The sequence below is a fragment of the Amblyomma americanum genome, chromosome 8 (genome assembly GCF_052857255.1).
Source record: "Amblyomma americanum isolate KBUSLIRL-KWMA chromosome 8, ASM5285725v1, whole genome shotgun sequence".
In the NCBI taxonomy this organism is placed as follows: domain Eukaryota; kingdom Metazoa; phylum Arthropoda; class Arachnida; order Ixodida; family Ixodidae; genus Amblyomma; species Amblyomma americanum.
Window position 1 is genome coordinate 9,658,655 of NC_135504.1, and position 118,576 is coordinate 9,777,230.

Genomic DNA, 118,576 nt, shown 5'->3' on the forward strand with positions numbered 1-118,576 from the left:
CAAGACGAAGACAGGAGCGGTACCCGCCATCCATGAGTGGCTGCGTCTCCCTCAGCACCATTATTGTACCACTTTGAGTTACGATTGTCGCAGCACTGTTTTGGCTGAACAGCCGCGATAGTCCCCACGCTGTATACGGCGGATTTGAGTGCAAAAGAAGCTGGCCGTCGGAGCGGCGCCGGCGTAGCCAAAGTGCCACCACTGTGTTCTCGTTTACTTCGCTACAATGGCTTTGTCGCACCTTTTAGCGTTCACTTTTGACCCTGAAATAAACCGATGTTTTAAACCTCGCTTGGGGTATGTTAATCGTCAAGCGAGACCATGGCTTGTGTACCTTATAGTAATTACAAAGTGCGGCCCTCAATTTAAATCATCTGGGGTTCTTCGATGAACACCGAAATATTCGTTATAAGGGCGCTTTCTTACCTCGACTGTCCTGAAATGCAATCACCGCATCCAGATTTCCTACCGCATCATCGAGCTGGGTGGCAGACCACGAAAGCCACTGAGTCATCGTGGCAAGCAAAACTTGCTCATGTTGCGAAGCTCTTCGAAAGACATAAGTGTACGTTTCTGTCCGCAGTGGTCTATTACGGGATGAACAGTTCACGCAAACTTGTAGGTTACCCACCCAAGAAAAAGATGTGCTTTCCAGGCCTTACGCGAGGTTACATTTTAAAACCAAGTCTCAAGGCTCAACGGACAAAGAGTGAGGGGGAATCACCCCATGGCAGCCGTTGTACCAGAACCAACTAGGTAACTGTTGTGCAATGAATGAATTAACTTTATTTGAGGAGAGCGGCGTGTCGTCCTCCTAGATGCCGCCCCTATAGTGTTTTCTCTCAATGGCACTTGAAGGCCAGCCGCGGCTGGCACCGACGGGAACGGTCTTCGCCCTGTAATGAACGTAGCAGTGTTAATGTCAGTGACAACTGCGACGATACGTTGCATGTTTTTCTGGTAACTGCAAACACCAAAGAACGCAATTCGAAGTGACGGGACAGCGGATCTCTTTGGGGGTGTCGGCCGTAGCGTCAATGTCAACACGTGCGCCACTGACAAGGCCACCGGGTATCATAGACCCCTCAAGCCCAAAGACCACTGCTTTCATCCATAAGAATGATCCTTTATTACTCAGTTGTAGAAAACAAAGGTAACAATGAATGGTTATGGGGAAACATGGTTACTAAGAGATGCTAGTTCAAGGAGTGTCATTTGTCGTCATAGTGCTCCTGATTTCAAAGCAAGGGTGATTAAAAAAAGCTTATGGCGATATTAGACACTGCGAAAGTCAGTGGTGCTTCCGTTCTATCTGGGGTCATTTCGTGGACAATCGATTTCAAGCCCAACTGAAGTGTGGCGATGACTAAATTTTATTTTTAAACGGAAATGAAAAATATTGCGGTACAGAGCCTTTGGGTTGAAGTAACAAGTAAACAGGATTCCAAACTAGCCGTATAGGTCGGCATCTTGCCTCTGCTTAAAGAGGTTACGATGGTGTGGGCTTGTAATCAAACACTTCTAGACTTTAGGTTGTGCGACCAGTACGCATAGGTCCCCAAACTGAATAAACATTACGATCTATTTTCAGACGCGCTATCTCTGCGCTTAGTTGGAGCCACTGGATGCTGCAGCGGAATGCAGCGGACAACTGTAAGTACGAGGCCACTTTTAAAACAGAATATTTTTGATAAAATTCACTTTTTCAAATTTTTTTCATCAAAATTTTGATTTTTTTTGGAATAAACTGCTACAAAAATTATTTTTTAACTAGCGCCGTTAAGAAGATACAGCCAAAGTCGTAACACCCCTGCCCATCTCACGAAACCAAAAATGATAGTTTTCTACCCAAGTAAAACCCTACTTTTGCTTTATTAGTTATTTTTTCTTGTTTATTTTTTATTCTGGACCTACCGTAAGTGTTTCTTGCCAAGTATATCTATTTTTGTTCGTATTTAATGAATAAAACGCTAAATACGGCTCAAGACGTTTGTAACACAGTTTACGGTTTTTTCACAATACCAACACTGAAGTTAGGTTTGTATGATGGAATGTGCCCTTTCAGCAATGGTAACCAAGGCGCGACAGACATTTTGAAGCACATTGGGGCCAAACGAGGTCCACAATCAAAGACAGCTTCGCTGACAGGTGGCCGACAGCGTATCTGGAAATCTTCGTTTCGGTCTACTGATTACGCAAAAAGACAAGAAAAATACATGGAGCTGCCACACGAGAGAATCGAGAAAAACTAGACTAAGGAGGAGCTGAGCTGCAAATATGGTAGATTTTACTTGTCCTGGACATTGATTTATGGCAGCGGCGAGGTCGGTTCACGCTCCCTCCTGGAATCGGTGCTGGTGCCCTTACAAAAATCTCTTTAGAAAGTCTATAGACTATCCATTAACTTCTGTCTATAATGTCTATGAAATCTCTATAGACAAACTTTGGAAAACAGTCCGTAGGCAATACAAATCCTATAGGCAGTCTATAGACAATCTATAGATTTATGGCCGTACACTTTAAGTACACTTTTGTCTATAGACAGTCTATAGACTATGAATAGACAAAAATATGTATAGGAAGGCAACAGAGTCTATGAGAAGTCTATAGGCTGTCTATAGACCATTTTTGTAAGGAAGTGCTCGACTTTCCGAGGTTATGCCAGGTCTTGGGATAGATGGTGAAGTTGATAGATGATAGATGATGAAGATGGTGCAGGACAGATGATAGATTATGAAGCGAGACCAGGCTTTGAGAAGAGATCGGTTTCGAAGCAGAGTATAATAGTGGAAGGAGAGTGGCCTCTTTTGAGGTGAGTGTAAAATCTGAAAGCAAGTCTTGTATACATCCAGACCGTCAGTGCAGGAACAATGCTCAAGACAAACACGGTAACTTTGTAGGTTACCTGTGAGGTAATTAATGTCGTGATGATTGTCGTGGAAGTAGCGGGTAGGGATGGGCTATGAGGGATGGGAAAATTGGTTGTAAGGATATGAGTTATTGGAGTTAGGACGGGAATGGGGACAGAGAGTTTTTGCATTAACCATTGAAGTTGTGCCGACTCCTTTCACGCCTGCCTTGCCAGGACAGGGAGAGAACCAATATTGTTCCAATAGTGTGTCTTCCACTCCCAGGATGGCTGACCCCCACCAAGCGCAATGGCCTGCGACGTCGGAGACAGGAGAACCGATCACGCGGATACCGCCCTGGGGCCCCTCCAAGACGCCTGGTTCCGCAGTCAGTACAAACCGCAGTCCAGGTCGTCGGTTCTTCCGATCCACAGAGGGATTTTTCGGTCCTGGTCGGCAATTTCCGTCGAGTTCTTTTCGCGGATTTTCAGACACTGAAAGTATGTGTGATATGATCCATCCTCAGGAATTTCTGACTGTTGGCCTACTGGGCCTCGGCTCATGACCCAAGCCTTCCCACGGGATCCCATCCGTGCCTGGTTGAGGAGGAGGAGACGTTCCATTAAAGTCCTTCTCCTCCTCCTCAACCGGGCACCTTATTTTCTCCCCTAGCTTGTTCCGCATCTACAAAAGAGGAAGTGTTCAAGACAGGTCTGACCGGGTCACATACCAAGAATCTGGCTTAGGGTGAGATGACCCGGGCCTACTCCGGCAGTACTCCACAACATCGACGGTTTTCGCGGCCAGGACCTACTCCGCCCCCCCCCCCCCTCCCCCCACCCCCGGCGCCGGCCTTTACAACCATGCGGTTGGCCTAAGGCCACTTCCCCGAGGAATCGTCTCAAAGCCCGGTTACTAGAAACCCGCGCGCGGACTTCGTTCCTCCGTAACCAGAAACCGCTGCGTCGGTCGCCGGACGTGCACGTCCCCGCGTGCAAGAGGGAAGTCGCGTGTGTTTGAAAACATTTTCAAATTTTTCCCTTCCATGATTTCCATGCCGGATTCTAAGTGTCCAACCTGACTATAAAACCCAGGCCTTCCTCCGCCCAGGCATCGGACATAACGGCCGCAACTGGCCCTCATAGTTGCGTGGGAGTCGCTGCAGCTTCCCATTGGGTTCACAGACCCCAGAGGATGGGTTCCGGCCATACCCATCCCCACCGCCGGCGTTCTACCAGAACAAAGCCTAGTAGCCAAAACTACAGCGGTCCGAAACTGGTTACGGTCGGATTACCGCCCCCCCCCCCCCCCCCCCCACTCCAAGGCTGGTAGACAGGGCTGTTGAATTCCTTCGTGGTCTTGATAACGCAGTTTTCCGCAGATACGAAGTCTTCCTTTTTTTGTTACCTAAGTGTAAGTGCCTTCAAAAAGAGTCCCTTGTTGTCGGGTGGAAAATATTAATTTACATAAACGCAGCTTCGTGTCGTGGGTGTAAGGGAATCCCAAGTATGTTGTGGGCTGAGCTCTCCGAGATTTTGCAAGACAATTTGTAAAGGTACAGATAATCTGCCTCACAATAATGCGACTGTGGTGTTTATTAGGCAGACCGAAGGATCTGCAAACGCTCTTAACATCCACACCTTTGTGCAATAATAGAGTTCTCACCTTCAATTTGTACAACAGCGGAGACACACGTTGTCGTAACACTTTTGATACGTAACCAGAAGCCTTGTAAGCTTCTAAAGTTGTTTACGAATGAAAGCGCTCTCATGGATTCTAATGGCAATCCTTCCGCCGTTAAATGCATCTTCGTGTTGGACGAGAACGAGTATGAAGACGCAATCAACGCCAAACCCATTAGCATTCGCGCATTCATAAGTCAACAAGGGAAAGGCATAAATGTTCCTCAAGCGCAGAGGCGCATCTCAAGAAGCGCCCAACTTCACCTTGCCACGGTCGTCATGCAGGAAAAGCCGCCGTAGAAGCGACTAATCTGCTGCGGCGCCTTCCATATACGGCATAATGCCCACGCTTAGATTTATACTATTTCCTCGACGACTCAGAGTTGCAGCACTGCTGGCATCCGTCATGACAGTCGATCAACAACGAAAATCACGAATCAGTTAGCGCATCGGTCAGGAGCACCAACGTCATCGACGTGGAGGAGGCAGCCATTGCCTTGGCCATCATTCGCGGTAAATAGGTACTGTCTTGAGCTGACTCAGGTAGGACGAAAAATATAGGTAGACACAGACCTGTGTCTGTCTACTTCTTTCGTCTTGTCTCAGTCACGCTGTGCTTTTACCTGATGAAATCGCGGTAACCTGACCGACCATCCACTAACCATAGTGGCCGACTCGCAAGCAGCCTACCGGGGCTATACTAATGGCAGAATTGGGCAGACTACAATGAGCAATTCTGCAAGGAAACAACACACTGGCCAAGCACTGTCACTGAGGCACCCGGCAGCGAAGGAATTCCGGGGAACGAAAAAGCGGACATTATGGCTCGAGGCTGCACAAATCGAGCGGTGACCGCCATCCCTCACCCCCTTCTGGACCAATTACGTGAGACACCGACTATTTCAAAGATACAAGGAAGCACTGTCCGCCCCTGTGCAAGGCCTAGAGCAAGTCGGAAGCCATGGCGTGGCGCATGCTACAAGGAAACATTTACCCGTGCCTGCGTACGTTTAATGAGATGCAGCCAACCATATACAAGAGCGACCGCCCATGATGCGGGAAGATACTGATATTGCATGGCACCACGAGGAAGTGCCGAGAGATCGCGACACTACCCGACATCCCAAACGCTAGCACTGAGCAGTGGGAAGCAGCGCTCTCCGACCCCCTTCTTGAGACCCAGCGCAAGTTGGTGAGTCGGGCGGAGAAGGCAGCAAAGGCGAATGAGATCCTGGGATAGGGACTCCACCCACCGCAGCGGCGAAACGTTTTGGGCAAATAAACCTTTTATCTTTCTCTCGCTCTCATCGAGATATCAAGAGCAACAATCGCGGGACGGGGTGTGTAGCGGATGGCAGCTGGGGCAGAGGTGGCTGACGTGACCTTAATAATTAGTGTTACAGCTTATGAACTCGCCCGACATTGGATCCACAATTCTCCGCTCACAAGCCAGGGACTTAAGAAGGGGGCGGGGGGAGAGCCGCACCCCAGTGCTTTTAAAACATTTAAAACGTTTAAATCTTTGTCTGTCCGTCCGTCCGTCCGTCCGCCCGTCTGTCCGTCCGTCCGTCCGTCCGTCCGTCCGTCCGTCCGTCCGTCCGTCCGTCAGTCAGTCTGTCTGTCCGTCCGTCCGTCCGTCCGTCAGTCTGTCTGTCTGTCTGTCTGTCTGTCTGTCTGTCTGTCTGTCTGTCTGTCTGTCTGTCTGTCTGTCTGTCTGTCTGTCCGTCCGTCCGTCCGTCCGTCCGTCCGTCCGTCCGTCCGTCCGTCCGTCTGTCTGTCTGTCTGTCTGTCTGTCTGCCTGTCTGTCTGTCTGTCTGTCTGTCCGTCCGCACGTCCGTCCGTCCGTACGTCCGTCCGTCCGTCCGTCCGTCCGTTCATCTGTCTGTCTGTCTCGCTGTCTGTCTGACTTGTTTTCCAGTATGTGGACATATCTGCGTCTGTACTTTATATTTCCTACCACTTTTCTGCCGCCTCCGGCTACATTCTTTTTCCCTTGTCATCTGCTCTGTTGCCCTAATATGCCCTAAACTATGTAAAAATTAGGGGAGCACTAAGTCCCCTTACGTGCGTCAAGGCGAAAGCCTTGCTGTCGCCGTAAAGAGCCCTCGTGGCGGAGTGGAAGCGTCTCGAACGCCAAAGGGCCTGGTTAGATTCCCGGCCTAGACCCTGGTTTTCTTTCATTCACAGCGCTGATGACGTCATTTGATTGAGAGGTGAGGCGGACAGTTTCTGAGGACGCACAAATCCTACGCACACTGAGGAGGTAAGTAAGGCTTTAGTTGATGGATGTAACGGACGTCGAACAGATTTATGGCCGCGAGAATGAGCCATTAAAGGCTTTCGCCTTAAAATGGTATGGTATGGCATGGTATGGTATGGGATGGCATGTGGGATTTGACGTCTCACATCTACGCACGGGCTATGATTGGTTTCCACCATCTGGTATTCGCTAATGTATTACTAACATCGCACAGCTCACGGACCTTCCATGCCATGGACGCTACAAGAGCCTCACTACACATGCATAGAAGCAAACTCCATCGCCTACTTAATTTCTACAGATGCTGTCCATTAATTCATGAATGTAACTATACGTAACCGCACCTGTTTATATGCGCATGTATTGCGTGGTTACGTAGTTACATTCATTTATATGCATGAATGTAGCTACGTAACCGCACAATACATACGCATATAAAGAGGCGCGTTTGAGTCGCCCAACAAGACGGAACCGACAACGCAACAGCTCTTTCGAATTTAATGAGCGCCGAGAGCGTATTGACGTTTTTACAATGCAGAACTGCGCAATCGTCGGAGCCCCTCTGCACCTTTCTTCGTGTTTTCATAACCGGAATCTGCCGATCGGGTGCGTCAAGCTTAATTTGCACTGACGCAAACTGCTGCGTTCGCGCACTTGGCATCCCCTCACCGTCCGTGTTATAAAAACGCGTCTGCGTCTTCTATTAATGGGCCCCTGCGAGGTTGTATACGTCTTACATTCACTGTGCACCTTTTATCAGCCAGGTCGCGTCAACAACACGTTTAGCGTACGCTCAACATCAAGACCAAAACGACCAGCAGTGACCACCTTAAAAAAAAAGCTTGTCTTCGCTTTGTTTTAGTGATTTTACATGTTCTTTCTTTTTTTTTCCTGTCAACGAGAGCTGTGTGTTGGCAGGCTGTGAGCAGCACACGTACTTTAGTACATGCTGAAGGAGACATTAAATTAGGCTGCAGAGCTGGAGGTCGTTAGAGAGCCGCCGGAGTGCTGGAAAACATTCTGCGCACGTCGTACGGCATCTGCCCCGCTTCCATGCATCAACCTGCGTTCTCGAGCCCGGCTTTACTGTGAGGGCGATAGTCACGGCTTTGAAGTGGGCAATGTACAGCATGGTCGCATCATATACATTTGTAGTGTATTTTTAATTGTGCTCTCTATATTTTAGTTTTATTCGCACCCAATTAGATTTTCTTGTGCACTTCCTTTCGTACTGGTTCGGTCATATCCTTGAGGCACATACAGAGAGACCTCTAGATGACCAGTTTGTGAGGTCCGCCTTTTTTTTTTTTTAACCGTCTTCCTTAATTTACTCACCTACACCCTTCTTTTCTTCATTCCTTCCTCCTGGCGCTTTATGCAGTCTTTCTTTTTTCTCAAGTTATTTCCTTGCTTACGTCTTGGTTTCCTCTTTCGTTCTTTTCCTTACGCTGCTTTTTTTATCGTTTTGTTTACATTTGTCCCCTCATCCTAGCTCCTTTTTTCTGAAGCAGAGCTTCACTGTAAAGTTAAATAGCTGTTCATAAATGGCTGTAAGCAAACATCCGATTGGTTATAAAAGGTGTCAAGAGAGTTGGATTCAAACACACGTGGCCTTCTTATGATAGCTTTTTACCTTTAAACTTCAAAGACCGAGTATTAAATTCAACATTCCAAGCCTAGCATTACAAAGGCCACAAATAGTTTAACCTCCTCACGCCCAGCTTCTTTACAACATCCAGAGACATATCGCCTAACCCTGAAACATGACGGAAAAATGTTTGATCTTTGCCTGTTTCGTAGGAAGCATCATCCATGTCCAATTATTTTTCGTCATGTCATTGCGGGCCTGGAGTGATCTGCCGCTGGTCGCCGTGCATCATATCAACTTCAGCCATTTCAGGAACGCAATCGAGACGATCCTTATCTAACTCTCATGCTCATTCGTCATGTAATGCCCCATACTGGAGGCCTTTGAGGTAAAGAATAAAGAAGCTGAATGTAAAAATAAATAGGTCAATCAGTAATAAATAAATCCGTGGATCAACGAATGACCGCATGAGCGATCAATGAGTCACCTAAGAATAAAGTTGATTTCGGAATACAGATTCTTAATGGTTAAATATTTGAGTTTATCGCGAGCTCTAATCTGTGCGGACGAATGCATTTGAAGTGCAGACGTGTCAGAAGTAAAGCACCTCCCACTCCTCTTTTTTTCTATTCACCTATTCTGTCTGTGCTGCTTTTAAACTTCGTTCTGCTTGCTGAACACATACAGGAGTGGAAATTCTCGAGTTCACGGCAGCCAGTCAAAACACTTATTCGGTAAGGCCTGGCCCTTGCCTTTCCTATATCCAAGAAGACGTACTTACATGCCTCTATCTCTCATATTATGTGCGCAGTGTTAATAGTGTTAAACATGTTGTCCCATCGGATATTAACGCAACCGTTCTATCATTAAGATCGTTTGTGCCATCGTCATTAAGTTTAATTATTCAAAAATTCTCATAAAGCCTTTAAATTCAAATAGTGGATAAGCCTCCCTGCCATAGCCAGAAAGTCTGGACAAGCGCGTTTTTTTTTTTCTCGGGAAGTTGTTTAATGTCACAGTTTTTTCACGTATCTTAAGACTGCACCATAACAATCAATATATATCGGCACATTCCTCCTTGTAATTTCCTGCTGCTTAGTGCCAAGAACGCAGCCCATTGGTTTTCGACGGCAGTCTTAACTGCTCGTTAAGAGCGCAGGAAAAACTTTAAAAGCAAGATTTTGCTACGCATTTCAAGGTTAGACCATTCCCATCAATATATTTATAACAGTATCTCACGTTATTCCAGTTGCCTTACCATTAAAAGTGACATCCGATCAAGCTGGACTTGAACAGCTCGTGGGAGTTATCGAACTGTTGAATCGTTTTACGCGTGCAGTGGAAAGCACCACAACATCTCACCACCACATTGGAACACGCAATCTCTGACGAACGAACCAGCGAAAGCCGCCGAAGCATGGACCTTTGACTAAGACCACAACGACACAAATGTCTGGGGCAGGCGTCACGGGTGAGTCGCTGCTTTATTGACTTTCTACGGCCTTCAGACACGAGGAAAAAGACAACTTTTCACACGTTTCGCCACGAGCAGTTGACTGAGCAGATGAGGTGCCATACAAAGGCGTCAATGGAGTTAGGTCTCATTTTTTAGCTCAAGAAGTCGCCACTTGATATGCATGGCTTCCCACAGAACCAGTCCTCAACTTGTGATTTCTGCAATAGTCTATCCTTTTTCTCCTCTTACTCAAATTTTATATAATTTTCGCGGAATCTATAAAAAATGAGGATTACTACCAAAATGAGAAAGAGCTTATCTCTCTGCTTTCACGCATGGATGACGACTCTAATCCAGCCGATATAAAGCAAGTCTACCTTCGGTCAAGCGAGAAAGGCAAATAACCGAACTACACTCAGAATAATGCCACGGGACAGAGACATTGGTTTAGGGTGTGTCATCAGCCTTATCTTACGCAATAAAGGATCCTTCGTTCTTCTTTTGTTATGCTTTTGTTATGCAGAAAATCCGGCGTCGTCGATGGCATTGTAAGCGAGAAACGGACCGGGGTAGGGTGACTACCCAGGTGGCAGTTAATACCTGTTCGCGAGAGGTTGCTCGGGAAGGGCGACCGGGTGTCACAAGCCCCACCGTTGGCAGCACCTACCGTCGTAGGGCAGTGGTGCATTGCTTAACCACTTCACCACTGCGTCAGCAGTTTTATGAAGTGTGAAGTAGACAGTTACCAATTCCGCGTATATGGGCAATAACACAATAACTCTATCGCGTCATACCCTCCAGGCACGGAGCTTAAGTGTTTTCTCCAATTTTTTGTTTCTTTATTAGGTTATAAGTGCAAAAAATGGTATCTTGTCATGTTCACCGCGCAGCGCCCATATGATGTGTACGCGTACGTCGTAGGGCGTTGCCATACCGAAAGCCTAATTGTTTCCAGCCTGCTGCGGAAACAGCGACGGCACAGGTAGGGCGAACTTGCTACACGTGTTTGACGCGCGTTCAGGAAAATTATGTATCGACTTCTGTATGCAAATAAAATTTAAAAAACTTCATACTGTGTGAAATAACGCTGCGGCTTGTGCAGTGCTTTCCTGGTTCTCGTGCAAAAATGTGGTACCTTAAAGCTGAGATGCGGTGTCCTTAGCAAGCCTGCAATTTTATCCTGCGAGAGGCGCCAAGCCAGACATATGTTTAAGCATGAAGCCAGAAGACCTTGCTCACGACTGACATAGAGGCAGGCATCTGTACACGTGTGTGCACGGAGAGAAGATCCAGCAATAACTACTAAGTTCATTTCCCGAATTACAGCCGACATCGGCCTTACTTCACCTAAGTTCACATTAAGGGTTTTGGTCTATGTGTCTTTTTTTAATGCAGTATGTATTTAAGTGCTGCTCTTCAAAGAGCCTTATCCATCGTGTTTAAACACAAGGTCCTTATTAGGAGTAAGAAGAAATTGTGCATTTTGGAATATGTATTTGGTATTCTTAAAGCTTAACTTTGACCAGTTTTGTCATTTAAACACCTTAGATAACCACAGCCAAATTACCATTAGCGCACTTTTTGAATTAGGGATTTCCTCCTTTGAGTCGTCTGCATTTTATGCATTCTTTTCATGCATTGTTATTTCGACTCTTCTCTTGGTTCTCGCAGAAATGACTGAATCTGCAAATAAAATTTTCCCCCGTCGTGACACTAAAATCTGCTTGGGATTCCTTGTTTGTTAGTTTGTTCGTGTGTTTGTTTGTTTGTTTGTTTGTTTGTTTGTTTGTTTGATTATTTGGCCCCTAGCTCACAGGATCTACTTTGGCGTTTCGGTTAACACGCCTATAAACTGTCTTTCAGTCCCGACCTTGAAACTATGCAGCAAGCAAGAGAAAGCATCAGGAGTGTCACACCTGGAAATATCAGTTGTGACTATCAGCCTCACCAGTTGCTAATAGATGTTTTTTTTACAGTCCTTGAAGCCATGTTTTTTTTATTCTTCGTTACTTATTTCTTCTTACATTACGTTCACACAACTGTGTTTTACTCGTGTCAGCTATCGAAATTTAAGCGTTCATTTTATGTGGCCCGTGAGTGTCTGCTGTTTCCCCACCAACCCTTTACGTATTGTCCTATAAAGAGTATCTAAAGATAAACTACACAAATAGAAACTGGTGTGTATCGATAGAGTACTACGTTCTAACCTAAAAAGAGACCACTCTTGCCGGGAACGAAACATTTCTAAGCTCTAAACGTTCAAATAACAAAATACAGGTGTCATCATCGTCGATTGATTTTGCAAGTGGAATACGTGCATCAACAGTAATTTTCTAGCGCGAATCTCAGAGGCTACGCTACTCTACTATTTACTTCAAAAAAATGGCAATCCGTCTTTTCGGTAAGGACGTCGCGAAATCCGTCTGCCGCTGCCAAATGGTCAACACAACTGGCAGGAGCGAGTGATTCAGTTTTTACTGAGAACAATAAATACATAGATTTTGCACAGTGTCCCTTTAAGGACAGATACATGATGATCATGATGATCATAAAATTCGACATATTGTTGCCAAATTAGGGCACAATAAGGGCCGATGGCTAGGTACGCGTAGCAACCTAAGCAAAGGAAATGTACTTTTCGGTGACTTTTTTTTTTTCTTGGAGTGCCATTGTCACTGTGCAAGAACCTTTCGCTAGCTGTAACCAGCAATGCAAGAAAATAACGCTTTCGTAAACCATTGATACTTGCGCTGCGAGTGAAGCGCATGCATTGCTTGATTTAAGAAGTTTATTTTCCCATTTGAGACATGGGAAGGGTCACGGAAAAAAATAGTTGCAAGCAGCTTTATAAATTCGTCAGCCTTTTGATACACGCAGCAGTCGGCAGAAAACTCATATCACGCTCATAACATAACATAACCTAACATAACGTAACATAACATAACATAGCACAGCATAACATGACATAACATGAAGCACATAGCGTTTTGCGCTGGAGAAGTAATGCAACCTATAAAGAAATACACAGACTCCTATATGTGCAAACACAAGAATATTAGAAATATAATACATGCATATATCTGCGCAGTGATGCCAAAAGTTAAACATGAAAAAGGAACAAAATTTGTTCGAGTATTAGAAAGAGCAAAACAAAAATAAAACTAACTCATAAGCCATATTCAAACGTAGCCGCTAGTATAAATGACGCAAGATACATTAAAAAAAATAAGAACACTAAAACAAAGCGATAATGCTACGCAACTCTCGAATTTGAGCTCGTGACATGTCTGTACGAAGTGCGCGAGACTTATCTAAAAAGCGCGGTAAGGTGTCCGCTATGTTACGATTGTCATAAAAGGTACGACATGTCGAAGCATGCCATAACTCAGTGTTGCTGCTGTGTTTGCAGACAGGCGCAATGCCACGAAGATTGGCAAGCTTATAAAGCTTACTGCTAGTTCTTGCCACTTCTTTTTTCTAAGCATCGACAAGTCTAATGTGGTACACGGAAAAAATTTTGGCTGTATTGTAACGTGAAAGTAATTCAGCGGTATGCACCCTGTAACTAAAACCCTGAATAACTTGCAAAGCATTTTCCTGTAGACGGTCAATCTTATTCATGTTTACAGGAGTGTGACCGTGCAAGATGGCTATAATTAAAAAAAAAAGACGTAAAAATAGAGCTGTATAGCATAAGTTCAAATTTGGTAGGCATTGAATAACAAAATCGACTAGCGGTTCCGCTAACCTGAGATACATGGTGAAAGGTGCTACAGCCTGAGATAACTTACTTCAGCACTGACATGATCATCCCAGTCTAAACAACCATTAAAGTGCACCTAGGACTTAATCTTCTCTACAGTTCATATCGCAACAAGACCTAAAGAATACGAGGTGTAACCGTAAGCACTATGTTTCCTGGCCCCGATACAAGGGCTCTGGACTCAGTTATGTTAATTTCTAATGGATTAAAGAAGACCAGCTGTACAAACTGCCTAACGTTATGTTGGCTTCATTAATGAAAGCTTCCAAAGAATTAAACGAAACAATGTACTTACAACGTCAACATACAAAATGTCAAATGTACGAAACTGCCGACCTCGTTAAGCGGGAATTTTCGCGTATAGTTTTTAGTTATTTAAATATTTCAACAAGCCGTTCACAAGTGCTCTGTTATCAGATGGTGCACTTTCATCTAACATAATGGCCTGACATCCGTTCTTATTCCGTATGGTGCTTGGACCGCGCGTACATTGTGATGCAAATCAGTTTTTTGAGGGCCTTCAAAGGAAAACATAATTTCAGCAGCCAAAGTGCCATTTGACGTCGGAAACTGTCCACTGTGTTCCCTTGTGGTTACCTGCTCGAGAAACGCGCGGCAATGAGAGCTCGGGTCGATGCTAAGGTATAGAGTGCCGCCTCAAACGGTCATTCATCATGACGCGTTCTCTGCAGGTTTAAGGTCGTGTAAATTGCTTTCAGGAACGAACAACAAGAAGAATAAAAAGAGAACACCAAATCGCTGAAAAGACAATACCGCACAGAACTGTGCTTAGTGCTTCACAACACAATGGCTGAGAAGTAGTGTTGTCTCTTTTCTTCATGTCTTCCTTCGTCTCTGTGAACAGTTCATATCGCTGTGTCAGAGCACTAGGCAGTCCAACAGCATGCCTTGGTCTGTACGCTCATTATGGACGGGACCAAACTTGTCAGCTAAGCAGATCTGCACACCAAGGAAGGGAAGGAACTGACATCAGCACTTGTCACCGGTGCTTTTGTCGCTTTGTGTGAGTTCACAAATCTAGTTGACTGATCACACACTCTCGTCTAGTCAGTAATGAAATTGTTCCGCGAGGTGTACAGTTTCAGTAGCTGGTGTTTTGGTAAGGATGGTGTAAACTGCACTTGGGCACGAAGCACGAGACGGATAGAGAGATGGCGCCACCGCATAGAACTACTTTGAGTATGGACCACGACTATTTGCTGTTTTTTTTGTACACGTGTATTTCTGTGATATAACCTGTATTTGTTAGCATTATATAACTTTCATCCGATTCAATATTTTTGTTTTCGACTAGCTAAGGTTATTTTCTAATTTCGTGTTCATTCTTAACCTCTAACTGCCTTACTCCATGTCCTCGCGGGCCTGAGGGTACAAACAAATAAATAAATTTTGCTGCTGTCTATTGCTTCGTCTCGTGTTTCATCCTTGAGTTCAGGCTGCACCGCGGCTGCATGTCTGTTAACGGACCTTTGCGAAAACCGTCTTCATTGTCGCCGAAATCATCATGCTGTGACAGCTGCCATACTATAAGCCTTTATACTATGTCCTAAAAAGTTACAACTGGACGTTAATGAAAACGACTGGCAACTTGATATCGATTGGGCCTCACCACTTTTAAATAAACGGGCTGTCTTCGTTTTGTCAGTGTCTTCAAGCTCTGAAAGTTCGGTCATGATGGCCCAACCCACCCGAACAGTCACCGTTATCTGGGTGACCTTGCAGTTTTAACGCGACAGCGTTAAGGAACTCGTGTCGCAGAAAAGCCATAGTCGTCGGCGTCTTTGGCCGTGAGCGAAAAATGGCGCATCTCGGTGGACACCTGAACCGCGCCGTAAGGGAAGGGATTTTCAATCCCTTACGGCGCGGTACGGTTGTCCAGTGAAAATTGTGAGATAGGCGTCATTTCCTTTCCGTAAAACCAATTTTCATTTCAATTTCCTTCTCTTACGGCCCGGTCCGGTTGTCCACCGAGATATGTGACAGCTAGGCGTCTTTTCCTTTCCTTAAAAAAATTTATTTTCATTTTCCTTGCCTTACGGCGTGGTTCGGGTGGCCACCAAGATATGTTTCCTTTCCCTAAATTGTCCGGGCAAGGGGTCGCACCAAAGGACGACGGTGTTCCGTGGATTCCTTGGCAATGCTGCAACATGCTGTCGCGTCCTGCTCTTAAAGGCAAAGCTTAAGCGTCCTCCAAATTTTTCAGTAACCTCCCCACACTCTAAATTGCCAGTAATAAATAACAGATATGAGCCACCCTGTCCTCCTTTACAAAAATATCATGAGGGATTACACCAATACCAAGAAATTTAGGCCAGTGAGTTCTGTACTAAATCCAAAATGTCCTCATTTGTCACTCGAAAATCGTCGAATGCTCAAGACACCGAAGACGGTCGTTTGCAGAGAAATTATCAGCAAACAATTGGTTAAATGTATGTAAAATCACTTGCGCATCTGTTTTACTATAGTAGGATACAACTTAAAAAAACAGCAGTTGTTAACACTGGGCCACCGTCCGCGGCATACTGTATTACTCCGCTAGCCAGTCACTAAAGTAAACGAAATCATGTTTTTAATGTTTGACTTTATTAAACAAGCCAGGTTTGGAAATTCTAGAGCTTAACTTTTTTTATCGTGATTAGCTTCTTGTTTAGGTGACAAAATAAGATTTAACAACGAACTACGTTTTTGACGTGGAGGGATTCTGTGCAACGGTCCTAAATGTGGGCGGAGCTTCACTGCAGACTTAAGTTGTATCCAACTATACCGTTCACCGCGTTTAATAACGGAAACAAGCTTTCGTATGGGCGTGTATGCCTCCGCCGCTTTTCGCGTAACTCACGGAGAAAATTTGGGACAGTAACATTGTAACGTTCATAATCATAGCCAGGAAAACTTATTTGTACTTTTATTTTCTTAATAGAAATACAAATTCTAAATTAATGCGTGCTTACGTGTGCGTACGTGCACGCGTCGATGGAGCCGCTGAAGACATACCTGCCCTAAAAACACATGACAAGAAAACCAGCTCGTGTCAATATTTAGCAACGATACCACTATTATTAAAGGCTTACTGGCGTATAATTCATGCCAGCAGGCACACTGCCGCAATAAAAAAAATATATGCACATACATATCTTAGACATATCCTATAGAATAAGTTGGCCATAAGAATGGCGGCGATGGTGTTCATGATGATGATCACTATTTTTTATGGTGACGACCACGCTTACAGCACACAGAAATCAGCGCAGGCCAAGCTTTCTAAGCCGGCTCAGCTTCTTCCGAGGATCCGACAATAATTGTTGTCTTCCGTCGACATGCATGCAGCATTTTGCTCACTTGTGCCAGAGCACACCGATAAACATCGCCCGCAACGCCGCAGAGAAAACACGTCCACAAAAACCCGCGTTTTTTTCACTATTTTTTTTTCTCGTCACAGGCACATGCGTAAAGCTTGGGTAACTACAGTTTGCAGCAGGCACCTTCGCGAGCCGCTAATTTATTATTGCCCAATAACCGACTTCATTCTTTCCCTATGCGTGCTTATTTTTTTTCTCTCGTTCTTATATTTTCTTGCGCTGAACACAACGTGTCGTCCAACGTGTAGCGCCAACTTTTTTTTCCCGGGCGAGAATTCCCCGGGGTGCTTGGCTGAGGGCCTTCGGGGACCTTCGATAGATACGCACGAAGTGTGCAGAGTCACACGCACAACAGCCTCTAAGCGTTGTCGTCATTACAGCAGCGGGCATTCACAACTCAGCGGCCCGATACGCATGACTTGACCGGCGTAGGTGGTTTCGACGAAGGTACAGATGCTGTTTACTTCGTGTGTCAAAAGATGAAGGGATTAGAGAAGAGACGTGCCACCCTCACTGCAGTGCGTACAAAAGTAGACACATCCAGAAAAATATATACAGATCAATAGCGCTCTTTAACGCATATATGTCGAAACTTCAGAAATTGAAAAAATTAACATAGCGTTGTACGAAATGTTCATTTCACTTCATAATTCCGAATGATTCTTTTATTGATGGAAATATTTTTCCATACACCGACTTTTGAGCCGTCGTATGATGTAGTTCAAAAGTGTGGCTTTTTGGGCTTGTTGGTGCATGATCAAGCAATATAGCACAGAGCATCTTGTGTCCTGTCTGCTCTGCGCTATATTCTCTTGTATAATGTAGGATGTTAAGTAATTTCGCTACCTATTACGCGTGGTAAAGCTTAAAACATTTGGCATCGAGTCTAAAATCATATTTCTCCTCACGTGCAGTGGTTTTCTTGTGACAATGCGAGAAAAATTGTATCTTTTCATGTCCAGCTTTCTCGGGCAAAAATTTTGAAAATTGAAAAATTGTAAGACACTGTTATGGAAATATTGAAGGTAACGGTCCAGTATTCTGCTGTGTAGGAAAATCTTTCTTTTAAAGTGTTTCCATCGATCGCATCGAACAGTTAAGACTGCCTTAGAAAATCAATGGTGAACGCTTTTGACGATGGCAAAAACGTGAATAGAAAAAAAAGGTATGAGACTGCCGTCGGCTGATCTGGGGATATATTGATTGCCATAGTGAAATCTTACATTATATGAAAAAATTGCATTCATAAGCGGTTTCCCACTGAAAAATGCTTTTGTCCAACATTGCTGCTATGTCTCGCAGAATTACAAGCAGTCGATGGGATCGATTAATAAAAATGGCGTCGAGACGGGGTTGATTGGAGAGATATGTGAGAGGCCTTTGTCCTGCAGTGGGCGTAGTCTGGCTGATGATGATGATGATGACGACGACGATGATGACATGCTTCTTGTGTGAAGACGATGCGGTGTAATCATTTAGGTAAGGTGGCCTGTGACAAAAAGTGTACATTCTTTGTCAAAAGTATACAGCTCACAGGAGTCACAAGCTTCGGAGTGATGAGGGCGAGAGTTCATCTGGAAGGGGGGGGGGGAGCCTTCAACGTATCTTGTACGCTGACAATGCACAACGAGCCATGCTGAGTGGCCTCTTAGCAAGCTTTGTGGGTTGGATATTTGTGTAAAGGCTGTACGTATAAACATGGTTGAAAGGGAACAGTGAAAACACAGGACGAAGAGAGGAACGTACAACACAGGCGCTGTTCCTCTCGTCGTCCTGTGTTTGCGCTGTTCCCTTTCAACCATGTCAAACCAACTAGCCCGCAACAACACCCTCGTAAACATATAAACAACATGCGTAACCTTTTCTAAAGGGAGGACTGTCTAAGCTGCACTTCAGGCGAGGTCTTCTATCGCGCTCAACCTGACAGTCTGTAAATGTATGTCAAAAAAAAAATCAAATCAAATCAGTTTATTCAAACATCCTGAAATGCTAAGAGGCACGGACTAAAATACCTCAAGAGGCTTGAGGAGGTCCGTGCTCCCTACAAGGCATGCAGTGGAAAACACGGAATGTTTGAAATAGAGCAAGTGAATTAGCAGAAAACTCAGCAGAAAGCACAGGAATAGTACTTAAATTAGCGTGCTTTCGGCAAAAGAGATTTGATGTGTAGGATATTTTCTATCGTAATATCTGATAACGAAAATAACAAGTGAGTCAGAGTTTCTCTGCACAAAATATTAAGCTCTTACACAACGTGTATAGGCGTAGGTATCATTATCTACCACTTGTAAACAAACCCCAAAAGAGGGAGCCGACGTCTCGGGTGCAATGACAAAAGTCCATATTCTTCGTGAAGCCTCTACGACTTCTGACGTAAAGACATGCCCCGCGGACATGATGCTATATATATAGGGTGTGCTGCGTCAACTTCAAAGTAGCTGCGAAAAACTCGAAATGGCTTGTACGACTCGAATGCAACGTAAGTAGGAACCTCTTTATGGTAGGTTTATCTCTACTTTCTGAAATACGGCACGAATGTGCAAAAAAAAAAATACAGGAAAGGAAAAAGAAGATATTATCAAAGCCGTAAGCGTTGACAGAAGTCTAGAGTCTGACGGAAACCCGTCTGGTCGGGATGGTACATAACGAAAGTAGAAGGCACCGACCAAAAGAAAGCTCATTGTGAACAAGGCACCCGTGGGGGGGGCCGAAACGTCATCCCATCATTTCTTTTGGTCGGCGCCTTCCACTTTCGTCAAGCGTTCACAGAGCAAAGGACGAAGTGCGCTGCTCTGGGTTGGACGCTGCTAGCCCTAGCTGTTCAGCTGCTCCTCTATCAGCCTCTCTCTTTCTCTCTCTGTGCATATACTCCCCCTTTCCAAAGACGCCATGTTGTCTTATTATGGTGGAGGTGAAGGGCACAGAACAGTAAGGTGCGTCCGGTTTTAAAAAAAATACTCACGGCTGCATTTAATTGGACGAGCGGACACCCTGGACAGTTCCAATTGTGGCATGACCGAGACTGTGGAGCACGTGCTAGTGGTTTGTCCGGTGTATTCGCACCAAAGACTAACGTTGCCTGCTGTCTTGAAGTGTTTGGACGGCAGGCCGCTCTCGGAGGACTTACTTCTAGGCGTCTGGCCGCAAAGTTGGCAAGCAGCCCCGGCAATGCGGGTGATTCAGCGACACGGGCCTCGACTCGCGTTTGTGATGCCATCAAATGTGTATGCACAGACTCTCATCCCTCTTCTCACCAGGTTGTCACTCTTCACGTCACCCTCTTTCTTCTCGTCCTCCCCTTCCCCAGTGCAGAGTAGCAGACCAGATATCAATCTTTCTGGACGACCTCTCTGCATCCGTTTGGTCAAACTGACATGTCTGCCCGCCCGCCCGTTTGTCTGTCAGCCTGTCAGTCTCTCTTTCTGTCTGTCTGTCCGTCCGTCCCTCTATCAGTCTGTCTTTCTGTCCGTCCGTCCGTCCGTCCGTCCGTCCGTCTGTCCGTCCGTCTGTCCGTCCGTCCGTCCGTCCGTCCGTCCGTCTGTCTGTCTGTCTGTCTGTCTGTCTGTCCGTCCGTCCGTCCGTCCGTCTGTCTGTCTGTCTGTCTGTCCGTCCGTCCGTCCGTCCGTCCGTCCGTCCGTCCGTCCGTCTGTCTGTCTGTCCGTCCGTCCGTCCGTCTGTCTGTCCGTCTGTCCGTCCGTCCGTCCGTCCGTCTGTCTGTCTGTCCGTCCGTCCGTCCGTCTGTCTGTCTGTCCGTCCGTCCGTCCGTCCGTCCGTCCGTCCGTCCGTCCGTCCGTCCGTCTGTCTGTCTGTCTGTCTGTCCGTCCGTCCGTCCGTCCGTCCGTCCGTCCGTCCGTCTGTCTGTCTGTCTGTCTGTCTGTCTGTCTGCAGGAGAGCAAGATTTTTAGCTTTCTTTAACCTAATCCTTAGTAGCAAGCGTTTTCATTAGTAATGGCAGTAACAATGCAGTCACCGTCGAGAGCAGGTAAGGCAGTCGACAAGGAGATATAACTCGTGACCTCGGGTTGCAACACCACGTTTCACTGTTTCACAGGCCCTACCCACGAGCACAGATGTGCAAATGAGTACGAGCGTGTACTTGTGGAAGCATAATTAAAACGCCAAAGGTGAAATAAAAATACACAAATATGATAAGTGGTTCGAGCATTTTAAAGTCTATTAAACAGTTAAATGTTAATCAAAAGAATATACTCATGTATACTTTTCGCGAAGATTAGCAACTTAAGCAAAAAATTTGTTTGTGGGTAACCTTCTATGAAGTAACCTGCGGTGCAAGCGGAAAACAAGGTACAAAGGATAACAATTAAAGCAGCTTGCGCAATCAGCAATGTTTCCTGGATGCTCTATCGTAGCCATCGTCTGACGTCCAAAATCGACTCTCTCAATTCCCGCCTCCCACGTGCCTCCATAAGATGCGCTATTGATTATTTTTTATTACCTGTTCAACTTTCGAGAGCCATCTCTTCTCTGAATCCTCGAAGAAATATGTGATGCCAAAAAAAAAGCAGTTGCCAAAAAATACGTCGTTGTCATGACAGTTCTTCAAGCCCGCCAAAAAAAAAACTAGTAAAGTAATGCTAACTAACATGCCTACATTCAAAAACCAATAAAAAATTTTAGCGCTGCTAGAATTTTAACAATCGGTATGTCGCTAATTAGCAACATTTAGCATTTGGTTCATTTTGTGAACCTAGTCTGAGTAGTGCGAAAGACTAGATACAAGGCCTCGAAATAACGGAAGTCCCAGAGATTATAATTTTTCATCCAACAATTTTTTTTTCCTATTTTCCTCGCAACAATTGTCAGAATATGAGGGACAGGAAATCACTGGACGCTAGCTGGAAGTCGTACTTTCGTACCCCCTTTTTCTTCACACAGCTTGGCAACAGTGACGACAAACATTATTACCAGAAAACCTGGCTACTGAGAACATGGTGACATCAAACTTAGGGTGCAAGCTATATGCATTAATGAGTGCACGGCGTAGCAAGTGACAAAAAGGACTATAACCGTTATTAGACTCGTCCGCTTACAGCAAAACATACCAGTGTATAATATCGACAAACCGAAGTATCAGAAGGTTAAGAAAAAGTGCAGTCGAGTAATCTTTCTCCTTACGTTACATATAAAAAAAAGTCAGCAGCGCCCCTAATTTTCATTCTCTTGTGTTCCCAACGCTTTACATTAACTGCATCGTTAAACGCATTTTGCTGTCAGAATACTGCCTTCCCCGATAGTTCTGCGCAATATATGCGCAGGAGAGTTGCGCAGTAGTTTTCGTATTACTGTTTTGCCTGCTCTTGCCGATTTATTTTCAGTGATGACTAGGAGCACACTGTAATACATCTGATCTGTCTTCGAAATATTTCCTCCTTGTGTTAATTCCCTTCTCGAAGCACACCTGTTTATTTCTGTATGTTTATGTGTTACTGCGGCATATTCGTGCCCTGCCTGTGGCGGCGGTGGTGTTGCTTTCCTCGTATATATTTGTGTCACATCCTGCTCGTGTGTACTTTGTATAGCACAGCACCTTTGAGACATAACTGCTGTTTATATTTCCACTTCCTTGTCACGTATGCGCCGATGTCTCTATGTAAAAAGGAAGCCAGAACACCCTGAACTCTCTATATTTATTTATTTACTTATTGATTTGTGTGTTTTTTTTTTCACGCGCCCCGCGTACAGCATGGCAGCCTACAAGGATGGTTCACGCTACAAGAAGATCTAAAGTTCACGTGATCAGTTAAACGACACAGTTTTAATAATAATAATTGGTTTTTGGTGGAATGGAAATGGCGCAGTATCTGTCTCATATATCGTTGGACACCTACAGTTTTCAAATGAAGGAAAGATGGCAGTGGAAAAGTTTTGATATCAAAGGCAGCAACCTCAAGTCACGTGCAGGTGGATAAAACAAACATCAATGCACAATGAGAAAAATAACAATGCCAAACAAGCTAAAAAATATCACTATCTTTGTGCTTACAGTTGTGCAGACAGAGAATCCTGTTGATGGTGCGTCTAGGATAAAAAGCAGCTTGTAGTCTCGAGATTGTACGTAGTGGCAGGGCAATCAATGCTAGCGTGTGGAACTTCATGAAGAAAGTAAATATACCGCTTTTGCTTGCGCGTGGACAAAGAGGTATGTTGGAGATATGACAAAGATGTGAATCTAAATTAAAAAAAATCGTCTGCCAAAGTATCGATCATAAACTACACGAACAAGTTTGTACTGCTCTCGCTCTATTTTGTGCGACGTTTCAGCCGAAACGGATTTTTTAAATTACTGAAGCAAATTCCATGCGCAGCCTTACCGTGCTGAGAAACCAGTGAACTATGCAGCAATAATGTTTGGTCCTTTTTAAAGCACGAAACAGCACCAAGTGCACGCAATGATTGAGCCACAATAGAATAAACAGTTGGCACGAGAATCTAGTTGCTGGTCAAACGTGACGCCAAGATCGCGAACGCATGAAACTCGGTTGATTGTATCCGAGGCTAGGATATAAGAAAAACTTAGGTTGTTGCACTTGCGTGACGGGCATAACCTGCGTCTTCCTCAATTCAGGTTCAAACCGGTTGATTTTCCCCACTCGTCAACAGCACAGATACTTGCTTGCAAAAGCAGACATTCAGCGTCACTTGTGACCTGCCGAAACACCTTTAGGTCGTCAGCTTACATTGCGTTGACTCATTTGTTACGTGACACACGTAAATCACTGATTAAAACCATTAAATAGCAGAGGCCCAATGCTAGAACCATGGGGAATCTCAGAGTAACTTATGTATGGCTTAGATACTCTATCCGCGACGCGAACTATGTTTTGACGAGTGCGTACGTAGCGGTCAAACCACTAGTTGTACTTGTCACAGAGACCGTACATGTGCAGTTTAAGCAACAGCTGATCATGATCAACTCTGTCACCCTCATATAAAGTAAATTAAGTCTGTTTGACCTCAATCGTAAGTGACAAACTGGCATAATTGCAAAAGGCAGCTCAGGTTTGTCTCTATTGGCCATTTATTAAAAAAGGCCGTGTTGCATTGTATTAAACTTTTTTTAATCACAGCACAACTTCTCAAATGCAGTCGTTTCGAAAACTTTTGAAAAGGAATTTAAGAGAGCAATAGGACGATAGTTGTTTGCGGCATGCCTGTCACCCGACCTGAACACTGGGACAATGTCTACAGTCTTCCACAAAGAAGAGGAAAGATCCGTAGACAGCGAATGGTTAAAGAAATGAGCTAGGATAGGCGTTAGCAATCCTCCACATCCTTTCACAACTAAACCACGGTAACCAGCAACAACTTAGTCTTCTGTCTTCTTATAGAAACAATTACATGCTCCGTTGTGGCTGTGCTAGCAGCGAGATAATTGTGGCTAGAAACCAGTGCGAGCAATGGCGGATAAAGTGAAGAAGCAGATTTATTTTGAAAGCAGCGAGAATGTTTGGAAAAAATGTCATCATCCGAGAGCGAAGGGAGCGAGTGCCGGTCAGGATCTCCCCGCGGCAAAATTTCACTTGCATTAGGCTTCTGACGGCAGCGAACATTCCACCAGAAATTCCTCGGCTGTTTTCTGGGTGTGCATTCTAACTCAGTGAAATACGATGACTCTTCGCGTTTTAAAAGTTGTTTTATCACTCTCCTGTATGAACTATCGAAGTGATAGCAATAGTCGTTGCCCGTTTTCTAATTCAGTGTGTGGCAATGAAGTTTCTTCCACAGGAATTTGTTCAAGTCCAAAGAAAAACAACCTGTATAACGTGGACGACGCAGTCGACGCTTTGGCATAAATTTGTCGGCATAACTACTGGCAGTAGATTTTAAAAAAGAGACGCTTGAATTCATATCTGAGTCATTATGACCACTGGGCAACTGAAAATCCCGCAGCAACTCATGCAGCCCAAGGTAGTTTTCCTCACTGAAATTGTGCTTTAGTATACGTCTGCTTTACTTAACCTTGCATGAAGATTGAAAATAGAGTGAAGAACAGGTTGGGGAGGGGGGGGGGGGGGGACATGTTGTCATCACTTACAGGGTTATTCGATAACGCAAGATCCAGTGTTTTTCTCGCGATGTTTACCAGGGTATTAAACTGTTAAATATATTTCAAATCAGCATATTCCAATAACAACGATGCCTTCTCTCTTGTACATGCGTAACCATTGGTTTAACCATGGTTGGTCATTGGACTTCGGGAAGATTGAAGTCCTATAAGATGCGAAATTTGCATCTAGTTAAGTCAAGAAGCCGTTCACGATCAGTGCAGATGCTTGAAAAGAATGCAGAGCCAGCTAGCATTTTCCTCGCAGTGACTTGTCGCAAAGGGAAAAAAAACTTACAACACTGAAAATATCAATGCACCACACAAGTGTAAATGTATACAATTAAAAATTACGAAAAAGCAGATTTCCTTCCACATTCTGTTGTCATGTTGATTTTGTGCCAGGATCATCACTGCGTCATCATTTATTCACCTGCGATAGATTTATTTAACACATTATCGGGACACACGAAGTCAATATAATGCTTCTCGGTATGCTAAACATCACTGAGCAGAACGTGACCAGCATGGTTGAAAAGCTCTGTCTACCATATGTGCCAGCTTGCGGAGCAGCAGGGCTTCTTTAACCAAGGTCGGTTCGTCCAGCTGGTAGGAGAAATTTGCCTGTTGAAGACAGTCCAGTGGAATGTCGAAAAAAGAACCCTATAGCCGCTACTATATTTTTTCATTCCACCTATTTTCGCAACGCGTTTACTCAACCATACAATCAACTTTTCATGTCTTGCTCTTTTGCGTATCGTAGTGCATTTAGTACGGCTGTAGTCAACGTAATGTGCCGGCCACGGATAATTTTGCGCTTAAATTCGTTCCTTGAATAGGAGCTATGGTGAGCGTACAGTAACGACAGATCTCACATTAGCAGAACGGCGTAACCTGATTTTGTTTTTGTTTTTTGTTTTGTTTTTGTTTTTTTCACCAAGGGCATGTTTTAAAGGTGGTCGCCAAAGGCACCCTCCAGTACAGAATCGTGCAGGTGTAACTGAACAAAGAAAAAACCATCTCTGGAGGCAGACCACACTGCCTGGATTTGAGACGGAGAGTTACTGATTCAATTTAATTTCGTTTCTTTTTATCCTCACGGCTTTCTCATTGCAGAGAACGTTGGATGGCACGTGCTCATCATACAAACAACACTGGAAAAACACAGGATTCGAAGGGAAACCCACTACTCCGGAACACTTTTTGGTCAAACCTTAGCGCGTACAGACACGATCTGAATTCAAAACCAAGCTTTGAGAGGGCAAATAGAGAATGACCTGGCATGCGCAAAAAACATGATTAAATTTATGTTGTGTTGTGTTTTATGGCACATAAGCGACTAAGAGCATCATGTGACGCAAATTTTTGCGAGTTTGCTTTGTCCCGATTAAATTTGCTTTGAAACTGAGAGTAAAATGGAGGTCGGGGGGGGGGGGGGGGGAGGGGTGGGCTGGACCAGCGCGGTCACCTGCACTCCAAACATTGTAATTAATTAAGCTACGCAACTGGTTGAAAAACCGAAACTGGAAGGAAAATGGGAAAAAAAAAATCAGTTCAGTTAGTTATTCTACTTTTCTGTTTTTCTTTGTTTTGCACTTCTGTTCGTTCTTGGAATTCCTATAAGGAAAAAAGGCCTCATTGGAGGAAGTTGAGAGCTACTCGACCATGGTGCGCCAAATCCTGTTGTAATAAAGAGTATGATTATTTTCTTTTCCTTTTATTCTGTCCCGGAGAGAGTTTATAGCACAGTTGCTTGCGCCTCCACAGCTGCATAGCCTCGCGCTGATCATCGGAGCTGCTCTTTGGATGAGGCAGCACCCGTAGCTTTCTGTAGCCCTCATTGACACTGGGAGAGCCTGGAATGATTTCCACTCGGATGATGGCGGCTGGAGTGAATAAAAGTAATAAAAAGAAATCAGACGCAATATCTGAAATATTTTCAACGCGCACATCATCTCCTAGGACTCTCCTCACATTAGCACTTATCCTGAACTAGCTGAATTACCCTTGCCGAATGCATGAGATGCTAGATAAAAAAAAAAGACTGTCTATAAGTATTTTAGCATTAGATAGATTGTGGATTATTACCGACCACTTGATGTTCTGTCTTCACTGCTTTATGCTTCCTGAAGTGATGATGGTGGTGTCCCTGTTCCGACGTATTGGACATATCTCTGTGCATGTTTTGCAAATATGATATGATTGCCAAGTGCTATTGCATTCTAATTTTTTTATATTAATGAATAGAGCATTGCTTGGTCATATGTTGTTGCTTTGGAGTAAGCTATGCTGTCAAAATGAAATTAATGATGAAATCAAGAAAATTCAAACAACTTTGAACATATCGCACGCGCTATGTGCAGAGCAGAGAAAAATGTTCATCAGCAGTCCACAAAGGTTCCGAATATTTCTTACCGTTCCTGTACCATTTGTTACCAGCTCTGTAGACTCAATATTTTGGGATACTGGCAGCGAGCTTTAAATTGTAAGTAGTAATTTCATTTTTTCTAGTAAAATACATTTAGAGCTCAGAATTCGGTGCAGCATTTACCATCGGGTCGACTAATTTGAATAAAATTAACTGAATTAAACGGAGCTGTCAAGCTAGTTACGGCTGAAAGAAGCATGTAGATATCGGTCCTCTTTTATTTTTAAATTTTTAACCGAAGACAAATGTCGCGGAATTAATTACCAACTTCACTCCTCATTTCTTCATTGAAATGAAAGTTATCAAGGCGCCACCTTTAAGATATTTCAATTTTGTATTCTATTATGCATGCTCATTATCGATTTTCATGTACCAGTTATACAACTCCAGCTCAACCCAAGACAACAAGATATTACCATGAACTTATCCGCGTCCCTCATTAGGCTCGAACCAATGCATTTAAATACAGCTTTTTTACCGTTTTTACAGCTTTTAGAGCTTTTTTTTAAATACAGCTTTTACGGTCGTTCCATCAAGAATTGGAATATGCACTCTAGCTAATTCCGCTCGCTTCCCGTAAACGAATTTATTGGTGCAGTAAGCCACTTATAATCATTCATTTGATTAACTTCCCTGAAAAATAATTATAAGTAAATTTCTGCTTTGTTGGAATTGTTTCGTTTTCTTGCTTTTTGATTGCACTGTATATTTATCTGACATTTTCTATGTTCCCCTCCCACTCCTGCTATAGCTCTCAATGGAGCTGCAGTATGCAAAAATAAAAATTAAAGAAAAAAACTGCCTGAAAAAGCTATTGTAGCTATGATAACGAAATAACTTTATTGAATCAGAGGGCGATGAAGACCTGAGTCTTGACCGCCGTCATCTTCCTCCCCTCTCAGCAGACTGGGATCACCTTGGGATTCAGCGGTGACCAGGGCCAGATGACTGGCTTTCTTTTGGTCATCTTTTTTTTGGCTGACCACTGAAGCCTCCCAGGACTCTATACTCCGGTCTGGTTCGTTGTAGCTAGGGCATGTCCACACTATGTCGATGGTGTCTGCAAATTCATTAGACTGTTTACACCGCGGGTCTTGGAACACCGGATGCCATCTGCTTAGTGCTAGTGGGTTGGGAACCCCCCCCCCCCCCCCCCCCCTGTAACTTTCTCCATGTGAGCTCTTCCTTTTTGCTGAGGCCCTTGCATGCTCCAGGTATAGTGTCTGTCTTCCCAGTCTGTCTAATGTGTCTGTCTTCCTAATCTGTCAATCTGCTCGACGAGACCGCATTTCTCTAACCGTGACAGCGTGATCACGGAGTTCTTTGCACCACCGACGTTAGGAGTTTGATTGGAGCGGCTGAAAAAAAAATGCTTCATTTATAAATCCAATTTCTTCAGCAATAAATATGTCTTTTAGTATGAACGAACATCACCATGGCAACAAAGAGGCAGCAATCGTTTTCTCTGCTTTTTTTCTTTAAGAGCAAGCGTCAAATGAAGTGCGCTTTGGTGTCCCTTTAATAATAATAATCGGTTTTTGGGGGAAAGGAAATGGCCCAGTATCTGTCTCATATATCGTTGGACACCTGAACCGCGCCATAAGGGAAGGGATAAAGGAGGGAGTGAAAGAAGAAAGGAAGAAGAGGTGCCGTAGTGGAGGGCTCCGGAATAATTTCGACCACCTGGGGATCATTAACGTGCACTGACATCGCACAGCACACGGGCGCCTTAGCGTTTTGCCTCCATAAAAACGCAGCCGCCGCGGTCGGGTTCGAACCCGGGAGCTCCGGACCAGTAGTCGAGCGCCCTAACTACCGAGCCACCGCGGCGGGGCTCCCTTTAATGGTGTATGACATTTTGACATTTTTTGTTTGTAAATCAACGACGCTATGGTTTATGTGGCACGGCGCAGGGTATAAATGGAAGGCTCCGGACTAATTTCTACCATGTGCGGTATACGTCGCGCACACAGCGGAGGCCGGAACATGGACTCGATCCAGCAGCGATGCCGAGCTTTAAATTCGGTCTATTTTTTTAAGCGAAAAGCTTCACTACGCTAAGTAAAGTAGTCTTCGGGTAGGCAGCACGACCTTGAACGACCTTCAGCCCAAGCAAGGAGAGCCGTGTTTGACCATATGTGGTACAGTTATGGTATTGAACTCTTGACCCCTGACCTTGATCCATTACCTTTAGTTGATCTTTGACATTGGGTGACCTTTGGGTTGACCTTTGACCTTAAGAACATTCGATGGTAATGATGTGATGGGGGTGTCGTAAGACCAAGTGATACCACGTCATAGCCATGTTGTCATGTGGGTATATAAAGAACGGCTGTCGCGAGCGTGTAGCGGAGCTGCCATGGACGAGCCTCAGACGCTTAGCAAGCGTGCTTGCTTTTCGCTGAATTACAGGGTTACCCAAGTTAAGCCACTGCCAATTTTTTTTTCACCGCATTGTGAAGTCAGCGGCAAGCAGCACGATAAATAAAAGGTCAAAGCACTAATAGCGGCAAGCAGCACGATAAATAAAAGGTCAACGCACTAATAGCGGCAAGCAGCACGATAAATAAGAGGTCAACGCACTGATAGCGGCAAGCAGCACGATAAATAAAAGGTCAACGCACTAATATTTCCCAAATGCTTCACAAATTGTCACCTCTTACTCTTGTCGTTCCATTTCCGTGCGCCGTGCAGTTAATGTATTTAAGAATCGAACGAATAACATCATATCAGTCTTGGTTTTTGTTTTCTTTTTCACTGCACGGTTTAAGACAATCGCAGCAGGTACTGCACGTTTTATTCTAAAGCAGCATGAAGCCAAAACTAAATAATAAAGAACAGAGCAGCCGGCGTAAAATTCGTCGCAATCTGCAGCGTCACTTGTTTACCCTTCCATATCGCATGCAGCAGTTGACTTGGGCCATAAAGCGCGGTATCTCGAGTGCCTGTAACTGACGTCCGTCTAGCCGATTCTGAGAAGTGTTCGAGAGCTTAGCTCAGGGCTGGCGGTGCGTCCCGCCTCAAGAGACGAGTGTTTGGCTGTGTACCCTTATCCCCACGGTGCATCATCGTGTCCTGATTATAGGCCCGTTGCTCACGCCGCTGCACACGGTTTTCTACCTTCCTATCTACTTGCCCTGAATGAATGGCACGCGGGGCTTAACGTCCCCTAGCTACACGTGGGGAATTAAAATTCTTTTTTTTTTCAGCATAAAATTAGGCAGGACGTAGCAAAGAGGCAATTCAGGACAAAGCATTTGTCCTGCCTGTGTCTCTTTCCTACGTCCTGTCTAATTCTGTGCTTTAAAAAAAAGCATTCGAATTACCAAGACCAACTGGCCCGTCTTTCTACTGTAACAAGAGAGAAAGAGAGGGTTTATTGACGGGGAAGGCAGAGAAGTTGGCCTGAAAAATAAATATCTGGCCTGCTACTCTACATTGGGGAACAGGAAGAGAAGAAAAAAAAAGAGGGTCAGGATGGGGGGATGATGATGATGGGAGGATGCAGATGAAAAAATACATAAAAATAAAAAAGGCCCAATTTCTAACATAACACTTTCTAACTGTAACAAGTATACACATGGGGCTATGAGAGACTCCGCAGTGGAGGGCATCGCGAATCAGATGGACTTCATATGCAGTGCTCCTCCATTTCTAATGCAAAAGAATTACGAGGCTATGTCGCCGAAAAGGGGTCCGCAAAAAGTGTCCGCGAAATGTGTCCGCAAAATGTGCGCGCAAAATGTGGAAGCAAAATGTAAAGGCGGTGTTGAGATGACCACCGAGATGTCGGGATCTGAGAGCTACTGGGCCCTTTCCTTTCGTCGAAAACGTTTCCTTTCTTCAAAACACATGCTTTCGCGGGGTTGAGGTGTCCACCGAAATGTCGGGGTCTGAGAGCTACTGCGCCCTGCCTTTCGTCAGTAAAGAGTAACCAAAGACAACTAGGAACTACTAAAGAGCATCAAGAGTCACCAAAAACGACTGACTATTTATTTATTTATTATCAATACCTCAAATGCCCCAGGAATGGGGTATTACATGAGGGATGGGCTGAGTGTGTCACTAATGGGAGATTGGATGGCAGCCTTGAAGTGCAGTGGATCGGAGTGGTGCACGGAGTCGAATGGCAGGCCGCTCCAGTCTCGAGCAGTTTGCACGAAGAATGAGCGAAGATGAGCTGTAGTCTGTGCTGGGGGAGGGTAGACTGCTTTGGGATGGTTGGTGCGGCTTGATAAGCGATGAGCTGGCAGGATAGCTGAAACATCAAGTTGGCTGTGATACTAAGCAGCACTAAGCTACTAAGCAGCACTAAAGAGCTGCCAAAGTCGTCTAGGAGCAAGCAACATCGCAGCAAGCGCGCATGCTTTCGCATTTTTTTAAGGCAGTCCTCTGCAGTGTTCTCAAAGTATTTATTTATTTATTTATTTATTTATTTATTTATTTAATTCGAATACTCCTAGTCTACGGTTCAGACCTAAGACGGTGGACAGTTCTGCAAAAGACAAAAATACCAAGTACCAAGAGCAATTCACAGAGCACAGAAAACTGAAAAGGATGAGACCGCCATCTGCGTGAGCATCACGGCTGAAAGCAATCGTTTCTCACAGGCCTATATGACACTGCAGGTAAAACGAACGCTTCTTTGCGGATTCGCTTACTAGAACTCTACACGGCGGCTTCTGCTTTACAGAAAAACAAAAAAAAAATGCGCTTGCTGTTCATAAACCATCGCAAGGTTCTTACGTTGCGTGGTGCGTATTGTAAGTATTGCGAGTATTTCCCGAGGAAAAACGGGGGGCCGAGATATTCGCATTTCAACGTTCCCCGCTCCGTTAGCGAGGCACTCCTCGGCTCGGTTGGCACGAATTCTATGCCTGCCCTGCGATGCGGTTACGAACACAATAACCTCACGGGTTTTCTCTGTACGCCCACGGACAGAAGCGACTGCAGCGCCCCCTCCACAAAGCGCAGTTCGCTTTCGTATTTGTTGTACTCGCCTGCTGTTTCCTGGCGCTAATCACCAACCAGCAAGCATGCAGCGACTTGTATGACTCATTACCGTTCCCCCTTCCCCCCCTGTCCCTTAGCTTGGACCAACCTGAGCCACATCGCAGTATGGTTTGGTTTGGCTTATGGGGGTTTAGCGTCCCAAAGCAACTCGGGCTATGAGGGATGCCGTAGTGAAGGGTTCCGGAAATTTCGGCCACCCGGGGTTCTTTAACGTGCACTGACATCGCACAGTGCACGGGCCACTAGAATTTCGCCTCCATCGAAATTCGACCGCCGCGGCCGGGATCGAACCCGCGTCCTTCGGGTCAGCAGCCGAGCGCCGTAACCACTGAGCCACCGCGGCGGCCTACATCACAGTATGGAAACATAGTGGATGTGGTGAGGCTATTATGATTCAGTCGGCTTCACTATGGAGGTGGTCGCTTTTATGTCTGCCGACCATTAGTAAAATCTTTTTCTTCGCATGGAGATCACTTATTCAGCGAAGAAAGTGGCGTCGAAGGACAGACTAACGAAGGGCCAGGTAATGGTCGTGTATTTTTTTCGGCATTTTTGAGAATGCGAACATCGGTGGAGCACTTGAGGGCAGCTCCATAAAATTGTTTTCAGTAAAAATTCATTTTTCGACTGTTTATGGGTATGTGGACTTTTTTTTTCTGCAGCAGAAGACGCATTTATCGCCGCGATAACTCGATTTAAAAATCTTCCCGCCAGTCTATTCAAACTCATGACGTTCTTACTGAAAAGGACGGGCCAGCGCCGTTTTGAAGTGAATGGCGATGTAGCGTAGCCTCTGGGATCCGTGCCCGAGAGTCTGTGTCGACGATGAATTTTTACTTGCGAAATCACCCAGTGGTGGCGACACCTGAATTTCGTTTTCTGAACTGTTTCATATCATGTAGAAGCTCCGTTTTCAGTGCGAGTGTTCTCTTTGTGACAAAAGCACGATGCTTTATCGACACAGGCCAACTTAAATTTGTCCTCAGTGTCCCTTTAAGCCTTAAGTAAAAACCTCCACATTAATTCCCACTGTGCAAACAGAAGGTAGCCTCTTTCTTCAGCCCTGTGTATCGCAGACGGAGAAAGTGTCAATAACCTTTTTTTTTTCATACCATAGTTACAAAAACATCTTGGAAAAAAAAGTGGCAAAGGCAGTAGCTGGGAATTACAGGTGAGAATATATATAAGTGGGAGCAATAATAGACAGCTATATAATTAAATGGGGCAGGAAAATAAAAGTGAAAAAAAGAACTTGCATCCTCAGTGACTCCCCCACCCAGCGAGTGAGCCGGGCGTCAGATGACATACTCCCGAGTAGGCCAGCTCTGTGCCTGGATGAGGTCAATACCACCTAGATAGAGCTAGTCTAGGTGGTATTGGTCAGGTGCGCATGGGCAATACCCTCCTCGGACAGGAGGTAAGTGCTGTAGTTTTCAGCTGCGTCATACTATACGATGCCAGAGCTATGTATACCCCCCCCCCCCCCCCCCCCCAGTAAATAGTCTCTAAATGCGGCTATTGTTGCAAAATGTGCGCGCTAGCACGCTGGCTTAATGCTTACGCACCTTAGCTTCCACACAGCCTAACCCGATTTCTAGGTTATCGCTTCCATTTCGTTAAAGCAATCGCAATAAACTCTTTTTGGTGTGTCGTACATTTCCTCTCCAATAATTGTATGCTTGCGCACGGTAGACGAATCAAGTGATTAATTAGCTAAGCTCATATGTTTCATTCAGCCTTCCTACGAAAATGAACGGCGTTAGAGCACTAAAATGCGAGCAGGCTAAGCTCGAGGAGGTCACTTCCAAACGTCCTTGGAGTATTGAGAAAGCCGCAATCACTTTGCGGACCAGCCAGCGTAGCAGGTTTGGTTTATACGTAGGGAACTACAGATGTGCAATCAACGAGGTTCAAAGATCTCAGTCCAATTTCGCATGGCCTTGTGGAATTCCCGAAGAATATGCGGGGCTGCAACTTGTGCGTGTCGTTAGTGCGCGATAACACCTCGAATATCATTAATAACTACGTCACGTGTCAATGTCCAGTTGTACCCCAGCACATGTTTCCGTTTACCTTCAAATTGATTGATTGATTGGTTGGTTGATTGATTGGTTGGTTGATTGATTGATTGATTGATTGACTGATTGATTGATTGATCGCGAGTGTCCGACTCACTCAAGCACAATTTCACGTGTGCCTACATAGAGCAGAGAGGACTTAGTAGTAGCGCTAAATAACCGGAACAGGGGGAGAGAAAACAACACCAACGATGCGATGTCAGTGCACGTTAAAGATCCCCAGGTGGTCGAAATTATTCCGGAGCCCTCCACTACGGCACCTCTTCTTCCTTTCTTCTTTCACTCCCTCCTTTATCCCTTCCCTTACGGCGCGGTTCAGGTGTCCAACGATATATGAGACAGATACTGCGCCATTTCCTTTCCCCCAGAACCAATTATTATTAATTATTATTATGTACCCAACGCAGTTGGTGCTATCTAAGCACCAAATAGCCCAGCTTTCTGCCTTAAATCTCTATACAGAGAGTTTCACCAATGCCTGATAGCGATTTTCTAGTATATATTTTTTGAGTCAGAAGAGCCTTTTCTCAGGCACAGTATTATAGTCAGTGGTAAGCATCAGAAGACAGTTAAGGCGTGTTAACTAGCCTGCTTAGTAACAAAAGTATTATAGTTAACATATTGGCTATTACGGTTATGCGTCTATTTTATTTAAAGATTTGTAGATTCTACTGTTACTCATGTCTATATCAGCTTTATATTTTTGAAACTGTGATTCTCGTTGCCGTTGCCGGGCAAAAGTTTTGAGCCTGCACACGGGCAAAACTGACACCACGCGAATTGGGAGCGCATGTATTCACGCCTAGAAGTGCGCGTGGGAAAAACATTTCGGAGGTTCGGCAATGTGTATCAGTGTGTGCGATGGTCTGCACAGTGTTCGGTTGCTGAGTTGCTGAGCCTATGAGGACGCGGGATCGACTCCTGGCCGTGGTGGCTCCATTTCGATGGAGGCGAGATGCAATAACGCCCATGGGCTATGCTGCGTCAATGCACGGTAAAGAACCACGTGTGGTCTAAATTATTCACGAGCCCTCCACAACAGTATCTCTCATGGCAATCGGTTACAATACTATCCCGAAGAAAACGCCTTTTAACCAAAAAAAAAAAAAAGACCTAGTTTTCAATATTGCAATTAGACTGTGGCGAAGCACCCAATATCAATTAACACCGGCTGTACAAGGTGTAGAGTATCACTAGGGTTTCATGCCCGGTACCACAAGAAAGCGGGCGTTGAGTAGGTATCAAGATTATGTAACTGACCATGAGATAAATCTGGCGGCGAACTAAACACTGCAGAGAACTCACACAGTGAAATCTTACTTGAGGCAAGAACAAGGAGCAACTGAATATTGAGTATAAAGTGAAAAGCACCTTTTTCTCCTGACGTTTCGATCAGCGTCATCCAAGTGTCGGACAGGCATAGTTCATCACAGCAATAACAGGGAGCGGTGCAAGTCTCCTCGTTACGGTATTCCTCCACCACTGCGTCTCAGCCAGTAATAAACTACACGGAACCTGGCGTAGCGCGCAGCACTGCTAGTGATGTGTGATATCAGTGCGCTTTAAATAACCCTAGGTATACGAAATTAATCCAAAACCCTCCACTACGGTGTCTCCCGTAGCCCTTGGCACCTATGAGTCGTTAAGCCCCATATACCATGCCATACCAGTTAACACACAGGCCTTTTTGCTCTGTTGCTCGCTTAGATGAGGTTCACTGTGGACATCTGACAAATCTTGGAATTCTTTTGCCTCTAAATTATTTTTATTTATTGACGCAGATACGAGCATTATAGGGCTCGCTCAACAGAGTGTAACCCACCTTTTCGTCAGCGCTTCCAGGCAGCACATTTGCATTAGCACTGCACAGCTCGCCTGCATAACGAACCAGGCCGACCGCTCGCCTGGACAACCGTTAACACCACCCATGTCTTTGTAAGCGTACAGTGCATACATGGTCACAGGAAGCGTACAGTGGATACTCGACCGCGTAGAGCAGAGAGGTCGCCTGTGTAATCCACGTAAGCTTAAAAGACCGAGAGGACGAAGGAGAGGAAGATGTAGTAAAAGAAGAAGATAGCCCCGATAGAATACAACTTGGTTTCTATATGCAGTCCGAGGGAATGTACTTCAGCAGCACTTGCACAAAGCGTATCGCGTGTGTATCAGCCATCTTTTTTTTGTTTTATTCGATTGCAAAGCCTCTACTGCTGAGGCAAAAAAAAAAAGAAAAGACGCAGACAAGGCGGCAGACCGAAAAGAACCTTTCGGGCTATGCCTGGGGGAAAGTTCGGCACGACCGTGCAGGCTAAATAAAATCCGTGTCCGTGATAGACAGACCTTTAACTACCTGTGGTTACTGTGCTTTTCTCGGCCTTAATGAAAGTGGTTTCGCTTAGCAATTTTATTTCTTATTTGTAACTTCCACTCGAGCACTCCCGTTCAGGAAGCGCACCGGCCTGCTGTTTACGGCGGCGCGCTGTCGTAGAACAGAGATCGAAAGGAAAGGAATAAAAATAGAAAGTCGAAAAAAGAACTGCTCCTGAGAAGGCATTCGTGGACGAGTATAATCATCGTCCCGAGCGATCGGCCTCTTGCAACAGGCCGCCCACAAAGGAGGAGGGGGGAAAGAAAATGGAGTGTCAGAAGGACGACGGGAGAGAGAGTCGGTGGAAAGGGGGGAGGTCGGACAACGAGCGATGCAGGCGGACCACTTAATATGCGAGAGGAGGGCTGACTATCGACAGACTTTGGCGGGGAGAGCGAAGCGAAAGAAGGATGGTAGAAGAAGGAGGAGCACTGTACACATGGGGGATAGGACGGAGAATCTTCGACCGGCTGAAAACAGCGCGGCGTGTACTATTGCGCAAGGGGTATTATGACGTGCATTCGCGGAGGCCGCAAATTTAACTCTTTTGGCGCAACATACAAACAAGCTAAACGAATAAAAAGAACAAGGCGAGAAAAACAAAAAGAATGACGGGCTCGAATGATGCTGGAGGAAATGCCCGCGAAGAAAGTCCCGGCTTGCTGAACTCGTTCAGTTTGAGTCCATTTTCGAGGAATGATTATACGAGCGCTCCGAGCTTGCGTGTGCCGTGGTGACCATGTTTTCTTCTTTTATTCTGTCCGCTGCGTCAGGAGATGATAGCGATAACGAAGAAAGAGGGTATAATTAAAGCAGGTTCAGTGCACGTGTTTGCCATGTATTGAGCAATGCAAATACGTCAACATATTCATATAACCTTGCGTACTGCCCATTTAGTTTGCAGAAATTTCCAACGCTTCGGCGTATACTATAGTATACCAACGATTGACATCAGTGGGGACAAGCATGTGAGGAAAAATTCCTTGGGATTTTCTGTCGACTCTGGGAAATCGCATTGCGGAATGTTGAACTTATTGGTATCGGCTGGAAATCTGCACGCGTGTGAAGTTATTGACAACATAACATACTGCGATTCGAGAAGCAGACGGTTGGGCGAATAAAGTTACGTTTACTTTCAATACACGATCTGCACTAAACAGCTTGTGTAAAAAACAAAAAACTGTTATTCTCTCACTTTACAACAACACTTGCATAAAGGGATTTCATCGGGGTTAACGGTGCCATCGGTGCTGGCGTAGTATGCAGTTGTCAAAAATTCCTCATTTCACTTTCTGGTGAACGTAGAATATGCTTTTTTTTGCTCCTATACAACACCGCTAGAACACCCTGTTAGACATGAGATAATGTTTGGTGTAGTTCTCTTTTTACTCCGGTCTTACTCCTCGAGCACACCCAATTAGAGATGAGAAGATATCATTACTGAGTCTGTACGCTGCTGAATGTAATGATTACAATGGCGACCAGTTTCCTGAACGCTCATGACACCAAGTTTATACCGTACGTGAGGACAAGCGCCGCTCAACTAAAGTGCCTACTTACGGCGTTGATGTTCTCGTTTAGATGCCTCAGGTCGTTGCCGCATATGCGCTGTGTCTAGACGCTAGCCTTTCGTGTGACGTCATCCTCACCATCAGCCTGACTACGCCCATTGCAGGGCAAATGCCTCTCCCATGTCTCTCCTATTAACCCTCTCCTGTGCCATCTGCGACCACCGTATCCCCGGAAACTTCTTAATCTCATCCGCCCACCTAACCTTCTGCCACCCCCTGCTACGCTTGCCTTCTCTTGAAAGCCACTCAGTTACCCTTAAGGACCAGCGGTTATCCTGCCTTCGCATTACATGCCTTGCCCAAGCCTATTTCTTCCTCTCGATTTAAACTAGGATGTAATTAGCCCGCGTTTGTTCCCTCGCCCACTCTGCCAGCTTGCGGTCTCTTAACGTTTACACCTACCATTTTACTTTCGTGTCACACCTTGGTGTTACTCAGAACCTCGTGATAATAAAACAGCTTGGCGCTAAAGGAGCAGACAGAGACGCAGGAAGTTTCAGAGGGAAACTCTGTGCGAGCATGGGCATTAAACGCGGGTCAGATTGGGTTAATTGGTTTTTCGTATTGTTTTCATTCTTTGCTCTATTCAGGAAAAACATGGGCAGACTTGGGGGTAAAACATCGCATCATTAAGATAAACATCGCACTGCGCGTCAGAGTCTCGAGTTGTTTTACCCCGAAGTGCTGCCCATGTATATATCTTGATTAGCGCAAAGATTCAAGGACGATGCTTTCATACACTTCCACTGTTGATTTCTAGCTCTATGGCAGAGACTTTCAAAAACGAGAGGAAGGCGCCGAAGAAGGCGCATGCACCTCTCAAAATGGAACCTAGTGTTCGCTACCGTTATTACTGCCTTACTCGACGCCTCTCTTTTCATTTTATCAACGCCGTAAATGAACAGAAACAGGTTGATCTGATGAAACGGTAGCTGCGTTATCTGTTCTTCTCAGAGCCTCAAAAGCACGTTACGTGCCGGAATTCAGACATTATTCATCTGCCCACCCGCCTTAGTCCAAAAATAATTTGGTCACTAATCCGTCCATCTTTGTCAAGATCATTTCAGAAACATGTCCATCTGAAGAAAACTTTTTTTGTTTCTGATTCCATCGCCTGTCTGCCTGTAAAGAGTAAAGTGAAGAACTGTAGCCGAAGAAGCGTGTGCGAAATCTCTTACTGCAGCAACTTTTCCGACCCCCATTCAACCGGCTTGACTCATTACTGTAGCAATTCCAAGCACAACTGCCTGCTCTTTACGACTGAATCCCGCGGTATCTATGGTATGCGAGTCCGGTGCCCATCGGCGATCAAGACCGACAACTCAGGAACCTTATAGATGTTGTTCTCCCACCGTTCACATTTTACACGGGCCACGCCTCAACCTAGACAGGGAACTGTTTACGCCCAGGCGCAATAAATTAAATCGATGAGCAATGTCGATGAGCAAGTATACGTAGCTGGCAGGTTTCGCAGTCACGTAGATGGAAGCTACGCCCGCCTTGACGTCAGATTTTGGTCATCTGCCGCAAAACAATTTAATCAATCTCACTGAGTTAGATGGGTGACCTCACGTCTCAGCCACGGCAGAAACACAAAATACAAAGGCATGTCGAGTGTAATCTCAGTCCTTTTTGCTTTGTTTGCAAGTCAATAAACCGCGAGTACAAGGAAGACATCAGCATCCACCGAAGAGATGGATACCGTGTGCACTTGTCACTACGTTTTCGTGCGTTGCCTAGTGAAGTTTATCCTCTCTCACAAGCAGTTGCAGGTCCGTAGTGACGCAAACAGCTGTACACATGAAAGAGAATTACGAGGCACAGTGTCTTTGTGGCCGATCGGTCTTTACGTCAGGGTCTTTAAACACCGAGCACGGCTGGTTAGCATAGGTTTTCAAAGGCACATCTTCCTCGACATGCTTATTTATTTCTTCCTGCCTTCAGGAGTGCATCGCAAGGCCCGTTCACAGAATGAATGAACTTAGCGAACGAGAAGCCTCTTTACGGCTGTGGTCCTCTGTGCCCACTGCACCCATATTTAAGTAGTTCCAGCGCCGCTGAATCCACCAGCGATGCTTGTTCGACATTCGGCTCCTCACTGTTGGCAGACACAAAATTTACGACCACATCAAGCATGACGTCCCTTACAAAAATTTCTTTAGACAGTCAGTAGACTGTCCATAGACTTCTGTGTATAAAGTCTATAGACACTCTAAAAACTCTAGAGAACAGTCTATAGACTGTACAAATCGTATAGACAGTCTATAGACAAGCGATAGATTTATGGCCATACACATTTAGTACACTTTCGTCTACAGAAATTCTATATAGACTATGAATATACAAAAAGGAATATCTGTAGGAAGGCAATAGAGTCCATGAGAAATCTATAGACAGTCTATCGACTATTTTTGTTTAACTCCCAAAGAAGATGAAGATGATTGGTTTTGGGGGAAAGGAAATGGCTCAGTATCTGTCTCACACCTTGGCGGACACCTGAACCGCACCGTAAGCGAACGGATAAAGGAGGGAGTGAAAGAAGAAAGGAAGAAAGGGGTGCCGTAGTGGAGGGCTCCGGAATAATTTCGACCACCTGGGGATCTTTAACCTGCACTGACATCGCACAGCGCACGGGCGCCTTAGCGTTTCTCCTCCATCGAAACGCGGCCGCCGCTGTCGGGTTTGAACCCGGGTACTCCGGATCAGTAGTCGAGCGCCCTACAATTCTCATTCAGAACGAGATGCCGGCTGCTGCGGTTGCCAGTGCAAATATCGGCAGCGACGCGCCTCTCTTTGGTCTGGAGCATCTGCGACTCGCCAGTTAGAATGCACATCTAGCACCGTCCTGAATGTCTGGACCACTCTCAGAAAACGTACGCAGTTCTCCGAGTCCGTAAGCCGCGTGTCGCATTCTGACCGACCAAGCCTTCCCGTAAAGGAATCGCAACTGCGGAGCGTCGAAGTTTAGACACTTCTTCTGGTCAACGTTGTAGTTTGTTATTTATAATCCACTGTTTAGGCAGCCGTGGGCGTTTCATTGTTTAACCTATTAAAGCTTCTGTACCTTGCGTGCTTCGGTACATGCATACAGAGCAGGCACTCATATGTAACAGTCTTACGTACTACGTATTGCGAAAGATGCTATTTCCGCTGGCTTCTATTTATTCTCGCCCCCTTTAATCGAAGCTGTCATCACTTTGTCGAAACAAAGGAGCATTAAAAAAGGAGGAAACGAAAGAAAGAAAGAGAGAGAGAGAGAAAGAAACAAAGAAACAAAGAAAGAAAGGAAAGGAACAAAAGGAACTAGGGATAAAATGGAAGGACGGGAGGGAGGAAGGAAACAATTAAATGAAGTAATTAAAGAAAGTAAGAGGAACGAACTAAGGAAGGAAAGAAAGAAGAGAGATAGAAGGGCAACCCGCACCTCCTGCACACGCCAACGTCTTCAATGACACATTTCGTAAGATAAAGAAAAAAAAACAGAGGAAGAGAGCCTCTGACATCTACTTAATCTGCGATTCCTTTACGCCCGAGTCTTAGTTTTTTGCTTGGGCGTAAGCGCGTCCCGGCGCGCTGACGTACTATATTGCGAGACAATAAAATCACGCTTGTATATATGTACTACACACGTAAACGATGAGCCGGGTTATTGCAACAGCTTCCAGCGAGACGGCGCCTCGGGCACAAAGTGATGCCCCCTACAACCCAGTCGCAGACGACCGCCGCGCCCTCTATCGCATCGCAGATCGAACAAAACTTGGACGCCCTTCAGAAATCGCGGCCGGCGCTGTGTCGCAAGCTCTATAGCCAAGCCACAAACGACAGAAGAAAAAAAAAGGGGGAGGAGTATGAGTAAAATAAAAGCAGAGAGAGTGCGGTGCAGAGATGAAACAAGGACGGAAAAAGAGAAGAGTTTTGCAATGAACCTGACGAAGTAATGACAAAAAAAAATTCATCTTACGATGCCGAAACTATAAGGGGATATGCGTTTTCTTTTTTTATTCGTGTATATGTATACGTAGATGGTATCGAAGAATGTGCCGCGTTTAGCCCACTGGGAGGCCAAGTGCTGCTAGCGATACTTTCATCGTGGCCACACCTGCTGCTGCCTCCTCGTCGTCTGCGACGGAACATCACTGCGCATGCGTCATGCCCCCTTTTGCGCAGGCCGTGACGACAGCGACCGTATTAGTGACGCAATGCCGATAGCGATCGGGAGCATCACGCTACCACCTGGTCAGGGCTCGCCTACAGCTTCGTTGCAAACAATGAAAAGGGGGGAAAATACTCCGTCAATGAAGGAAAATAAATAACATAATATAATTAGTTTTTTGGAGAAAGGAAATGGCGCAGTATATGTCTCATATATCGTTGGACACCTGAACAGCGCCGTAAGGGGAGGGATAAAGGAGGGAGTGAAAGAAGAAAGGAAGAAAGAGGTGCTGTAGTGGAGGGCTCCGGAATAATTTCGACCACCTGGGGATCTTTAACGTGCACTGACATCGCACAGCACACGGGCGGCTTAGCGTTTTTCCTCCATAAAAACGCAGCCGCCGCGGTCGGGTTCGAACCCGGGAGCTCCGAATCAGTAGTCGAGCGCCCTAACCACTGAGCCACCGCGGCGGGTAGGGAAATAAAAAAAACTCCGTACTGTACGCGGACATGCATGCCCAACTATATCTGTCTGTGCGTAAGTGTATGCATATTCAATCGTTACCTCCATTTCGGCCTCGAACCGAGCCTCCGGCAGGGAGGATCGACGCGCTTTTGGAAAGTGGCCGCCGCCAGCACGTCAGGACTTGCGCACATCATTTGGAAAGCCGAGAGGCGAAGGGAGGGAGCGACTGCCGCTGCCAGTTATTTTTGAAAGCCTGTTGGGGAAACCAGTTGCGCGCCCAGCCCGTCCACAGCGCGTGATCTCTCCTTTGCATCGACGTCTGGAAAAGCCGACCCTGCAGCTAGAATCGATCATAGACGCCGATTGGAAAAGAGTGACGCCGGTGCAGAGATCGTAATCCCTCCCGGGAGATTTGTTCCTCTCGTGATGTGGCTATGTGTCAGTCTGACACGGGGAAGAGACGGGTTTATGAGGCTGTACTCACTCACTGAGTGACTGACTGACTACTGTATTCAGTGATTGATTGACTGATTTCTAAGCGCCATTGCGACACTACACGCTACGGTAGTTTTTTTTTTTTCGAAGTTTCATCAGCATCACCAGGTAACAAAGAACGTTAGAATAATGTTAGAAAATTGTGTAAGTTGTAGTAATGTTACATGTTACATTATAATGTTTAGTATTGTATTCATCTGGGCAAAGCGCTCATCGTTGGCGGGGTTTAAAAAGGGCCTTCACTCCGAATAGGAATGCCCAGTGAGGGGGGAGGAGGTCATGAAGTGGGAAGAATGTTAGGATGGAGCAATGTTATAACTTAACAAATAACGTTATAATAATAATAATAATAATAATAATAATAATAATAATAATAATAATAATAATTGGTTTTGGGGGAAAGGAAATGGCGCAGTATCTGTCTCATATATCGTTGGACACCTGAACCGCGCCGTAAGGGAAGGGATAAAGGAAGCAGTGAAAGAAGCAAGGAAGAAAGAGGTGCCGTAGTGGAGGGCTCCAGAATAATTTCGACCACCTGGGGATCTTTAACGTGCACTGACATCGCACAGCACACGGGCGCCTTAGCGTTTTTTCCTCCATAAAAACGCAGCCGCCGCGATCGGGTTCGAACCCGGGAACTCCGGATCAGTAGTCGACACACAAATAACGCTATTAATTCCATTCTCAATGTGAGTTCAACGTCCAGGGCGAACGTTGTGCAAATGTTACATATTAAGATTTATTTTAGTGACCACATTTGAACTGTGCAATAACACTAAACATTCTAAATATTAATTTAATTTTCAAATTATAACTGCAAAACAACATTGCCAACATATCTCAATCATTATGTTTCAGAATTTTTGCACTCTTCGTAGAGTAATAATGTTTGCAACCAGCAAAACTTTGCACTTACCTTTCTCTGACGCTGCTTGCGATAGAGTGTACGCGTTTTCCTGAAATTTCATCACGAAACTTTGCATCTTAGCCATTCACCACCATCACATACTGGACGCCCTGTTAAGGTCGCTACGCAAGCTTAAAAGGATTGCATCGACTAGAAGGTGAGTGTATGAGTTGCATGTATTATGCTGAATTGCAGTGTTCACGTGTCGCCCTCGTTTCTCCTTGCAGACCGTCGATTGAAGCTGTGTACTCTCCTGTAATGGTAACTTTACCGTTATAGGAAATTTTGCACATATGCTGCTTAAATGTTTAATTGAGGTCAGAAAAATGTCATTCCAAGGTTTGTTTGCAAGTTCACGAACCTTATTAAAGAAAAGGCGTTCAGAACGTTGCAATAATGTTTGACCAAGGCAAAGCTTCAACACTGCTATAGCGTTTCGGTGCCACCTCGGTGCAGTGCAGGAGAAAAGTCTTCCCACTGGCCGCCACTTAGCCCTGTCCTGGTTTTCTGCCGCACCCTGATACTTCTGCATTCCGGAAGTTTATTTATTTATTTATTTATTTATTTATTTATTTATTTATTTATTTATTTATTTATTTATTTATTTATTTATTTATTTATTTATTTATTTAATAAATAATCAAAAGCGAGATGCAATAGAACAGCGGACATTAAATTATAGGAGGAGGAGGAGGAAAAACCTTTATTGAGCTCTAAGATTGGCGAGATTCGCGGAATCAGATGGTGTCTTCCATCTTCTTAGCAGTGGCCATCTGCCCCTAGTCCAGGGCTCCGCTGGATGCTGCTACGATATGTGAGACAGATACTGCGTCATTTCCTTTCCTCAAATCTAGTTTTCAATTTTAAAGTATCTTGCTCCAGTCGAACTTTTTTCTACCACTTTTTTCTACCGCTTCAAGGGGCCCGACCTGGCGAGGACAGGACCCAGGACCGCCTGAGACGAGGACGACGCGGGTCCTGCAGCCGCGAATTCCTTAAAAGATCCAATAAAGTTTGCTTACCTTACCTTATCTACCGCTTCAAAGAGAACACGAACCGGCCTTTCTGTTTCAAAATGCTGTGTTTGCCAGAACAAAACCCGCCGCAGTGACACGGTGGTTAGGGCGCTCGGCTACTGATCCGGAGTTCCCGGGTTAAAACCCGACCGCGGCGGCTGCGTTTCGATGGGGGCGAAACGCTAACGCGCACGTGTGCTGTGCGATGTCAGTGCACGTTAAAGATCCCCAGGTGGTCGAAATAATTCCGGAGCCCTCCACTACGGCACCTCTTTCTTCCTTGCTTCTTTCACTGCTTCCTTTATCCCTTCCCTTACGGCGCGGTTCAGGTGTCCGCCGATATGTGAGACAGATACTGCGCCATTTCCTTTCCCTAAAAGCCAATTTTCATTTTTTTTTGCCGGAACAAAGAGGAAAAATGTCCGAAGCTGGCATTTCCCGCTTGCCCCACATCACGCTTCAAGGGCTTCGAGCCAACGCGCCCACGCGCACGTAGACGTCCCGCAGTAGCCTAGTGGTCTAACGTGTAACACCACAGAGATAACGATGTTCTTAGATCAGACCTTCACGCCCACTGTGCATTTTAGAGCGAAACCTCGACTACTCTAGCCCGAAGCAAAGTTTTACTGCGTGTTGCCGGAGCCTCAAGCGGAACAGAAGCTGCGTCTAGAAACAGGTGGTCACTGCGCCGAGCTCCACGCTTCGCCGTGGCGTCGTTAGCCTCTTGTTTAGGTAACAAGAAAAGCTTTGAAGCGAAAAGGGTCACTACTCTAGGTAAAGCACCCGTCGGGTAGGCCGGAGAATGACCTTGAACGACCTTCAGCCAAACCACGGTAGCCGTGTATGACCATATGCGGTACAGTTAAGATGTCAAACCCTGACCCCTGACCTTGACACATGACCTTTAGTTGTAAACTAGGAAGCGCAAAATACCGGACGAGGGATAGAGCGCTCGTGAACCTGTTTTTGTGTCCCTTACTCTGTCCCTCGTCCGGTATTTTGCGCTTCCTAGTTTACAACATGCATCACCAACTAGCCCGGTAGCTTGCTCTCCTGAACCTTTAGTTGACCTTCGACTTTTGACCTTTGACCTTAAGAACATTCAATGGGGTCATGTGAAGCCGCGTGATGGCACCCGATGGGGGCGTCGTAAGACCATGTGATACACATCATAGCCACGTGGTCGTGTGGTAATCTATAGAATGGCTATCGCGAGCATGTAGAGGAGCTGCCATGGACGAGCCTCAGACGCTTGCTTAGCAAGCGTTTTTATGGTGGGGGTTCCGCGGCGGCTGCGTTTTTATGGTGGCAAAACGCTAAGGCTCCCGTGTGCTGTGCGATGTCAGTGCACGTTAAAGATCCCCAGGTGGTCGAAATTATTCCGGAGCCCTCCACTACGGCACCTCTTCTTCCTTTCTTCTTTCACTCCCTCATTTATCCCTTCCCTTACGGCGCAGTTCAGGTGTCCAACGATATATGAGACAGATACTGCGCCATTTCCTTTCCCCGAAAAACCAATTATTATTATTATTAAGCGTCCTTGCTTTTCGCTGAATTCGAGGGTTAGCCAAGTTAAGCCACTGCCAATTTTTAACAAAGGACTACTTTTTTGTCGTGGAGGAATGCTGCGCGGAGGTCCTGAATGTGGGCGGAATTTCATTGCAGACTTAAGCTTTATCCGACTATAGCATTTAAACGCGTGGGTTCGAATCCCACTCTAACTGCGGCTAAGGAATGGGGTTACCGGCATTAGATGCAAGAGCGCCCAGGAAGGACAATGAATAGAAGAGGCGGAAGGAAACAATTTGGAAAGAAAAAAATTGTGGAAAGGGAGGACACCTCCCAAATTTCGGTGCCACACTTTCTTTGTCGAGATGAGGTTCTGACCGGACGTGTATCCCGAAATTTTTATGCACGCGTTTCTTTACAACAGTAGTAAGCACTCACGTGGCAACAACGGTGACCTAGCGCCTACGTCACGTCTACTCAGGAGTCCTCAGTTGTAGCGCCACACGTTAAAAATTTAAATTGGTTTTATGTAAAGGAAATGGCGCAGTAACTGTATCGCTTCTCGATGGACACCTAAACAGCACCTTGAGGGAAGGGAGTTATGTGAGAGCGAGAGAAGAAATAGAGAGAGAGAGAGGTGCCGCAGTGGAGGGCTCCGGAATAAGTCCGACCACCTCTTTAACGTGTGCTGACATCACGCAGCACACGTGAGCCTTTTGCGTTTCGACTCCATCGAAACGAGGCCACTGAAGCGGAGTTCGCACCCGGACACTCCTGCTCAGTAACCAAACGCAGGTAACCATACCAAGTATACCAGAAACTACACAGTAAGAAATGGTGTAAGAAAGAGTGAGGGGGTCGTTAAGCCGTTGGGACATATGTTGAGCTGATAATCGGTACGAGGAAGAATTAGCTACTGTACGTATCAGCTACCCTACAGGCAGCGCAGCGGTGGCCTAGTGGTTCGAGCATCCGCCTCGCATGCGGGAGGTCCGGGGCTCGATCCCCAGTGGCGCCGGGTACTCACCGGTGATACAAAGGGTATGGTGGTGGTGGTGAAAAGCATTTATATATATATATATATATATATATATATATATATATATATATATATATATATATATATATATATATATATATACACAGAGAGAGGTGCTCGGGGAGAGGCCCCTTGTGGGTCTCGACCCTTACAATACAAGGCGGAGTCCCTCATTCCGGGACCCCGCTGGTCGTGACCGCTGCGCAGGTCCGCCGAACCAGGGCCTGTTGGGCCGATAGTTTCTGGCAGCCGAGCAGAGCCGCCTCCCAGTCCTCTCGGGTAGGGGAAGGGGTGATAGGGGGAGAGAAGGATTTTGCCTGCATGCCCAAACCATGTGAAAGGTGTCGGCCACCTCCCCGCAGAATGAGCAGCGGCCATCAAAAGAAGGATTACAGTGCTTGAGAACCGCCGGGCACAGCAGGGTGTTTGTAAAGAACCTAAGGAGAGTTCGTTCGCCAGCTTTGCCCAGTCCTCTTCATAGGAACCGGATAGCGCCGGTGTTCGGCACGATAGTGCTCAGTAATGTCTTTAAAAGAAAGATTGCTGTGATCTGGGTTGAGGTCCTCCCAAGGAGCGCCTGGTGCCCGGTAAGTGAGTGCGCGAGCTGCCTCATGGGCGGCTTCGTTACCTGACATGCCTTGGTGGCCGGGGACCCATATGATTGAGCGATGAGTTTAAATCCCAGTCACGACTACTGTGGCGAAGAATTTGGTGACGAAGTGGAGTGATCCAACCGAACTCAAGGTTACGACAAACTTAAAGTTACGATGGGTATGCAAGCTTTCCCCTACCTGGTGGTCGGCTTTTTTCGGGTGAAATGCTTGGGAAATGTGCCTTTGACCTCCCCTTGAGTAAACGAAAATATCTTGCGCCATGGCGCTCTTTGTGTGCTCCTTGGGTGCCCTAGCGCCATAAAAAAAAAAATTGTCGCCATCATCACAGTATCAGCCCTGCGAGCTTTCGTGGAGTTCAGAAAAATTAGAAGAGGAAAGAATTTTCATTATCGACCAGCCCTGCATGAAGTGAAAAATTTATATAGACCGTTCCCATTCACTATCAACCAAAGGAATAATAGCATAGTAGCTCCGAAATTTAAATATATATGTCCTTTAATAACCCGAGCTAAAGTTCGGCTTGTCCGAATTAATTCAAAAAGATATATCAAGCCTCGGTGGTCCAGTGAATGTACACACAAAATTTGGCAGCCGTAACTTCAATACTTCTTCCTTTATTAGTCTTCTCCATGCTCACTGCTACAGGCCTCTGGGCCTACATAAACATGCAACAATGTGTTATGGCCTATATTAAGTTGAATAAACGCATTTCAAAATGCACATCTAAACCAAATATTAAAAAAAAAATCATGGAAAGCACGAGAGACTTAGGTTAGGCGTAGGGAGTAGAAATCTGGTTGAGATAAATCAACCAACTTAGGAGGCTGCTCAGAACGGGCCTATTGTTTCACACTTGTCGAAAAGCTGGCTGCGTGGACGCACTGTGAGTACTCTTTGACTTTAAATGGAACTTATGCTGCGGGAGTGATGCGTTTTTCAAGAATTCCGTAAAAGACAAATGTGCATTATAATGCGCGCGGGATCTGACGAGGATATAAAAAAAAAAAGCCCGCGTTTCTAACCAAACTTGTTCGCGCTATCAGCAAAAAAAAAAAATATCGGATTCTCTTCAGAGCAAATGGGAAAAGCCCATTGCCCCTTCCTCTAACTTCGCATTTGAAATGCCCAAAGACAACTGCACATATTCTTTTTTCTCTGTAAAATTCGACTATTTGGCTCAGCTTACATCAGTTCGCCATTTAAAAAAAAACGTATTTGTCGCTTGGAATATCGGAGTTGACAAGGGAACATTTTTGCAACATGGAAGAATCCGGGAGAGTACCTAGAACTTTCTAAAAGGGGAGAAGTTAAAGAAGCAAGAGAGGAAAAGGCGCCGTAGTGGAAGGCGTCAGACCAATTTAAACCACCTCGAGTTATTTAGCCTGCACTGACATCGCCCAGTACATCAGCGATTTTGCATTTCGCTTGTTTCTATAAATGCGGTCACCGTGGTCCGGATTCGCTCCTGCGACTTTGGCCCGACGCCAAAGCAACCGACCCACTGTGGTGGGTCGCGAAGGCGAAAAAGCAGTAGAAATAAGCAGAGCAAAGTAAATAAAAGAAAAGAATTACACTGCAGTGTCCTTCCGCGAGTGATAGCAGAGCTGAATGCATGCCGGGTGTGCAGAGGGAGGAATGCGCGGTATTTCTTTTATATATTTATTTACTCCTAGTCGACGCATTGCACAGGAATGCATTTGGTTGTTGTTGTTTTTTTTTAGTACAACGGGAGCGGCGCACGATCGATGGAGGAGTCCTGCGCCAGCAGTTGCATCACCAACGACCTTGAAGAGAAGATCAAGGTCAGGCTTAACTTTCTGGCCTTAAGGGACGCAAAACGCTTTGAGTGTGGGTGAGAAACTTGAGCTGGCTGTAAAGGAAGCATATTATATAGCACTGGAAAACACTTGTGAGTGGAATTTCGCTCGTTATACTTAGAACTCGCTTAATTCGAATTGCCAATTAAATCGAACCGATGCCACGGCACCGCCAAGTCGAAAAAAGCAACAGAATAGTTTCTGTCGTCACAACAGATGTTCTATAACGTTTTTGACCAGAAACTCGCAGTAAGAACAGAATTTTTGTGTAGTTACTACAGAAAAGTACTACACAAAACACTACTGTAGTAGAGAAAAATAGTACAAAACAACACACAAATCTGCCGTTACGAAAATTTTACTGAATTTTTTTTTGCGTTTTTGACACGGTTCAGTTGATTTCCTCGACTGGACGCCAACACAAAGCGTATTAAAGAATGCTCTGCTTAATTCGGGCTCTATATAATGCGAACAAATCGTAAGCTGCGCCTTCAGGTTATAATAATAATTGGTTTTGGGGGAAAGGGAATGGCGCAGTATCTGTCTCATATATATCGTTGGACACCCGAACCGCGCCGTAAGGGAAGGGATAAAGGAGGGAGTGAAAGAAGAAAGGAAGAAAGAGGTGCCGTAGTGGACGGCTCCGGAATAATTTCGACCACCTGGGGATCTTTAACGTGCACTGAAATCGCGCAGCACACGGGCGCCTTAGCGTTTTTCCTCCATAAAAACGCAGCCGCCGCGGTCGGGTTCGAACCCGGAAACTCCGGATCAGTAGTCGAGCGCCCTAACCACTGAGCCACCGCGGCGGGTCCTTCGGGTTCGGAAAATCAAGATTTGGCTGTTGAACATCTTAGAAAAACAAGAAACAGCGTAATAACACCAATGATTATAACGTAATATTTATCTTCCACCATCAATACGAGAAAGTCGATAAATATTTCGAAATTACGGCAGCACTTTGGCAAAGACCAAAAGCCACCTTTGTACTTGTGGTGCTGAGCCACACAAAGTTCACAAAGCAGGTTAATGTCTGTAAACAAAGGCAACATTTTACAGTATGAAAGGATCCGAAAAGAAAACACGCCAACACGCATAGCACTAAGGACGGGACGCCTATAAAATGAAGCTTAATATTCCAGCCGGTCATCAAGCAGAGAAATGCCCCAAACGCAATGGCAGATCAGCCTAATTACGCATACTCTCATCCGCTTTTCGCAAAATATCGAGTAATTCAAGTTAATATGCTCTATGCGTACAAGCTTCTCTTGACTTCCAAATAAGAAATTCATAAAAGGCGAACAACACTGCAAAATAAACAGCCGAATTAAGAAAAAAGCAGCGCGTCTCGTCCCTCTTGATATCCAGAAATTTGGTTCGGCTGCGTTTTTATGGAGGAAAAACGCTAAGGCGCCCGCGTGCTGTGCGATGTCAGTGCACGTTAAAGATCCCCAGGTGGTCGAAATTATTCCGGAGCCCTCCACTACGGCACCTCTTTCTGCCTTTCTTCTTTCACTCCCTCCTTTATCTGTTCCCTTACGGCGCGGTTCAGGTGTCCAACGATATATGAGACAGATACTGCGCCATTTCCTTTCCCCAAAAAAACCAGTTATTATTACCGAGACCTCGCACAAATTACAACATGCAGATGAGTCATTTCAGTCTCCCACAAACTCTAAATAAATTACGACTCACTGAACAAGGTTTGCGTGTATTACAAAGAAAACAGTCGGTCAGTATGATCGACTCATGCAACAGCGTTTTATGTTTCTGAGTGTGTCATTTATCAAACCATATGACAAGTTGTAGTCTCTTTTTCTGTTTTTATTTTTGCTGTGATGTGGGGTTCGGTCGCAGGGATTCCTTGCTGAAACGTTGAGCCGGAAGCTCTGTGTTGTTGTTGCCTTAGCGACATGGCGCATACCCACGACGGTGGATAGGCCAGGCTTCAGTGAGGAGAGCCAAAAGTAGAGGGTAAACTGTCGCCAAGCTAATGGTTGTGCTTTGGGTGATATATCAGAATAATTAAAGAGGAAAGACAAAAAAACAAAGTAACGGGAGAGAAGACCAGAGAGTTGAATACATGAAAATTACTAAAGGATATTTTAAATGCGGAAATTTTGGAGACAATTAGCAAGGGAATCTGCCGGTAGCTGTTATGTATATATAATTGTGGAGGTATTAGCGTTGCTCCAGCTTCTACTTGTCTTCGTCGTCTGCTAACTACGGTTGCGTTCTCTGACGCCGGTCTAGTCCATTACATTGTTGTTGTATTTTCTGCCACTATATGATATTCTGTTGGCGATATTTCTGTTTCTCTGCTGCCGCTATTTATGTTTATGCTTCACGAGAGGCGGGGCCTGTCAAGCAACAAAATAGTGACCTTTTTCTCGCCTTCCCTACCACAGTTTTGTGCAAAATGATTTTCTCGCATTTCGTATAATTGTGTTACTGCACATGTGTGGTAGAAATAAAGCAAACTCATGCCTCACGTATGTAACTTCTTAAATCATTTTGCCCTGAATAACATGATATCAACGCTGATCGGCAATATTCAGCACTTATTTCTCAAGCAGTTCATTTTAGAGGACGCTATACTTCTAAAGCAGCTAGGGGCCTCAATAGGGTCAGCAGCACCCGTTGAGGTGGCAGGCACTTATTTATATAGTTTAACATGCAGGCCCCATTAAAGCACTAGTAAGGAGCCAGGAGCCTAGTTCATTGTGTCAGTTCAGCTAGCTCGCGCAAGAAGATGAGGCTCATTTGAGACAGCTGAGAAGCAGTCTCAAATACGCAGCAACCATGCTGCGGAAGCGATAATGGACACTTTAACTATAATAATCTAAAACTCACGGACTGCGACCACATGCGGGGCTTGCCGCGCAGGTTCATATCCCATATTCGTCGCCACGCCGACACAACAGAGTTGACGAAAAAAAAATGTTTATTAACAGGATCTCACGTGCTCGCACGACATCGGATCGCCAACTGACTGCCCGTTTTTCGTGCGCCTCTCTGTATATAGCCGATGGAGCTACTGTCGGCAGTGGGTCACATGACGTCACTCCACTACATCACAATCGCAGCTTATCAGGTTCAGTCACCCGAGAATTGAGGGTGTTCCCATTTTATTTTTTTCGCTCTATATGTGGTTGCACAAAAATGGAAAAGAATCAGAAAGGAATGTGGCGTTGCTCCGTTCATTACTTTATTTATACAGATAACATCCGAGCGTCGATCGAGTCGGAAGGCGATTAAAAAAGTTATGATGGCGTAAATTTCATTAACAGTTGACTGCGAGCTTTTAAAAGCTTTACGTTATAATATATAAACACTGCGCCAAGAACATGTCTGAGCGTGCCATTTTATTTAAAAATCGTACTCCTCCCCAATGAGCACTGAACCTTCCTTGGACGTCCTGCAGACATCCTGAACGTCCACAGGACGTCCAAGGGAGTTTTAATGCCCATTGGGTCTAGCCACCGAACCTGTACCGGCCTCGCTAACTCACTACGGAGACTAGTGGCCAAAGCGCCCTTCTGCGCAGCTCGATGGCAGCGGGTTCACCACCCGCCCGCAGCAACCGTCTCTCGCTGAAGGCGAAATGCAAACACGGTACGTGCACGTCATTCAAAAGCCGGCCTTCCGCTACGGCGTTTTTGTAACGCGCAGTGAAAGCTCTCTTTCAGCCGCCCAGTATAAGACTCACGTGTGCGCTTAATGGTTTGGTAACTGCAGCTTTAGTACACGCGAGCCGATTCTCTGGTTGCAGCGATCATAAAGGGCTCTTCGGCGGCGCTTTATAGGGCGAGGAAACTAGTGCCATTAACGAAACAAATTGCTTTTTCCGCCACAGTAGTTATTCTGAGGGCATTCAGCAGATAAGGCGATCATATGTTTGGCGCTCAGTGACGCAGTATAGTGACGACGCCATCTCTTGACGCAAGTTATAGCCTGAAAGACGATTTAGATGGACATGTGTGGGACGGACGGTTCCTTTGAGTCACGTTGTACTCTCAGCCATGTGCTTATGGCAGAAATCTTTGTGGCTAAGCCGCCACCTTTTGGCGTACATCCGTACTTTTTCTTTCCGTTAGCCCGCGGCGATGGCGTGATCGTCTGCTCAAACACGAACGTCAGGTACGTGCGTAGCGATAGCAGCCACGGCTCCATCTGTTGACGTACTGCAGAGTTGAAACGTCTGAGGTCGCAGCTTCCGAGATTGTGTGCATGCGACCAGTTTCATACGAGGACTCAATCATGCCGCGTGGGGCTTTTTTTAATACTTGCATATTTCATTTTAACACCTGTCATGTGATGCGTAGGTCCAGTTCTTGAATGTGAATTGTTAAGCAAGGCGGGCATTGCATACGTTTTTATTTTTGGTTTTAGAGCGCAATGATTATATATTACACAAATGAAGTCCGTTTACTTTGAACGAGAGGCCATATATTTTTGAAACAGCGCTTTTGAAAGCTCGCTAAGTTGCATTTTCCTCGTTTTATATTGATAAAACGGCGTGGCTCGAGCATATAGATAATAGAGAGTTTGTGTACTTTTATTATAATGTAGAAGAAGCTAACGTGAATTTTACTATAATACTAACGCCCTAATGAATGAATGAATGAATGAATGAATGAATGAATGAATGAATGAATGAATGAATGGATGGATGGATGGATGGATGGACGGACGGACGGATGAATGGATGGATGAATAGGTGGGTGGGTGGGCTGATGGATGGATGGATGGGAGAATACGGCTGAACCCTTTACATTGGGCGGTGGCTCAAGCCACCTAGCCATGACTTATGAAATTTTACTCTTCTCTTGATTTTAGCTGCCAATCAGATAACCTTCGCTTGGTTATTTCTACCCAATAAAGGCCGAGTTAGGGCGAGTTGGTTTACCATGCTGAACGTAAAAGCGCAAAAAACAAGGACGTAGAATAAGACACACAACACGAGCGCTCGTGTTGTGTGTCTTAAGCGCTCGTGTTGTGTGTCTTATTCTACGTCCTTGTTCTTTGCGCTTTTACGTTCAGTATTTCTACCCGCTTAAAATCTACTTTCCCTTCACTGTCCTTAAACCCCAATGCCTTGGATAAATACCACACGCAATGATACCACACGCAGCGACACCTTTTGAAAATGAGCGATGCGGGACGGCCAATTCAACGAACTTTCAAAATCGTATCTTTTGCACTCGATATTTAGAACTCCGATGTCGGTTCAGAAATTTTGGAAACTGGACTCTCCTTCGATCTTGACGGCCTTTAAAAATTTCGCAATATAATCTTGCGCCCTAAAGCCAAAGTTGAAATTGAAAATTGGTTTTGGGGGGAAAGGAAATGGTGCAGTGTCTGTCTCAAATATCGGCGGACACCTGAACCACGCCGTAAGTGAAGGGATAAATGAGGGAGTGAAAGAAGGAAGGAAGAAAGATGTGCCGTAGTGGAGGTCCGGCTCCGGAATAATTTCGACCACCTGGGGATATTTAACGTGCACTGACATCGCACAGCACACCGTGGGCGCTTTAGCGTTTCGCCTCCATAAAAACGCAGCCGCCGCGGTCGGCTAATTTCAGTTACTATACTTTTAACAACTCTATAACGTTTACAATGTCGGTTTTACTCCACAATAGACCTGCACGCACAGACCATATATCGACGTATATTTCTCACGTTTTTGTAAAAATAAAAATCTGTACGCAGGCGCAGCGAACAGATTTGCCGAGCAGGGGTGAAAGAAAACTTATAGTATAGGCACCTTATTTTGGTGGAATTTTTTTTTGGTCTATAATGTTGCGGAAGACACTACTATGCATGAATCACCTTGTGGTATTCGCCTACAACCACTAAATAATTTATAATCGAATTTTTCTGTCACGCTGTTTCGGTTTCAACAACCGAAAGATGGATGTGAGGTCTGTGTGGTTATATGTCACGTGAGGCATGAAAAAACTGCGATATGATCGCCCCTTCATCGTTCTAATTCGATCACTACAGTGCTGTAGCAAGCCTTCTTCAAGAGCCGGAATGACAATAAATGTAGAAGCAGCGATTATACATACATACATACATACATACATACATACATACATACATACATACATACATACATACATACATACATACATACATACGCTGATCAAGTTTCGGTATGTTTTGGGGTGCTTCGCGGCTATGTGTTCTGCGTGCCCGCGTGGCTTTGTTATGCGCATCAATTTACAAGGGCGTAGCAGCGGAAAACCTCCAAGTCTAAGTGCTCGAGCCTCGGACGAAGTTCGTGCAACGGCACGCAACTGCGACAAGGAAATAGAGCTGTGTATAGCTAATGTTCAACGCGCCTCCACCGCTGTGCATGTTCGCTTCAAAAACGTACCAAGACGCTGGGCTGCATAACCAGCCCTACGAGGACTATTATTACAGAATTTAAATATGCCCGCACGTACCAGTCGCCACACATCAGTCGCGATGGTGGCTCGGCAGTGACAGCTACGCTGTCCAAGACTTTTTTGCCAGACCCGCCGCCTCAGCCCTCAAAAGCATCGCACGCTGTGTGTGGTTGAGGCCACTGAATGCAGGCTGCAGTTCTTTGCGAGAACTAGAAGGGATCCATCGTAACACTAGTGCAAACGTAAACGAAGCGACGACGGCTGACAGAGGCCTTCAACGTCCGACCGGCAGTAGTTTTCATTTCGTCTGCTGCTACACGGGAGCGCAGTGCTCGCCGCCAGCAATCACGGAGTCCTTGTTTCCGATTCCGCCGCTTTACGTCACTTTTGTCCTATTTCGTCATCAGAGCGTCCAGAGCTTGAATTGGAGCAGCGGGAAAACGTTTTTCAAGTTCAAATCAAATCTCTTTAACAATAAATGCATCTTTCGCTGCCGGACAAGCGGCAACAGAGCCGCGAAATGCCGGACTATCAAATTTTACTAATAGCGAATTCCACTGGTGGATCCGAAGCGAGGCGTTCGAATCGCAAGAGCGCCCCACACCGCCTCGGAGCACAGCGACCGTTGTCGACCAGCGCTCCGTATGGAACGGAGTTGCTCCAAACAACCAGCGGAATTCGCGCGGTCGGCTTAGGTCGACCAGAGGAACTCGAATTCGTCGTCGCGGAGCAAGAAAAGCTGCTCCAGCACGACCAGTGGAAATCGCCATAACAAAAAAAAAATCAATAGCGTTGTTTGCAGTGTCCCTTCAAAGAACCTTAGGAGGTTGAAATTTCCAGAGCCCTTCACTACAGCATCCCTCATAGCTTGAGCCGCCATGGGACGTTAAACCCCCATAAACCAAACCTTCTACAGTGCACGCTGGAGCAACTAGCTGATTAGATAAACGCACACCTTCTGCCATGCTCCATAGGCTATGGCGGCCATTATGATGTCAGTGCGACACATTTAGGGAAAACTATGAGCTCGGGGCGACGATGAGCCGGTCAAGTGGTTACAAGCTGATGGCCAATGGAGCTTATTTTGTCCTCCTGGAGCACACACTAGGCTTTGCCCCACAGTGCTGAAGCTCCACTGCAGTACTCCGCCCATGCGAAGATTGCCGACTTAGCTCCTGCGAGTCCTCACTACCATCCGGACGCAGCTACACGACCGGTTTGTTCTTTGCCGTGCGTGGCGCCGAGATGCACGTGATCACGACGGCCTAGACTGTGACATGAAAACGACCCTCTGGGAGGATTCCAGTGAGAGCGCTGCTGGGGCAAGTTCACGCTGTCTGCCTGCAAGATGTTATTCGGACATTGGAGCAGCACCCTTCCGGATGTGCAGAGACGGTGAGACCGCAGCGAGTCGCAGACAGAAGCGGTACTTCCGAATGAGTGGCTGTGAAGGTCGCAACCCCATTATTTTTTACCTAGCTTAACTCAGTTTTGTTCAATAAGCCGCCGCGCAGTTTCCATGTCAGGACTCCAAGGCGGTCATGTATGAACAACAGTTAACATATGTTGCGCTCGTGAACCCATGATTGCATGCTTAATACCGCCGATACAAATCCCGCTGTGAGCCGTTCTGTTGGACCGGAATGAACAGGTGCTCAGTTACTGCTCGCGGGTGCATCACTTGTCTGGAGAGATCATGGCTCGCAGATCCGGATAACTAGAAGGCGTAACCTTTGCAGTATAAAATGCAAAATTTTAGTATAATTTCGACATAGCAGAAACTTCGCAGTTTATATGACCACCCACAGCAGACACAGACCCTTAGCTAACCTCCAGTACAATGCTTACTTGGAGCAAACAATAGGACACCTGAATTTGAGGAAGTGACAGGCATGAAAACTTTTTCTTTCCTTTATTGATTGCAAAACAACTTGCCAAACATGTACATTGTGGTTACTCGGGATAAAACTTGTGCCCTACATGACCAGGTCGCATTAAGACGATCCCACTATAACCTTTCACTCAGTCACAGGTACACACATGCATCGAAACTGTGAAAAAAACACATCCATCCAGGAGGGGTCACCAAACTGGAGATCAACTATGTGCAGTATACATACATCACCATTAGCTCTGCTAAGTTCATCAGGGCCTCTCCCGTTGCCTCTGATTACCCCACTCTGTGTCAGTCATAGCCACCCGATCCCAGAAAACTGCTCAATCTCATCACTGATCTGGCAATGGAAATAAAAAGGGGAAAAATAATGAAAACAACTTTTGAGGAAAGGTGCAGTATCCCTCTAATTTCTAAGCAGACACCTCAACTGCACCATGAAGGAAGGGATGAAGGAGGGAGTGAAAAAAGGAAGAAAGAAAGGGTTGGCATTGGTGGAAGGCTCCAGATACTTTCTGACCACCTTCAGTCCTTTAATGTCCACGGACATCACACAGAATTATATAGGAATATTAAAAAACTGCTCCTTCAGTTCATGCACAGAATATGTGAAAATCACAGTCATGATAGCTCCACAAAAAGCAAACAGGTTATTCAGTGCCTGAATAAAAAAAAATGTATACAGCATGTATAAACTCGAAACAATACAAGTGTGAACCAACTTTCGAAACTGACAACAGTGGGCACGTGTGAGAAAAAACAGCTGGTTAATAGTCAGGCAGTAAATGACAGTAAATAATGCGGTAAATAATGACTGTGTATAGGATGTGCCGTTCCTAAAAAGCTTCTTGAAAAAAGAAAGATTGGGAGAACACAAGTCTACTATACTCCACGATAGCAATAGTGTGTCTGACTCGCAACCCAAGGGTCAAGGGTTTCCGACGTGCAGTTGATTTCGCTGTCGCCTTCTACAGGTGCCTCATGTAACAGCCACCTGTTCGACCAGTCCAGATTTATCCGTCACGCCGACACCGCCTTTTCTGCGACAAGGGGCCTTTACACTTTCACATAAAACTTGTGCATAAAAATGGCCCTAGACTCTAACAGCAGGCAGATGCCAGGCTGGGCCTTTACAAATCTAGAACAATACCTACAAAATGAAAAACTCTGCACAATTGCACACAGTAGTATGAGTGTGACATCCACAAAGCATTCGATAATGCAACAAAGAGATACACTTCACAATGAACAATATCAGTGAAATCCAGCTAAGCTGGTGCAAGTTTAAAGGGACACTGAGGAGAACTGTATCATTTTTTTTTTGTTAGCAAAATCTGATAGTTCGGCATTTCATGACTTTGTTGCCGCTTGTCCGGGCGCGAAAGATGCATTTATTTCAAAGAAATTTGGATTCAAAGATGAAAAAGTTTTTCCCGCCGCTCTGATTCAAACTCGGGGAACTCTTATGACGCCACGGCAACTCTTATGACATCTCAGAACGGAGTGACGTGATACGTGACGTAAACGCAGACTACGTGATTTCTGACGGCTAGTGGTGCGGTGCGCAACCTTCCTTTGCTAGCCTCAGAGATTCGTGGCTTCCATGAAGTAAGGAAAATTCCTCCAAGGTGGCGCCTCTTGTCCTAGGAAGTCATCACGCTTGTACTTGCGAGATTGGCCTGTGGCGGCGACACCTGTATTTTGGTTCTTGCTATTTTCTACATTACAAGAGCTTTGTTTTCAGTAAGAGTGGCGTTTTTGTGATCAGGAGCTGCTATTCTATCGATACAAGCCAACTTCAATTTCTCCTCAGTGTCCCTTTAAATACAGAAAGAAATTCCAAACAAGCAGAGCAAATCATACATTTTCCTCTTCAGGGACACCCATCAGCCGGTTACCCAAGAGAACCCCCCAAGGCTCAAATCTCCCAACTGCTATTCGACTTGTAGGCAGAAAATGTGCACAAAGAGCTTTCCAGCAGTGTGGGACTGTAAACCACACCATCTCTGCAGATAACACTACATTTTGGTGTTGCCAGGGGTCTCCCGAGAATGAGAAAACATATAGCAGCGCTTCAACATCAACAAACATGCAAACAGCATAAAATATGCTCCCCAATGAAGTCTGAACATACATTGGTTACAAACGATCAGGAGAAAAATGCCGACAAATAAAAATACCTCATAAAGTTCATAACAAATGGAGCCCTCAACAAAGGTATATTACAGCATTCGGCCTTTTCTATCTGTAATGAAAAGATGCGTAGCATCACCTGGGCAGCAATTTTGACCCCACCCCCCCCCCCCCTGTTGTCAAAAGCTTATGAATTGCGACTTCAGCAAAGGAAATTAAACTGCTTTGCACTGAAGGCACACTGCTTCAGATGTAACGGCACACTGTGTTGTTTGCACTCTCAGAGTTAGGCTGCATATATCTATGCTAGGCTTAAACAAAAACGACGAAATTAAATTTTTTTAATAGTACTGTGTTCCATAAACTTTCGAATGTGACAGTGCAGTCGATGATCAGTATCAGCCTAGTTACATCATCTGCAAATATCCCACTGATCTTCAAATACTTGTCCTGCGTCATCTTATCGCCACAAACTTTCTAATAAATCTCCTCAGGCCATTTTACCCTTTGCTGCCCCTACTACGTTTGCCTTCTCTTAGAAAAATAAAAGCATAACTACCACTCAACGAAAATGCCTTAAGGCAACCATTCAAGACTGGGTGTGAGCAGCCCTGGGGCAGTGGGGATAATAGTCTCCAAGATACGTACGCATCAACAGAAGCCAATAGCTTTGTCATTGGCCAGCGGCTGGAGTCCACGCATATGACAGTCAAAGCCCGACTAATGCTGCGTTCACACAGGGGCATTCGACGGCGAGAGCGAGCAAAATCCGCCGCACTGAAATGCTGGCTCGTTCGTACTTCCTGGTCACCATGTCACCGCCTCGACCATGAGCATCACGTTAAACGTGTTCCTCCGAGCCCTGTTGTCTGCTTGCAACGTACACAGATATGGTTCGAAGGGTATAAATCGATGCTGTCTACGTACTTTAAGTGTATGCATGCTTACGTACGCTAAACGCAGCCATTTTGCGGAACATTACGCCATTTCTCAAATTCACACCTTTAGTGCAGCGTCGCAAACAAGGACAGAATGATGAACTCTGCCTAGTTACACCATCTGGTAGTTATAATAGGAACCATTTTTGTCAACAAACCAGCACTTCTTTAGGACTAGGAGCAGCAGAATCACCACTCTAAATAAAAAATGAAGCAAATTTATAGCCAATATGTTTCATTATAGGCGAGATGAGGGGAAGCGAAAGACCGGCTCCCCACTTATGGGCAGTGAACTTACTGAAAAAGGCACTAACAGAGATGAATTAAGTCCGAAGCGAGGGATACTACTTCAAAGGATGCCACCATCGATGTCACCATGGGAATACAACTTCCTTCTCGCTGTCTTGTTGGCCGATGGAAATCAGTCAAATTTTTTCAGCGGCAGAAATCAGTCCTGGATCGGTAGGCCATTCTGCTCGCTCTGGCCGATGAACGCCTAAGTGTGAATGAGCCATTAAGTGCTCTAATCTGTGGCAGCGAAACGAGGTGGTCGCTGGCAAACGTGGCACTTATGGATCACTTTTGCGCCCTATACAGACTTTTATCCCCAACAGTACACACCAACCTAATCTCACAAGCTGAAAGAAAAAGTCCTTGTCAGCTCCCTCCCAGATCGGTGGGGAACCGCAACACAGCACAGAAAGACTGACTCTCCACCTGTAATCACAGCAGAACTGCCCCACTGCTCAGACATCCTCTTCAACCACAGACCCACCAAGATGACTAACAACAAACATTTGAAAATTGATTTTTGAGTAAAGGAAACAGCGTAGTAACCATCTCATATATCTTGGTGGACACGCAAAGGGAAGAGATAAAAGAGGGAGTAAAAGATGAAAGAAAGAGGTGCCCTTAATTTCCACCACCTGGGGATCTTTAATGTGCACTGACATCCCACAGAACACAGGTGACTTTTGCATTCCGCCTCCATCAAAACGCGGCAGCCCTCCCACAGAAATCTCGATCCCACAAACTAATATTAAAAACTGATGTCGGAAACTCAGAAAACACCAGTCCAATTGTGGCCTTAGGCCCACCATTTCGCACTGGACCGATAGTTCACACAGCAGTTCTCAAATGAGCAGCAGAAATTCAAGCGATTCTAGAAGCTGTCAATCCACACCCAACACTTCAGTAGAGATCAGAGATCACTGTGCACTTGGACAGCCAAGTGGCAATCCACAACTACAAAGGAACAGAAAACAGTATGGCCAATAAAAATAATAATAATTGGTTTTTGGGGAAAGGAAATGGCGCAGGATCTGTCTCATATATCTTTGGACACCTGAACGGCGCTGTAAGGGAAGGGATAAAGGAGGGAGTGAAAGAAAGGAAGAAAGAGGTGCCGTAGTGGAGGGCTCCGGAATATCGACCACCTGGGGATCTTTAACTGCACTGACATCGCACAGCACACGGGCGCCTTAGCGTTTTTAAAACACGCAGAAGAAAGTAAACAGGGCAAGGCACTACTTTTTCCTGTGCCATTTTTTTACAGTCTTTTTCAAAGCTATGAACAGAATAGGCCTGCAGGAGGTTTTACAACAAAGCAAGCATGCTACCAGACCATGTCTGCACACAACTTTCTACAACTCCACAACAAAGCACACCTAGCTGAAAACTGACCTAGAATGTAGCAGCATCTGGACTCCACGGCATGCTGGAGATGAAAGAGATTACAAGCACGCTCGGTGGACCATCCCACCAAGTTCTTCACTCCCCTGGCCAAAGGCCTACAACCAACAACAAACATGTCCAAAAATTAGCAGGGATAAGAGAAATCAGTCAAGGGGCATTTCAGGCATTACTTGCAAGGCAAAGCAAAACATTCCAAGTGCATTATCTGAGGTGAACAACCTTCAAAGAAACATGCATACAGGCCATGTCCTACAGCCAAAAACAATGCAAGGACCCTTCATCTAGTCCCTTCCACTATTAACTACAACATGCAGCACAGCTGGATCACTCTGCCCCAAGACCTCAAATTATCATGGTGGCCCCCTTCTGATCATCCATGTCAAGGACACAACACTACCTAGCTGCACAAGAAAATTGCAAGAGGCTAACAAGATTTGCAACCGTTTACATTGGCCCTAATACAAATTAGACCACGATTTAGAGTCCATAATAAAGCTCATTCTTTCACTCTAAACCCATTGTAAATAACAGTTGTTTCCTTCCTAGACTGCTGTTCCTTTTCTAAGCACACCGCTGAACTGTGTTTAGAACCTCAATCATGCCTTGCTGTTGCTCATTTAAGTCAAGCGAGGCAATATCCTCAGCAGTTCGGTTTTTGCTTAACTCCTGCACCTAGCTGTTCTCAATCCAGCCCTCTCAGTACTTGTAAGCATGTGGTGAAGAATAGCAGAGTGATTGTATACAACTCACTCTGCCTGACACCGTTTCTGATTGGTATTCCTTCATTCCACGTATACAGTTCACACCATAGCACACTGTTCATGAAAAAGAGACTGGTAGTCTCATCAATACACCCTTGCGTACACAATCACTTCTCGATAATTTGAGCATAGAGGGGACCGAAAAATTGGTTTAACTGTGAAGAGTTAAACTAAGAGGGGCTTTTTTAATGCTCCGGATGTTGATGGGACCAAAGTGTCAGTTTGATTAGCAGTTAGAATTAGAGAGAGCCCACTTTAAAAGTCCCTGGCGATGAGAAGGAGGAGCATTTCTGAGGCATGGCTGATCCCGCTGCCACCATTGGGAAACACGGACTATGCATCTGGCTCGGCCAGTGTTTGGCTCTGAAAATGTAGATGCAAGTACAGAGATCATTCCCAAGGTTTCATAGGTGATGGGAGGCTATTGCGAGGCAACACTGTGCCCTGGCAGGCACCATATAATTGGTATGGTCTCAACCAAAAGCTCCCACTAAAGAACAGGTCTTTGAGCAAGTGCTACAGCAGCAGGTGTTTTGCTTCAGCTGAGCAGTGTTGTGATATTTCTTGGCCAGCAGGGCACTGGGACTAACCCCCAGTGGAGGGATCATATAAAAAATTCAATTTTTCAAAAAAACATGATGTTGTAATTAACAGTCTCACTCTTCCAGGCGATTAATTATACAATTTCTGCCAGGTCCTCATGCAGATATTTTAACTCAACGCTGCTTTCAGGGTCTCAATTATACTTGCCTTGACTCATTCCTGTACCAGGAAGTTATGTGAAAAAAAAAAAAACTCACGTTTTAGGGCTTTTTAAATGCTCATGATTGCAAAGAAATAAAAAACAAGCTCACCCATAAAAATACCCGGCATCCTCCATAAAATGCTCTGCGAGGATATGGGATCAAGTGTGAGCATACGGGAACTGCTCGAAGATGTAGTAGCTCATTTTTTAGGGACATCGGCGCCACCAGCAATCTTCATGTGAGACGCCGTATGAAATTAATGCTGTCAGGCTTAAACCACGCGCTAAAGGTGCGAGACGAGTTTTTTTTTATGTACAACTACGACTCTCTAGGATTCAAAATTGCAAGCTATGCAATTGCTAGCCATATAGTCTGGTGGTGGGAGCAGCGCAACATCAGGCCAGACGAGTGCGACTTGTCATTGGAGATATTGGTACCATCTCCCACGAAGAGTACAGCTCCGGGGTTGATGGTTCAAGGGTTAAAGCATCACCAAGTATAGATTAAAACTGGCCTATGTCGACTGATTACCACTTTCTAATGACAAAGAAAATATGGTATATTGTGGGATGTAACATCCTGAAGAGGAAAGCCGTGGTGGAGAGCTGTAAATTAGGTTAGACCATTTGGTGCTCTTTAATGTGTGCTGACATAGCACTTCACACGGGCACCTCTTGCATTATGCTTCCATCAAAACACGGAGGCAACTCTTACTGAAACAGGGGCTTCATTGACATCATTGCAGTTTGGCCATGAAAAACTGTGTGTTCCGAAGCAAAACTGGAACAATGTCAATTTTTTTCGTACTCAAATCGCTAAGGCTCGGCCACACTAATGTCCACTAAAAGCCAACGATCACGGAGTATCTAATGCACTCATCTCCCTCACAACTTTGAACATAGAGGCAGGAATAAGTGTTGCACTTTTAGCGCCGAATTTCTCAGCATAAACATGTCTTTCACTACCAAATGAACGTCAAAAGCATAAAAAGGGCAAACAATCAAATTTTATGACAACAAGAATTGGACAGAGTTGTCCTCCACCGTACTCTTTCACAGCAAAACCTGCACAAATATTTGACACTTCATGATTGTGGGACTATTTCGCAATTTAATCAACACTGAGATACACAACTGCTTAGGTAGCAGCCCTGGCTATTATTTCGCAGCAAAATCCATGCTTTCGGCCAAACACTAGCCTCACCAGACACAGCCCAGCATTGCTTTCATGGTTGAAGAGCTACCACATGGCAGCGTCTCCTCTTTTGTGCAAAAGTGATCTTGAGAACCCCCATGAATTTCGTGCTCCCCATATAGCCTGCAGATGACCGCACGCATTCTACACCACATCTCGTTCCAGCATGTGCAATAAAACATTACCTATTTTGTTATCGAACAGGGCAGCACGAGTGTTAGACATGGTGCATTGGAGCATTTAGCATGCAAAGGAGTATAGGTGGGAAAGTATGAGGTCCCCAAGTCTGCACTCGGTGGAACAGAACACAAGGAAACGAAGGCACTTCTGTTTTCGCTCCGACAACACTGATGTTAGTTAGCTATAGTGCCTATCGTTGCAGTCTGTGTCGGAACATGTCATGCGAGAATGAGGGCCAATGCCAGATCAATAATCAAGTCCTCCGCCTCATTTCTGGAACATGAGGGTTACCCTTAGACTACCATTCTTTTTTTTATAGTATACAGGGTTACATGCGAGCTACACTAATATCTGTACATGTGCCTCGGGATGTCCCTGGGCAAGGCACTCCCACTCAGTCCGATGAAACACCTGTTGCGTGCCACAAAGTCCTCTTTCTCAAAGTGCTGGAAGCACACTCGTGGACTCAGGGGCCGGTTAATTTCTGGGTCGACGTGGATCTTCTCCAGCCAGGTGGTGCGCACTGCTTCGTCGGTCGGCAGAGCGAAGAGCCACAGGCCGGTGAAGAACTCGTCGTCGGTGGACGGGCATCCGGGCACGCAACACTTGTACAGGCTCCCTTCAGTTTTGACCCTGTGGAACATAGCAACCAACGTCAACCAATGATGAGAAAAATTCACAGCGGAGGTTCTGAATCTAGGTTTGGCAAAACCCTTAGGCCCCTTTGAGTGCTTATTGGGGTTCCCTACATACCCAATTTCATGCCTGCCTCAAAACCAACCTTTCGTTTACCCAGATTGCATTGTGGCCAACTTTACTGTAAATTGCATACAGTCGCTATATAGCCATTCACTGTTAACTGAACTTGGACATTTTTTAAGATACCATGCATCTGCATACTCATATTACCAAGCATTCAGGCAGGGAGGGACGGAAGCCAAGGCACCTGAGGTTACTTGGCATCTTCTGAAAACTGTTGTGGTTGCTCGAGGCTAATACCCCTGTCGCACGGCCATTTTGAAGGCCCTCAAGCCGAGTCTGTCAATTAACGATCAACTGAATGCTGCAACACGGGCAGTTGCGACGGCAATCGACGCAATCCAGTCAATGGTCTTTCAAGACAGCGGAGCTGTGCAGAACTGCATCGAGATTTCGAAGGCCTTCAAGTGGCGGCAGCGCGCGCTCTCGGACATAGAGTGCTCACAGCAGCACGCAGGGGAATAAAATCAGTGCAGTACAATTGCTGAAAAACTGCTAAACTTCAAATTATGAAACATTCTCCAGAAAAGAGGGCAGGCCAGACCACAAAACATGTAGCAATTTATTTACTTATCTTTCACTAGATTGTTTGCACTCAGTACATAGCTTGCAGGAGCAAGATTTGCATCCACGGCACAAGTATCACAAAATCTTGAAATAGAAAAAAAATGTTGACAATTTCGAGATATATTCACAAATATTGAAAAAAAAAAATTCTGTGTAGTCTGTGCCTGTACATAAACTATAAAGTGAAAAATATCAACTTTTAAAAGACTACAGACACTTCATTTTCTCAAAATGATCAAAAGGGAATCAAATACAAGAATCAACAACTGGTATTTGCCCAAGACCAGTAAATAATTTAGAATTGAACTTTTTCTCTCATGCTGTTCCGATTTCTTCAACCGAATGATGGGTACGACGTGAAAGAAACATATAAGTCATGCGAGCATGAAAATAAATGCAATATAACCGCCGATATGTCGTTTGTTGTCATTTCAGCTCTTGAAGCAGGCTGGCTTAAATTAACATTGTAGTGAATTGAAACTGTACCAGTGATTATATTGAAGTTATTTTTATGCCTCACATTACCTTAGGCACCCTGCACATCTAACTCTGGCGCGACCTGCGCACCCGTCTGGAATGGGGGGCAGCCTGACAGCTATCGACAGCGTTCTGCGGTTTATGAGGTTTAACGTCCCAAAGCGACTCAGGCTATGAGGGACACCGTAGTAAAGGGCTCCGGAAATTTTGACCACCCGAGGTTCTTTAGCGAGCACTGACATCACACAGTGCACGGGCCTCTACAATTTCGCCTCCATCGAAATTCGACTGCCACGGCCAGGATCGAACCTGCGTCTTTCGGGTTAGCAGCCAAGGGCAGCGTTGTGCGCATCGTCATGAAGCAGCTGTACAGTATGGTACACTGTTAAAGGGAACATGCGGTCGCGAGAAGTTGACTTTCTGTGAGGTGCTGCTGCGGAAAGCCGGAAAGAATGCCGAGCTGATTATGGTCTGGAGTTTTTTTCGGCATTCTGTCCCCGTGCATGGATCTCATTTTTCACACCCACAACACATCGATTACCTCTTCTCGCTGCTGAATTGGCTTTTTCGATTCTGTGGTCGCATTTCGTGCAAAATAAGCAACATTTTCTCTGGACTAGATTATTCACGTGCGAGTGCCTTGGTTCATATGCCACTCAACGTGTACTGTACATGTTTAGTGGCATATGAACCAAGGCACTCGCACGTGAATAATCTAGTCCAGAGAAAATGTTGCTTATTTCGCACTAAACGCGACCACAGAATAGAAAAAGCCAATTCAGCAGCGAGAAGAGGTAATCGATGTGTTGTGGGTGTGAAAAATGAGATCCATGCACGGGGACAGAATGCCGAAAAAAACTCTGGACCATAATCAGCTCAGCATTCTTTCCGGTTTTCCGCAGCAGTGCCCTGCGGAAAGTCGACTTCACGCGACCGCATGTTCCCTTTAACAGTGTACCATACTGTACACCTTCTTTCCCATCTATGGCGTGCAAGAAGAACTGGACCCATTGTTCTATTATAGAGTGCAACCGCACCATCAGAAATTTCCTAGAAAGAAAATTATATGGTCTAACATGACCGTAGGAGACAACATACGCGAGTGCTGGATTTTACATGTTCCTCGTCGGAAGCAACTTCACGTTGTATTTTATCTATGCCACTTTGAGGACATATACCTGCCAGTCATGTGCGATTTCACGCTAGGGGATTAACTGCGACGTCGTAAAAACCAGTCACTGCCACTGGCTGGAGGGTTGAAAAATGAACAGTATCAAGAAATGCGATTATAAATTACTTAGCAATTGTATATACCACAGAGTGTTAGATGCATACTAATGCACCATTTAAAAGAGGAAAACGGGCAAGAAAAAATTCGGTGGCTACAATCTTTTAAAATATGTAGAGCCTGTGGACTAAACCCCGGAAATTACGGTAGCAAGAACATACCGCGCACTCAGCATTAAAGAACCCTCCACAAAAAAATGGCTTCACAACATGATTGAAACCATCACACAACTTAGAGACAAGAAAAGCAGCAGCCACCTATTGTTCAGCAGTTTATTTCTTGAATAGTTCATCTAGTAAAGCAATCAACCTGATCTCCCTTTCGGCAGATGCTTCCATCAACTTGAGTTGCTGCTCTTTAATTGCGAATTCTTTTTCTTGCAATTTTTCAAAAGCCATGCGCCGCTTCCGCTGCTCTTCAAGGAGTTCAGCAACAAGCATCCCTCTCTGTGAAAGTGACTCCGAAGAGCTGGAAAGGGAAGAAGACTCGGTGCTAGACTCCAAGTCATCTTCCAGATATTCCACTCGACCACGCACTGTATTGGGGACGAGCTGAAACAACAACAGATGTGGTAAACATTAGTATGCACGGGACAAACTAACCCTTATTCCGAAATAACGAAAACTTGGCATCTAGCATACGCATGAGCCTAGAAACAATGCCAAGTGCCAGATTTGTCATGTGAAACAGCCCAAATAAACAAGAACAGCATAAGGAGCATCGTTATAGCTAGACAACTGTTACATGTAATAAGCTGTGCATAATGATGGACTAGTGCAACACGATTACAACAATAGCAGAATGTGATCTACACGTTCACGTAGAACAAAGTGCATTGAACTCCCTTTATTGCATTTAATAATTTTAAGTAAGGTTGCAGCAACCTCACATGAAAGACTAGCAAGAAAACAAGAAGCTTCTTCAAAATGTAGCTCCACTGTACATGCACATATACCAGTTTGCACCTGCATTGTCTGGAAACAAAAGAACTCGAATGAAGTCATGGTCACAACAGTACCATTTCGACAGCATGAATGCATAGTGGTAATGTACGGATTCTTCTTAAATAAAGCAGTATTTCTCCTACATCTGTAGCTGCGGCCTCCTGACGACAGGCTGCCTCTTGAGCCGTGCTTGCATCATTGGTAGGTAGAGTGGCAAGGAACCTTTGAAGATGCCATAACTTTGATCCACTGCTGCCTTGCCCCACGTTTTTCTTTGTCAGCTCCCTGGAATAAATAAAGTTTTCCAATTTGTACTATATGGAGCACACTCAAAGCGTGCAGGGCTGCAAGCATAAAAGTTTTTGGCACTGCCTATGCGGTCACCATATTCTGCAGGCTGATTTTCTTGAGGAAGTTGACTCGCATTGTTACAGGTTTCATTGACTGATCTAGGTCTCAATTGGACAGTAAATGAAAAGCACACCATCAAGCCATAAAGCTGCAGAGATAAAGCGAAATGAGAAATTTTACACACGGTCATCACGTACGGAAGTGGTTAATGTGATCCCAACGTGATCAAGTTTACTTCAGAGCTTTTTCAATTCAGCCGCTGATATCTTGCGGTGAAAAGCTGACCAGTGCAACAAAAAAAACTTTCTCATGGTGGAAAAAAAAAAGTGGCTACACTTTTGGCATTGCCTATGCAGTAACTATGTTCTATACGCTGATTTTCTATGAACTTGCACTATTACAGTCCCTGAACAGTCATTTTGAAAGGAAATGAGAAGCCCACCATCAAGCCACAACTGCAGTGACAAAACGAAATGAGAAATTTGGCACACGGTCATCTTGATTAATGTGGGAAAGAGGTAACGTGACTGCAATGTGCGCAAGTTTAACATTGAGACTTAAATTTTGGCCGCTAGTGTCTCAAGGTGAAAAACTCGCTGGCGCAGCAAAAATGAGCTTACGTATAATGCAAAAAAAAAAAAAACACATTGAGGCAAAGTTGCACCAGAGCTACAATGGACCAACTACGAAAAAGGTCCAAGTTTTGCACACCACTACACTTGGCCCAAGAAGGAGAGAATGCTTACCTGTATTTGTTGCCACGGTTTTCTATTTTGCTTCCGATGGCTTTCAGCGATTTTTCTATGCCCTCTGCACGGAGCACTTTCCCGACTGCCACATAAACTTTTGCATTCCGCTTGTTCCGGCACAAGTTGCACAGATGGTCTTGCCACGCTTGTATGAGCATAGACGTCTTAAACTCTACCCATTGTGCTTGATTTTTCACATTCTGCTCAAGGCGCTCGCGCACTTAAAAATTTAAAAAAAAAAGAAACTGGAGGGGGCACTTCCGTTTCAACGATAAGACATAATAGCATTAATGAGTTAATGCCCATATATGTGGAATTGGTCATTCTCTACTTTAAATGCAGAGATCACAGGGGGTCCTCATACCACTCCCTTGGCGCAGTGGTGCAGCGATTAAGCAATGCGCCATTGCTTTGTGATGAGAGGTGCTGCCACCGGCGGGGTTTGTACAATCCAAGTCGTTCTTCCTGAGCAACCTCTCGTGACCAATCATTCATTAGAGACTTTTAGTATAGCGTGCACAGACATACACAAAGGCGTAGCGAACGCTATGAAATAGCATCCTTTGTACTGTGCATGCATCAAACGCTATTCCGAATCGAGGCTTAACGTACGTGTGCATTACATATGCTGTTTTTGGAATTTAACGTGCGGGCTCTTGCTTACGCTAGTAAAAACAGCGTTGTCAAGATGGCGGCACTCATGTCACCCGCTTTGGAGAGACTTTGTCAATGTTATTTGGTTTTTAGGTATATTCATTGTCTTTAAATGGTACACGTGATATACACTTTGTCTCCCCTCGCCAACAACGTAACGAATGAGGGATAAACTTAACCAATGTTCGATTCAGTTTAACGATTCTACAGTTCTTAACCCTAACAAGACAGCGCCAACTGTAGAGTAGGCTGCCTTGATTTGGCTTTTTACGCCAAGGTAGCCTTGCCAAATGTAGTCGTTTCGGTGGTACGCACAAGGGCCCAAAAGAACTCAACATGACGTTATCAAAAACCTTGCTCGGTTCAGTTACCAAATAAACTGGGCCCTGGCTCGACTTAACTGGCCATGAAACTGGCTATCTACACTTGGCTAAATGCGGAAAATATGTCACAAAACATTTTCACATTTGAACACCAGATGGTGCCCCTGCGGCCTTTGTTATCGTTACGTTCAGGTTGGCATATATAAACTAAAGGTGCTTATGCAATTTCCACAGTAACCTCCCGCTAAATGCTTGCATATAACACACATAAGCGCTCATACGCTATTCTAAACGTCTCTAACTGCCACATGCCACGGTGGCCAGTTCGCTCACAAAGCGTGTCCAGGAAGTTTTGCTTTGTTCATAACAAAAAAATTAAAGTACCATTGTGATGTTGTTCCCTGTTTACGAAATAAAGTCTCCTATTATCTGCTTGTTTCGCACATTAACCTGTTCGAAATTTCTTGTCTTGTTTGTTTGTCGTGAAAATTGAGAATTATTTGCTGCATTTGTATTCTCAAGTGTGTACTATATGCCCTCGTTGTTCATGCAGCGCTGCAATGATGATTTCGTATTATTTTTTCTTTTCTTCTGGTACTTGTCACAATGTATTAGAGTCCTAATGCATGCGATACAGTGTTTTAGTGTATAAGCATCTTTGATTGTTCAGGAAGAGCAGGCCATTGCCAGGTGGGAAATCACCTTTTTGCTTGCTTTTCCTTGATTTACGCTATGTAAGTCAGAACAAACCAAAATAATAAAAAAGTTTGTGATGACACCACAAAGTCACGTGACCTCGATAGGCCACTTAGGTTGCCAGAGAGCCGGTTGGTCCGGCTTCGAGGCTTCAAACGGTCACCAAAGCCAACAATTCTTTTTTTTCGACATGAGGGTACTAACGCTCTCATGTCATAATGAAAAAACACAACAGCGCCGACAGTTACTGCGATGAGTGGCATAGCAGCATAATACTTGCGACACTTCTGTGATTTTTTTGTTAGATACCTTTACCAAGCCACTGATGCCGAAACAGTATTCGCTCCGGGAGTGAAAGCAAATGACTTCCAAAGTTAATTAGGTCCCCAATACTGCTTTTGGTGAATGCCGTTCAATTTTCGCATGTGGCAGCAAACAAATGTGATTCGACGGAAATGGCATTACATTTTCACTTTAACAGGCGCATTGAAGTCGGATACAAGTCAAGAAAAAAAAAAATGGCAGCCAAACTGCTTAGCTAGGCCAGATACTAATATGCTCACCTACCACCTAGGTCACATGACCTTGCGATCACGACCTGCCCAGTGTGTGTGCATGCATGTACACACATGTCAGCAGGCTGCGAGAATAAGGCTTCAGGGAAACCCAGAATGGCTAAATGTGGAGAATGGTTACTATAAGTGCTAGGGTATTAAAAAGACGCTTTTCCCCGCCAAAAGGACACCCTTGCCGCCAATAAACCTGATAGCGTGGCAACAGAGGAGGAAAAGGGACGGTCCCCTGCCTACATTGAAAAGCCTGTCATTCTAGTAGGTTCATAAGAATCGGCCGACGCCATTGGCTGGAAGTGTGTCCTTCTGACAGGGAAAAGCCACTTTTGTCTTGACTTGTATCAAACTATAGCAAAACTAATATCAGGAAACCAGGCGTAACTAAGGGGGAGGGGCGACCCCTTTCTCAGCAAAAAAAATTTGTAATGACCGACATTGACACATGTATTCCTGCAAGTTATGCTTCTGAAAAGAATAAAATAATAATAATAAAGCCTTTTGCTCCACTCTTCCCAGCTGCCGCTCCAAAAGTTGCCTACAGTTTCACTCCGGATGTAGCATACCATTTACCATGTCAGCTAGCAGCATTTCTTTGCTTTGCCCCGTTTTTGGCACACTGAAGTTTTAGCGGTGTTTCAATCCACTTCCATTGCCTTGCTCGCATGCCTTGTGCAGTCTTGCTAACTAAACTAATACTGCTCCTCGCATTCGGGTGCACAGTTATTCCCCCAACTCCTGGCATCCTGAGAAGTTTTTTAGCTGTATTCCAGTTATCACTTGTTCGCATGTTTAGCAAAACGCCCCGGTCATTGTCGCCTGCTTTCATGCTCTGGCAACTGACGTTTAATCTGCCCATTCCCACTAGTACTGCTTTATAAAGGGCAGTAGTAGCTGGAAATGAGAATTGCAGCAAAGCCCGCGAATGCTGCATAACAGACCACAGGAAAGAACAAAATCATTGCTCTCTCCTCTGCAATGCAAAATGCCAACCTGCCCTGCAAATCCTTTATCTCATCTGCCTTTCTGCATTCAAAAAGGCAGTCTAGTGACTTATCAGGTACACTTTTTAAAGTGAAAGCTTTACTACGGCATGTTCTGCGAGTTTCGCCGACTATGCAGATTTGACCTTCAGCGCGTGGCGTGTGAAGCTGCGCCAAAACCAATGAAGAGCGGGAGCTTCGAAAGCAAAGGAAAGGCGCATAACTGGCCCCTGGGAAAGTGGACACCTCAGTCGTGCTTTAAGCTAGTGGTGGTAGTGACATGCTGCATGCGTTGGCATTGACAGCGTTGTGGCAGAAACACGCCACTGAAGCTATAGGCAGTCTCCGTTCATTGGTGTTGGCACTGAAAGCGTTCTATAATAATTCTGAGGAAAGGAAGAGCGCATAACTGGCTCCCTGGGTCAATGGACGCCTCAATTCCCTTTGAGGTATGTGGCCGTGGTAAGAGAGAAGTAGGCTGCATGCATTAGCACTGAAGACATGGCAGCCACACGGCGCTGCAGCAATATGCTGCAGCATTCATTGGGTGACCAACCTCTTGTGACCAACCATTAGTAATTTAACTGCCAGGGTGGCAAGGGTGAACGCGCTGCCTATCCAGAGTGCGGAACGCACTCAACGTCACAGACGCCAAGCCGCATCTAGATGCCCGATACACCACAGCTTTCGCTCTCTAACTAGGCTCAGCAGTAGCGAAACCGCAGCTATTTTTTTTTTCCCCCTCAATAAGAAGCTCTTTGTAAACGAATACCTGGCTGTGGTGCTGAGAAACGCAGCAGAATGATTTAAAACTCGATTTTTCGATATAGCAATCTCAGTTTCTCATGAAAGATGGCATCTCCAAATCCTGACATCAGGGACACGATGTACAGTTAGTACTGCAACTGTATGCAACTCTATGGACACAACGACTGCCGTGCCGCCTAGGCGCCGTGCAATGGCAGTGACATTAGCCAAGATGCACAGATTTGAAAGCACTAAGGTGGTTTCAAAATGCCATCAATAAAATAATAGTGGCGATATCTATTCACAGGTTCCAGAAACCCCTTTTGCCGGCAGCAGTGCTGCCAATGGCACCATAGCAGTAGCCTGCATTTTAGAAAAAATTAGAAGGGATGATGAGAAAGCATGGTTAGACCATGCAAGAAATGGCGACTTGTTGCAAGAGGAGAAAAAATTATGGTGCCTAAAGTTTCTTCCAGCAAAAACTAAAATAACGCAATTTACTACACTCAGCCCCATGCATAAAATGCAGTACATGTCAACTCCAGGCGACTTAGCAGGATTACTTGCAAAGCCACGAAGTTTTAACATAGCACACTGCACCCGTTGCTTCCGGCCAGATTTTCTCTGCCAATTTAGAATATAAATTCCTGCCAAAACCACAAGTTCTGCCTCCACTATCGTCACCACAGGGAAGATGTACAAAAATATGCCAATTTTTTAATACTTGTCTTCAGCAGTCAACTGCCCCTCTAAAAGGCGATTATAAACTAAAAAAAAAAAGAAACTGCATTCACTTACAGTGGTAACCTCACGGGCTCTACACGGGTGTCAGTTGGAACCATTTCCACGTTCTTGTCTCCCATGATGGCGGGGTCCTCTTCCGGCGCCTTGCGCTTCCTGCCCGTCCGTGGAGTTGTCGCCGTGCCCGCACTCTTCCTGGGCGACACAACTGCTTTCTTCGCCTTTCCCCCCAATGGTGCCTTTACATGTCCATTCTCCTTACTTTGTACGCCCACCTTGCGAGGGCTCTGCTGCTTCGCTGCTCCGGCCTGTCGGCCAGCTTTTATCGAGCTTTTCGTCTTCTTCGAGTTCTGTGTCTGTTTTCTGTTTCCAGCAGCCTCAGCATTGAATCTGCGGGTGGGCTTCAGTGGCGCACTCTTTGCTGAGACTCCTGTTAACCGTTGTGTCTTGTGCTTCCTCCCACTGTTGCGCTGTGGCTGGGCTTGGCTGCCGGACTTGGCTGCTGTCGTCCTCCTCGGTGTGTTCTTCACTGCCACCCCAGTTGCCCTCTGTGAATTTGATTTCCTCCCATTATTGTGGCCACTGGCGTTGCTTGATCCCCCTGCTAGGCCAGAGGGCGCTGCCTGCTTCACAACTTGTGGGCGGGCATTGGATTTGGACAGATCTTTCCGGTTCCGTGTACGCTTGTTGCTGCCTTTTGCTTTAGCTTTGGTAGATGGCTTGGAACTGGAAGCAACCTTCTTAACTCTGGTAGCTGTGTTCGAGGCGGCTGTTGGAAGGCAATAAAAAAAAAAGCAAGCAATGAATTTTCACCGTGGAACACGCATTAGCTAGTTGCATAACATCAACAGCTGTGCTGGACAAAACCAGTGGCAAGAATTCCTTGAACAGCGAGATGTGTGCACCCACACTAGGCTAAAGTAGGCACACACAATGTTGCGCACAAAAACCAATGCAAGAAATTTTTCAAACAAAAAATACACACAGCAATTCTTGAATACAATAATGAGCCAGTACCTGTCTTAAGAGGTTCAATAATGTCAGTCCACTACAGTAACACTAAGTGTGAAATCAGTTGTGATCCAGCTCATGACTGGTGGAATGAAGAGAAACCAGGCCAAACGATGTGCTTTAATTACCTCTTCACACTGGCACGAGTGCTGTGTCAGCATCAACATCACTTTCTGTAGTGGCCACCAGAATTCAGAGATGGCGCCACATGCATGCTGCCAAAGCACAAGTGAAACTTGACCGACGCCTGCACCAGGAAAACATATGCAGCGGTAGCTGTGTTGTAGTGCGTTTTTAAGTTTTCATTCCGCATCGAGTCCTTACTGCTTGGACAACGCTCATCACCACAAGCCAGTTTAGGTCTATTTCTTGACAGGTATGGTATGGAATGTGGCGTTAAACATCCCACAGCAATGCTAGGCTGCGAGGGATGCTGTAGTGGAGGGCTCACAAACATCGGCAATGTGAGGTTACTTGGAGGGGTCTTATTCCTGCAGTGGATGTAATTTGTAATCAAACGTATGATGATGTCAGACAAAGAACAGTTAAACATCCCACAGCAATGCTAGGCTGCGAGGGATGCTGTAGTGGAGGGTTCACAAACAACATCGGCAATGTGAGGTTACTTGGAGGGGTCTTAGTCCTGCAGTGGATGTAATTTTTAATCAAACGTATGATGATGTCAGACAAAGAACAGTTTCGGTTACCCCTGTCTCAGTCCAGCTGCGGCCACACTGCCTCCAAAAAACTTTTCAATCTCACTATTTAGATAATGTTTCTCCTCCTCATGTTATCAATACAGCCGCTTCAACAGAGCATACATTAATTGTTCTGCACACTACCTGTTCTGTCATACAGATGCGCACACGTTCTTGTTGTGGAACACCTATGCTGCCTGCCTTGTCTATCGCTGTACTAAGCAATTAGCATTCACTAACGTGCCAACTAGCCTGCTTCAATGCCCCAGTAAATAAATCACATGCACTCGACTAATCCCCCCCCCCCCCTCACCTCTTTTTCTCACTCCGACAGGCGCCTTTATATCTTTTTTTTTGTCCCAGCAGTACTTACTCGGTTCAGACTTCCTCTCGACGCAAATTCATACACCAGTTCCTGTCAGCAGGGCAAAAAGGGTTCTTTAAGAAGCTGTCAAGGGTACGCGGGCGCGTTTCCAATGGCGTGGGCGAAAAATATCGCTCTTCATCGCGGTATGAAACTGCAGTCGTTGTTCTAGTCTGTTGTTGAATGACAGCTATACCGCGTTTCCAACTCCGAGAGAGCCAGTCAGAAACCAGTGCCCTTCAATTTTCTGGCATGACAACAGACGGCTCGGACAGGCGACAGTACTGATTTGGATATGTGAAAAGGCAACTATAATATGCCTGTTAAACAGTTTGACGGTTATCAAAAGCCGTTAAGGTCAAGAGAAGACGTATTAGGCAGAACACAGCACTGCGAAAGTCTGGAATAGTTGTTTCTTCAGGAACAGGTCAAACAGCTGTAAGTTCACGCTTCGTTGTGTCAGTCCAGTGTGCCAGTTTTGTAACCCTCCAGTGCAATTCAATATGCATATACCAGAATACAAAGCGAGCGATGACTTGCGATGACTTCAAATCGAGCGACTTTATGTGGTCGTAGTTATTGCATAACTGCGCTTTTTTCGGGAAAAAAAAAAAAAAAAGCTGCACCAAGCAGCGCAGCATTTCACCACCGACGATCACACAGCTGTGTAGTACACAGTGTAAGCTCTCACGCTGCAGTCCTGGGCATCTAGCGGTGGTGTGACGGTGACGCATTGGCCTTAAAAAGCGCATGTTCGAGGCCTCGCATTATTTTGGCCATACACCGTTGCTTTGGGCTCGAGTTGGCGCCTTCCAATCGTGCATGTAAGCCACAACTCACCTGCTGCCCGACGCGACGGTGCCATTCGTAGGTTGATGCCGCTGCTGCACGAGGACTTTCAATCCCGGTCGAGTCGAGTAGAATCAATCACAACACGGTCAATTTTAAGCGTGACCGAGCCCGACGCTAAGCCTGCTCCCAAAGCGCAATTGGCGCGATCGAGATTATCGCCGCTTTCACTCCGAATCCGGAGCTGACGCACTACCCTCGTTCTCAGGAAGCATCACAATGTAAACATATGTAAACCAGAAAAATATTTCATAAAAAATATAACAATTTAAAACATTTTTAATATAGTCTTTATTATTGTGTTATAATTATTATTAATGTCGTTGTCATAACTGCTGCACCACTTCGTGTCGCGCCTGGTCGGTGAAATAAAGCACTGGCTTCGTCTTATTTATTCTGACGGCTGACCAGACGACAGTCGCGCGTGCTACTTCGCTACATGTGGTAATGTGGTTGTTGCAGTTAAGATCTCAGCCTCACTTCTTTCCTCTTTAACGCAAACATTTGCTCCACACTGTAGGGTGGAGGCGTTTCTCGTACGCCTTAAACCAAGGCGAGATTGTTAGATTTTCAATGGCGCTTTTCCGATCGGCGTGGTGTTGGCGGACTGTGTTCCAACGTCTCACCGGCGCGCCTTCGAGCTGCGAGCTGGCGGCGTCATTAACAATTTCGGCCCGAACACAGAGTAGCAAAGCCGATCGGCCAGCATACAGCAACAATCCTTTCTACAAAAAGTACGCGGATAAAATCAAGGAGCTCGAGCGACGGGACCCCGAAGCTCTCAAGCGCCGTCAGGAAGAGATTTCTCGGACCATAAAGACGAAGGCCGCAGGTTCTACCAGCGGCGATGCGACGCCCTCTCCAAGCTCCGACAACCACAGTAGTGAGGTTCAAGAACCTAAAGATCGTCGCTGCGACAAACTGCAACAGGAACCGACCTATGTGCGGCCGTCGAAGTTCGACGCCGACGCGATACGAGAACTGCGCTCGCGCTGCAAGTCGACCGCGGAGCTGACGGACGCCTGGAAGGCGCTGCACTCGGCGAGAGATGCCGTGTGCGCAGTCATCCCGAGTTCCATTTACGAGACGATACGCGAACGGGCCAGGGACTACCCGGTCTTTCTCTACCCGCTTCCCAGAGACGGCAGCGGCTACGAGTTTGTCTTGTCCCAGTTCGTCGGCGACCAGTGCCACATGACGCCGCTGGCCAGCTACCAGCTACACGGCAGCGAAGCCCCGGCGTGCTTGGCGCTAACCTACTGGACTCAGCTGGCGTCCAGGGAGGACGGCGGCGTCGTGCTGATGAGCGGCGAGTACGACTCCAAGGTCGTCGGGCCGACCGAAGCCCAGTGTCTGGTCAATCAGCTGCAGCTCTACTACGGAGGCAACGAGCTCAAGAAGAAGCTGCTACTGTGGAACTTTAACCGCGAGCCGCGCTCGTTCAAGCACGAGATGCTCATCAGGGAGTTCGAAGCGTCGGCGACCCGGGAGCAAGACGAAGGTTCGTCGGTGAGGCAAGGCTGAGCGTGGTAGATGTTTCCAAAAGGCGCTCCCTGGGCGTCGCCGTATTGCTCGCTGGACTGTACAGCTGGCGCAAGCTCTGTGGAAGCGGTAGGGAAAGCGAGCACACTTTCAGCACCTGCTCGCATCAATCCAAAGAGCAGGTGTTGTGACATACCAGGCTGCCCGGTTTGCTTCTAAGTTGTATAGTGAGACAGGTATCGCAGCCATCAAGCTATAAATCACTGTTAGATAACGAGTACGTTTTTTCTCACCTTCAAATATCTTTTCCTCTTTAGGGAAGCCGCAGGGGCTCCACTATATGAGGGAGAAGCAAACCATGCAGCCTGGTTACTTTTGGCAAGGACTGTACATACTAACACCTGCCTGCACCTGCTCATTGAACTAGAATGAGTTGAGGAGCTCAGCTTGCACACGTTCTCTCCACAGTCTAAAAAACACCTCTCCCCAACGTCGTGAAGAAGTCTGCAGTTTCCGACGGCGACGTCGTTAGCAGACGGTGAAGGGACGCATCGTCACTGAAGTGATGGCATCTGTTGCCTGTTTTTGTCTGCAGAGCCGACCGACATGTTCATTTGTTCGGTGTGACACTTCATGGTCGTGACAGTTCACTAGCTTTTGTACCAGAACTTGCCGTCATGTTACTGCATTCTGAATGGCTCCTACCTGCCGATTCACACATGAAAAGTGTGTGGGTAGGCAGTTTGAAGATTTTTTGTGATTTACATATGTTTACGAGGTCAACTGCTCATAGTTTTCACTTCTGCTTAAATTAGCTGCATCCTAGGCTGTGCACAAACTTGACTGCTCTATTACCATCACTCCAGTGAACCTCCTCTTGAATTACGTGATAATGAACAAAATAACACGGTACAGTTGTAGGTTATGGTTAGTAAATAACAGTTGGTCATATATGTCCACTTGAAGATTGTGGCATTTTGTTCTGTACAATGGAGATTTTAATGTAACACCATTGTACAGCAGACACCTTGCACAGATACTACAAGTTGACTTGCATGTATAGCTGCTACCACTCGGCATCTGCGAAGTGCACTGGAGTTTACCTTTATTGCAGTTAGTCAACAATGTTGACATGTAGATGCCAAGAATGTGCTCCATACAGCCTTTATTTAGGCCATTTGATTAGAATTTGATGTGCTATTCAAGTATGCAGTTATTTGTCTGGGGCAGTAGGTTGGCATGGTGGCAAACCACAACCAACCACACAGAAGTTAAACCATTTCTGGCAACATTATGTTTCAGGGACAGGCACTTTTAGACAACAAATAGCCAAAATTTGTAGCGACATATGTTGCTGAAAGTGCTACTAGTCTTTTACAGAATGGCCACCAACCAGACATGTGGCACGAAGAATGACATTTATTTGTGCTGCGATGGCAGAGCCATCCACATGTCTTGCCACAAAGACGGGTAGTGCTAAGGACAGCGGTGTGTTGACTGTATTTATTTTAGACAATCTGCACGGCATGAAGAGTGAAGTGAAAAGTTATTCCCCCTCCCCCACAAGTACAGTGGCCATTTCCTCTGCCTCCAGCCATTGTATAGGCATGGAAACAAGCCTGAAAGCACAGACAGCTTGCTCGAGAAACTGTGAAAAGTTTATTGCAGTAGTGCCTGTTCCGCGTCTAGTGGAAACATGTAAAAAAATATCCCATTCAAGAAAACAAACTGCCAGGCTTCTTTGCTTTGGGTGGGTCTAAGCAACTGCCAACTAAGCACAAACTTAGTTTTAGTTGGGTTGGTAAAATATTTAAGCAAGTGGTCTACTAGAAACTTGTTGCTCTTTCTCCGCGTTATCACGTTTTATATAAGCTTTCTGCAGTGCCTTTACATTTGGAATGCAAGTGCAATACTTCCAGGCCTTTTTTCTTTTGACACTGCCCACATGCCTACACCAGATCACTAGAGAAGCATGAATCGGTGTTAAAAAATCTCATATATAAGCTAGTGAGAAGAAATTACCAAGCCTCAAAAAGAAGGCATTTTTGGCACTTAATTAAAAAATAAAGGGTATGAAGGCGCAATTTACAGAGTACCAGGATAGACCGGTTTGTTTGTTTGCAATGTAATCAGCCAAACGAATAATGCAAGAGAAGAAGAACAGAGTCTGTGCAAGCAATGGCTCTTCATAAAGCAGATAAGTGGCTACGAACGTCATTTGCAATGAAAGGCAGAGGAGCAATTCAAGAATTCGCTAAGATTGTAAATAAAAGCTGTGGTTTAATGTCGTAAGACATGGGCTATGCTGCAGCGGAAGGCTCCATATCAACTTCTGACCACCTGGAGCTGTTTAACGTCCACTCACATCGCACAGCACAGGGGCACCTTTTACATATCAGTGCATTAAAACCAGAAACAAATCTTATAAACAAATGTTTTTGCATTTGGACCCGCACTTCAACTTGCGCCTCCTTCAGCAACACTTAAAGTGGATGCAGCATTTCCGAAAGGGACGAAGGTTGGAATCACTAAGCTAAAACCGTGGTTGGAATAATGACCTCGGTATGTTTTAGTTAGTCTTCAAAAAAAAAAAAAAGTTAGGAAGGGTTTAACCATGGTTATACCTAAAAGTCGAGCGATAGCTCTGGCATGGCTAAACGGACCATCCCAGCTCTTCCATGGCTAATGAGGCAAGTATGGCTAGGCGGCATTTCTGTACGTGCCATATGGTGACACTACGTGACCTGAAAGTAGCACCACCTCAACAAAACTAATTTAAGATGAAATGCCCAAGTTGAAGCCACCGTGGTGGACATGAGGCACCATAGGGTTTTAACTTGGTTAAACCTATTGTAATGCAAAAAAGCATTCCCAAATCGCCAAGATCAAATTTTGGCAATGGTCCGGGCCAAATTTGGAGGTCACCACTGTGTCAAGCATGCTCAATTATGGTTGGACATCAATGTTGGCCCAAATTGGCCAAGGTCAAATTTCAGGGGTGGCCTGGGCCAAATGTTTGGAAATGACAGGGGCCATATTTGGAGGTAGCTGTCATGTTGGGCAAGGTCAGTTATGGTTGGACATCGATTCTGGCCCAAATAGTCTAAAGGTCAAATTTGCAAGGCCACACCAAGGCCAAACTTGTACAATCCCGGAGATCAACTATTGCATCTATAGTACCATCGCTCTAAAACCACTTGACCACAGCAGTGGTGTAGCAGTTTGAGCATCCGCCACGCATGCGTGAGGTGCGGGTTTGATGCCCAGTGCCGCCAGGTGCCCACTGGTGACACAATGAATACAAGCTCTCCTCTGCCTGGTGCTTGTCTCCTTTCGGGCAAAATGCTTGCAAAATGGGTCTTTGACCCCACATTTAAGTCAAGAAAAAAACCTCGTGCCATGGTGCTCTTTGGCCAGATGTCCTTGCGCCATAAAGATTCATCAGCTCTAAAACCACATGTGCTTCCCATTGCTCTCCCGAGCAGTTTTTAGCCGAGTGCAAAGTGTCTCGAGTCCCACTCTGCACTTGTGCAAACATGGGAACGTGACAATTCAAGCACAAATAACGGAACGAAATTTCAGTTCAGGATGAATGCTAGTTCAATGAGTATCTCTTTGCGCAGCTGCACAGAGACTATGCTTTTGAAATTCATTTTAACTGTGCTGTTTGCATTTGATGGCATTACATTAAAATTTAATAGGCATGACAAACTGGCCGAGTAAAATAAGGATTTGCCAAAAACGGCTCTGGGAGACAGTGTCTTCATATGCTTGAAGCATTAGTACAAGATTTCTAGCATAGCAAAATTCCATAATGCGGGAAGAGCGAACTGCACCTGCCGGTAACACTGAATTTATTGTAGCAAATCTCCCCGCTTTTAGTTAGTGGCAAGACTTGGGCATCACTGCACAGGTTGTCCTGGAGGAACTTCATTAGGAATGCCACCAGCAATACAGAAAAAGAGAAGACACATGGGATGAGGCAGCAGTCCTTAGTTACTTTATTCTCAGAAGAAGAAACCCAGGATTTTGCCTCCCAGGTGTTTCCTCCTCGCCTCCTCATGGTCCATGATACCCCCGGATGTGGTGAGCACAATGTAGCTGCAAAAGAAAACAGAAGTTCAGTCACCCAGTAGTCTACCTCACAACTGCTGCCATTCAAAGAAACGTGAACGGTCATGAAAGAAGTAGAGTTAATTTTGCGAATAGGCCTTGTGGCACTCAAAAGAAGACCGCCCTTCTCAGACTGAGGGTAACCTAAAATGCAGTAGGTAAGATGCCTTGAAGTTCAGCTCCTTAGTTTAGTGATGACAACCATGCCATTTTGAGTTGGACTTAATTTTGTGCCACTGAATATTGCAAAAAGCCACATTTTTGGCTATATGCACCATGAGATCATTCAAGACGAAGAGCAAAGAGGTCTATGCAATCCTGGTGAAACAAAATGGTGCCTTTCGAGTGAACACTGGTTGTCACCACCCCAGCCATAGGATTGCCACTGTGGTCTCATGGTTATTTTTGTCACCTCTAGAGTGGACTACAACTTCTGACGAGGACTGCGAACCCTGCTCTTTTCTCGACAGAACATTTATTCACCTCCTCACCCACAACCAGCGCATTGCAGCGAATAGGCCAGTGAATGTGTTTTTTTTTTCCCCCTGTCGTACACCATGCTTTCTATCACTTTCTATACAGCAAAGCCAAACAACAACATTCACGTTCTGAATGGTCTAACGTTAAATTGGTATGTTGTGGTACGAGAGGTTCAGCGTCCTGGAGCTGCACATGGGCTACGAGGTGAACACAATGCGACTTTTCACTCCCATTAACCATTTTGTGGCATGGCATCTATGATTGTGCGCACGACTTTACGCCTCTTTTTCCAAAGCGGGTAGCACTGTTTTCTCAAAGTTCCTGACACTGGGTACATTTGAAAGTAATGCTGGACAGCATGGCACAGTCATTTTGTACCTCGCAAAATGAACATCTTTTACAGAACGTGAAATGAAGATGGACATTACTAAGTTCTTCACAGCGTCAAGAAAGTGCTGCCTGATGCAGTCACTTTTTTTCTCATGCGGTGGAATGTTTTACTAAAGAATACTTTAGCTGAGCTTTCATAGTGGAATTAGCTTCAGGTGATAAGGAAAATAAGTAACTGTGCCTAAACGAATTTCATATAGTAGTAAGGCTGCAATTCCATGAACATGGAAGTGTGTAGCATGCATGAAAGTCAAGTTTTTCAGCAATTCATGCCATTTTTGTGAAATAGAGGGTTGAAAATATGAAAAAATTTTCATATTCTTCTCAACAGTGGAACATAATGCGTGTCTGAAAGGGTTGAAATGCGGTTGCCACGGCCCACATATAATTCTGCACTGGAATCCCGCAGCCACCACGGCCGCAGGTTCATGTTTACCAGTGTCTCCAAAGAGAACAAAGAATTCAAGGCCAACTAACTTCTGATGAAGTGACATGTTTGGAGATCACTTTTGTGAAAATAGTTTGTATATTACCTCTCCCCCTATCCTCTCTTCCTGTCCCCTCACCTCTTTCATTTCATTTCTCCATTCTGCCTGCTGTCCTTTATTTCCGCTGCCCCAGCTGAGGTGCTTCAGTATCCAGGGCAGATGCTGGGGTTAGCAAAAGTCTTTTCCTTTTTATTATAATTTTTATAAAACCACTTACTACTACTAAGCTTAGGCAGGGCTGAGAAGAATGGCGAAAAGTATTAAAAAGCCACGTACACAACCTAGTGACAAGAATGATATAACAATAAATCAAACTAGTCGGACCCGTAAACAACACGCAAAGCAGCCAGTAAATCCGCTCACGTACAATAAACCACTGAAGTGGTGCAAACTTGCAGCAAAGACGCTCACACCAGTGAAACAAAACACATGCAAAATAAAAGATGCACAAGTATAACAACAAGGGGTCTACTGCTTGCAAATTCAATGCAGAAGCAAGTTAATGATTCAAAATTGAAACCTTGAAATGACTCGGAACCTGCTACCTACCCAACTGGGCACAAAGTCAAGGCTGAATTTATTATGTAGCTATCAAATTGCGTACCAGATGCCAACTGAGACTGTCCCTGCCCAAAGATTGTCCTTTGTATATGGCCGTGGGAAGGATCTTTGCAGACGACACATGTTACAAGGATTTGAGGGGCGGAGGAGCACCGGCATAGGATATGAGCCAGCAAGCCGCGATAACGTGCCAACACCAAAGGGAGGGCTCAAAATAAAATAAAACCCGTACTAATGTTGAAGGAAATTGGCACACTAGATGCTGTAGACAAAGCGTGTTCACTCAATGGTAAGCTACGTTGGACTTAAGGGGAAACTGAGAAATCTGCCTGTACCGAGACGATACTGTGTGCTAATCAGAGAGAGACCACCCCTACCAAATACTGAGCTTTTATAAGCTAGAAAGAATGAAATATGGGGTGTCCCCATTGCTGGTAGATATCACGAGCAAAATGAGTGCGTTGACAGATTTTTTTTTTGGCACAGAGGCTACTCTACACTGCAATTCACATCAAAACAATGGCAACCCATCCTTTTTAGTAACGATGTCAAGAGTCTGAATCGACTGGCGGGAGCGTTTTCAAATGCAATTTTCTCACCGATAACTGCATCTTTTGCTGGCGGACAAACGTCAACATAGCCAGAAAGTGCCACAGAATCAAGTTTTACTCAGAATAATCATTGGATCGAGTTGCCCTCACTGTCCCTCTAACACCATAACAGACTAGGACGAGCCAGGCTCGGCATAAGCTGCCTGTTATTTCTGGCTCCCGACGAGTCCGGCTTGTCGCATGTTTTCTGGCACTGTGTCCAGCAGGGCTCGTGCAAAGCATTTTCTTGGTTTGCCAACAGATGGCAGCATGGGTAATAAATGACCATTTTGGTACCATTCTTAAAAAAAAGTAATAATAAAAAAAGTGTCAGTGTCCGTTAAGGGGCTAAAGCCCTGAAGAGACACATGAGCTAAGAGGGATGCTGTAATGGAGGGCTCCAGATTAATTTAAGCCACGGGTGGTTCTTCAATGTGCACCGACGTGAACAACACATGGTCACCTTATGCATTTCGCCTCCACTGAAACGTGGCCACTGTGGCCAGGATTGAATCCTGTGACCTTGCGATCTCAGCAGCTGAATGCCAAAGTTCCTTGGCCGTGGCAGGGTTAAACTCCATTTGTAAACAAACAACAGTAAGGAAACTACAATAATATCAGGTTTATTAATGATCATACTCAAAGCACCTGTTTTACATTGTTAGTGTTCTTACTGGCATGCAATATGCTGCAGTATATAAAGAAAACCCCCTTGCTAATTGAACCGCAAATACCGTAAAAACCGGACTATAGGTCGGACCGGAATATAGGTCGACCCCCTAACTAACCAATTCTAAAAATGAAAAAGATCTTTTTCAATGGGAAAAGTACCGAAAGACATCCTTACTTTGAAACAAATGCGACTCGAGAGGTTGCACGATGGTGAAAGTGTTTAATTTCATTTAAATGCTGCTTGTATGTACACCCGGCAAATTTTTTAACAATATCGCGCACCAATCGGCCCGCGTGTTTGTTTCAGGCACAGGCATGTACGGCGCCGTAGAGCAAAGCCCTCCTCTTCATGAATCGCCGCAACCAGGATGGCGAGCCTTTGAATTACGCCCTCGTGAGTCTAGAGGCACGCGCGATCTCTGCCGCTTTCACGCGGATGCATTCGGCAGTCACAGGCAGCGATCTTGCTCGCAGCACAACGTTTCCTTCCTATTCTCGATACACTACAGTCTGCCCCCAAAATGATGTTTTCTTCTGGTTGCTGCAAGTTGTAATACGCAGCTTCTGCCTCCGCTGGTACTGAATGCTCTTTTCGGATACTCCAAATTCGCGCTGTGCCGCCAGGTTCCCGTGAGCTTCCTCGTACTCAATCGCGTTTTTCTTGAAGGCGACGGTAAATTGCTGTTAGCTTCCACTTTGCATCTACTGAAACGCAAAATGGCGGCACTGCTGCTGATGGCGATGGTGATGATGGCTGCTGACTTCAGCCACCCATTGTTGCAAGACTTCCGTATTTTTTCCGCCACTGACCGGTATATAAGATGGGGGTCGACTTTTCACCATGGTTTTTTGAAAAAAAGTTCGACCTATATTCCGGTTTTTACGGTAGTTTGCACTCAATGCAATCTAACCTCTTGATTCTGTGTCAATTTTAATTTGTTTAGTTTTAGTGTTTCAGTACAACGTGTTCTGATCTCTCCAGAATGTTCAACCCACTTTGCTGCTAAAAATGACCAAACTGGGCAAACTGTTAACCTGACAATCAAACGGACATGCAAACTTTACATTAGCAATAACCAACCACTGCAATGAAATTCCTGGACCCCATGAAAAAACGGTCAGTAACAACAGACTGCCAGTTAGCTCTGTCGAGTAACACAGCCGTGTCAAGTCTGAAGCCCTATATACTCATAGTTCAATGGCAGCTTCAACTACTTGAATGATAGTCACGAGGACTGTGAAAAGCCTACTGCAACACCGTATGCTGGAACGGCTTTGTTTGGTTTGGTTTATGGGGGTTTAACGTCCCAAAGCGACTCAGGCTATGAGAGACGCCGTAGTGAAGGGCTCCGAGAATTTCGACCACCCGGGGTTCTTTAACGTGCACCGACATCGCACAGTACACGGGCCTCTAGAATTTCGCCTCAATCGAAATTCGACCGCCGCGGCCGGGATCGAGCCCGCGTCTTTCGGGCCAGCAGCCGAGCGCCGTAACCACTCAGCCACCGCGGCGGCTCGGAACAGCTTTGTGTATTTGCTTTTGAGTAATGTGCAGTTTGTGAACAGAAGAGCATCCGGGAGACTAGATTCCTGGAGATATCACCCAAAACCACAAGAAACGCTTACACATGTGCAAGAAACCACGTTCCAATGAACGACAGGAAGTGCAAATAAAAGAGGATTCAGTAGGTTGCCCTGCACAAAGACAAACTAAATGGTGAACGAAATGAGGACAGATGAAGGGAATCACTGGCATGATAAAAAAAATGCAACAAGGCCCACGTCACACAAGCATAACTTTCTCATGAAACAGAACAGTGCCCAACACACCTTCAAGGTTGATATGAACTCTTGTTCCTCGGTCCTAGTAGACGAATGCGAGTTCAAGTAAAACTGGAGACAGCGACGAAAGTTGGTGCTCACCCAAACTGTCGGGACGGCAGCAAGTTGCGCATCCACGTTTCGGTGTCCTTGAGCTGGACGTCAAAGCGGGGGCTGATGACACCACACTTGTTAAGCCTGCCGTTGAGGAAGACGACAATCTTGCCCGCACGGTGATCGTCCACGATCTCAAACTCCCCGATGTAGCCTGCCGGTCGCCGAAAGAAGACAACTCATTACTACTTTGCCACAGTTGTTATGACCAACTAGGCAACAGGTACACGGACAAGACAGCCCATGAAACAGCTCACGAGCTGGCAAAAGCAGATTGATCACCATTAAACTATAATGCACTGAGAAGTATCACAACTAAGGATTTGTCTCGCACACTTATTTTGCCTTCCAGACACAAATCGGGCACATCAAAAACAGCATCGCTTCTCTGCCACGACGTAGCAAGAAAGCACTTTGTCAAACTATTCGCAACAGTTCCTCCACTGCTTAGACGGAGTCTGTCAGCCAGTTAACAAAAGTTAGGGCAGGATTAGACAATCATAGACCTAGATTGCCAGCCTGTTTAACACGTTCATTCTTTACGAATACCACACGAAACCAACGCCTGATTCGGACACGTTTTTTTTTTTTAAACACAATGGCGCCAAAAAACGTTTTGAAGCAGAGAAGGAAAAAAAATTTGCAGCCGCTTACGTTACCATTATTATAGACACGTTGTAACAACCAGTAACGGCGTCGAGATCAACCTCCTAACTGCGGCTCCACTGACATCGTTCCCAAAGACGCATCATGAACTGCCAAACACACTTCACGCGAGATTCACGACTTCATCAGAGCGCCCCTGTGAAGGACTCACCGTGCTTCATCATGACTGTGAGGAATTTGATGATGACTTTTGAGCAGGGTCGGATGAGAACCTGCCGCTTGCCCCGCTTTTCTGCATTGTTGATGGACTTGAGAGCGTCGGCCAAAACGTTCATGCGCACCATTTTGTCTGCGTGAAGAAGACGGTTAGAAATTGTTAGATAGACCGATTTTTTTTCCCAGGCGTAACCAAGCCGGCACGGACAGCACGTCAATACATGCACACACACACTTCACACTTGGTGACCACTTCGGCTGTCTTCCTGCGGACAGGAGACCGTCTCTACAGCAAATATAATCACAGAACAGAGCCTTAACCTTTTATAATTTCAATGACAGCTAATCGAACAGATCAAGTCGAAATAGCTTGCACGGATGAAACAGATTGAAAAGGTTCTAACAAAATATAATACCTCTAAGGACGGCGGCGGCCGGGAAAAAGAGGCCTACTCTCGTTCTCTCGCACAGATCAAAGGAAGCAAACTTTCGCAAGACAAATGTGCGTTGCTGTAGACGGCGCTGTCTACCATACCACCCTGGCGTCCACGCGCTACACCCTCCACGAAGAGACTAGTCACACTGGATCACCATCATCATGAATATTGTCACGACTGAAGAAAGCTGTGAGAGAAATGAAATGAAAATTGGTTTTTGGGGAAAAGAAATGGCCTGCGTTTCGATGGAGGCAAAACGCTAAGGCGCCCGTGTGCTGTGCGATGTCAGTGCACGTTAAAGATCCCCAGGTGGTCGAAATTATTCCGGAGCCCTCCACTACGGCACCTCTTTCTTCCTTTCTTCTTTCACTCCCTCCTTTATCCCTTCCCTTACGGCGCGGTTCAGGTGACCAACGATATATGAGACAGATACTGCGGCACTTCCTTTCCCCAAAAACCAATTATTATTATTATTATTATTATTATTAAAAGAAATGGCGCAGTATCTGTCTCATATATCGCCGGACGCCTGAACCGCGTCGTAAGGGAAGGGATAAAGGAGGGAATGGAAGAAGAGGCGCCGTAATGGAGGTCTTCGGAATAATTTCGACCACCTGGGGATACCCGCTGCGGTGTGGCTCAGCGGTTAGGGCCCCCAGCTATTGATCCGGAGTTCCCGGGTTCGAAATTTACCGACCGCGGCGGCTGAGTTTTTATGGAGGCAAAACGCTAAGGCACCCGTGTGCTGTGCGATGTCAGTGCACGTTAAAGATCCCCGGGCCAGGTGGTCGAAATTATTCCGGAGCCCACCACTGGAGCACCTCTTTCCTACTTTCTTCTTTCACTCCCTCCTTTATACCTTCCCTTACGGTGCGGTTCAGGTGTCCAACGATATATGAGACAGATACTTCGCCATTAATCCTTTCACCAAAAACCAATTATTATTATTATTATTATTATTATTATTGTTATTATTATTATTATTATTATTACCTGGGGATCTTTAACGTGCACTGACGTCGCACAGCACACGGGCGCCTTAGCGTTTCGCCTCCATCGAAACGCAGCCGCCGCGGTCGGGTTCGAAACCGGGAACTCCGGATCTGTAGTGGAGCGCCCTAACCACTGAGCCACCGCGGCGGGCCCAAAGAAAAAAAAAGTTGTGAGCGTAATTGGATTTGAGTATTTCACAGAAGCCAAGCACAGCCCTAAATGTTTTGTTTTCGGTAACTTCTCGGTGGCGCCATAACACTAGCCAGCTCGGCGCTCGCAGTCAACCGCAGAAAGGCCGCAGAGTCTTGCTCACGACCCCAAATACTTTTGGGCTTTTAGCAACCAATACAATTCTCAACATTAATTACACAAGGTGCTAATTTTTACTTCAGCATGAATACTACCCCTGTCAGAGCTTGTAATTTTGTGGAAGAGATGCGTGCACCCGCGTTTAATGTTTAGATTTAAAAAAATATCTGAATTTTAACAAGTTACTTTGAAGAGCATTTTGACAAGTACTATTCGCGCCTCACAAATTATTCTGGTCGTCTTACTTAATGTAGAAATCACGAAGCCTATGGTAAAAATCACAATCGCACATTGCAGTTTATCGCGCCTTAAACGTTTTAATTATCATAAACGCTTAACTGTATATATGAGGCCGCCCAGCACCGAAACTGTTACTGGCTGTCTCGAATTATTTATTATTGAGACCATGCACTGACATCACACAGCACACGAGCGCCTATGCGCTTCGATGGAGGCGAAATGCATAGGCGCCCGTGTGCTGTGCGATGTCAGTCTACTCGTCCCTGTCTACTTCTATGTCCGTGTGTTTTTGTTGCGCCCCTGTGTCCACCTGAAAAAAAAAAAACACGTTAAAGATCCCCAGGTGGTCGAAATTATTCCGGAACCCTCCACTACGGCACCTCTTTCTTCCTTTCTTCTTTCACTCCCTCCTTTATCCTTTCCCCTATGGCTCGGTTCAGGTATCCGCCAATATGTGAGACAGATACTGCGCCATTTCCTTTCCCCAAAAACCAATTTTCATTTTTTCAACGTCGATAAGAAAAGCTGGCTTTCTTGCATTCCATTGCTGTATTGTGGAAAAGGTAACCCACAGCAACCATTTTGTTTTCTATTTGGTGCTATGAATTGGCGTATCTTATTTTCACCGTTCCGTTACGGGGCCCGTTCGTAAGCAAAACGTTTTGTGCATAAAATTTCGTTGACTGCGCACTTTCAGAAATGTTCTACACTAGTGATGGCCAAGACACGTTTCTCACCAACTCTGGCGTAAGTGAAAGGGCATGCAGCGCCGCATACATGGCCTCCGAGGTCGCCCGCCCAGAGTGAATGTAACGAAGCTCTGAGGACACAGCAAAAGCCGCTTGTCGACGGCAAGCTCAACCATCTACGCACGAAAAAAAAAAATGTCAAAGCAAAAGCAAAGGTTACTTTGAGGGCTTCGCAGAAGAGCGGAGTGGTTCGCTCGATTCCCTTTAAATCGACGGCCCGTCGCGGCTATTGTGGTGGCAACCGGTCGCGGCGAAGATTTGTTTGGCACAGCCCGGCGTTTGATCCAGCTGCCCACCTTCCATGTCGCCAATCTCTATCCGCAGTTGCCGCGGCTGCAGTCTTGTTCAGCGGTGATGGAAACCTTCATTTGCGTCCTACTGCTTGTTACGCATTGTCGAGACGGTGTTCCCTAACGGTGCGAAGTCTTCACGCTCACTCTCGAATAACCTGCTCGCCGGACGGTGCTCGCGGATATTTCGCGGAAGTCATTCGACGACCCGTCGTGATCGGGACGCCCTGCTTCGGCCGAGACAAAGCCCGTGCGGGATAATTAGTGGAGCGCGCGCGGTGGGTGGGTGACTCACCGTGCAAACTGTTGTGTTTGCGCCAGCGGACAGGCCGGAGCGTGCGGCCCGAATGCCCGCGAATGGCAGTGTCGCGGGTGGTCACCAGTCAACGCTGGTGCCGCAGACATGTGCCGTACTTCGCCATCGGAGTGGCCATCCTGTTCGTTCAGGTAGTGCTCGGTTACCTCTTCTACCTGGCACCGTCGTCGGATTCGAGCAACGACGGACACTTTCCGGTCGTACGAACAGGAGGAGCGAGATCGTCCGACTCTCAGGTGTGCGCTGTGACTGCCGTGAATGCGAGATCTCGAGCTGCGGATGCACGCGCTACACAGCCTCTGGTGCTCGAGAGCTTCGCGCGTGACGGATTTTTCTTTTTGATAATTGTGTACCGCATATCACTGTGCGAGCGCCTTGCTTCGTCAGCGTGGTTAGGTCGTAACTCAAGGGTATTGTGACGCATGTCGTGCAGCATCGCCGCGAGCAGGCACAAAGCGATAAGCGGTGAAGTGCGAGCAAGGTCTGTTGTGTTGTTTCGGCTTTCGGGCAACGTGCCAGCTTTTGCGATGCCGCTCATGTGCCTGCGCGTGTTTGACGCTGTGGTGTGGCGTTGACGCATACGTGCCGAAGCTGAAAAAAAAAAAAACGCTATAAGTAGGAAGCTTGCAGGTGAAGGCATGCATATGCCTCAGTCACTACCTGTCATATTGAGGCAAACCTTATGCCCTCCTGACATGATTTTTCAACTGAATATACAATGAAATGCACTGGACATGGACAGCAACTGTTCATTCTTTTCTTGGGCCTGCAAATAATTATTGCATTGTGCTCTTTTTCTGAGAACACTCAAATTGATGTGGAGGGCAGCGATTTCTGTACTTTGTTTTCTAGCCGATCAAAAAAAGACGTCTTGCTTCAGGCGATTTTTGTATCCTGTGTAAGTTTCTTGCACTGATGTTGCAACAGGCGCCATGTGGGGGACCTGAAATACTCTGAAAATCTGTGCACCTATCTAATCCGCTTGTCACCATCTGCATGGTTGAACCTGGTGGAGGCTACGCACGGTTCTTCATCATGGTACCCATGATGCCGCGTGCAAGCCATCCAATCGCATGCATTTACTGCATCATGAGTCACTGGCGGATCACATCTCAAATGCAAGCTGTGCAGTCACGAATACCATGTTGCACAATAAGGCATTGGGACAGCACAGTATGAGTAAGTCTCAAAGAGCCTGCAAAAAGTGCACGTGCTGGGTCACAATTGCCATCTGTTGGCAGCTCAGAGAAGCTGGTCACACCAAACACAAGAAAATTTGAGGGTGGCCCACCGATGTGATATGATACTAAGGATTAGGACACCAAAAATTGCTGCCGCGGTGAATGCTTTAATACAACCTGCTTGTTCTCTGAAGTCTCTTACTCAAATCACTAACACATCCTTCACTTCCTTGTCCAGGCCAGCAATGGTCGAGAACAGAGTGCTCAGTCAGATGACGAATACAACAACGAGGATGAAGACGGCGCTCAGCAACGCGCCGTTGACCCCCGTCGAAGCGGTGGCAGCCCTGTGGTCTCAAGCGATGTCAATGGCTCTGAAGCCATTGACTGGAGTCACCTGGGATTTCAACCGGAGTGCGACATAGTCGAGAAGGATGCCCTTTCCGCAATCCGACGTGCCACGACGACACAGTGCAAGCAGGAGTTGGCGAATGTCACCTGCCTCGTGCGACGTGGTTTGCTCTATCCCAGCGAACTGCCACGGTCTTGTGAAAGTCTGTCAGGTAAGGATGGGGCTCTGAGCATTAAACACCCAGTTTTTGTTTTTTGTAGACTTAGATTGCTTGGCAGCAAAAGACATATTTAATGGGAAGAAATTTGAAGTTCTACGTGAAACATTGCTTCTTGCCACTTGATTCGAACTTGTGCCGAGTACTTTAGGAACTGTTATTGCTGGCTGGAAGTGGGTGGTGATGTGATCCAGGCTCAGAGATTCTAAAGAAAAATTGGCAGTGGCTTAACTTGGCTAACCCTGGAATTCAGCGAAAAGCAAGCACAATTGCTAATTGTCTGAGGCTCTTCCATGGCAGCTCCGCTGCACGTTCGCGACAGCCGTTCTATATATACCCACACGACCGCGTGGCTATCACACGGTATCACATGGTCTTACGACACCCCCTTCGGATGTCATCACGTGGCTTCACATCACCCCATCGGATGTTCTTAAAGTCAAAGGTCACCCAATGTCAAAGGTCAGCTAAAAGTCAGGGTTCAAGGGTTGACACCATAACTGTACCACATATGGTTGTACACGGCTAACGTGGTTGGGCTGAAGGTTGTTCGAGGTCATTCTCCGGCCTACGCGATGACTGCTTCACCTAGCGTAGTAAAGCTTTTCGCTTAAAAAAAAAAAATGCAGTATATGTCAACATGGTTTGCTTGTGAAAGTGACTTGTGCCAGTGATACCTGCATTTCATTTTTTTGAATTTTATAGTCTATAAAAAGTTCTGTTCTAAGTTAAACTAACCTCTTTGTCATTCAAATATGGTAATCAGTTGATTAAGTTAACTTCAGTTTGTTATAATTCATGATGGCTTTCATCAAACTTGAATCATGTCCAGAGGACTGGGGTTCCTATCTTTAAAAAAACTGGTGTTTTCATGTTCAGCGCAAAGGTGATGGTTTTTGCTCACTTTCTCTAGTACCAGTTTGTTCATGATGGAGGTCACGGAGGTCAACCGAGAACTTGGGTCTTCGTGTTTAATGAAGATAGTCTAAGCTGAATAGATTAGCAGTCATGATTTCTTGTCCTTGTAGTAATTTGTTTCACAAGCTCCATGGTTTTGTGTTTGAGCCGACACTATAGTTTGTCCATGAAGCATGTACACTTGGTCTCGCACTTTCTATTGAAGAAATGCTCTGAATCAGAAGTATTTGGTAGTTTGTTTGTTTATTTTGTTTATTTATGCATAGAAGCTTACAGAAGTACAGAAATAGAGGTACTTAAGTATATAATTTCAAAATCAAAGAGGCTTATGGTGTCTTAGCAAGCTTACAAGTGCCTCATAGGCACGAGCTCTCGGTTAGCTTGAGTAGGCGCATATCTGTACTTTGCTTTCTGTGTAATAAACAAACAGTATTAATTTAATTATAATGAAATTAACAATTAATTTATTTATTGATAATTAGTTAAAAGTCCTTTACTGTTAAAGGGCGAGAGACCAGACCACTTTGAGGGAAGAAAGGGCATTGGCAGATTGACCTTGGTTGCCTTAATCATAGGATGATGTCTTGATCCAAATTGGAGTCAGTCTGTGACGGGTCTGTTGTGTCCATTTGAATATTATTAAGACACCCACTGTGGCTATACTTCTCTCATACTTTGCACAGCAGCTTGAGGCTAGTTAGCATTGTCAAATAAATACATTCCTCATGCAAAGTCGTCCGTAGACCTCGGAAATCAAGTTTGCCAGGTGACCGCGCAGTTCACGAAGGCACGTTCCTCGGTCAGGCCGGGTCATTGGCGCGCACCTCGGCTGCTTCCGCGACGACCGGCGGTCACGCATCCTTGAGAGGCTGGCCTCGCGGACCAACAGCAACTGTCGGCGCCATTGCGTCGGCCTCTGCCTGCGGCTTGGTTTCGCCTGGGCGGGGCTTCAGTACGGGACCGAGTGCTTCTGTGGCAGGGAGCAGCCCGCAGCGAACCTCACTCTCCCGTCACGGTACTGCGACATGGTCTGCCCGGCCAACGAAAGCGAGCTGTGCGGCGGCTACCTCACCATGGACATCTTCTCGACGGGGTTACCCAGTGAGCGCCGGAAACGACAAAAAGATGCATGCGCGGAGCTGCCACCCTTCTCTGCCTCTGAAACTCTTCTTCATGCGGGGCTCGCTCTCGTCTCCTCCCCTGTGGCGCCCTCTGAGAAGTGTCCTCTTCCCGTGCCTTGCTTGATGAGGTAGATAGCACTCGCTGCCTTCTAATCTGCCTGCTTTTGGTACTAACTTCCCTACAAGCTTCTTCCTTCTTTACTCTGCAGCTCTTCCATCTCTCCACTCATGCTGTGGGTTTTGTTGCTTGGGCCTTCCTCATTGTCGATGCCTGCTGCTTTTCAGAGCTTGCGTGTTTCCTGTGAAGTGCTTCAAGCCTCTGTGTAGTGGGATGCTTCTGCTGGGACTGATCTGCCGTAGACTTCGTCGACAGGAACTTGTTGGCAGCACCTTATCTGGCTAAACACTGCTTGAGTTCAACGTCTTTCCTGTTGACTTTCTCTCCCAAAACTCTGTTCACTGTAGCCTTCAAGTGGTGGTTCTTTGGTCACTGGAAATCATCGACTTTCGCTTCTTTTTGCTCATGCATTTGTCTGCTGGTGTTAGTCACATAGCAAGGTGACATTTGTGTTAGGTTGCCTACATACTTTGTGTATGGCTGATGTTGTTTGGGAGAGTATATCATTTGCCATGCTTCCTGCTTTCTGAAACTGTTCTTTGGCTAGACTGTCACCCATCCCAGAACTCTGCTCGGGAAATTTCTTTGCGTGGTGTGGTTATCTGCCAAAGATCTTGTGTCTTTTATGTGGCCTTTATTGCCATGAGAGCCTCTTAGCTCGCAAAACATTTTTCATCTCAAGTCTTTGACAAGTACTGTTTCATGTGACATCATTTTGCAACTGCCATCTGGAGACCAAGAAACACTTCTCTTAAATTAAAGTTAGTCAACGTCTTGTCGCACGACACCTGCTGGGTATGCCCATTCATTTTTCATCTATCATACACAGGGAGAAACATATTTCTTGAAGGTTCTCTTTTAAAACTTTCAAGCATACAGTGTAAAGGCAATATTTTCTTGCAAAAGGATTAAATTTTAGTTTCGTGAAAACTTATTGGGAACCAACTTAAAGGGCCCCAGAAAGGGGCTGTCAATAAAGTTGCGATATGTCTGGGATGCTAGAGGACGCCGCTTCACAAATGTCCTCCAGCAAGAATTTTTTTAATGCGTTTTGTGGAAGCTGAGTTATATGCAGACAAACTTTGAACTTCCACGTCTTCGCGCCTTTCCCTCTCCTCTTGCACGCCAAAATGGCGGTGCTCCTTCGCTGACCTCACCCACTCGGCCCCTTCCCTACCTCCGCCAGCTTTGGCGCGCACGGACTGGCCGGGGCCGCGGTAGCGCGTGACGTCTGAAAGAATTTGGCGCTGTGAACCAATGATAACCCCCGGCTGCTGACGTCACTTTCAAGACGTGACGTCGTATGGCAGGTTTCGCGCGAAATCCCAGCACCGCGTGTCGCCGCGAGCTGCAAAAGCGGGCATATTTTAAAATGTATTGTAAATTTCCCGTTCGCTTTCGAGGTCTCGTACGCGGCATGGACGCTCGGTGGCCTGTACTCTACAGAGTGCAAGCATTTTAAAGCCAAGCTCAAACACTCCTTTCTGTGGTCCTTTAAATCCAACTGGCTCCAATCAATTGCACTTACGTTTTCAAGAGTAGCAATTAGTCTTTTCTGATTTGGTAGGTAAAGCTGCTGCTTATAACAGTAGCTGTACGCACAGCTGCTGTTACAGTAGTTGTATCTTCATGCTGAGATTTTTGTTGTACACTTTTTATATATTTAACTCATAGGTTTAATTATCCACCACACTGAAATATTTGTTGCAACTGAAATTGCAGGACCATAGATGATGATGATGAAAATGTTTATTTAAAGCCACAATGACTTAGATTAAGCGTAGGCTGGAAATGGTGCCATGTATGCAGAGGATAGGGTTAATTGGTGGAATGAAGGAGAGGCTCTTGTCTGGCATTGGGTGTAGTTAGGCTGATTATGATGATATTTTCTCGTGAAATTTTTAAAAAAACTTCTTTAGAGTACTGTACATATTCAATGGAACAGACAATGGTAATGTGCAGGGTAACAATTTTAATGATTATAACCAGCTAAGCTTTCCTCTCTGGGCCATTGTGAACATCTTTCCCTCAAATCTGTCCTGCCTGGGCCTGCCAGCCTCCTAACATTGACGCTGCTTCAAATCTGAGTGTTCGAATGCTCACTGTTTCCTGTTCATTTACCTAACAGCCAGGCCCATATGTCCTTGTGTCAAACCTGTGTATTTGTAGACAGTCTTTCATTGGGCTTGTGTTGAACCGGCCTTACTAGAAAAAGGATGATGTGGCTTTCTGTGTATACCGTATACGTATACTATATACCGTATTTACTTGCATAATAGGCCCGCTCCAAAAGGCTGATTTTTTTTCATTCATTCATTACATACATTCATTTTTCACATTCATTACGTGGGGTAATATGCTAGCAAGAATTTATATTTTGACATTCCAAATAGCAGGTGCATTCATTATGCAAGTAAATGTGGTGTTGCATTGTTTGCCTATTGTAGAGAAAATGGCGCAAAGACCACTAGTTTTTTTCTCACTGTTGCCAGACACTCTCATTCCAATAAGGCCATGATGTAGGCAACCTGCACTGTCCGTGCTGTGCTGCAGTTGTCCCACTGTGCGCCTGAAAACTGCTGCCATGAGCCACTTAGACTGCAACAGATGCATGACACCTCGTTCTAAGTGATTAGAAGCGCTTGAATGGCTGATAACATTCCCTGCCTCGATGCTCTCGGTGTGGCTGAATTAAATGACACACGCCACACGTGGCTTTGACAAAGTGCAGGAGTTTATGCATACAAGTGAATGTAAATGGCCTGTAAAAGCTCTACAGGTGCACCGAAAAATGCTTGTTCCTCTCGCTGGGCTGTGCATTACAATGCTGCGAGCAACAAGACAAACTTCAGTGCAGATTGCCTGTAGCATAACTCCAATGCTTTCTTTTTCTCATATTCTCATTTTGTCATGTTTCTAAATTTAGGGAAGATCCAAATGCTTTCCTGTTTCAAATATGTGTAAATTTAACGAAATTAGGCATGCGATGATATAACATATCTAATGCCGAACTGAGGCTAAACTGAGTTTCAACACTAATTTCTTGTAGTAACCCCATGATTTTCACATTACATTAAATTTGGAAATATCAGAACCATGTTGTCAGTCAATCAATGAAATGAATAAATTCTGTCACTCACTCAGATTTTATTATGTTTTCGCATAGGGAGTGCAGCAAAAAAGGGTGGCTGAAGAAAAAGCCGTTGTTTGTTTTACCAAATCATTAATTTGTCTCAATGAAAGCAGCCTTGTTGGATGTCAGTTTGCTCAAGACAGATTTTTTTAGAGTGTCTCGACACGCCCTGCCAGTCTTGAGAAAACACGCTGTTTGGACCAACTCTCCTTGCAGCCGCTGGTGAAATCACAAAACGCGAAATCCTGTGGCCCCTGGCGCCACCTAATGCCAGGGCGCTGGAACCGGCTCGCATCGCTTTTCTGCTCTCCGTGAATGGCCGGGCAGTACGGCAAGTGCTTCGTCTACTGCAGTTTCTGTACCACGAGCGACATGTCTTCTACATCCACGTTGATGCCGTGAGTTCTTCGACTTTTAGCTTGACAACCCAAAGAGGGAAGAAGCCTTATTTTAGGTTTATTAGGTTTATTATCCTCGTAAAAAAAAAGAAATGCATGCATGCACGCACGTATGCACACGAAAAGGTTTTCAAGGTTTTTTGTTATTTTCTTTATTTGTGGGATGAAGTTTGTACTGTGGTATCAACAGAAATGTATTTCTTAACACTCTTATATTTTTTATTTCTGGGTTGCGGATAGTGTTTCGGGCTGAGTGTCCCCCTTGACAGACATTTCGGAAGTGTTAAATGGTCAACATCCATCTCGGTGACTAAATGCAATGAAGGCCTGTTTGTTCTTGCTTGGGTCAGTGTTGTAGAACATGAAGCAGGTTCTTTTTAGCAGCAGGCATCGGAGACTTGTCACATGAGCAAAAAACTGTGTTTTGTTTGGTGTACAAATTAAGAAACACGGCACGAAAGGTCGTACGCACAAAGTGACGGAAAGGTGGTTGAAACAAAGAAAGACTGCATTTACAGGAAAGGTGGAGATGTCCACCTTGCCTAATGTGCTTGACAAGGGACAGATATTAGGAAGAGTTGTTTCAGTATATTTAGCTAGCATATCAGGGGGGATGTGACCAGTTGACTGATTGATTTAACTGTCATTGTTACATTTCAACAAACTTGTAGCTGTACCTTTGAACTTTCCCTTATCACATACCTCCTTCCACATCCCTCCATTACACATGCAATTCACATTGAAACTTGTCGCACATTACCATCAACTCTTTTTTTTCTCTCTTTTTCTGTCCACCGTTTGCGAACGCAGAGGCAAGAACACATGTATCGGTCCCTGCTGCCGTTGGAGTCCAAGTACGCCAACGTGCGGCTGGCGCGCAACCGCCTCGCCACCATCTGGGGTGGCTCGAGCCTGCTCGAGATGCTCCTGCGCGGCATGGCCTATCTGCTGCGGGAGCACGCCAAGTGGGACTACTTCGTCAACCTGAGTGAGACCGACTACCCAGTCAAGTGAGCATCCACTCGACTTCCTAAGGAGCACAGTGTATTTGTCTGCACACTATAGAAACTATAGAAAGGCAAACAATAGGCGTAACTTTCGGAGACAGGAAAAGAGCAAAGCGGGTTGGGAACAAGTGTGAGGTGATGACATCCTGTTGGAAATCAGAAAGAGAAAACGAGCATGGCCAGGGCATACAATGCTTAGCTAAGAGAACCGATAGTCAGAATGGATTTTTAGAGAAGGCAAGCGTAACAGGGGGTGGCAGAAAATCAGGTGGGTGGATGAGGTTAACAAGATTACGGGTGGCCGCGGATGGCACAGAACAGGGCTACTAATTGGAGGAATATGGCAGAGGCCTTTGCCCTGCAGGGGACATAGCTAGGCTGGTGACAATGATAATGACTATGAGTGTCCAGCTCTATGTGTCACATGAGGTTTGCATGAGTACTGCTAATCTTACTCGTCCAACCATGTGCTGTTCTTGTTAGCCTATCGGGGACAGGTCAGGCTTATCAAATGGTTTGGTTCTCTTAACAAACGAAGGAGAAGTAATTTCATATGGATGCACGGAAGCATTGATAATCCGCTATTTCACCTCCGTAGTTTACTTGACAGTCTGTTTCAATGCATAAGTCCTCTGTGTATTGTGAGACAGAGAAAGAAACCTGTCCTTCAAAGTAGCTTTGCACTGTAAATATTCCAAATTCTGGGTAGTGAAGCATACCTTGTTCTGACTGATCCAGGTCTCGTGAGGAGCTGGAAAAATTCCTGGCAGCCAACATGGGATCCAATTTTGTCAAGTCTCATGGCCAGGATACTCAGAGGTGAGCGTAGGCTGCCACATATGCAGTGATGGCTGTTTGTAAACACACATAAACTGACATCTCTTAAAAGTGAAAATGTTTGTGTTTCATGGAAACTCATACCGTTTAAATCTTATTGCAGCACTAAAATGAAATGGCAGGGACCCAAGCAGTTTAAAGTGCCATCGAGGACACACTTAAAATGATCTGTATTGATTGATTGTGTTCTAATAGTAATAAAGACATTATTTTTACAGAAAACGAAGCTTTTATCAGCTAGGGAAGTTCAGCAAATGAAATTATGTTATTGCCACCACACTCCACTTTCACAAGTTAATTTTGCTGTGATGCCAACACCTTTTTTTTCTTTGGCCTCAAATCTCTGAGGCAAGACCAAACCAGCATCTGTACGTCCAACAGTAATCACGGTGTCCTTTTCATCATTAACACCTCAAGTTCAAATACAGTGATGAGAAAACAAAATCGTTTTGTATTAGAATTTTTTTTTTTCAGCACCGAATGCATCTCTTTCTGGCGAACAAACATTGGCAGAGCGACTGACTGGTTTAGTATTGGTGTAACAGCATTTACACTGAAAATTTAAGCAGTACTTAACTTACTTTGAGAAAATCCATTTACTGTCTTGAAATTTTTCCATATTTTTATGACTTTACATTGGTAAGCGTTTAGTGTGGGGGTTTGTAGCAAGCGTTAGTGGTGGCATTTGTGGTATTGCTCATTGTAGATAAATGCCTCCGCCATGCGTCGCTTCGAACCCCAAGAGTTAGCGACGTAGCTGACGTGTTGCGCTGTAATGGCAGCAGCTGTCATGTTTGTTCATGCGTCTGGTGCCTTTTGTTTCATTTATGCCAGCTGCATCTCTACTTGTTGCTCTGCCATTTTTCACCACCTCCATTTTTGACAGAACAGATTTCAGCAGGTAAAAGTGAAATTCGATAATGGCCGTGAGTCGTCAAGCAGACCCTAGAGACGTTTTGAAACCCTTCGGTTGGAGTGCAGTAGGGACACCGAGGGTTGATTGAAGTTGGCCTGCGTTGATCAATCAGTTACCGCGTTCTAATGACAAAGATGCTATCTTCAGTGGAAGTGGAGCTGTTATGAACCTAGAAACGATGAAAAAAAAACTAAATACAGGTGTCGCCACAAACTACCATTTCCGCAAGGAAACTGCGGTGTGTCGAGGTTACACCAGAGGCTAGGCTGAGGCTTGGCTACACCACCATTCACTGTAAAATGGTGATCTCAGAGACCATTTCTGATGTCATGAGTTTGAATCATGGGGTGGAAAAATGATGAAAATTTGTTTTAGTCTAATTTTCTCAGTGATAAATGCGTGTTTTGCTGCCGGACAATTGTCAACATACCCAGAAAGAGCCAGAGTCGGTCTTTACTGAGAATAGTAATTGAACGAAGTTGTTCTCAGCGATCATTTGATGGTGCAAAGGCAGCTGTGCCATGCAGTGACCGATTCTGCCTCTGCCGCCGTAGGTTCATCGGGAAGCAGGCACTGGAGCGCACGTTCCATGAGTGTGGTGGGCGCATGTGGCGGCTGGGGCCGCGCACGCTGCCCTGGGGTCTGCGCCTGGATGGTGGCAGCGACTGGGTGGCTCTACACCGAGAGTTCTGCACCTATGTCGCGCTGCCTGAGCGCGAGGACACCCTGTTGCGGGGCCTGAAGGCGCTCTTCCGACACACCCTACTGCCGGCTGAGGTGAGGGGGAGGATGCACACTTACTGAGTGCAGAAAAACACTGACCCATTCAGGCGCTGATTATTTTCTGGTGGAAAGAAAATGTAAAAATTTTCAGGTTTTCATAAGCAGCATGCCAAGATTGCGCAGAAAAAGCTCTTACCCTCCCAGATTATATTAACCGTGCTATTTCCCTCAGCACTGGTTTCAGGGTGTTCATTATACATATGGTACATCTCTTGACTCACTCAAGTCACACGAAGCATTCATGGAAACAAATCGGCACATTTTAAGCTATGAGTCTTTACAAAGCAAGCAAACGAAAATACGCAGTCAGCAGAGCTTTACCAAAAAGAGAAGATGGAAAGGCCTATTTTGAAAGTGATTTTCTTTATTTCACGAGCCTGGTTTGGAATGGCTGCACATTTGATTTGTAGTATTTCAGCGCATTTTTATTGTGTCCACATTTGTAGTCCGTTCACCTTTTGTACGAGGATTTGAGAGTATTCAAGTTGCATGTATGTATTTAGGTATAGTATGCAAAAACATTGGCATCTCTTATTAATAAATTTCAATGCGTGTGCTTTAGAGCAGTACAATATTAATATCTGTTTGGGATGCGCCCATGTCCTGGATTCTTTGTGTCATGGAGGAGGTCAGGGCACTCCTAAGCGGTCACCGCAGAGATTAGCATAGTGATCTTTCTGGCAGGCTACTCCAGATGAGGGTGCGTATGAAGTGAAACACATGCACACACAAAGACACATGGGATTTTCCCATGGTGCATACAAGGTCCATGTCCCTTAGAAATTTTAATAAGGGTTTCGTTGCGATTCCAAATACCCCTGTCACATGGTCATTTCGAAGGCCCTTGAACTGATAGTCTATTGAATCAAAGGCCAGTTGAGTGCTGCTACACAAGCAGCTCCGATGGCCATCAAGTCAATAGCTTATCGAGTCAGTGGAGCAACGCGGAACTCTGTCGACATCTTGAGGGCCTTCGAGTGGTTTCTGCATACACTCTCATATGTGCAGCACTCGCAGCAACATGCTGGGGAATAAAATCAGAGCAGTGCAATTACAGAAAAATGATTGAGCTTCAAAATGTGCAATTAATTTTCTAGAAAACACAGGCCACACTACGAAGCACTGCAGCAAGCATGGCACCATTGTTGACAGCAATACCAAAACAACCAACAGCAGCTTCCTCAAAAGTTGAATGAAGCACAGTTTGTCCATTCCCGGAGGCCTTCACTGCAGCACCTCTTTCTTCCTTTCTTCTTTCACTCCCTCCTCCTTCCCTTCCTTTACAGTGTGGTTGGTTCGGGTGTCCACCGAGATATGTGAGACAGTTACTGCGTCATTTCCTTTCCTCGAAACCAAACCAAACCAAACCAACCACGGTTTGTCCAGCAATGAAATCAATTTGTAGAGTGATGAATATTACCGTAACAAACAAACATTTCTTTTTTATCTTATGAGGATAAAAACTTGTTGGCTGATTGCTTGCATGTTTGCAAAATTATTGGAGGCGATGGTGATGCCACACCACCTTGGTGTGGGGTGATGGAATCTCTTGACGGGTGATTGAGTTTGCTGTGCAGCAACGGCACAACCTCTTCGAGTTCGACATCGATTGACAATCTCTAAGGCTCTTGACTCGGTAACCTTTGAAAGTGCCCATGTGACAGAGGTATAAGCTGCGTCACACTAGGGTTCAAGCATGTTCATCAGCCATCATTGATGGTAGACCTGGCGTAGACCTACCTAGGTCAGTTTTCAGTGGGGTGTTTTAAAATAACTGCAGCCTCAGATTAACTCAAGATTTTCTCATACATCACGTTTTGAGTACAGTGGTTTGCTCAAGCGTCTAATTTTGATAACGAAGTAGTGTATGTTAAACCAGGGTGAATTTGGTCGTGGCAAGTGCGGCCCCGCCTACCCAGATTACACGGTGTGTGGAAGTCACAGGTGCGGCAGAGTCATGTTACAAATTGGTGCTTTTGTCTGTTTCCTGATGCGGCACAGTCCTTCTTCCACACGGCGCTGCAGAACAGCGTCTTCTGCCACACGGTGGCCGACCAGAATCTGCGGCTGGTCAACTGGAAGCGGCGCCAGGGCTGCCAGTGCCAGCACCGGCACGTCGTTGACTGGTGTGGCTGCTCGCCCAACGTCTTCCGCCCGGACGACTGGCCCAGGATTCAGGTTGGGGCATCTTAGGTCACCAGTATGGCAATTTCCAGGACACAGTGTTGACTGCACTGAAGGCATTTTTTAAATTTTTGCAGGGTTAGCTGTTAATGTGTGAAACATCAGATCGGCATCATTGGTGTAGTTATCTGCACAGCGATGGGAGGGCTGTTGCTCAAGCCCTTAATTTTGTGCGGTGAAAATTTTGTTATTCCACTATTATGTGTGAAACATAAGGCATATAAAAGAAATATGTAAGTTTATTTTTTAAAAATTCCTCGCATACTCCAAATGTATCTTCATTGAAATGAAAGGTAACTGTTGCAATGCAGTGTCAGGCAGCACTTGGTATAGTCTTTTCAAAGTCTGGTACTTGTTTTAAGCAATGCCCCCACAGCAACTGAATGACCTCTCGGACGATGCCCCGTTGCACAGCCTGGCGCCTGTTGTGGTGCCAACAGGACGCAGCCCTACAAATGTTCAGCACCTGCCTGTCGCTCAATTTTCATCCTTGGTGTCCTGGCGCACCAAAAAGAGAAAAGCCCCAGCCATTGCGCTTGATGTGCTAGCTTTCTCAAGTGAGTGGGGGAGCAAGCATGCCAAGGCATCAGCAGAACTTTGTTCGTTGCCAGATTCTGGCTTTAGGAGAATTTGGATTAATACATTAATCACGTTTTCATCATTATGTTGTCCCTACTGATGCCTGTAACAACAACATTGTAAAAAAGAAAAATGTGGCTGTGAAACACTGTTCTCCGAAAAATGCTCAATTCCATGATTTTTCATGAAATCACAGAATCACTGAACTGAGGGCCCTAGCTAGCATTGGTTGTTTCTTGCATTACTCAGCATAGCGTAAATGTTAGTTCCGCCTTTCTTTTTCCTCGATCTTTGCTTTTTGTATGTATGAAAATTTTTCTGTAATTGATTCAATGTTTCCTTTTAATAATATTTCCTAATGTCTATTTCAGTGTTTCTTTTTTTTTTTTTTGTAGGTGGCAACAAACCTTACAGCGATTCTATGCAAATTATTTGTACTTTCAAGCTCTTTTTATGTGATTAATGTCAGTTTTGATCATGCTAGGTGTAAGTGAGCTCGATGAAGATGCTTTCTTAACTGTTAAACCTCTATTGAAAGAAAGGTGTGCTGCTTTTTCTTTTACTCTTATTAAAAATTACCAGAAGTTGGAAGTGAGAGGAAGCTGACAGTTTGATCTGAGTTCTGGCTCTGATCCGCTCTGCGCGTCGTGTCTTAACCAGGCGACTCGCGACCGTCCCGTCTTCTTTGCCCGGAAGTTCGAGTCGGCAGTGAGTCGCAGAGTCCTGGACCAAGTGGACGTGTGGATTTCGGAATCGCCGAGACTCCATCACGCATCGATGGGCCCCGCTGTTCCACCAGCTGGCTACTGGCAGAGTGAATATGACCGCAGAAATGATGGTGCTACAGAGAAAGACGACAGCAAGCTGACTGTCTACGAGAGCCTGGCAAGACTTGCCAGTCGACACCTGAGCTCAATGTGTGCTGTCGTTCACAACCGCACCCTCTCTATCAGTGCCGTCCAGCTGTACTTCTTTGGAGACCAGTTTCAGGCAAGTTTTATCAGTAGTAGAGATGCGAAGCACTTTCTTTTGGGTTTAAGGCGCCACTGACGTCACGTGTTGTAACAGTTCAGTTCATTGCATCAAAATGGCCTGTGTAGTATATGAGGAAGAAACTTGGAGGCCAACAAGCTCGGAATACATTGAGGATAACACAGGGAGCTATGAAAAGGGAAATGGTTGGGGTATTGGTAAGAGATGGGACGAGAGCATAGTGGGTCAAGGAGCAGATGCGAGTTAATGATATTCTAGCTGAATTTCAGAAGAAGAAATGGATACGGGTAGGGCATGTGAAGAGCAGATGACTGACGGTCCCTCAGAGTAACGGTATGGGTTCCAAGATAAGGCAAGCGTTGCAGGAGGCAGCAGAGAGCCATGTGGCCACATGAAGTTGTGAAATTTGCAGCTTTAGCGTGTTCTTGGTCCTGCAGTGATTGTAGCCAGGCTGATGATGATAATTATGGTTATTTGGGTAGGCATTAATAAGTAATTAACAGCAAGAGCCCAGGCACTACTTGTACAAGACAAATAGGAGTGACATTATAAAGAACAAGAACTGCACAAAAAAGGACGGGACAAGAGAGAAGCGCGCGGGACCGAGCGCCTTCTCTCTTGTCTCGTCCTTTATTGCGCAGTTCTTGTTTTTTTGTAACGCCATACCAACTAGCCTTCACCACATTCTTCTAAATAGGAATGGTGTTATAGACTGCATTAAGTACACCAATGTAATTTACTCTTTACTGAGCTCAGTTTCATCTTTTACCAATGTCAACAGGGGTTGCTGGTTTCTTACAAAACCGCGGGCGACTCCTTCGAGGCACACCTTGCGCCGCTAGAACGATGGCAGCCTGGCAACCAAGGAACAGCTGCGGCTCCTGCTCTGGCTCGGCTCCGGCTCATCTCCGTGGGGACGGAGCACGACCCAAAGGAGCAGTTGCTGCGTGACTTTGCGCGGATTTTGGGACCGGATTCATCACCGGGTGTACTTCACTCGTGGGGTCCCGGCCAGGCTATCGCAGTTACCATCGTCTGGGTGGATCCGGCGAAAGTGAGTGATTTGTATTTCTTTAGCACAAAAGTTCTAAAACTGGGTTCCGTGGAACTTCCTTCTAGCACTTTTGGATTCTGCTATCACCTGAATTCTCTCATGCCTAAACTCCCACCTTTCCCTTTCCCACCTTATTTTGGGACTAATCGTACTGTAATTGCCTGCACGAGACTGTTTCACTTGTACGGCTAGTCATTAATAATTGAATTTGGGCATTTTTTGAGGGGCAGTGCATCTGCGTGTTCTTTTTTTGCATGCACATCAGGCAGGAAGGGTCAGAAACCAAGACATGTAGGGTTTATGTTCACCTTTTGAAAGCCATTGAGGTTCCCCCAAGACTAAACAGGATTGAGAACCCCTGAGCTAATGTGTGTGTTCTGTCTGGCGTGGTTAAAGGGACTGACAACTGACCAAAACATGACAGGAGGTCGTGATTGAAGTGTCTCATATAGTAAGAACTAAGCGCTGTAATACTGAAGAAATTAGGATTTGCAGTTTTAATTTTGCATTGAAAATCACATAAGACAAGCTGATGTGACATATCGCAGTGATACCTTGCCATAATTAGAGTATATCCCACCACACGATCACTTCTCGGCCAAATGTAAGTTGTTAAATACATAGTATATTGTCCATTCAAAAGTGGTCATCATAGTTGATTATAGTTTACGCTTTCTTCGGTGCACCCTTTGATAAAAAGCAATGCTCCCTTCACTTCGTTGATGAAGTACTTTGATCTTTTTTTTGCTGAGTGACACCATGGTGTTTTGCATTTTTTGGTAGAAACACTAATTGCAGTTCATAAAAGCAATTGTTGGCGAGGTGTGTGTCACTGTGCTGTTTTAGCTTTGGGTGTGGAAACTTAAATGAATGCTGTGCTATGCTAAAGCTGTCTAATTTCTGTCAGGTGGAACTAAATCGGTTTTCAGTTGATCACTTTTGCTGGCATGCAATCGCTATCATGCTTGCTGAATCATGGTTTCCAGTATTGGGGCACATAGAAACGGGTGCATCCACTCATCAAAACATTTGCGGTAAAGATCATCTATTGCATTTTTAACAAAACCATTGAAGAATTGACCACCTGGGACAGTTCAGTTTTCAATTAAGCTGAAAAAAAATTATGGAAGGCACTTTAGCCAACTTACGTGCTGTGAAAGCGAAAGCGTGAACTTTTTAATTCACCCACAAATCCACTGTAATTCATCCTTAATACACCCTAATCTAACGTAATTCACTCCTAATCTGCTAGAATCCACTCTTAATCAATTGCAATCCACCCTGATCCGGCTTAATTCAATACAATTCACCACATTCTGCTAGAATCCACCTCTAATCCATCACAATCCACCATAATCTAACTTAACCCATCCTACCGCAACTTAATACAATGTGACCACTCTTAATCAAACTTAATCATGTAACCTACACTTAATCTACCAAAACCCACCTATAACTACCAGAATACACCATAATCCACCTTACTGGGACCTAATCCAATGTGATCCACTGTAATCCAACTTAATCTACCCTACTGCAACTTAATTCAATGTAATCCAGCTGAGGCAACAGTGTGTATGTGTTCACCTTTTCTTGTGCTGTTGTCGTGCCATCATTCATTTCATCCTGTACCAACTCGCCACACAGGCTGCTATTCTAATTAAATGTAATCCACCGCAATTCACCACAGTCCGCTGTAGTTCAACTTAATCGTACATAATCCACCAGAATCCACCTGGAAACCACCACAGTCAACCGTAATCCAACTTAATCCCACGTAATCCACTTGGTCTATCCAGCGTGGACAACACCTTCTTTTTTGTACCATCTCCGCACTGGCTTAAATCTCCTTGAAAAAAGGTCGATTTTCAAGCGCGATAAGCGATAGCTTTGCTTTTGCACTGCCACACACCTCACTCATGATGGACACCTAAACCATGCTGTGAGGGAAGGGGAGAGAAGAGGCACCATAGTAGAGGGCGTGACCACGTAGCATCATTAAATGCATCCACACAGCACTGCATGCGGGCGTGCCTTTGCCTTTTGCTGCCATCGAGATATAGCTTTCATATTCAGGATTCGATCCCATGGCCACCGTGCTCAGCAGTCAAGGGTCATAGCCACTGGGTTAGCATTACCTCCCTACTTTTAACGAATAAAAATGTATCAACAGAGTCGTGGAAGGCCCAGCACAAGTATTGGATTTTACTTAGAATAAAAGCCTAATGGGGCTGTCCTAAGTGTCCCTTTAATACATCTTGTGTTGCATCGCAGTTATGAGTGCTAGGATGCAGGAACTATATGGGCAGCATGTTCTTTGTTCTTTATGAGCATTGTTTCATTGTTGAACACTTTCATAAACTCTCCTTATTTCTGGGTTACCTTGATCCGTCTTCTGTTCCTTTCCTCACTTGACTCTAATCATTCTGTATGTTCAAATCCAGGTGGTTGCCGGATCATACGAGGTCCAGGTGGAACCAGGTCCACAGACTCTATTCCACCGCCCCGAGTTCCGAAAGCCCCTGCGTCCAGGACCCTGGACCGTGCTTTTGTTCCACCACTGGTCGCTCGTCGCCCAGATGCGTTTCCTAGTCTCCCCACTTGCTTATCATGACGGCAAAAAGCTCGCCTTTCCTGAAACAGCCTCGCGCACAAATGGTGGCCCGCAAGGCCCATACATAGGTCACGACCTCTCGAGGGTCGAAGAGCACCTTGGATATTCGCGGGAGACGCGTGACACGCTCCGAGCACAGGCGAACGAGGACGCGCGGCTGGTTGGCAGAGACCTTGAGCGATGGGTTGATGCTCTGACAGCACAGTTCTGGACGTTTCGTACAGCATGCGTCATACGTTCCGAGTCAGTCCGCATGTCGTGTGAGGCTCTAATGCCGTGCGAGGAAAGCGGGTGGAGCTCGTTCTGGCCTGATCCGACTGTAGAGGTCGCAGCCGGAACATGAGGCTGTGCTGCCTAGGCTGCCTAATGCCTAGGCCTAGGAAACCTAAGCCTAGCGCTGCCTAAGCCTAGCACTACCTCATCAGCAAAGCCACTTAGTGGCCGGAACTTGAGGCTGTGCTGCTTAGGCCCAGGAAACCCAAGCCTAGTACTGCCTCATTAGCAGCACCACCTAGGTGGCGCTGCTACTGTTCATCTAACACGAGTGCTGGGTTGCATGGCTGCTGAAGTTACGTTGCATTCTCGCGGCTTGCAAGTCAGTAACAAGAGAAATGCCCGAGAGTAAAAAGAATAGGGGCAAGTGATTAGACTTTGAGTGGTTGGTGCACAGTTATGGCAATTCTCACCAGGAACACACGCGGTGGGGGACAAAAAGAATACACCAAACTCCAGTGATTTGCTCTTCTTGTCCCCTGTGTCTGGTGTTTTACACTGTTTGCCATGAGTGAGCATAGCTGAAAAAAAAAAAAAATGTTAACGGGACCAGCGTTGATAGTATGCATCCTTGGTGTCCTTATCCCCCCTCCTCTCCCTGCTGTGCGTTTCTTGTACATTGTCGACCTACCAGCCATTACAGACAGTCTCCGCAACTGATGTGCGCTGATGAGAATGAGGGTTTGGGATCTGAAAGATTCCGTCATCTTTTCTCTCGTACATTTCAAGTGCCTGTTGATGAAGAAAGAAGACAAACTTCGGTGGACTTCCGTTCCAGCTCTGCTGCATTAAATCTATTGACAGGGCCTTTGAAATTGATACTAACTGTGCGATGTTTGAAAGCAGACTCTTGTGGCGACTCATGTGTAACTACGTTTTGATGTGGCTTGGGAACTGTGAGTGAAGGAAGGGAGAAAAGGTGGCAAGTTGCCTTGTAGTGTGTGGCCAAGCACTTGTGAAATGTAACCTTAATACTTTTCCCAGTTCTTCTTTGTTTCTTGGTGCCTACATGACTTAACTCTTTTCTCTAAAAAGGAAACCTGAAAGCTGAAGTCACTGTGGCCAGACATTTACGGGAGCAGTGACCTCGCAGCAGAAAATTACGTGAACTTTTTTCGGATGTAGCTGCAGCGTAAGAACGACGTTGACAGGCAAGGACACATTACATAAGGGTGGACACATAAAGACACAAAAGGGACACATTATATAGACAAAGGTGGACAGAGCATCGATTGTTCTTATGTAGTGCATTCTCCCTAATGTGCTTAAGGGAACATTTCCCGGTTCTGCGGCGTTGGCGGCATTGGTGTAGAAAAACTAAGGAATGCAAGGAAAGGAGAGGAGTAAAGCCAAGTGGCGCCCTCTGTGTATAGCAGAGCAAAGTAGCGCTCGCACAGACTGCCACTTCTTGGACTTGTGACGTCCTTCGTGTGCAAAACGCAGGGGCAAAACTGAGAAAGCGAGAAAATACCACCTCCACGCCACAATGGCCGAGGCGCAATGAAAAAGATCTTGCAAACTGCTATCGTAGAATTTCTTATTATAGAGGCGTGGTAACTGTCAGCCAATTTTTTTTTTACGCCGCAGTTAGGTCTAAAAATTCAATCGAACTTGCCCAAAACCTTGTTTTTTATAGACCTTGCTCTGGGAAGCAACTATGCTAATTGTGTTCAATCCCCTTTACACTTGTGCATACAATTATTAATGCCGGCTTGTTCTTGCTGCACTAAATCCAACCAATCAATCCACACTTATTAGGAAAAGAAAAGGGAAACATTACGCAAACATTTTGATGTGCATCTTCATAGTAGAAGCATGCCACATTTTATATGCACATAACAATCAAACGTTGCATTTTCTTTGTGGTGGAGCACAAATTTCTTTTCCATGTGTGTAAAGTATCGTAGGATGGTTGAGGACATAACTAAATACTGAAGGAGCGACCAATGTGGAGGCGCGAATTGGCAGTATAAATACGACTTGTCATCTCGGTGATGAAATTGTCATTGCAGGTAGTCAAGTCCACTCCAGTGTGTTTTATTCACTTCATAAAAACAGAGAAAATTACAAAAAAGAACATTTTACAGTTGACTGCTAGGTCACACTGTGTGTCACTAGACTAAAACTGGATTGTGTTGCGTTTTGCTTCATCTACTCCATCCTAACATTGGTCGTGCAGAATAGCTAGCATGGCATGCTTTGCGTTTGTTCAGTAAGCTTCCATGAATTCATGACAGAGGTGCGTTTTCTGCGCTGCATGTCACATGGCAAGCGACTGCATTGAATTTTTAGTAAAAGGCCATCTGGCCTTAGAGGAGTCGGGAGGGCTCATGAGACAGCGAGCAACAAAGGCACGAATAGCAATCACTAAAGACTAAGTCGATAAATTTTTGTTGTCGTTCACCATAATTGTGTTCCTTGTTTTTCTGTTCTGCTGGTCATTCATTACAAGGCAGCTGTTTCGCCAGAGCTGCAAGCATTGCATAATCATCATCAACAACTGGATAATGTACAATGCAGGACAAAGGCCTCTGCTAATGCTATTTATTTGTTTGCATATTGAAAGCTTAATGCCGCATGCTCACTTTATGCACCTTTTTTTTCTTGTTTTGTTCCACACACTGACATATCAGCTTTGCTGGAGCCCATCATACTGTTTGATACTCGTATGAAGATACTGCTAATAGCTTAGATTAAGTAGTCCAGACAGCGAGGCTTGAACATGCCGTGCTCTCACTCCGCTTTGAAGTCGTAATGTTCGTTGCCTATTTCCTGACTCGCGCCTCAATTCGGCCTTGACGATAGCATTTTCAGCATGTGTTAACATTTTTAGAGATTGTATCAGCCAAACATTGTTATCACTTTCATTGTTCCTTGCGTTGGCAACAATGCAAAAGCTGCCGGTACGCTACTGTTGTTTCTTCTTTTTGTTCCATGCTGAAGCTGGTGACATTCCTGTGTCACTGCAATCCAGTTTTGATGCCCTGGGGATGTGTGAAATGAAACATGCATGCCTTAAGGAGTCACCTAACAGTAATAGTAGCAGGTAATGTGATTTGTGGCCAAGCAGAGGAGAGTGGTGCCTGACATGATTTACGCAAAAGCATAGTGGCGTGAAAAGACAGAGACAACATGCACAAGACAGGACTGGCACCAACTTCCAACTAAGTTTATTCGTGGAAAAACCACTTGATGACCACACAAGCGGGCAAAAAGATACAAGCAAAAATGATACAAAGATATGGCCCCTCTGCTTGATGTAATAAGACTCGATTATTTCGGGTTCTAATCTGTCTTTAGACCTTGCAATGAATTTTGTGTTTTCAAAATAGGGACAGCATTTGCAGCTTTTGCAGTGAGTGCTCTAAAACGTGATCTAAAACTAGAGCTCCCCTAAGTTAAACTAGAGCTCCTTTTATGTGAAGCTAGATCTCCCTTATTGTGAGACTGACTCTGTTTATGTATAACTAAAACTCTCATTAAGTAAGCCAAAACTCTTCTTATATAAAGCGAAAACTCTCCAATGACCTACTTGGTCAAGCAGGCTGTAGGCTGTGGTTATCCTCAGCTGGGCGACTTCACAGTAACTTCTTTCTCTGAAAATAAAAGCAGGGGGGAGGAGTCGACCTTAATTTACTGCGAGAAAAAAAATATTTGGCACTTCTGATTATCATAAAGTAGGATCACACCGCCATCTTCAATACCCTCTGCTCTCTGGGTAAGCTTCATAACTAGCTGCTGGAGTTCACCCTACTCCATTTTATTGTGCCACGTGCCTTCGTATCATTCTGCACACTGCTACCATCGAAAGCATTATGGACTCCTCCACCAACTGCTGGTGTGCCTCTACTGTCGACCTACATTCGAACCCTGATATATCGAACTTGAAGGGGTTGCGAAATAGTTTGATATGTCGATAATTCAAGATATAAAAAATGGTGATAGATAAGCTTACCTGTGACCTAGAAGCGACAGTAAATTGCACCCACGCTAGTGACGCGCCTCTTGCAGAGACGTGCCACCCGCCGGCGTACTGGAAGCACATCACTTGCTAGGTGTTGCTTGGTCAAGCCTGCTTCGCATCAAAGCCGCTGTGGATGGTGCTTTGGAACTAGCAACTGCCTATCATAACATGCCTAGTACTGTTACTGGCACATTATAACTAGAATAATCGCTCATTAAAACTAAGGTATACTTTGTTTCTGCAACACCTTTGGCAGCAAAACGCGTCAGGCGAGGGCCGACGCTAAACTTAGTTAGTTTGGTTGGCTTCACCTCATCTTAGTGACATGGCTTGGAAAATGAGTAAGGGACCGAAGGCCACCCTCAAGCAGATCACACATTTACCTCTTCACACGGTTTCACAGTGCTAGCGTTGCCAGTTGGTACCCGAGACCAAGGAGCCGACCCGTCTTTGCATGCAAAAAGTCATCAAAGAGAGCCATTAAGAGAAGTGCCATTTGCAGAAACACGGTGTGCAGTTCAGTATATCGAACCATCGGCGAAATTAGAGTTAGATATACAGCATGAGTTTCCTATACTTATGCACAGGATTTTCGAGAGGATAATCTGTGCGATCAATATATCGAATAATTCGAAATATCCGAGTTCGGTATATCTGGGCTTGACTGTAGAAGAAAAGCTTGGGTGCAATAGTGTTCATCATCTTCAGTTTGTGTGCTGAGGCTAAGCTGGCTAGGGGACAGACATCTCGTGTTACAAGTTGACTAAGCACCACTTTCTAGTCCATGGTTTCCCCAAGTTTTCTTCATTTCATGTGGATGCTTATTTGTATATAGTCTAACAACTTGGGTACTCATGTTCCATGCGACCTACTTCCTTCAAGTATATGTGCTGAATCAAGTCATTCTGTATTGTGTTTGTCTTGCGTAGAGCATTGGATCGTGTTGCCGTTTTTCTTTTTGCATCGTGAGTTTCTGCCGCGATCATCTTAGGTGCGACCCGGTGTTTTTTGCTACAGCTACCCCTGATGTACATGATAGTCTGCATTGTCAAAACTTTGATTATAAATGTAAAAACTTACTTTTTCTTTTGTCATGAGACAAGGGCCGTTATATTTGGATACTTTTGCTGCCAGTGAGTTCATCCTTGAAGAACTGAAATTATGCATATCATTGGAAACCTTTTTTTTTGTCTTTTCGAGAAAACACAGTTGCATCACTGCATGTCATGAATGCGTGGAGTTGGCCGTCTGGGTGCGTTTCTGTTGGATCAGAGTATTGCAGTTCTCAAGGTAATTTCTTGCAGTGAGAAATGCTGGCTGTGTGCTCGCTGAAAGGCGTGGGGTGCTGCTTTTATAATACTTGCAGGACAGCTCAAAATAGGTTGCAGGTCATACAAGCTGTACTGCAAGTAAGAAGGAAGTGTCTGAACACGTGGCGTTCAATGTTAACACTAAGCCTTCTGTCTAGTATTGGCCTAGGAAACTGATGCTAGACTGATGCACGTGATGCAACAATCAAGAGCCTGCATGTGGAAAGATGGCTGGCTTAGTATAGGGATTCTCAAACTGATTGTATTCCATTCTTCTGTGTCCCGACCTTCGTTACTGGCTCTAGCCCAGTGATGGAAGAGGTGTAGCGTCGCCTCAACTAATTACAGAGGGTGGGGAAACATAAGGATGGAATAGAATCATGACATATTATACCAGCCCGAGATTCATTGGCTGCATTTGAAGCAATGCATATCACATCAATTTGCTACGAAGGCAGACTTTACATGCATCGAATTTTTGTAGCCTAGTGTACATACAGCTTTACTTGGATGTCCACAGAGTAGTGCCGTG

The 118,576-nt window shown here is 45.4% G+C and overlaps 4 protein-coding genes across 6 annotated transcripts; 2 read left to right on the forward strand and 2 right to left on the reverse strand.

Moving 5' to 3' along the window:
* Positions 1 to 58,807: 58,807 nt before the first annotated feature.
* On the reverse strand, positions 58,808 to 79,405 carry LOC144100896 (uncharacterized). Of its 2 annotated transcripts, XM_077633809.1 has the most exons (4): positions 79,217 to 79,405; positions 76,361 to 77,072; positions 70,634 to 70,775; positions 69,805 to 70,097 (listed from the first exon to the last, which is right to left on the reverse strand). In XM_077633809.1, exons 1-4 carry the CDS (start codon positions 79,239 to 79,241, stop codon positions 69,819 to 69,821), a joined length of 1,158 nt encoding a protein of 385 aa, XP_077489935.1. In that variant the 5' UTR covers positions 79,242 to 79,405; the 3' UTR covers positions 69,805 to 69,818. The 2 variants fall into 2 exon arrangements, with proteins under 2 accessions (XP_077489936.1, XP_077489935.1); XM_077633810.1 differs by lacking the exons at positions 69,805 to 70,097; positions 70,634 to 70,775 and adding an exon at positions 58,808 to 67,088 and having other exon boundaries at positions 79,217 to 79,394.
* A 217-nt stretch (positions 79,406 to 79,622) lies between these two features.
* LOC144100892 (ATP synthase mitochondrial F1 complex assembly factor 1) lies at positions 79,623 to 81,672 on the forward strand. Its single transcript, XM_077633803.1, has one exon. It carries the CDS (start codon positions 79,799 to 79,801, stop codon positions 80,747 to 80,749), a length of 951 nt encoding a protein of 316 aa, XP_077489929.1. The 5' UTR covers positions 79,623 to 79,798; the 3' UTR covers positions 80,750 to 81,672.
* A 3,013-nt stretch (positions 81,673 to 84,685) lies between these two features.
* Positions 84,686 to 91,321, reverse strand: LOC144100894 (small ribosomal subunit protein uS8). The gene is made up of 4 exons (XM_077633806.1): positions 91,175 to 91,321; positions 90,754 to 90,891; positions 89,925 to 90,090; positions 84,686 to 84,808 (listed from the first exon to the last, which is right to left on the reverse strand). Exons 2-4 carry the CDS (start codon positions 90,884 to 90,886, stop codon positions 84,715 to 84,717), a joined length of 393 nt encoding a protein of 130 aa, XP_077489932.1. The 5' UTR covers positions 90,887 to 90,891; positions 91,175 to 91,321; the 3' UTR covers positions 84,686 to 84,714.
* Positions 91,322 to 93,542: 2,221 nt separating this feature from the next.
* oxt (Xylosyltransferase oxt) lies at positions 93,543 to 113,203 on the forward strand. 2 transcript variants are annotated; one of them, XM_077633804.1, is made up of 11 exons: positions 93,559 to 94,328; positions 95,512 to 95,836; positions 97,565 to 97,861; positions 101,349 to 101,530; positions 102,341 to 102,540; positions 103,276 to 103,356; positions 104,845 to 105,067; positions 107,075 to 107,251; positions 108,497 to 108,826; positions 109,611 to 109,883; positions 112,328 to 113,203. In XM_077633804.1, exons 1-11 carry the CDS (start codon positions 94,134 to 94,136, stop codon positions 112,838 to 112,840), a joined length of 2,796 nt encoding a protein of 931 aa, XP_077489930.1. In that variant the 5' UTR covers positions 93,559 to 94,133; the 3' UTR covers positions 112,841 to 113,203. The 2 variants fall into 2 exon arrangements, with proteins under 2 accessions (XP_077489931.1, XP_077489930.1); XM_077633805.1 differs by lacking the exon at positions 97,565 to 97,861 and having other exon boundaries at positions 93,543 to 94,328.
* The last annotated feature ends 5,373 nt before the right edge of the window (positions 113,204 to 118,576 follow it).

Bases quoted from the DNA above. Each gene is read 5' to 3' on its own strand.
- LOC144100896 (XM_077633809.1), bottom strand. From the start codon at position 79,241: ATGGCACCGTCGCGTCGGGCAGCAG. The intron at 70,776-76,360 runs GTAAGTGAATGC...TATTTATTCCAG, and splicing joins GAGCCCGTGAGGTTACCACT to GGAGCTGACAAAGAAAAACG. The intron at 70,098-70,633 runs GTAGGAGAAATA...TTGTTGTTTCAG, and splicing joins AGGAGGCCGCAGCTACAGAT to CTCGTCCCCAATACAGTGCG.
- LOC144100892 (XM_077633803.1), top strand. From the start codon at position 79,799: ATGGCGCTTTTCCGATCGGCGTGGTGTTGGCGGACTGTGTTCCAACGT.
- LOC144100894 (XM_077633806.1), bottom strand. From the start codon at position 90,886: ATGGTGCGCATGAACGTTTTGGCCGACGCTCTCAAGTCCATCAACAAT. The intron at 90,091-90,753 runs GTGAGTCCTTCA...GGCGACCGGCAG, and splicing joins CACAGTCATGATGAAGCACG to GCTACATCGGGGAGTTTGAG. The intron at 84,809-89,924 runs GTGAGCACCAAC...TTTCTTTTGCAG, and splicing joins CTGCCGTCCCGACAGTTTGG to CTACATTGTGCTCACCACAT.
- oxt (XM_077633804.1), top strand. From the start codon at position 94,134: ATGGCAGTGTCGCGGGTGGTCACCAGTCAACGCTGGTGCCGCAGACAT. The intron at 97,862-101,348 runs GTGAGCGCCGGA...CTCTCCTTGCAG, and splicing joins CTTCTCGACGGGGTTACCCA to CCGCTGGTGAAATCACAAAA. The intron at 105,068-107,074 runs GTGAGGGGGAGG...GATGCGGCACAG, and splicing joins ACACCCTACTGCCGGCTGAG to TCCTTCTTCCACACGGCGCT.